The sequence below is a fragment of the Grampus griseus genome (genome assembly GCF_964374135.1).
Source record: "Grampus griseus genome assembly, chromosome: 19".
Taxonomy (NCBI): Eukaryota; Metazoa; Chordata; class Mammalia; order Artiodactyla; family Delphinidae; genus Grampus; species Grampus griseus.
In genome coordinates, this window is record NC_139013.1 from 13181334 (window position 1) to 13319824 (window position 138491).

The window sequence follows — 138491 nt, forward strand, 5'->3', positions numbered from 1 at the left end:
GTCTGGGAAGATCCCACATGCCGCAGAGTGGCTGGGCCCGTGAGCCATGGCCGCTGAGCCTGCGCGTCCGGAGCCTGTGCTCCGCAACGGGAGAGGCCACAACAGTGAGAGGCCCGCGTACTGCAAAAAAAAAAAAAAAAAGAAAGAAAGGAAAAAAAAAGGATGAATTATTGTTAAACATGTATGAATCTCAAAATAATTATATTGAATGAAAAAAGCCAGACATGAGAGTACATACTATATAATTCCATTCTAGAAAATGCAAACTAACCAACAGTGATAGAAAGTAGATTAGTGGTTGTCTGGGGATGTGTGTGTGGAGGGGTGAGGGATGAAGCGTTTATCAAGAGGCAGGGGGAAATTTGGAGATGATGGATATATTCATTACCTTTTTAGTCATTATCTTCTTTTTTTTTTGATGTTCCTGAGAATTTATATTTTATTTATTTATTTTTAAATTTTTATTTTTTTCACGGTTAAGCCATTCATTCTTCTTTTTTAAATGTATTTATTTATTTTAATTAAAAAGAATTTTTTGGGGGGCCGCACTGTGTGGCTTGCAGGATCTTAGTTCCCTGACCAGGGATCAAACCTGCGCACCCTTGCAATGGAAGCACGAAGTCTTAACCACTGGACTGCCAGGGAAGTCCCCTCTTTTTATTTTTTTAATTTTTAAATTTTTTAAAAATTAATTTATTTTATTTGTAATTTATTTTTGGCTGCGTTGGGTCTTCATTGCGGGCTTCTTCTAGTTGCAGCGAGCGGGGGCTACTCTTTATTGCAGTGCACGGGCTTCTCATGGCAGTGGCTTCTCTTGTTGTGGAGCATGGGCTCTAGGCGCGGGCTTCAGTAGCTGTGGCACACGGGCTCACTAGTTGTGGCTCGCGGGCTCTAGAACGCAGGCTCAGTAGTTGTGGCGCACGAGCTTGGTTGCTCCGCGGCATGTGGGATCTTCCCGGACCAGGGATTGAACCCGTGTCCCTAGGGATCTTAGTTCCCTGACCACGGATCAAACCTGCGCACGCTTGCAATGGAAGCACAGAGTCTTAACCACTGGACTGCCAGGGAAGTCCCCTCTTTTTATTTTTTAAATTGAAGTATAGTTGATTTACAACATCATGTTAGTTTCAGGTGTACAGCACAGTGATTCTGTTATATATTCTTTTTCAGATTCTCTTTTTAAATTTTTTTAAATTGATTAATTTTTTATTGAAGTATAGTTGATTTACAATGTTGTGTTAGTTTCAGGTGTACAGCAAAGCGATTCATATATATCTATATCTATCTATCTATATTTTTTTTCAGATTCTTTTCTCATATAGGTTATTATGAAATATTGAGTATAGTTCCTTGTGCTATACAGTAGGTGTCCTTGTTTCTTTTGGTCATTACTTGATTGTGGTGGCGGTTTCACAGGTTTATACATAAGTCAAAACTCATCAACCGTATTCTTTAAATATGTATGGTTTCTTGAATGTCAGGCATATCTCAATAAAGCTTGGGGAAAAATAAGTCACAACTGTGTGATGCAACTGAGAACTTTTCCTCTACCACAATGGCTTCACCCATTGACCCCTAAAGGCATCTGAGTTTTCAATCTGAGGCCCAATAGACCATGAAGATATTTCTGCTTGGAGCCCTGAAGAGGCTTTAAAAAAAGAAAAGAAAAGAAAGCTGGCCTATTTCTGCTTTGGGGCCTGTCACATTTCTCTCCTGAAACCCTGAGCCCACAGGGGACCAATTTCTTGACTAGGGAAGAAAAAAATGAGAATAGGCATAGGAAAAAAAAGAAGCCCAGCAGATGGGAACATGGCTAGCTACCCCACTCACAAGTAGGCAGGAGGAGAGTGGATATGGGGGGAGGGTGGCTGTAGTTCTCCCAGGAAGCAGGGAGAAAGTCACTGCTGAGAGTGACGAGGAAGTCGCTGTTAGAGAGGTTTGAGGAGAAGATCTGATACATCATCTGGGAGAGTCAAGGGACCAGGGGCAGAGGCAAGATTCGTTAGGCAGCATTCCAAGTCGGTGGGTATGAATTTAAGGCGAGAGCAGTTAGCATGATTGTGTATTTTTTTCCATCCACATTCATCTGCACAGATGCAGGCATGCGATAGATGGAGTCTTAGATTTAACAAGGATTGTGGTTTTGCCAGATGAGTAGGGTGGAGAGGGGGAAGTGTGTAGAGAATGTGCGTAAGGGGGCGATTATAGTGGTTTGTCAAGGAATTTAATCTGTGTGAAGGTATGAGGGGGTGGAGGGGTCATGGAAACATGGTAGGGCTAATGGATTATCGGAGTTGAGCTTCCGAAGGGAGTGAACTAGAAAGACAGGTGACCGGGAAAGCGCAAGATGCATGAAACTGAGGTTCTAAAGAGGCTGTGGTAATTGAGACAAGGTCTAGGTGTGATCATGGGAGGGACACATAATACTGTACATCAACTATAATTTTTTTAAAAAATTATTGTTTTTTTAAAAAGTGTTTTTTCGAAAGGCTACAAGCCAGGGGAATCCCCACCTCCACCTGGATGGGCTTGCTGTAGGTGTTTGAGAGCAGTTATGCACACTCGCGACACTGATGTGGATGGCGGGTCCTGGGATGCCATGGAACAGGCCTGTGTCAAAGAGAGAGGGAGAAGAGATGCTCCTTAAAAAAGAAGCATCTCATAGTGGATAGAGGACCAAAAGGAGCTGGGGAGGTTGGCCACCACTATGAGCCCTGCAGTTGGGGTGGTTTTGAATCATGAGGAGTTTTGACCCCTCAGCCCATCCTCTGGGCTCTACTTTCAAAACAGATCCATAACCTGCTCACTTCAATCCCTCCACGGCCCCCATCCTGACCCCGTCCACCTTCTCCAGCTCATTCCCATTGAATTAGCCTCCTGTCTTCCTGCTCCCACCCCACCTCCCACAGTCTGTTTCCCACACCCACAGCATGCAGCCACAGGGCTCCTGTGAACACCTGAGCCAGATCAGGGCCCTTACCTGCTCGGAACCCTCCTGTGGCCTCACCTCAGAGTAAAAGTCAAAGTCCTCCCCTCCCCATGGCCCAGGAGGACCCTCACAGACTGCCCTCTCCCCCTTTTCTGATGTCATCACTTACCATTTACTCCTCCCTTCCTCTACTCCAGCCACAAAGGTCTCTAGCAATTCCTGGAACACACTAGGCACATTTCACCACAGGGCCTTTGCACTGGATGTTCCTTCTGCTTGGAATGCTCTTCCCCCAGTATCCACATGACTTCCTCTCTCTCCTATTCAGACCTTTGCTAAAATGTCACCTTCTCAGTGAGGCTTCACCTGAATACCCTTTTGAGCAAACTGCCCTCATGTACTCCTCAGCCTCCTTCCCTGTTTTATTATCTTCATAGCAGTTATCACCTCTGATACATATTTTACTGATGTATTGTGCATCTTTCACTAGAATGGAACCCCTGGAAGGAGGGAATTTTTTCCTATCTGGTTCACCATTTTTATCCCAGATGCCCCAAAGAGTGTTAGTTCAATAAACATCTGATGAATGAGTGAATGACCCCAGGGTAGGTCCTTAGAGGGGTGAAAACATACCCACTTTTGGCCCCCAAAGAGCCCAGATTCTAGTGAGGAGACAAAAATTAAATAACTGGTTGTTTTCACATGGCAATAAGAGCAAAGAGGGAGATAAATGGGAAGCCATGATTATAACTGTGTATGGCGACTAACTAGGCTGGGGTGCTCAGGAGGTGACATTTGAGCCAAGGCCTCTCAAATGAGGAGCAAAGATCTGGGAGAAGGGTGTTTTAGACAGAGGGAACAGCCAGTGCAGAGTCAGGAATGAGCTCTGGGTATCTGATGAACAGAAGGAGAACCAGTGTTTGTGCCATGTAGAGGACAAGTGGAAAGGGTTAGGCATGGATTTGGATGGGCCCACAAGGGTTGGATTACGCAGTTCGGGACCTAAGGAGGGGAGGACTTGTTCTTTCACATGCTGCCCAGCTGTGGTGAATTTCAGTTGGTCTTTCCCCTCTCTGAGCCTCAATTTCTGAAATGGAGGTGGACCTGAGGTTCCCTCTGCTTCCAGACATTCTCAGCACTTCTCAAGACCACCCAGCGTTGCAGGTGCTATTACCAACCTCCTACCGGATGAGGAAACAGAGGCCCCAGAATGCTAAATCACTTTTCCAAAGCCACAGAGTAAGTAGGTGCACCGTCCATGTTTGAACGCTGGCAGTCTGACCCCAGGACTCATGCTCTTAACCTCCAAGGGATATTGCAGACCCCATCACCGTAACAGGCACTGCAGTGCACTGGTTATGTGTCTTTGGTGGCAGACAAATCCTGCTATATGCCACTTACAAGCGGTGGGATCCCGGGTAGGTCGCTAGCGTCCCCTGAGCCCATTTCCCCGTCTGTACAATGTGCACCGCAACATTTACCTCAACCAACAGAACACTTGGCTGACCAGGAGGAATGAGGCGTGATTCCCAAACAACTGTGCGACTTTCTGTGAGGGATGGGGGGCGGGTATTGAGGGGCTGGGGATGTTTGGGGAAAAGGGACGCGGAGTCTTCCCGTTCCTTTTTTGCGTTGTTTCCTCCATTCAACCGCAGAGCAACTCTCGATCTCCCCCCTCTACCCCCCCATTTTTTTTCCCCCCGGGCTGGAAAGAGGTCGTGGTCCCTTTAAGTCCCGCCCCTCCCTCCCCCAAAACTTCCCAGTGTCTGCTCTCTTTTCGATCTCGGACGGCCGGCCAGGCTCGCCGCCGAACTGGTAGGGGCTGGGGGCGAGGGGTCAGGGAGGAGTGAGGGGGGATCCCAGGGAGGCGCCGCCCGGGGCCCGCGACCACGGCCCGTGTGCAAGGGGTGGGGGAGGGGCGGAGGCCGGGAGCGCGGGTGTGCAGATAACGCGGCAGCCCGGTCGCCAGCCGTGGGCGCGCTCGGGCGGCCAAGCTCCCTGGAACTTGCCGCGCGTGGGACGGTTCCGTCGCGTCCCGTCGGCGCGCGCCGGCGCGAGGGGCGTCCGGGCCCGGCGCGGGGGCGGGGAGGGGAGGGGCCCCTCTCTCCCCCTCCCCCCACCGCATTCCTCTGACGTCTGGACCTCGCGACCCCGCCCTTCAGTCGGAGCCGCACCGCCTTAATTCCGTCGCACTGATCACGTGTTGGAGGCGCTGCGCCGTCCCCCATCTCCGTTCGGCCGGCTCTTTCGGATCTTTTCGGGGTGATTGGGAGCTGATTTACATCTCCACCAGCCCACTCCAACTTTCGTATCTCCTCAAACCCGCGGACCTACCAGGACGGTCCCACTCCCTTAGTGCCACTGACCCCATTTCAAACTTAGTTTCCACTAGGACCCCTATTTCGGGAACCCCCTTTCACCCGAGTGGAAAGGTTCCAGAGCATCTTTGGTGGGCGTCCCCGCATTTACCACGTCTGTCTCCTCGCTTTCTAAGAGCAGCGTCCCCTCCTCCTCTCCCCCCTCCTCCGCCAGCAGGCAGCCCCATAAGGTTAAAGCCCTTAGGGCGGGATCCTAGGTCACCCCCCAGCCCCGCCCCCAGGTTCCGGCTGTTGGGCGTCGTTGCACCTTAGACTTAGAAAGGTGTACTCTGCGGGGTGGCCCTACCCGCCTCGGAGGAAACAAGGCCCGCCAGACGCTTAGAATACCCTAACTACTCCCCTTTGCAGAGTGCTGGCACTGTGCCGGGTGCTGTACCTGGCGCTTGGTAGGGTGGCCAGCTTCACTAAGGCCGAGGCAGAGACCACCGCTCCCTTGCTCACACAAGCACTTCAATGCTACGGAAAAAGCCACCAAATTGTGACGACCCAGAGTAGTAAGGGCTGTCGCGTAAGAACCATTGGCCTGAGCGATCAGGGGTTATTATGGGGGAAGCCGAGGGTCTGGGCTGGTAGGGACAAGGAACGCTTCTCAGAGTGAGCAGAGCACGAACAAGAGAAATTTATTCTTTAGCTCTGGCAGGAGGAATAGCGGAGAAAGTGTTCTAGTTGGAAGGGCCTGCTCGGGCCAAAGATCCAGAGGTGCGCGAAAGATCCTTCCCTTTCTGCAAACTGAAAGGAGTTATTTGTGGTTGAATTTAGTGGTAGAGTGGTGAAAGGACGCCGGAGAACTGGACTGGGTCATAAGATAGTCGGCAATAGCAAATGGTTTTATACTGAAGGAAAGGGTCAGATTGGGTTCAAAAAATTTTTCACTGGCGTTGTGAAGGTTAGAGATGGAGAGGAATAGAATATAGTGATGGAGACAGAGCTGCACTGGCAGTTGCCCTTCTAACTTAGTTTGCCCTTGCGGGGCTGCTTACAGCAGTAAATAAAGACTCAGGATACTTCAGGCCTTCCCTCCTTTAGAGGGTCGCCCCGCCTCCAGAGGCGCCTGAAAGCGATTCGCGCATGCGTCCTCTCCTCCGATCCTTTCCTAGACTGCGCCAAAGAGCGCCTACGGGTCAGGGATGGGCTCTCCTTTTTCACCCAATCAGGGGCCACCAGTGGTCCTACCGTCTGGTGAGAGGACTCTTTCCACTCTCAACTGACTAATCGGGCGTCTTGCAGAAGATGGACACCTGCAGTAGCCAGTGGAGAGAGGCAAAGGGGAGGGGCCTCCTTGGTTCCTTGCGGAGAGGCGCGGGAAGGTAGTCGCTGTGACGGAAGACTAAGGGCTTTCGGTTTGATGGATTAGCGAGAAGACCAATGAAAGTGGGAAGGAGGCGGGGCTTTGGGGAGAGTGGGGGAGCGCCGCTCCTATCAGGTGCTCCTAACGAGGCCAGGCGGTATCAGAAATCTGACCAATCAAGTTGGAGTTTATTTTAAGGCGGCGGGGTCGGAGAAATGACTGGCAGAAAGCGCTCGCCTATAAGGAGTGTCCCAGACAAACAAGGGCGGGCACTCCTGCAGAACGGCGTGAGCTTTACCCAATCGTTGAGCAAGGCGTATGGAGGCTTCCCCTCCCCCAGCGGCGGGACCACTGGCTCCCCCTATCGGGTGGGGGCGGCCGGTGACGGGCGTGTCCCTCCCCCAATGAGAGGCGGGGGGAGGCGGGTTCTGGACCGCCATGTCGCGGAGGCTGCTGCCCCGGGCGGAGAAGCGGCGTCGGAGGCTGGAGCAGAGGCAGCAGCCGGACGAGCAGCGGAGGCGGTCCGGAGCGATGGTGAAGATGGCGGCGGCGGGCGGCGGAGGCGGCGGTGGCCGCTACTACGGCGGCGGCAGTGAGGGCGGCCGGGCCCCTAAACGGCTCAAGACTGACAACGCTGGCGACCAGCATGGAGGCGGCGGCGGCGGTGGAGGAGCCGGGGCGGCGGGCGGTGGCGGCGGGGTGAGGCCAGGGCCCTAAGCCGGAGACGGCCGGGAAGGGAGGGGAAAATTCTCACGTTGAGAGCATTTATTTTGGGGAGAGAGGGGCTATGCGCACGCGCCCAGGCCCTCGCGCCGTGGACGGGGTGGGGGAGGGGAAGGCGTTGGGGAAACGGCGGGGTTTGCGCGAGGACAGGCGCTTGCGCGTGCGCGCTCTACAGAGCGGGGTGTGGGGGGGCGGAGGAAACTGCTCGCGCTGCAGGTGGCGCAGTGCGCAGGCGCCGCGGGCTGGCTTGTGGGGCCCGGGCACGCGGTCGGGCCGATTTTTTCTTTATCATTTTCTTTTCTGGCCCCATGCGCAGGCGTATTTCTCTTGCCCGGGCCTTGTGGGTGGTTGGGGGCGGGGGCACCGCGTGAGCGGGGAACGAGTGGGCGGTAGCCTTTTTCCGTGCCTGAGTGGGGTATTCTGCCTGATCGCTATTTGATCTTTGTAGCGTCATGGTTTGTCTCAGTACAGAGATTGATATTTTTGAGGATATTCTTCCAGTCCAGAATATCTGCCTCATTTTTGTGGGCATTATAAACCGGAAGAAAGCGTTGTGAGAGGTCTTTTTAGCCGTTTGGAAGTTGAACCAAGCTTTCGAGTTATCACAAGTTTGCTTACATTTTCTGAGGGTTAACTGGGTGCCGTAGGTTTGATGAACCCAAATGTTCCTTGAGGGGTGGGCACTTTGTAAGGGATTCAGCCTCTTCAGTCTCCTGCTCGGAAAAGACAACCAGTTGTTACTCCTGGCTTGGAGCCCATTCCCTCCTCCTTGGAAGTTCCTGAAGCCTTGTCTCGTTCAGCCATTTGCAGAGTTTTCCACGGTTTAGCGGCGCTCTGTAGCCGTGATTTACTAGCATTTAAACCATGCCAGGCCTTGTTGCACGCATTTGAAAGGTATCTTAATTGAATTCTTAACACTCCTCTATGAGGTAAGGAATGGGCTTACTATTCCCCATTTACAGAGGCGAGGTAAATTCCTTTAGGTCTTGTAGCTAGTCTGAGGAGGGGCAGGGATTAGAACTCAGGACTGTGGAGCTCCAGGTCGCTGATCTGGTAACCCTCAGGCGAGTGTGGCTCCTGTGGTTTGTGTGGTTCATTCCTGAAATAGAATCCAATTCTGCCCATGTTACATGGGCTTCTGCTTGGTGGTTCTCACATGGGAGGCTGGGCCCAGAGCCCAGGAGAGGTGGAGAAAGTTACTTTGCTCTTTCTTGATTCCCAGACACTTTTGTCTGTGGGTGGAAAGATACTTCCCCTGGGAAGGGAACTGTCTTGATTTTTAGTGGTACAGGTTGGATCTTCTCTTCTTTTGAAAGACTTTACTGTCTTTTTCGTTAGTCTGACCTAGGTAGTATTTTCCAATACAGATTTTGGTGAGAGAGTAAAGACTAGACGCAGACAAGACTGGCCTGGATGCCACGGTGTCTGAGGCACCTGCTGGACCTGGGGATGAGTGGTGGGGAGCAGCAGTGCTTGGCTGTGTGGTGATCGTAGGTTCCTCCACTAGGGGAGGGGCAGAAAAACTTGGGTGAATGCAGCAGAAAATTGAGTCCCCTTTCCAAGCCACTCTTTTCCCACATTTCTTTGACCAGTGGGAAGAGACTGGTGCTGGGAAGACTGTAAGATGGGACTTGGGACTTGTCTGGTCCTCCATTTTGCCTTCATCAGAAACTACAGTAAGAGCCATTAGGCATGTGGCCATACACTCAGGCCTTCTGCTCTGCTGGCCCAGAATCCTTTTGGGGTGATTGGTTGAATTGCTGCCTCTAGTTGCCCTGTGTGTCTTTTCTGGGTGACACACTCGAATGTTTTATCTGTCTGAGTCCCCAGTGGCACAGAAGCCAATTATCCACCATCTTGTACAGCAGAAAGTGAAGTCTTATTTTTGCTTCCTTTCTCAGGAGAACTACGATGACCCGCACAAAACCCCCGCCTCCCCAGTTGTCCACATCAGGGGCCTGATTGACGGCGTGGTGGAAGCTGACCTTGTGGAGGCCTTGCAGGAGTTTGGACCCATCAGGTACTCAGCTCAGAGGCCAGGGGTTGGGTATTCAGCTGAGTTAACTCCTTGGTGTCCTGTGTGTCACCGGGTTTCTGGTTAGAAGTAACTTGGCCATTTCGGTCCAGGTTCCTTTAGCTAGGTCCTGGGGCTCCATTACTCCTGGGGTTAGCCATTGTACTTGGATAAGTTACAGCAAGTTCCGTGTCTTTTCCTCCTTCCTTTTTTTTTTTTTTCTCATTCCTTTTTTTTCTCTCTCTCTGCTTTGTAATTTTGGCACATGGTGAGTAATGGGAATAGAGTGGTGAACACCACTGTCTTTATTCCTCCCAGACAGTTGCCTACCCAGAGTGGTCAACACTGTGATAGGGGAAACCCAGGCGTCTGTGGGAGGCATCTGACTCGATCAGGTGAGGGAGGGGTTGGGAAGGAAGGCTGCCCAGAGAAGCTGATGCCAAAGCCGCACACAGCTCTTCTGCTTGTCATGCCACTTACAGCAAGGGGTGTTCAGGTCAAGAAACCATGACGGGCACAGCGGAGTCCAGAGGCCAGGGAGGAGTCAGATCACAGATAACTGAGGCCGTCCTCTGACTCTTGTCTCCATCCCCCTGAGAGGATTGCAACCTGTGTTCTCTTTGCCAGTTATGTGGTGGTAATGCCTAAAAAGAGACAAGCGTTGGTGGAATTTGAAGATGTGTTGGGGGCTTGCAATGCTGTGAACTACGCAGCCGACAACCAGATCTACATCGCGGGCCACCCAGCTTTTGTCAATTACTCTACCAGCCAGAAAATCTCCCGCCCCGGGGACTCGGATGACTCCAGGAGCGTCAACAGTGTGCTTCTCTTTACCATCCTGAACCCCATCTATTCGATTACCACGGTGCGTGCCAGTGGTTATTCGTTAAGCTGCTTCTGTGGAATCTCCCTCCTGCCTTTTCTCCCTGTCTTCTCCCGTGAGCCAGACTGACCTGCCAGTGTCCCTTCATCTTGCTTGTGTTTGGTTTTTACAGGATGTTCTTTATACTATCTGTAACCCTTGTGGTCCTGTCCAGAGAATTGTCATTTTCCGGAAGAATGGAGTCCAGGCTATGGTGGAATATCCTTTGTTGGGAAATGGGTGTTCCTTGAGATGGGAGCTCACAGGGCTTGGTAGGAATCCATCTTTTCAATCAGCACGTGTCTCCTGAATGCCTGCCATGTGTCAGATGCCTTCATAGAGCCCATAGGCTCATGGAAGGGATGGTTAATAAACGATCACAGCTAAATAGGCCCTTGAACAGCACAGATTTGGACTCTGTGGGTCCACTTAAGGTGTGTCTCACTCACTAAGTGTATACGACAGTGTTAAGCCATCTGTGGTTGGTTAGATACATGGATTTTCAACCGCACAGAGAGTCGGCGCCCCTAAAACACACACACACACATGTTCAAGTAGTGTGTAGTGTGAAAGTGCAGGGTTCAAAGTGTGACGGGAAGGAAGAATGTGCCATGAGACACAAGAGGGAAGAACTGATACTCAGGCTGAGGACACCACATCTGCAGAGGTCCTCAGGTGGGCAGGAGCTTAGCGTTGCAGGAAGTGAACAACCTGACAACTGAAGAGTAGCTGACGAGGGGGAGAGGGTTCCTTAGGACATTGGAAGAAGTTACGGCATCCCGGGCAGTGGGGTGAACTTGGGTCAGGGTGCAGTGGTGGGAAGTCACTGATGGGTTTTCAGGGCAGGAGTATAATCTAGTTAACGTTTCAGAGATTGTTCAGGCTTAGTCAAGGCGTGTAGAAGTGGGGGGGGGGGGCGGGAGATGAGGCTGAGGAAGAAGGTGACTTGGCCCGTGAGGCTGGCAGAGAAGGTGGTTGCCGTGGGGCGGGGTGGGGGAGTACAGGTCTCGGAGGAGCTCAGGCCGCGTCTGCGCATTTGGGGCAGCACTCCAGCTGTGTCTGCACAAGTGGCTGGTGGCTATGGGCAGTGAACTAACCCCGAAGCCCGCTTGGAGCAGTCTTTGGGGTGCTACTTGTCCTCATCCCTCTCTGGTGCAACTTGAAGCTCTTTTCAGAGAGCTCTTGGGATGGGACTTTCCCTTAACTTTACTCACATTTGACTCTGTGCAGAGTGCCCAGCGGGCCAAGGCCTCACTCAATGGGGCTGACATCTACTCAGGCTGTTGCACTCTGAAGATTGAGTATGCGAAGGTAGGTCTGGGAAACGGCTGCCCCTTGTCAGCTTCCTAGGTGAGCCTGGAGCCTGGCTGACCTCAAGCTTTTTTTTGTCCCTGCAGCCTACACGCTTAAACGTGTTCAAGAATGATCAGGATACTTGGGACTACACAAACCCCAATCTCAGTGGACAAGGTAATCCTGACGGCAGCTTTGTTTTAAACATACCCGCCTTGCCTTCACTTGACTAGCGCACTTCATAGACCTGGACTCAGGGTTATGTAATGCCATTGGGCTCCTGTGGACATGGGAGGGCCTTGGGGATCAGCTCTTGGAAGATACACTCCAGTGGGAGGGGGTGAATGAGGGGCCTCTGTAGGTCCTAGCTGCTGCTTGTGGCCCTTTGACGCAGCAGAGGATGCAGGGTCAAGGCAGAGGCCTGGGTGGGGTGGGGAGCAGGGCCTCACTGAGCACAGGCCACGGCAGTGGCTTACAAACCAGTAGCAGCTCCCAAACGGATTCTGCTGCTTTTCTTCGAGGAGCCTGCTTAGGGTCACTGACCCCGTTCTCACTGGGCCAGGAATGGTCCTCTTGCTCTCCACTCTTGACAGGGTCTGCTTCTGGGGGGACAGATTGGGGATGTGACGAGGGCTCCCAGGCCCTTGCAGCAGAGCCTTTGAGCAAGTTGACCTTGTGGAGGTGAGACACCCTGGATTGGAGCAGGGCGGACACGCCTCACCTCACTTGTAGAGGGAATGCAACATCTCTGCAGGGGGCCCAAATGGACAACCCCCTTCCTAGAATCTGTCAAGAATGGTTTGCCTTGGATAGGAGGGAGAGGTGGAGCCTTGCCTTTGAAAAACAGCGGCGCCCCCTCAGCAAGACCATCCATCTCTGTTTCTGTCTTGGTCTGATACGTCGGACTAGGCCATGGGCTGAGGGAGGTGGCTGGTTGCTGACATCTCACAGGCCCCCGTTCCTAGGCAGGCCTGTCTTGTTCGCCCTTGCAGCTGGGAAGCCGTGGGCCGGGTGGGCTAGACTCTTCCCCAGGACCCTCACAATGGGCGCTGTGGGGCTCGCTGCCCCCTCCAGAGGTCAGAGACAAATTGGTGAGCGAGTGAATGTACCAGAGCGGGCAATGGCATTACATGACTGCTAACAGAAACACGGCAACCAACCATTTCTTCTCCAAGGAACATAAATAGAAGATGTGCAGACCGGCAAGGGCTAGTGGCAGGGGCTGGCTGTGCATTGGTTTTGAGGCCTCTCAGCTTTGGCCGCCCCCAGGCTGGGGGTAAAAAACGAGAGCTGTTGAGGTGACCTGGAGTGAGGGAGGTGCTTCGCCACCCCCTCGGGAACCAGACTTCAGCGGCTCTGCCTCTGCACATTGCTCACCAACACACAGGGTAGAAACCACTAGCTCTTCCTGGAGAGAACAGAACACGCAGCCTCCACCACGTCCCCAGAAACAGCCGCAGACTTGAGCTCACTACATCAAGAACACCACACCGCGCTCCAAGGAACAGCTACAAGCACAGAGGCAGACAGAGACAAAGAAAGAGACGCAACATGGCAGCAGACACTGCTTTTTTACTAAACATTAAAAAAATGTCAAAATCCAAGCAAACTTGAACCCGAAAATGTACACAGAAGTAGGAAACACAGAGAACAGAGCTCTCCCAGCCAGCCAGCGGCGCTCTTTTCGGAGAACGTTTCATAGACTGAAGTAGATTCCATGGGCCTCCAAGACAATAGGATCCTCTCCATTCCTCGCCATGTGGGTTTGGTTTTTTTTGTTTTTCGTTTTTTAAGTCCTTTGGTTTGGGGAGGGCCTTCTTTTTTTTTTTTTTCTGTTTTGATATTTTTATTTTTTCTGCAGTCATCGGCTGCCAACATAATCTGCACCAACTGGAGATCAGAAACCAAAAAAAACCAAAAACTTAAACCACAACAGCAGCAAAAAATCAAAAAAACCAAAACAGACCTAAAACCAAACAGCCAAACAGCTCAGAGGTACACAGTTACCTGCTGGCGGGTAACTGGGAGTGCTCCCAAGGCCAAAAGCGCGGGCATAGTGGGGCCACTGGCACACCTCATAACCAGGAGACACGCACACGGAACGCTACACAGCCAGAAGCACCGCACTGCAGCACACAATGTGAGGAGGTGACAACATGGAGGGACACTACCCACTTCATACACCTTTATTTTCCACTTTTCTGATATCTTCTGAGGACAGAACATCTGTGAGCCATTTTTGATTTAATCAGAACATTGACTTTTAAAACAATTCTTTAAAAAAAAGTTGTATCGGATGTGTACCGTAACTTGTATTTATGACTGTAAAACCATGTGATGCAGGGTCGCAGTGTATGTTTGATGGGACGCCATCTTTCAGAACTGTGCTAACTCACTGTTGAAGCGTCCAATGGTAAGAGAAAATACAGATTTGTTTTTTGTGACAAATGGACATTGTACTCTGTACTTCTGCTGTAAGTAGCCCTTTTCCATCTTTGTAATGACTGTTGGAAAACAAAACCCAGGCCGGGTGGCAGGAAGGGGCAGTGTTCCCGAGCCCTGGGTTTTTGGAGTCAACCAGGCCTGGGTTGAAGTCCCGGCTTGGCCACTAACTTGCTTTGTGACCTTGGGCCAAAGTGTATTATAACTGCTCAGTTAAAAGTTAAGTGCTCATTTTCCTTATCTGTAAAACGGGACTAAAATAGTACCTACCTCATAGGGTTGTTGTGAGGAATTTAAGAAACGGTGATGTCTGTTTGTAAAGTACTTAGCACAGTGTTTGCCACTCAAGTGCTAAGTTAATGGTAGCGATTTTGAACTGCAGTTGGGGTTGGGGCGGGGTGGAACTGCGCCATTGTCTGAGACTGTTGATGCCTTGTACATGACTGCTCATTTGAACTGATGTTGATGTCGCCCTGTTTGTCCTTTCCTACAGTCCCTCTTCTTGGGGTGGATGTGACTAGAGGGGAGGGTGACTGGTACCAAGATCGAGAAAGTCTTCTCTCTAGAGAGTGGGCCCTAGCGCACTCAGACCCTTGGGGCTTTGTGGGCCCAATTTTATTTTTCTACCCTTCTCTGTGTTATTTTCTGGCTCTTAACTCCTCTCCCTTCATTGGGAGTTATTTTAGAAATCTGTTCCCGGCCCCCATATCAGCTTCCATAGTGGCTGCAGCTTCCCCAGAGGGGGAGCTCGGGAAGGTGAGAGGCCCGGAACCTGGCTTCATCCTTAACGGATGAAGGAAAGCAGCCTGCTTGGAGTGGGCGGCGGGAGGGACAGTGGGCTCCACCCTTGAGGCCTGGGCTTCATGCCCACCCTGGGTCCGGCCACAGGAAGGAAGCCCCAGTAACCCTTGTGAGGAAGGAAAGGCCACTGCCCAGGCCCTCAGGAGCTGAGGGACGCTGAGATCAGCCTCTAGTCAGGAGGGAGAGAGAGAGCTCTTTTTCCAAGTTAGGTTCTAACTGTTCTCTCTGTCTGCAGGTGACCCTGGCAGCAACCCTAACAAACGCCAGAGGCAGCCCCCTCTCCTCGGAGATCACCCCGCAGAATATGGTGAGGGCAGGGGGTTCCCCTCCGTGGACTCCCGTGGCTCATGTGCCCCTGCCCGCCGCCCGACGCGCAAATTCTCACCCGTCCTCCCTCTCTTTCCTTCCCACCCCCCAGGAGGGCCCCACGGTGGGTACCACAGCCATTACCATGATGAGGGCTACGGGCCCCCCCCACCTCACTACGAAGGGAGAAGGATGGGTCCACCAGTGGGGGGTCACCGCCGGGGCCCAAGTCGCTACGGCCCCCAGTATGGGCACCCCCCACCCCCTCCCCCACCACCCGAGTATGGCCCCCACGCCGACAGCCCTGTGCTCATGGTCTATGGCTTGGATCAGTCTAAGATGAACTGTGACCGGGTCTTCAATGTCTTCTGCTTATATGGCAACGTGGAGAAGGTGAGCTTCCGCTAGGCCCACTGCTTTCCTTACAGGCCTGGCAGCGCCAGGGGAGGCCCGGCCTTGGCCCAGTGAGCAAAGACGGGGAGGAGCGTGTTTAGGAGCAAGCAGGTCCAGAGGGTAACTAGTTTTAATCAGGTGACATTGCAGATGGATTTTAGTTGGTCCTCATGCTATGTGGGTGATTTATGTTTTTATTTTTTTTAATTTTCAGTGTTTTTTTTTTTTAAAAAAACAAGACTTTATCACATGAAAGTGTTAGTACTTAATATTACGTACATATTACGGTGTATAAAATTTACCCATCACAGTTAAAGATCATTATGTTAGGATTTTCTCTGGAACACTTCAGATGATATGGCAACACTGAGCCTTCCTGCCTTGCCTGGGATAATAGTTGGCTGGGGCTGTCTGGTGACTGCCCACTTCAGACTAGGTCGTTTCTTCTGTCAAAGCCATCTGGGTCCTAGAAGCCTTTGAGTTTACAGCCCCTGGCCTGGCCCATTAATATTAGCAGCTAATAACGTGTGAAGCGGGTTTTTTTGTACCACTGTTAAAAGTGCTTTAAATGTTGTAAGTTGTTTCATTCTCACAAGAATCCTTAGTGAGACAAGCAGGGGAAGTAAAAGCATGGGGGGCAGATAACTTGCCCAGGTTCACATGCCTTTTTGTGGAAGCAGGACTCAGAGCTGACACTGTTTTTAGTGTTTTTATACCATAACCCACATAGTCATGACTCAGTATCTGTATATATGTCTGTTGATGGAAATAGCTGCTTTTTTCCTCCCACCATTCCTGCTTTTCTGTTGTGCTTTGTTAAATGGCCCGCTCATGGGTTAGGTCCTGAGGTTAGGGAAAGACTGCCTAGTCTTTGCTGCCCAACTTGGGCTGAGCACTTGCTGTGGGCCAGACATGCTTCTCTGTTCTCCTGGCTCCTCACAAGTGAGGAAATGGAAGCCTCGATCCAGAGCAGGAGTTGACTTCCTTCTGACTGACTTGGAAGGGACAGGAGAAGGGTCTCTGACAGCTGGGCGGTGGTGCTGATCACAGCTACTCTCCTCAAGGTGAAATTCATGAAAAGCAAGCCAGGGGCCGCCATGGTGGAGATGGCTGATGGATATGCTGTGGACCGGGCCATCACTCACCTCAATAACAACTTCATGTTTGGGCAGAAGCTGAATGTCTGGTAGGTACCCAGGCTCCTCGTGGAGGGTTGGAGAGGGACTGAGGAGAGGAGGGAGGGGGAATGGGGCCCACTCTGGACAGAGGTCAGAGGAGCACAGAGAAGCCAAGTGCTTATCCAGGCTGGAGTTGGGCGTGCAGGTGTGTTCCCAGATGCTCTTCTGAAACAGCGGGCGAAAGTGTGTCGGCCTCTCCTCAGCTGTGGCATACAGTGCTGTCAGACAGGAAGGAGGCCACAGTAGGAGGTGGGGGACAACTTGAGGTCTGACACAGGGCTCCCCTTCCCTCCTGCAGTGTCTCCAAGCAACCAGCCATCATGCCCGGTCAGTCATACGGGCTAGAAGATGGGTCCTGCAGTTACAAAGACTTCAGTGAGTCAAGGAACAATCGGTTCTCCACTCCAGAGCAGGCAGCCAAGAACCGCATCCAGCACCCCAGCAATGTGCTGCACTTTTTCAATGCCCCTCTGGAGGTGACTGAGGAGAATTTCTTTGAGGTGGGTGCCGTGGACTTGGTCCTTCAGCGTAGCCATCTGAGGAGGCCATTCATTTTTGAATTTTAACGAATATCTATTGAGCTGCTCTGCTGGGCTCTGGGTTGGGTGCTAGGGATGTAGCAGGGACCAAGAAAGGCTCAGAATGGCACCAGACTTCCAGCAGCAGTGGAGTTCGCCATGCTGCTTGTATTTTTGGCAAGTCAGAGTGGCTGCTCATTTGCCTTGAAACATTCCTCCCGGTCTGGGTGACGGACTGGTGATTGGAGTCCAATCTCGAAACATCCACACTGTCAGGCCATCTGGGGCCTAGATGACATTAGGAGGGAGGGTCCCATTATGGTGCTGTCAGGGAACTGGGGCAGCTTTGGGGAAGGGTGGAAGTCTGACTGTGGAGTTGGACTTTGGGCCTTACTGTGGCCTGAGGTGTTGCTATTCGGTTTAGCAAACATTTACCTAGTGCCAGAACACACCCAAATAACAGCTGAAGATGGGAAACTTAAAAAGCAGTTTCCCGGTTTTAGGCAACAAAATAGCTAAGAGCAGTGTTTCTCAACCTTTGGGGGGATTACAGGGACACCTTAGAGCGTGTGATAAAAGCTTAGAAACTCTTTTCTCCCGAAAAGTCCAAGTGTTCAGCTGTGGTGTGCTTCAGTTCCGCCACGTGGCACTCCTTGTGTTTCTAAGTCTGTCTGTTCTTTGTTTTTGTTCTGGCCACGCAGCATGCGGGATCTTAGTTCCCTGACCAGGGATCAGACCCATGCCCCCTGCAGTGGAAGCGTGGAGTCTTAACCACTGAAACACCAGGGAAGACCTTTGAGTCTGTTTTCTGTTTCTGTTGCAGATCTGCGATGAGCTGGGAGTGAAGCGGCCATCTTCTGTGAAAGTATTCTCAGGCAAAAGTGAGTAAACAGCCCCACCTTCCTCGCCCATTCCTTGACTGTAGATGGGCAGCTCCCTGGCTTTTGCTCAGGTCAGCCTTAAACCTTTGTTTTTCCCATCAGGTGAACGCAGCTCCTCTGGGCTGCTGGAGTGGGAGTCCAAGAGCGATGCCCTGGAGACTCTGGGCTTCCTGAACCATTATCAGATGAAAAACCCAAGTGAGTATCTGTGGGTCCTGCGGTCATCCATCCCCCTTGTTGCTTCATGGGTTGGCTCGCTTCGGGCCAGAGCCATCCTTCCTGCCATCAAGATAGGGCCCCAGGGATTTCCTTATTGTCACTGACACAGGCAGGTGGGACCTGGTCCCCAGGAGAAGCAGCCTGATGTTTCATGTGGGAGGGCCAGCCCAGCTGCTTGCTGCCACCGGCTCTGCCAGCTTGGGCGTTGGCTCAGGCTTGTCCTCCAGGGAGCTGCCATTCTCTGTGCATCAGAGGCTGGCTCAGTACCCAGGAAAGGGGGCTGTAATAGCCAGCAGGTGAAATTTGCCCACCCAGTTCCTGGGCAGGCCTATTGTGCGCCAGCTGAAAAGCTGGGAATGGGATCCTCCATGGAATTGAAGGAAGAGGAGAAATGCCTTGTGTGTTAGTCTTGTTTTTGAGTCTCAAAAGTGGCAGTGAAGAGTTTGACCCTTGCAGTTGAATTGCAGAAAATGAGAGGTGTGTGCAAAACCAGGGGACTCTGGGTGGGGGGAGCATCCAGAGAGGGGTCCGGTTACACCTCTGTGCTCTCTTTTGCAGATGGGCCATACCCTTACACCCTGAAGTTGTGTTTCTCCACCGCTCAGCACGCCTCCTAATTAGGTGCCTATGGAGAGTCCCACCTGAGCAGGAAAACATTGCTTTCCTTTATGCTGGTTTTTTCTTTTGTTTGTTTTGTTTTGCAGATGTTCCTGTATTCCTTTTTTTTTAATGCTAGGTTAGTAGAGGCTTAACCATAATGGAAACGCTGGAAGTCTAAAGGGGGAGGGGAAGGGGAACTGATATCTCCCAAGATTAACCTTCACTTTTTAAAAATTATTGTACATGTGATTTTTTTTTTTTTCCTGTTCATACATTTGTGCTGTCCGTGTACTCTTGGCACATTTCAATAAAATTGTTTGGAAAATAAACGTAGCACTTTCTGGGATTCTGGGGGTGTCTACTTCCCTCACAGTCTTCTGAAGAGGGGCAGGCCGGCCAGGACACAGCTGCAGCCCTTCCAGAGGGGCCGACCCAGCCCTGAGGAGCAGTGTGGGCCAGAGCTGCAGATTGGGAAGTGATGAAAGGGTCTTGAGGATCTGGGAGACCTGGTGGCATCCTTCATGGGCTCTACCCAAACAAGCTGGATCTAGTTGAAGAGTCTTTTTTTTTTTTAAGTAAATAGTTGAAAAAATTAAATTGAAGAGATTTTAAAAAGAAGAAAGCCTTAATCTTAAAAAGTAAACACCCGCCTTTCTTTAAGGTTGGAAAATGAAACCTCAAAAGTGAAAGTCATCTCCCCACTCCCCTTGAAAACAAGTTTTTCTTTTTCCATAAGGAAAGTTCTATTTGCATATGTGTCTTAACAGAAAATGCTTTGTACTGTAAGATGTTCTCATATCACATGCAGGGCAACCTCATTATCTTCAGTCTTACACAGTATCTTGTGTGGATATGTCATAATTTACTTCGTTCTGAAGGTAATTTCCAATTTGCTACTGCAAACAGTACTACTATGCATCTTCATACAGATGTTATCCAACTTCCTTGATACTGATCTGGAGGTAAATTCCTAGCAGTGGAATTGCTGGGTTAAAGGATACATTCAGTTGCAACTTGATAGATATTCCCCAGTCTTGGTGTGTGGGAACTTGTGCTTATGGTTGGGGCTGGGCCATATGGGTGGAGGGCAGACGATAACCTGAAAGGGAGCTGCCTTTAAGAACCTTGACTCATACTGGAGGGAAGAGATCCTGCAGAGAGGAGCAGGTCAAAAAGTCCAGTTCCTTGTGTGCGCTTGAAAAAACCCACTTTGCTAATTTCCTGTAGAGTTTTTAAACATTAACATCTACTGAAGTCAGATGGCATTTATCAAAGTTTCATCAGGAAAAGCTTCAAACCTCTAGACAGAAACTACAGTCACCTTGCAGCTGTAAAAATCTAGGATTATTTTAAGCTAATCAAGGGGGGTAAAAAGTAAATTTCCCCATTTTGTCTGCCAGCCCCCAGTCTTCATCCCATGTTAGTAGTTATGAGTCTCCTAGATATTCTATGCATATATTGTTTTTTATGAAGGTACAGCCATCTATAACTTTTTATAGCAATCTAATTAAATGTTCTACATCTTTAAATTTTTTTCTCTCACATCTTGGTATCTGCATAGTGGTTCCAGAGTTCTCCATTGTGTAGCTGACCAAACAGTTCTCTGTTTTCCAAAAGATCCTTACTATCTGACACATTGAGAAGGCAAAGTAGGACTTACTTGGTGATCCTGTGGTTAAGACTCAACCCTTCCCCTGCAGGGGGCTCAGGTTTGATCCCTGGTCTAGGAAGTTCTGCCTGCATGCAGTGTGCAGTGCGACCAGAAAGAAAAAAAAAAGTTTCATTGGTGGTACAGTGGTTAAGAATCCACCTGCCAATGCAGGGGACACGGGTTCCAGCCCTGGTCCGGGAAGATCCCACATGCCCCAGAGCCGCTAAGCCCGTGGGCCACAACTACTGAGCCTGCGCTCTAGAGCCTGCAAACCACAACTGCTGAAGCCCACGCGCCTAGAGCCTGTGCTCTGCAACAGGAGAAGCCACCGCAGTGAGAAGCCCACACACCGCAACGAAGACCCAGCACAGACAAAAAATTAAATAAATTAATTAAAAAAAAAAAAGCAAAGTATTCATTACAACCCTATTTGCCAGAGACAGAGACCTTGAACTAGTGACTTCTCCCCGGCCGGTTTCCTCTGCATACAACATAAAATAGTACAACCGCGTGGTGGTGTGGCAATTCAGGTTATACAGTCAGCGCTTAATGGTGGTGGGCCTATATTCCCATTCCCGTACATGGATAAATTCAGTAGTAACTTTTTTCTTTTATTTTTTAATATGTATTATTTTTAAATTTATTTTGGGCTGCATTGGGTCTTCGTTGCCGCTCGTGGGCTTTCTCTAGTTGCGGCCAGTAGGCTTCTCATTGCAGTGGCTTCTCTTGTTGCAGAGCACTGGATCTAGGCGCGCAGGCTTCAGTAGCTGTGGCTCGGTGGCTCTAGAGCGCAGGCTCAGTAGTTGTGGCCCATGGGCTTAGTTGCTCCGTGGCATGTGGGATCTTCCCGGACCAGGGCTGGAACCCTTGTCCCTCGCATTGGCAGGAGGATTCTTAACCACTGTGCCACTAGGGAAGCCCCCTGTGGTTTTTTTTTTTGTTAATAAGGCACAAATGCATGATTGCAAACTTGCAGAGCTGCAGTTATTCTGCCATTATGCCCTTAGACATTCATCTGTCTTCAATTTCTCCACCATTATGAAACAGCTGTGGTGAATTCTGTACAGAATGTCCAAGAGCAGCGTGAACCATTTTCTTAGCCCGGGTATCTACTGGTCCAAAAGTTCCATGACCGAATCACTCTAATGGCCGGCGAACCTAGAAGGCTGTTTCCGGTTGCCCTTGGTAAAGATGGCGAGAAGAGGACCGTCACCGGGGTCAGGCTGCGAACTCGATGCCCTCACCAAACATGGCGGCCTTTTGTGCCCGCCCCCTTAGCTTCCTCCTGTCGGTTTACTCCAACGAATCAGTAGCTATGGCGGCGGTGATTCCGGCTTCTCGGAGGCTCCGCAACTTGCTGACCTGTCGTGAGTCACCTCTTGACCTTTGGGGGTCCGTTGAGCTTTCGTGCTGTCACAGCGACAGTCGGACGGGGAGGCCTGTCCCGGGTCTCGCAGGGTCCGAGCCCCTTATTAAACTCAGGGGTCCGTGCCCCCATCCAAACGAACGGCCTGTGTCTTACAATCGGGTCGCTGACGGCTCAGTGTTCCCAACCTGGAGTCAGTACCACGATCACGGGTCTGAAGTGTTCCTCATACTGAGGCCACTGATAAGTGCGCCCTAATCTTAAAGTCTGTATTTCCCTAAACCAAGGCCTCTAACAGGACTGTGTTCCCCAATCTAGTGTCACTGAGATGTGTGCCCTCTGCTCTTGAAAGTGCTGTGCCCCCAATCTGGGGTCATCAATGGCTCTCCCTTCCTTCATCTCCCCAGGATTGACAGCCCGCACCAACCTGGGTCTCAGCCTTAACCTTCATCCCTTGAGTTCCTTTGCGCAAGATGAACCCTCCAAAGCAGCCCCCGAGGAAGCCCCAGGCCACAGCTATGAGTCCCTTCGGGTGACATCTGCCCAGAAACACATCCTGCATGTGCAGCTAAACCGGCCGGAGAAGAGAAACGCCATGAACAAGGCCTTCTGGAGGTCCGGCCTGCAGATTCTGGAGGCCTGCCTGCAGGAGGAGGCAGGGGCTAAGGGACTGGGCAGGGGTGGGCCTGAGGGCAGGGGACTCCCACGCCAGACATAGCCCTTCCCCCTTTCCCCCACAGCGAGATGGTGGTGTGCTTCAACAAGATTGCAGAAGATGCTGACTGTCGTGCTGTGGTGATCTCTGGCGCAGGAAAAATATTCACTTCAGGTACGAGGTGCTCTCCACACCCACCCCTGCCAGTCTCCCCTGCTCCTGAGAATAGAGTAATGCTTCATAATTAGTGTTTTAAGCAGCTTCTAACTTCCACTTTGATCATTTTCAAATACAGAAATTAGTCCATGGGACTTCCCTGGCAGTCCAGTGGTTAAGACTGCACGCTTCCACTCCAGGAGGCATGGGTTCATCCCTGGTCGGGGAACTAGGACCCTATATGCCGCACAGTGCAGCAAAAACAAAAGAAAAGAAATTAGTCCAACAGAACATGACAGGATCATCGGCTCTAAAGTCAGGGTTTTCATCCTGAATCTGTGGCCTTGATCAAGGCCTTTAATCACCCAGAATCTGTTTTTTTCTAATGTCAGTAAAGCGTGTTGTAATAATTACACGCTTTCTGGCAATTCCCTGGCAGTCCAGTGGTTAGGACTCAGCACTTTCACTGCAGGGGCCCTGGTTCAATCCCTGGTCGGGGAACTAAGATCCTGCAAGCTGCGAGTGGCGTGGCCAAAAATAAAAAATTGCATGCTTTCGTGCAATTAATTACTCAGTCCACATGAACTGATTTCCAGTTACACGTCTGTTAGATCTTTTGATTGTCCCACAGGTCTTTTCTTCAGGTTGGATAGTTTCCATTGACCAGATTCATTGACTCCTTTGTCACCTCTGTTCTGCTGTTAAGCCCATCCAATGATTTTTAAAAATTTCAGATACAGGCATACCTCAGAGATATTGTGGGTTCAGTTCTAGACTACCACAATAAAGCGAATATAGCAATAAAGCAAGTCACATGAACTTTTTGGTTTCCCAGTGCATGTAAAAGTTACATTTACACTATACTGTAGTCTGTTAAGTGTGCAGTAGCATTATGTCTAAAAAAACAAAGTACAGGGGCTTCCCTGGTGGCGCAGTGGTTGAGGGTCCGCCTGCTGATGCAGGGGACACGGGTTCGTGCCCCGGTCCAGGAGGATCCCACGTGCCGTGGAGCGGCTGGGCCCGTGAGCCATGGCCGCTGAGCTTGCGTGTCCGGAGCCTGTGCTCCGCAACGGGAGAGGCCACAACAGTGAGAGGCCTGTGTATCGCAAAAAAAAAAAAAGTACTTACCTTAATTAAAAGGTAATTTATTGCTAAAAAATGCTAACCATTTGACAATGCAGGGTTGCTAGAAACCTTCAATGTGTAAAAAACACAGTATCTGTGGGACTTCCCTAATGGTTCAGTGGTTAAGATTCACTGTTTCCAATGCAGGGTTGCATGGGGCATGGGTTCGATACCTGGTCAGGGAACTAAGATCCCACATGCTGTGTGGTGCAGCCAACAAATCAAAAGGAAAAACAGTATCTGTGAAGCGCAGTAAAATGAGGTATGCCTGTATTGTACTTTGCAGTTCTCAAATTTCCATTTGGTTCTTTTTTATATTTTCCATTTCTCTGCTAAAGTTTCATATCTTTTTGTTTGTCACAATCATATTTTTAAAAAAATATTTATTTGTTTATCTTTGGCTGCATCGGTTCTTAGTTGCTCACTCGGGATCTTCATTGCCGCGTGCGGACTTCTCTCTGCTTGTGGCCCGCGTGCTCAGTAGTTGTGGCTTTCGGGTTTAGTTGCCCCTTGGCATGTGGGATCTTCGTTCCCCAACCAGGGATCAAACGTGAGTCCCCTGCATTGAAAGGCAGATGCTTAACCGCTGGACCACCAGGGATGTCCCACAACCATATTTTTCTTTGCATCATTGACCGTAGTTACAATGGCTGTTTTCAAATCCTTGTCTCCTAATTCCAACATCTGGGTCCCCTTGGCGTCAATCTCTGTTTCTTATCTTTTCTCTTGAAAAAAAAAATGGGTCTCATTTTCCTGTTTCTTTGTTTTCAGAGTAAGCTTAGATTGTATCCTGGATATTGGACTATGGGAGAAAATGATGTGGAAATTCAGGATCCTATTACATAATTCCAGAGTGTTGAGTTTCCTGTTTTAGCAGCTGAGTTGGAGTCAGTGTTTTAAATCTCTTTGCTGGGCTGCCTGCCTGCTTCATGGGTCAACAAGAGATTTGGGCAGAGCTTATACACAGAACCTGGGGCTCCCCTCTCTGGCTCTCTGCTTTCTGGAATGTCCCCCCCTCACTTTCTATCAGCTGAGGTCACCCTGGGCTCTGTTTGTCCTTTGGTTCTTCAAGCACAACTTCAGCCTGCCCTCAGGTTAACTTTAAAAACAGGTAACTCGGCCAGTCACTTCTTCCAGAGTCTGCCAGGTGCCTTCAGGTAATTGGATCTTGTCCAACAAGGGCACCTAGTTGGCACCTGTAGGAGGGTCCATACCAGAAGTGGAAGGTCACATACACTGATTTCTGCACAGGGCCCAGCCTAATGTTGGGGTCCCAGTGGTGACTGAGGCAGCCCCAGGCCCTGCCCTCATGGAGTTTCCAATTCAGTGGGGAAGACAGACAGTAAACAATGTATTTCTTTCTTTTTTTTTTTAATTTGCTTTAAAATATTTTATTGGAATTCTTTTGATAAGACCAAGTAAAGGCCACCTAAATGATTTTGGCCCCCAAATTTCTAGGCAGTCCCCTCTCCCCACCCCAGGAGGTTGACAGCTGCTCACACAGGTTAAGGCAGGGAAGATGTGGAGTTCCGAGGGTCTGTCCAACACCAGGTAGAGGACACCCTTTGTGTCAGCAGAATTCACAGTACCCAGGTAGAAGGTGCGCTGCTCTCCACTTCTTATCACAGCCTGTTAATGAAGTGGCAGGAACCATTACCGGGGCATCCCAGCTATCCCAACAACACTTCTCCAAGAGGAGAATTCCAAACCTTAGGCCTTCAGTCACCAGGCTAGCCCTGAATCTCTGTGAAGGGACACTGCCCTGGCTGGGCTTCCAAAAGCTCTCCTGCTTTATTCAAGAATAACACAACAGTGGACGTCTTAAACACCCTCGAGGCGCTCAGGAGCCTCCTTCAAGAATCAGGGGCCTGGGGCTTCCCTGGTGGCGCAGTGGTTGAGAGTCCGCCTGCCGATGCGGGGGACACAGGTTCGTGCCCCGGTCCGGGAGGATCCCACATGCCGCGGAGCGGCTGGGCCCGTGGGCCATGGCCGCTGAGCCTGCGCGTCCGGAGCCTGTGCTCCGCAATGGGAGAGGCCACAACAGTGAGAGGCCCGCGTACCGCAAAAAACAAAACAAAACAAAAAGAATCAGGGGCCTGGGAAGAAACCAGTGAGTCAGCAGAAGCCAGGGCGACTCCAGACGAGCGCCCCCTGCCCTGAGCAGGGTCAGTTCCGAGCAGTGGCATCACAGAGACATCAGGCGCTCTAGTCTGTAATGACAGTTCATCCTGCTCAGACAATGCATTTCTTTCTGTTTCGTCTGTTAACATCTCCGCACGTCGTGCCCGTTGTTTTCCTTCTACCACTCTCTCTGTTCTCCTTCATTCCTTTGTTCATCCATTCAACATTCCAGTGCCAGCCCCCTTCCTGGGTGCCTCGGACCTAGAAACAGAAAGCAGCCCCTGTTTCTGAGCCCTTTCCCTCGTGGAGTGCAGGATGAGGGTTCATGTGTAGCCGTGCCAGGCCTGGGGTCCTCATCTTTCAGCTCACAGCTGATTGTGGCCGTCTCGTCCCATTTTCAATCTGAAGGCCAGAAAGAAGAAACTCAACTTAATTAGCAGTTTCAATGATAGAATGAAACTACTAATTTAAAAAAAAAAGAAAAAAAGAACTAGCCCACACTTACTTACATTTGCGGAGTGTCTCTGAGCACCTTACACATATTAATTCTCACCACGACCCTATGAGACAGGCTCAGTCCCCATCCCAATTTGACAGGTGAGGAAACTGAGACCCAGAGAGAGGAAGAAACTTGCCCAGTTCTCACTGCTGCGATTTTTGAACATGGGCTGCCTTGCTGCAGAATCCTTGCTCTTCACGGCTAAGTGACCCAGGTGTCTGACAGGCTGGTTCAAAGTATGCCTAGCCGGAGGAGCCCGCCACCTCCCACCCCTGCCAGCCGCACACACCTTCACCTCTCTGTGGTCTCATCTGAAGAAAAGGGAGATGCTGTGAGCCCCCACCTCATCAGGTTGCCGTGAGGATGAAATGAGTTAATAGGCACAAAACATTAATTCATGTGGAACTTTTATTAATGTAGCTGCTATTATTATTTTTAAAAATAAATTTATTTATTTTTGGCTGCATTGGGTCTTCGTTGCTGCGCGCGGGCTTTCTCTAGTCGCAGCGAGCGGGGGCTACTCTTCGTTGCGGTGCGCGGGCTTCTCGTTGCGGTGGCTTCTCTTGTTGCAGAGAATGGGCTCTAGGCGCGTGGGCTTCAGTAATTGTGGCACGCAGGCTCGGTAGTTGCGGCTCGCGGGCTCTAGAGCGCAGGCTCAGTAGTTATGGCTCACGGGCTTAGTTGCTCCGCGGCATGTGGGATCTTCCCAGACCAGAGCTCGAACCCATGTCCCCTGCATTGGCAGGCAGGTTCTTAACCACTGCGCCACCAGGGAAGTCCCCGTAGCTGTTATTATTGATGATTATAAATAAGTTAATTGTTATGATGAAGGAGATCTGAAACACTGAGGTTCCCAGGGAACGATATAGGGGACCTCTCCGGAATGACTTCTGACTCCGGAGGGGGACACCTTGTACCGTGGTCTGGGGCCGTTTATTCCAAGGGGTTGCAGACACCCGTGTCTGCAGATCCAGGTAGGGCAGATAAACCAGCAAAAACAGCGGGAGGAGGTGTGGCCAGGTGCCAAGCTGGGCTTGTTCTGGGGGTAAGCTTGGTCCCACTGAGTCATACAAGCTGTGCAGGCCTAGTGGGAAGCTGGCAGATGTCTGCAGGCTGATGCAGGCGCTTCTGGCCTCGGCTGAGACGGAGTATATAATAATAGTAACTGTGGTGATGCCATTACGTGCCAGCCATTGCTCAAAGCGCCTCTGGGCTCTGTCACTTGAATCCTTGCAGCCCCATCAGCTCTCGGGAGGATTTTAGGCTCATTTTACAGAGCAGAAACCCGAAACCCAAAGGATGGAGTGACCTGGCCAGGGTCACACAGAGGAGTTCTGTCTTACCCATATTTAACTTGCACAAATTCAGCTCTACCCTGAGTCAACACTCCTGTGTTCTCGTTCATTTAAATAAGCCTGTGCAGGCACCAGAGCCTCAGAGAGTCAGGGGTGTGGCTGAAGGTAGGAGTGACTTTTCAGGTTTGTCAAATAGCATTGTTCAGAGGACAGGCAAAAGGATGAGAGTGATTCACCTCGGGAAGAAGAAAATTCTGCTCAGAACGACCCCGTAGCTCCACCTCACTCAGAGTCAAAGTCAAAGTCCTCCTCTTGGCCCACAAGGCCCCACAGAGTCTGCCTCTGTCACCTCTCTGACGTTGGCTTTTCCTGCTTTCCCCCTTGCTCACTCCACTACGCTGGCCTCAGTGGTCCTCCATACAGACACTGGGGTCATTCCTACCGCAGGGCCTTTGCACTGGCTGTTCCTGACATGTAGAACTCTCTTATCCCAGATATCCCTACAGCTCCCTCCCTTATGGTCCTTCAGATCTTTATTCATATGTCACTTTTTCAGTTAAGAGGGTCCCTGACCACCCTACTTAATACTGCAAGAGCCCTCACTGTGCATGTGCACGCACGCGCGCGCGCACACACACACGCACACACACACTCCATTCCGCTTCCCTCCTTTAATTTTCTTTTAGTACTTATTGCCACCTGACAAAATGTATCTTCTTACCTGTTTGTTTCCCATAGAAGGGCAGCTCCATGGGGGCAGAGATTGTTGTCTGTCTTGTTCACTTATTGAGCACCTGCTGTGTGCTAGGCCCTGGTAGGCACTGGGGATACAGTGGTGGGCAAAAAGCCAAACTCCTTGAGGGTGGGGAGATGGGGAAGACAAACTCCTCCGCTCATGGAGCTCACATCCTAGAAAGGGAGACAGGCACTAAACGAGATAAGCATACAGTTATGTGGTAACAAGAAGGCAGTGCGGGAGATATGGCCAAGAAAGGAGGTGAAAGGTGACAGGCTGCAATTTAGCCAGGGTGCCCAGAGGAGGCCTCTCTGAGGAGGTGACCTTTGAACTGTGGCCTGATCGCTGGGGAAGGGCTGTTCTAGGCAGAGGGAGGAGCAGGCACAGAGGCCCTAGGAAGCGAATGTGTTGTCGGAATGGCTGATGGAGGCCTGCGTGCCCAGTGGCATAGGCTGGAGATGATGCTTGTGCAGGGCTGGTAAGGTCTTGGCAGAAGACCTGGCATTTCATTCTAAGTAAGAGGGATGGGGGGCGTCGGGGAGAAGAGAGGGCCCTGAGGTGATCACAAGTGCCCTCTGGCCGCATGTGGGGAACAGACTGTGGCGGCAGGTCAGTGGAGGAAAGGTCAGGCTTGGGATTGTCTTAAAGTTGGAGCCACAAAAATTTCTCCATTTCCGAGCTTCCTGTCTCAGGAAACATCACCACCTTTGACGCAGTTGCTCGTGCCCAAAACCTTGACCTCCAGGCCATCTGGCATCACAGTGAAAAGCACGGCCCCTGGAGCCAGCTGCATAGTTCTGGGCTTGAAGTCGCAGTTCCACTGCTCGCAAGCCAGTGTGACCTTGGGCGTGTGATTTAAGCTCCCCGTGCCTCAGTTTCTCCCCCAGGAAAATGGAGGTAGTAATAGGACCTACCTCAGAGGGTCATTGTGAGGCTAAGGTGAGCAAAGACTCGATATACGTTAGCTTGCCTTGTCTTCACACCCCAAAGGCAGTCCCTCCTGTGTGAGTTGCTGCCTCCACCGTGGCGGTTTGCGTGGCCTCTGAACCCTAGCCAGGGCAACGGGTTGGGCCTGGGCGGCTAGGTGAGCCTCCCCAGATCTCCCCACCAGGTATCGACTTCGTGGACATGGCTTCAGGCCTCCTTCAGCCCGCAGGAGACGACGTGGCCCGTATCAGCTGGCACCTCCATAGCCTCCTCAGCAGATACCAAGAGACCTTCAGCGTCATCGAGAAGGTGACCCTGGGAGGCTAGCAGGGCAGCCCCCTTCCTGCCGCTCCTGGACCAGCCTTGACCCCGCCCCTCCTGTCCCCTTCCAGTGCCCTAAGCCGGTGATTGGCGCCATCCATGGGGGCTGCATTGGTGCAGGTGAGTCTGCAGCCACCCACCCAGATCTGCTGCCAGTTAGACTGGCCCTAGGTGCAACCCCACAGTCTGGGGGTGGGGGGGGGAGCAGTCCTGTGGTTGTTTAGTGTCCCTGGCCTCTGCTTCCCAGGAGTGGATCTTATCACTGCCTGTGACATCCGGTACTGTACCCAGGATGCTTCCTTCCAGGTGAAGGTGAGCCATCCTCCCGAGCTTCTGATTCCTTGGGCCCTGCTTAGAGCTGGGAAATGAGTGGCAGAGACAGGTCAGAGCAGGGGTAGAGCAGGGACAGAGCAAGCTAAGGGGGTGGGCGTGAGTCTAGACGGCTTCATGGAAGAGTTAGTTAGAACTGAACCTTAAAAAGTAACCCTTGGGACTTCCCTGGTGGTCCAATGGTTAAGACTCCGCGCTTCCAAGGCAGGGGGCGCCTGTTTGATCCCTGGTCAGGGAACTAAGATCCCACGTGCCACAGGAGCAAAAAAATAAAGAAAAGAAAAGTAACACTTGGCCAGGGAGGAAGTCAAGGGTAGGCCATGCAGTCAGTGTGAGGTCAGGAGTGAGTCAAGTTGTCAGGCTGGGGGCGCTGCTTGGCGTCAGTGCTGGAGGGGGCGGGAGGCACGATGGAGCTCATGGTTGGAGGGGGGCAGGGCAGGGATAAGCAAGGCTTCTGTCTGGAGATAGATGCAGCTGACCGCAAAGAATTGGGAGGGCAGAAGAATTGGAAGGTGAGCTGTATTCTAGACCGAAGGAACCTATATGGGCAAAAGTATGTGGATGGGAATGAAACGGGGTGTTTGGAATGGGAGCCTCTGAGGTGGGGGTGGGGTGGGACCTCTGCAGTAAATGCGGAATTTCGTTGGCATTGAGGTTGTATGGGGGACAGTAGTGGGCAGAAACTAAGCACGGGCAGGATTGCTCCCCCCAGGAGGTGGACCTAGGTTTGGCAGCGGATGTGGGAACCCTGCAGCGACTGCCCAGAGTCATCGGGAACCAGAGGTGGGTGAGAGGAGCCTGGGGGAGGGGACGGCAGGACACCTCCTAGACCTGGGATGACTGCCACCCCCGACACGCTCTGCCCTCTTGCAGCCTGGTCAACGAGCTGGCCTTCACCGCCCGCAAGATGATGGCTGACGAGGCCCTGGACTGTGGGCTGGTCAGGTAGGGGCTGAGGCCTGTCCTGGATAAGAGCTCAGGGGCAGCCAGACCTGGGTGGGGCTCTCTGGATCCCCCAGTACCTTAACTCATGGATTCCAAGTGGCCTCCTCTCTCTGGGTGGTCTGGAGTCTACTGCCCTGCTCTGATTGGTCCATTTCACTGCGGTATCTGCCATTTTCTACTGTGATTGGCCATTTGTTCATCCATGAGAGGGAGAGGAGAGCTCTTCTCAGACCGCCGACTGCAAATGCCTTTCATCCTCAGCCGGGTCTTCCCAGACAAGGAGGTCATGCTTGATGCGGCCTTCGCCCTGGCAGCCGAGATTTCCAGCAAGAGCCCCGTGGCGGTGCAGAGCACCAAGATCAACCTGCTCTACTCCCGCGACCATTCGGTGACCGACAGCCTCAACTTCATGGTGAGACTCTCCGTCCGACCAATCACATCCCGTCTCTGATCCCAGAGCAACCAATCAGGGCACAGCGGCCCCTTGCAGGCCTTGTCCTCTGACTGGTGCGCTGCTATCTCCTATTTTTCATTGGTCCAATTAAAATCTTCCCGTATCCTTTCCATTCCCCGCCGCCGTCTTTATCCAGAAATCCTGGAACATGAGCATGCTGCAGACAGAGGATGTCGTTAAGTCTCTCCAGGCCTTAATGGAGAAGAAGGAACTGAAGACCATCACCTTCTCCAAGCTCTGAGAGGCCCTTCATCCCAGGTCCTGGCCCAGGGTCTAGCTTTGTCCCGTCTCATGACTGCGCTTCCTCATTCGCAGAGAGGGAGGATTAGTGAAGATGGTCCCCCTCGCTGTCTTCTTTGCCAGTCTCCCTGTTTTCATGCCTTGTCTTCGCCCCACGAACAATAAAGCAATATAAAGAACCCGGTGTCCTTATTGGAGAGAGAGGCGAGGCAGAAAGGGGGTTAACGTGATGATCCTGGGGGCTCCAAAGACCACGGTTGTGCTGAAAGTTGGGGACAGAGATATGACCAATGGGCATGGAAGCCATGCAGGTGATGACCATTCAGAGTGGCAGTGGGCAGGCCAGGGCTGGTAGCAAGTCACGTGGAAGGCCACAGACGGTCTTCCTGACTGCCCCAGGCTTGTGGGCGGCATTTCCCCTGCCTGGCCCCCACTCACTACACAGCGTAGTAGGTTCCGGTGCTGGAGTCTGGCTAGGGTTCTGCTGCTACCCAGTCTTGGGCCAACTGCCTCACTTCTTGAAGCTCTGAGTTCTCTTTTCCATATATAATCCCAACCTCCTGGAGAATTCCCTGGCGGTCCAGTGGTTAGGGCTTTCACTGCAGCGGCCCGGGTTCAATCCCCTGTGGGGGAACGAAGATCCCGCAAGCTGCGTGGCGTGGCCAGAAAAATAAATAAATAAACCAACGTCCTGGATTTACGTTTGGAATGAGGGCAAGAGACCAAGCATTAATTTACAAGGTATTATTTTCCTTTTTTTCTTCTTTTTCGGCCGCGCTGTGTGGCTTGTGGGAGATTTGTGGGATCTTAGTTCCCCTGACCAGGGATGGAACCCAGCGCCACGGCAGTGAAAGCACGGAGTCCTAACCACTGGACCACCAGGGAAGTCCCCAAGCATTAATTTAGTGTCTCCTATATGCCACGTCCTGTTATGAATATTTATTAACTTAGTAATTCCTTTCAAGGACCCTATGAGGTTAATACTATTAATATTCCCTATTTAACAGATGGGCAAATGGGCAAATTGAGGTTAAACCACTGACGCAAGATCAAACAGCGAAGAAGCGGCAGAGGAAGGAGTTTAACCCAGAACCTCAGGCCCCAGAAGTCAGTGATCTAAACCACGACATATACAACATGACGTACATGCTAGAGGCACGCAGCAATAAACTGAGGTCCTCGAACAGTTCCTGGGAGTATCAGGAGTGCCCAGTTCCTCCGTGCTTTTTCACTTGTTTCCGTTGCCCATCTGTCCTGGGCCACTCCTTTTAGCCTTACCCTGCCCAACCCTCCTGGCCTCACCCTCCCTCTGACAACAAAGGGTCAGCCAGGTTTTTATGGGCTCCGATAAGGCCCTTGAAGGGCCAAAGTTCGCCAGCACTTCCTCTTTGCAGGAGGGCCTAGAGGAGGCGGTCCTGAGCTGAGTACCCCAGGCCTGGCCCAGAAGATCTGGGTTCCGGCTGGTTACCAGTGAGGCTGGTAAGAGAAGGGAGACTGGGGGTGCCCTAGAAGATGTGTGTCTAGGATCCCTAGAAGAGGGACCCCGTGGACCCTGCCCTGCCAGCCACTCCCTTATCCTCAGGTATAAGGGCCACCCACCAGCCTCTCTCTGCCGCCATTCCCTGCTCCTGCAGCTCTTCTCACTGTAGCAGCCACCAGCCCAGCCTCTCAAGATGGCCTTCGTTCCTGCACCAGGCTACCAGCCCACCTACAACCCGGTGAGATACCCTAGTCCCTGGCTTGGCTCCACCCTGACCGCCACGCACCAATTTACCCTCACCCTGATCCTCAGAGGCAGCCACCGGGCGTTGTGGGTCTGATTTACCCAGTACTGACCCTGGGGCTTGACTTACTCCCACCCTGATAGACTATTTACATCCAGCTCCAGCTCTCAGCCTTCTTCGTCTTCACGCTGATCCCTCACCCCTTGGTTTCCTCTCCCTTGCTTAAGGGAGGGGGACTGGAGGGGCTGCTGACTGAGTAGTAAGGGCTGCAATAGGCAGATGACCTTTGAGGCCCCTCACCTGGCCCTTTCTGCAGACGCTGCCCTACCACAGGCCCATCCCAGGCAGTCTCAGAGTTGGAATGTCCATTTACATCCAAGGAGTGGCTAGCGAGCATATGAAGAGGTAAGACCCTCCCCCATGCCAGGCTAGGCTGGGAGGGGGCTAAAAACAGGGGGCTTCCAGCCCAGGTGCAGGAGGCCTATTTCCCTCCCTCCCCGCCACTGAGAAGAGGGCTCTATGCCACCGCACCTGATGGCCAAGGAACAGCTCTGGTCTGGGGAGCCCAGGGCTTGGTGATCAGATCAGGAGGGGGGCTGGGAGGTGTTAGGGAGACTCACCATGACAGGTGGCCCCAGAGTTGGGACACTGGATTGGAATTGTTGGGTATGACAGCATGAATTAAGATCACAGGCTCAGAGCCGGTCCACCTGAGTTCATGTCCCAGCTCTGTCACTTACCAACCGTGTGACTGGGAAAGCTCTGTGTGCTTTAGTTTGTCATCTATAAAATGGGTTTTGAGGATTCAGTATGTAAAACATATAGAGTCGTATATTCAGCACTACAGCAACTCTTAGCTTTTTGTTTCTTTAATTTTTTTGGCAGCGTTGGGTCTTCATTCCATGCGGGCTTTCTTTAGTTGAGGCGAGTGGTGGCGGGAGGGCTACTCTTTGTTGCGGTGCGCGGGCTTCTCACTGCGGTGGCTTCTCTTGTTGTGGAGCACGGGCTCTAGGTTTGTGGGCTTCAGTAGTTATGGTACGTGGGCTCAGTAGTTGTGGTGCACGGGCTTAGTTGCTCCGCGGCATGTGGGATCTTCCCGGACCAGGGTTCAAACCTGTGTCCTCTGCATTGGCAGGCGGATTCTTAACCACTGCGCCACCAGGGAAGTCCACTTAGCTTTTTTTATGGTTTTAAAATTGTGATGATAAAAAAAAAATGGTGATGATAATTGAACGATGTCATAGGACTGTTGTTTCTTTGGTCATTGTTTCTGTGTCCACCGAGTACCCACTCTGTGCCTAGGCGCTGGGGACAGAGCATCCAACAGGACAAAGATCCCTGTCCTCGTGGAGCTGACATCCTAGTAGAGGAGACAGATAAAAAATAAATAAGTCAGATATATAATAAGTCAGATGGCAATAAATGCTATGGAGACAAATGAGGAGGGAAGGGAGATGGGGAGCAGATGTGGGGTAGGGGTTGTGTGGCATTGTCCCTTTAAATAAGGTGGCCAGGGAAAGGTTCCTGGGAAGGGAATTTTTCAGCAAAGACCTGAAGGAGGTGAGAGGGAGGGAGCCTGGCGTGTATCTGAGGGAAGAGCATTCCAAGCAGAAAGAACAGCCAGTGCAAAGGTCCTGAGGCAGGTGTGTACCTGCCCCCTTGGAATAATTTGGGGGCTGCTGGTGTGAAGGGAGCTGTGGAAGGTGCTCCGATTTGGGTTTTCACAGGGTCCCTCTGGCTGCCTGTGGGGAATGGCCTTCAGAAGCCAGGGAGGGGGCAGAGAGACCTGAGCTGATAGAGACTGGGCTGGGGTAAATGCAGGAGTCCCAGTAGCAGTCTTATTTGAAGCTGGGTCAGGGAAGGGAGTGAGCAAAGGGGTAGCGGTGGGAATCTGCCCCTTGGAGTGCAGGGGCACGATCTCCCCCTCCAGTCTTGGGTCAATAGTGCGCTGGCATGGGCGGCCAGGGGAAGAGCCCTTCGTGTCCCACCAGGTTCTTCGTGAACTTCGAGGTGGGGCAAGGCCCAGAGGCAGACGTCGCCTTCCACTTCAATCCCCGCTTTGACGGCTGGGATAAGGTGGTCTTAAACACGAGGCAGAATGGCAACTGGGGCAAGGAGGAGAAGAAAAGGAGCATGCCATTCAGCAAGGGTGCCGCCTTCGAGCTGGTGTTCATGGTCCTGGCCGAGCACTACAAGGTCGGAGTCTCGAGGGCGAGGCCTCCCCTCCCCACCCCTCCCTCCCCCCTTCCCTTCCTTCCTCCCTCCCTGCCTTTCTGCCTTCCCCTGATCCCTCCCTCTCTCCCTTTCTTTCTTCGTTTTTCCTCTCTCCCTTCCCCCTCCCTCCTCCCTTCCTACCTCACTTTTCTTTTCTTTTCTTTTCCTCCTCTCCTGCCTCTTTTTCTCATTCCCATTCCTCCACCTCGGAGAGCCTTCTAATGTGTTTCATGCATAACATCTTGCTCCCGTGTTCTTGCGAGGTATGTATTTTGGCCGTTTCTTATCAGGAAGTCTAAACACACACAGAAGCACAGAGGCCTGGGAAGCCCTCCTCTCCTTGGCCAGCACCGATAGCTGTCCACTCCAGGTTCCTCTGCTCCTATCTCTACCTCCCACTTCCCCTCCGGTTATTTAGAAGCAAATCCCAGCTATCATACAATTTCATTCATAAATATGAATGGAGTTCTCTCCACCCCCTGCCTCCCCATAAATGACACACATCAGACACCCTGTGCACATCTGTCCCAGCCTGACCCATGGGAGAAGTCTTCTGGGAGGATGACCTACCTGGACGTTATCTGCCCTCATATAGACACCAGATATCTAACCTCATCACCAAGGTTAACATTAGGGCTTGAGCTCGGACAGACACGGGTTCAAGTCTGGGCTTTGCCTCTCCCCAGCATGTGACCTTGAGCTGGTCACTCTACTACCTGGAACCTCTGCTTTCTTGAACAACAGGGACAGTGTTTTGTCCTCCCTCACGGAGCTGTTGAGCCCATCACCATGTTGATGCCAGCAGGTAAAGTGCTTAGCACGTAGGAAGCTCTCAGTCCTGGGGAGCTGGGTCTCGGCTGTGCCCGTTGCTTAGCACTATAAACAGAACCGTGAGGGCTTACAGTACTCTTGAGATGTGATGACAAGGCAAGGCTCTGGGATTTCCACAGTGCCTCTGACATGCCTTCCCAACAGTCCCAGAGCGAGATCCCATTTTACAGATGCAGAGACGAAGACTCAGGGAAGTGAGTGACTTACCTAAGGTCCCACAGCCAAGACATGTCAGAGCTGGACCTGACACCCAATCATTTGGTACCAAAACCAGGACTCCCATTCAGTGATCTCCCAATCTCCATCCTCAGGCTAAATTCTCTATTCTCGTCTGCCCACCAATCTGTGAGCTGACTTTTGACCTCTGACCGGTGGACTCAAGATTCCTGACTCTGAGGCTGTCCCAGCTCACCCTCAAAACTTGTGACCCCCAAGTTAAAAATCTCCCTGTTTCCTGCTTCCTGTTTTCTACCCTCCAGGGTCAGAGGTGCCACCTCTGACCTGACCCCTGCCCTCCAGGTGGTGGTAAATGGGGATCCCTTCTATGAGTTTGGGCACCGGATCCCGCTACAGATGGTCACCCACCTGCATGTGGATGGCGACCTGCAGCTTCAATCAATCAACTTCATCGGAGGCGAGCCCACCCCAAACCAGGTGTGTGGTGTGTCCCCCTCTTGTTTGCTTGCTTTCTTCCTTAATTCACCCCTACATTCACTTATTTCCAGAGCACCTGCTCTGGGCCAGACCCTTTGCCAGGTGACGCCACAGACCCAGCGGCAACCAGGACAGTCTACTGGGAAGACAGATGTGTCACCAGATAGTAGTGGCCACAAGTTGTCAGTGCGGGGGTGGGGCGCATTCAGGAGGTCTGGAGAGTCTTTTTTCTTTTAAGGTATTGGCACCATTTTCTACACTGTCATTTTATTTTATTTACTTATTTAATTATTTTGGCTGTGCCACGTGGCTTGCAGGATCCTAGTTCCCTGACCAGGGATTGAACCCTGGCCCTTGGCAGTGAAAGCGCAGAGTCCCAACCACTGGACAGCCAGGGAAGTCCCTGGAAAGTCTTAGGAAGGGCTTTCTGGAGGAGAAGTAGGTGTGTAAGCTGAGTCAGAAAGTGATGACAGGGAGGGACAAAAACCACAGGAGTAGCAAACGTGTTTCTGAGAAGTTGCCTGACGTCATGAGTCAGCTGGGAAATTCACCGCCAATCCCAGGGAGCTACCACTACGCACCCACCAGAAGGGCTGTCACGGGAAGGGCACATCATACCCACGGCTGGTGAGGCCGTGGACTGGCCGACACTCCCATACCTCGGGAAATAACTGGGCAGCATCTACGGAAGCTGAACAGACACACGCCGGTGACCGTGAAACCCCACTACCAGGTCCACGGTGAACAACTGGCCAGGACACAGGCACTAGAACCCCACAGCAGCACTACTTGGAGAAGCCCAAACCTCAGAACCCTGGCATGTCCTTCAGCTGAGGGCTCTACCCTTCCCAACCTGTAAGTCCCCCAGCCCCTCCAAGGGGAAAGGGCACTGGTGACCCTGAGCCCCATTCTACAGATGTGGGAACTGAGGCACGGAGTGCTTCAGTAACTGGCCCAAGATCGTGGAGCTCGTAAGCGGCAGAGGCACGGGTCCAACCACTCCTCTGCCTCCCTGATGAGGAGATGCTGGGATTGTCTTCATCCCTAAGGTGGCCTTGGGCCTATGGGTGTTCATTTTACTGTTGTGCGTCATCAGTGTATTTTATTTTATTATTTATTTACTTACTGACTTATGGCCACACTGCATGGCTTGCGGAATGTTAGTTCCCTGACCAGGGATCGAACCCTGGGCCCCCACAATGAGAGTGCCAAGTCCTAACCGCTGGACCGCCAGGGAATTCCCTCATCAATGTATTTTAAAAAGAAAAACAACATGGGAATTCCCTGGCGGTCCAGCGGTTAGGACTCCTCACTTTCACTGCCGAGGGCCCGGGCTCAATCCCTGATCAGGGAACTAAGATCCTGCAAAACGCTCAATGCGGCTAGAATAAAAAGAAAAACAAGAATGAAGCAATTTTTAAAGGACCTTCAGGATAGCTGGCTTAAAGTGGAAGTCGAGGCAGAAATGAGTGCATCAGAAACAGAGAGAAAGAGTGAATAAAAATTGTTTGGCGGGGAAAGGAACCACTGGTGAGAAGGTGAGGACGAGAGAGAGGAACAGAGACAGCGAGTAAGAGAGGCTGAGAAACAGAAACAGAGTCACACACAGACTGAAGGAGCTGAGACAGACAAGGGAGAGACAGGAGCTTGGCTGGCTAAAGCACCCCTCGTTGCCCCAGGGGTGCGCATGTAGAGTGAGGGGCAAATCATGGTTGGAGACGAGGTGAGCAGGATGTTGTGTGGGCCTGCGGGTGTGTAATGGGGGTGCACGCTTTATCGTGTGGCTCCTGGAGGGAGGAGAGGAGTGGATGAGGGTCCTGGGTCAGCAGGAAGCCAGGACAGAGGTGGGGACAGAAACAGAATTTACCAGCCTTGTCCTAAAGGAGTGGGCTGAGGTTCGCTGTGCACTGGAGATCCCTAAACACGGCGAGTTCCTCTCCCTGAATGAGCCATCTGGGTGGTACCCTTTGACCCCGAGTTCCCTTGGATGGTGGTGGTGGGCTGCCCTGGGGCGGGCATCCTTGACACCCTCCAGGCCCTAGTTTAGGGTCCCCCTCATTGCCTCCTTCTCCTTCTGTGCCCACAGATACCCATGCCTAATCCGGCGTACCCAGTAAGTACCTGCTGGTGGGTGATGGACTTCCCCTTGAGGTGGGGTTCAGTGGCTGAGGAGGTCCTAGGGCAGCCAAAGGACCCCCAGCCTCTCTCCATTCATGCCTTCCGTCCATCTGTGTAGGGTCCCGGGCAGTGCTACCAAGAGCCAAGTAACCTCCCTGTAAGTGGGAGGGTTGTGTGGCCATTTGGGGGTGGGTGGCAAGAACTGGAGGGTGGTCAGAGAGACTGGATCCCCAGTTGTACTAATCCAGCACCTAGAGCTACGCCTGCATGGAGTAGGTGGGCCTAATATTTGCCGAATATTATAGAATAACTCTTCCTCACTTCACAGACCATGGAGGGACCCCCAGCCTTCAACCCGGTAAGGTCTCTGGTGGGAGTTTAGGGTTCTGTGGTGGGCAGTTTGTGGGGAAGCAGGAACTGGTGGTGGGTCGGGGGTCCTGAGAAGGTAGGAAATAGAGTGGGCAGAGGGTGTTTGGGGCGGGAGGGGGGTGGGGAGAGGGTGGAGTTGGTGGTCAGAGGGTGTGGAGGTTGGGGGTTTGGGACATTTCCCAGGACAAGTGAGAGCCCCTCTCTGAAAATTTGTCCCTGCCTCTGGCTTCTGGGGACCTGAGAGACGATGGGACACCATGTGCTCTTCCCACAGCCTGTGCCATTTAATGGGAGACTGCAAGGGGGGCTTACAGCCCGAAGAACCATTATTGTCAAGGGCTACGTACCCGCCACAGCCAAGAGGTACAGAATCTAGATTGAGGTGTGAATCCTTGGTCCTCCTCATCCCTCAGTCCTAGGAGACTGAGCCCTCAGCCTCCTCCACTGGAGACCTGGGAATCCAGTCCCCAGTCCCCTCCTTCCTTGGGGAGCAAAGCGCTCCCCCACCTCCTTCCCACCCATCTTACTCCTACCCTTCTCTCTGCCCCCAGCTTTGTCATCAACTTCAAGGTGGGGTCCTCAGGGGACCTGGCTCTGCACATTAACCCCCGGCTGAATGAGGGCAGCGTGGTTCGGAACAGTTTTCTGAATGGCTCGTGGGGAGCTGAGGAAAGGAATGTCTCCTACAACCCGTTTGGTCCTGGACAGTTCTTTGATGTGAGTCTGGGGTCTCTTTCCCTGCTTCCCTCCAAAGCCTCTGTCCTGGCTCTGGCCTCATGCCCTCCCCTCTCTCTGCAGCTGTCCATTCGCTGTGGCATGGATCGCTTCAAGGTGTATGCCAACGGCCAGCACCTCTTCGACTTCTCCCATCGCCTTTCGGCCTTCCAGAGGGTGGACATGGTGGAGATCCAGGGTGATGTCACCTTGTCCTATGTCCAGATCTGATTTATATCTGGGGCCATAACCCCTGGGAACACAGAGGAAGATCCTGTAGGACTCCTTTCTAAGCCCCTAATAAAATGTCTGAGGGTGTTTTGTGAGTGTACACGACCCTGTTCGCCTCCCTCACTGTTCCTTCCTTCTTGGTTCAATCGTGCACTATCCATTCAGCCATCCAATCATCTACCCATCCATCCTCTCATCATAATAAATCTAGGGCTTTATGTGTATGAACCCATTCACTCCTCACAATGCCAGGAGGTAGGAACTATTATTATTTTCCATCTGTAAATGATGAAGAGACAGGCAAAGAAAAATAAAGCTGTTGCCCAAGGTCACAGAGTCTGTAAATGGCAGAACTAGTATCCAAATCGAGGTGGTCTGGCTCCCAAGGCTACGTACTCAACCACTATACAGCCTGTTGTCCCATCCACCCTGCATCCATCCAACCAAAAGTCCATATACCCATTCGACATCCAGCCATCTAGCCACTCACCAATCCATCTATCCGTCTGTTTGTCCAGCCATCTTTTCATCCATCCCTTCATCCACCCACCCATCCATTCATCCCTCCATCCATCTATCTCATCATCCATCAATCTTTCCAAACATTCATCCGAGCATATGTTCATCCATCCATCTAAACATTCAATGATCCATCCACTCTACCTCTCCATTTTAGCTGTTTGTTCATCCATTCATCATCCAGCCGTTCACCCATCCATCTGACCATCCATCCATTCAAACATCTAACTACTTATTTATTAGTCCATATGTCTATTCACTCAGCCATGCTTACATCCAGATTTCATTCATCCTTTCATCTCTTCACTCCCTCCATTTGTCCATGCAGTTCTCTGCCTTCCAGCACATCCATCCATCCGTCCATTTGTCCATTTTTTATCTATCCAGTCATCCATTCTTCTCTTCATGATCTATTCCTCCATCCATTTCCAATTATTTATCCATACATTTATCTCTTCATCTGCCCACTAACCATGAGTCATTCATTCAAACATCCTTTTATCATCATCTTTGTGTTGATTTAATAATTTGTTCATTTCCTTACACTTTCATGCATCCATTTATTCACTCTTATTCATTCACTCACTCGCTTGTTCACATATCCAGTCATTTGTCACTGTCTATTCAATTACTCATTCAGTTTATTGTCTCATTCATTCACCTAGTGTAGTTCTTAAACAGTCCTACATTGCAATCCCCTGGGGAGCTTTTAAAAAATATTGATACCTGACCCCAACCCAGACCATCATTAGGCTAAACCACAAAAATGTCATTTTTGTAGGTTAAACGTGGTTAAATATCAATAATTTCGTATGTTCTAGTCTAGTAAGTCTGTAGTGGGTCCTGGGCATCAATATTATCGTTGAGTTCTCCAGAAGATTTTATGGATTTGTCAAACATTGATCAAAGATGTTCTGGGGGCCCTCAGACCCTGGATGGATGCTGAGGACGTCAGGAAGGGCGGAGGGCTGACCTGGGCAGCCTCCAGTCTGAGGCCGTCTTCTCCTTCTTCTGGGCTCCCTCCTCCCTTACTGAACAGTCACTGCCCAGGGATGGCTGTCAGGAGATACAACAGCCACGAGCCTAGAGGGGCACAGGAAGAGGGTCCCCCAAAGAGCTGGTGAGGTCATGTTTAGTTTTCTATCACTGCTGCAATATGTTTGAAGAAATAATGCCTGAAAACTTACCCAATTTTATGAAAGACATTCGTTTCTAGATCTGAGAAGCTCAATGAACTGCAAGTAAGATAAATACAAAGAGATCCATACCGAGACCCATCATAGTTAAACTGCTGGAAGAAAAAAAAAAGACAGAAAAATTTGAAAGCTATAAGTGAAAAAACAACTCATCATGTACAGGGGAAAGCAGTATGATTCACAGCTAAATTTTCATAGAAACAATGAAGGCCAGAAGGCAGTTGAATGATTTATTCCAAGTGCTAAACAAAAGAAAACTGTCAGTAATTCTATACTCAACAAAACTATATTTAACAACTGAAGGCAAATGTTAAGGAGAAAAAAAAAAACAACAAAAAACTGAAGGCAAGGGCTTCCCTGGTGGCACAGTGTTTGGGGGTCTGCCTGCCGATGTGGGGGACGCGGGTTCGTGCCCCCGTCCGGGAGGATCCCACATGCCGCGGAGTGGCTGGGCCTGTGTGCCATGGCCGCTGGGCCTGCGCGTCCGGAGTCTGTGCTCCGCAACGGGAGAGGCCGCAGCGGTGAGAGGCCCGCATAACGCAAAAACAAAAAACAAAACAAAAAACTGAAGGCAAAAGAAAGATATTCTGAGATAGAAGAAAACTGAGAATTCATTGCTAGCAGACCTCCCTGTAGGGAATACTAAAGAAAGTCTTTCACATTGAAAGAAAATGACATCAAATACACAGGAAGAAATAAAGAATCCTAGAAATTATGAATATGTGGATAAATATTTTTCAAAATTATATAAATAAAATTTATTATTTTTCTATTTTCTTTAAAAATGTGATGGTAGTGAAAATTATAACACTATATTGTAGAGTGTATAACATATATGAATGTGATATATATAACAACAATAGCACAAAATAAGGTGGGAAATGGAGATATATTGGAGCAATGCTGCTATATTTTACTGGAATTAAATCTGTATTAACATAAAGTTGACTGTGATCATTTACAATGCCTATTGTCATCCCTAGAGTGACCATTTAAAAACCAGCTTTCAAAATATACAGTTTAGGGCTTCCCTGGTGGCGCAGTGGTTGAGAGTCCGCCAGCCGATGCAGGGGACGCGGGTTCGTGCCCTGGTCCGGGAAGCCCGTGAGCCATGGCCGCTGAGCCTGCGCGTCCGGAGCCTGTGCTCTGTGGCGGGAGAGGCCACAACGATGAGAGGCCTGCGTACTGCAAAAAAAAAAAAAAAAAAAACAATCAAAATATACAGTTAAAAAAAAACAGCAGAGGAATTTAAATGGTATACTAAAAATTGTTTAACACAAAGGCAGGTAGTGAAGGACTAACAGAGTAAAAACAAATAGCAAAATGGCAGCCAACTATATCAATCACGACATCAAGTGTGAATGAAATAAACATTCCAACCAAAAGTCAGAGATCGGGGCTTCCCTGGTGGCGAAGTAGTTAAGAATCTGCCTGCCAATGCAGGGGACACGGGTTCGAGCCCTGGTCCGGGAAGATCCCACATGCCGCGGAGCAACTAGCCCGTACGCCACAACTACTGAGCCTGTGCTCTAGAGCCCGCGAGCCACAACTACTGAAGCCCACACGCCTAGAGTCTAGTCTGTGCCCCGCAACAAGAGAAGCCACTGCAGTGAGAAGCCGGCGCACCGCAACTAAAGAAAGCCCACAGGCAACCACAAAGACCCAACGCAGCCAAAAAAAAAAGAAAAAAAAGTCAGAGATCGTCCGTGGTGGTCAGCTTCCAAACTGGCCTCCAATGATATGCAAACCCTTGTGTGAACCCCTCCCAAATGGTACCAGGGTTAGTATGTGTGACTACATTTCATCAAGAGAATATGGCAGAACTGATAGCGTGTCACTTCTCAAACGGGGGTATAAGAGACACTACAGCTTCTGTCGTGGCTTGCTCTCTTGCTCTCTCATTTCTCAATGACTCCCCCGGGAGGAGTCAGTAACTTCTTGAACAGTCCTATGTAAGTGCTCATGTGACAAGAAACTGAAAACTCCTGCCAACATCCATGTGTGTGAGCCCTCTTAGAAGAAGTTCCTCCAATCCCAGTCAAGCCTTTAGAGCAGGGGTTGCAAACTTTTTCTATAATGGTCACATAGTAAATATGTTAGGCATTGTGGGTGACCCAGTCTCTGTTGCAGCTCCCGAGCTCCACGGGTGGAGCACAAAAGCAGCCAGTAGGCTCTAATAAATGAAAGAGCATGGCTGTGTCCCAATAAAACTTTATTTATGGACACTGAAATTTGAATTTCGCATCATTTGAAGTGTTAAGAAATGTTATTCTTCTTTTCATTTTTTTTTCAGCTATTTTAAAATGTGAAAACCACTCTTAGATTGTGAGCCTTACTAAAACAGGTAATGGGTGGGTTTAACCCAACAGCCATAGTTTGCCAAAACTTCTTTCGGGTGCTAGCAACTTCACTTATAGTTTGACTGTAACTGCATGAAAACTCAGCACCACAACCTAGTTAAGCCACTCCTAGGTTCCTAACTTCAGCAACTGGAAGACAATAAGTATGTGTTATTTTATGATGTTACTGGGATAATTTGTCATGAAGCTACAAAGAATAATACATTTTCAGCCTGGATAAGAAAACAAGACCCAAGTATATGCTATCTACAAAAGACACACTTTAGATCTAAGACGTAGATAAGTTGAAGGTAAAAGGATGAGAAAAGAAGTACCGTGCAATCAGTAACCGTGAGAGTAGAAGGACAAAATTAGTATCAGACACAGTAGATGTTAAAAGAAATTTTACTAGAGACAAAGGACATTTCATCATGATAAAAGGGTCAATACATCAAATATACACATCAAACTATGCACATATATTGCTAAGGGACAAAAAAGAGGTGAGTGGGTGAAAGATGCTCGATTTTATGCAAGGAGGGAAAAAAATTGCATATACATGTGTTTAGAAGGGCAGAGAGTTTTGGAAAGATACACAAGAGATACAGACACGGGTAACAGAAGTTTGCTCTTAAAAGGAGGACTTTCATATACATATTTTATATATTTATAGTTTTTTTATTTTGAAATGACTAACACAGAAAGTTGTAAGTACAGTACAAACATTTTTTTCCCTACACTCATTTGAGAATAAGTTGCCAACATGCTTCCTGATCACCTTCAATTACTTTATTGTGTATTTCCACAAACAAGAACATTCTCTTGCATGTCCACTGTAAGGCAACAGTGAAAATCAGGAAATTAACAGATGGATAACAGATTAACAGATGGATAACTACCATCTATTCCGAGACCCCAACCACCTTTACCAGTTGTGCCAACAACTGTATTTTCCACTGCATACTTTGAAATTTGTACTGTAGGTATATCTTTAAATTAATATAAATTTTAAAATTATATATATTAAAAATTATATATATATAAAGTGATATTATATATATGTAATTCCTTTAACAGGCAAATAAAAATAAACATAATAGCCCTGGGACCAGGGGAATTCAGACTTTCCCGGGTCCTCCAGTGGGAGAGGGTGTCCTTCATTCCACGACCCACCCAGAGATACACTCTTGAGGGCCGGGCATGGGGGTGAAGTGGCTTCAGCCGAAGGGTCTCAAGGGGCAGAAGAACGGCTCCAGGAAAAGCTCAAGTGCCGCAGCAGGGTTGGTCTTCCCACCACCCTAGCTGTTTCAGGTTCAGTCGGCAAGCAGCCCCACCTTGCCGAGCCTCCGTTTTTAAACCGCAACTTCTGCAGCGGCCCAAGGGAAGGAGGGAAATTTGTCTGTCACACTTTGGCCGGGAGTCCGGACCGGAAGCCTGTGGTACATCCGCCAGGGGTGCGGATCCAGACTTTCCGAGACCCGGGTCCGAACCCACTGTGAGCTGCTGGCACGCTGCCCCACCCCACCCCCCGCCTCCATCCGCAGCTGCGAACCACGTCCGCTGCGAGCGCCTCGCTGAGGGTGCGAGGCTGGGGGCGCTCGCTTGGTCCCGGCTCCCCCGCCAACCACAGCTATTCAAGGGCGACCCAGCGACCCCCAGAAACCAGAAAATCCCCACCTGCCGGTCGAGGGTGACTGGGCGTCTGTATATACCCAACTCCCCCTACCCCCTAGAATCTCGGGGAGGGCCGGGGTCTCGGGGCCGTCGGGCGAGCCCAGATGGACGAAGTGTGTGAACACGCTCGAAGGCAGCAGGGACACAGGAGCCCGGCCGTTCGCGTTTCCCGTCTTCTCCTCGGGGAGGCTGCAGCTCCAGTGCGCGTCTGACCCGGGGCGCGACCATCGGAGGCCTGTCCTGACTCCCGAACAGATGGGAGGCAGGCGAGGCCCGGATCTGCCTCCAAGCCCCGCCCCGCGCCACCCGTCTGCAGGCGCCAGTAGGTAGGCGAAACCGGCGAGAGGCAAGAAGAGGGACTTCGGCGCAGGGAGGCTGAGATTCACGCACCCGGGGTCTCCAAGGGACCTGTTGGCAGACGGACCGTTTGGGGGGTCCGTTACACCCACGGAGCGGGCGCCGAGGGATGGCTGGGGCCCCTGCAAATTCCCTAAAGTCGCCCCCCACCGCATTACCACCTGGCTGCTTCGCAAAGTGCTGCAGGGGGGCAAGCCAAAGCCCCACCCCCGCCAGATCGTGACCCTCCTCAGGCCTCCAGGGACAAAAAGTGCCCTCGGAGATCCAGGCCCGGACCCGCCCCGGCCACGCAATCGCTGTGTGACCCTTAATCAGTGTCTTCACCTCCCTGAGCCTGCTATCCTCCTCTATATGAAGGAGACACAAACACACACAGGAGGCGCACAGACGAGAGGCTAAGACTTTATTTGTCACTCAAGAGCCCTGTGCCCCGTCCCCACCTGCCCTCCTGGGAAGGCTCAGAAGATCTTCACAAACTCCAGCTGCACGTCCCCGCCCACTTCCATCCAGAGCGCGCGCTGTGGTGGGAGCCGGTAGCTGAACTGGTGGTATTCCTCGTCCCCGATCACAACCTGCAGGGGCAAGGAGACACGGTTTATGGTTCCCGAGGCGACTGCGGGGTCATTCCCGACTTGTACCCACGCTGCGTGACCTCGTCACCCACGCAGCCCCGCATTAGGGAAAAGGGCTGCTGTTGATTCTAAGCCCTTGCCGTGAGGAGTCAATGAGCTCATTGCTGGCACGGAGTGCTTTGTAAGCTTTGGCGGTGGATGTGGTCTCCACGGTGCCCGCGTCCACCGCCTCACTGTGACGCACAGATTGAAAGTGGAGAACGGCCTGGGTGGTGGAGGGTCTACAGCGACCACTCCCTGCCGGGACTTATTCTGGGTTCTGTCTCCCAACCCATCCATTCCCCTGCCCCAGAGCCGCTACGTCAGGCGCCAGTGGACAGGGAATAGGGTCCGGGGTGTCCACGCCTCCCCGCTGGACACCCACCCTTTGGGCTCGTTCTCTCGTGTCCTTGTCACCGCCATACGCCTGCCCTCTAGTGCGCTTGCGCCAGGGGAGGTGAGGGACTGGGGACGCCGTGGCCAGCCTTGGCCGCGCCTTTGCACCCCACCTCTGACAAGGGCCTTCCTGGCCTTGCCAAGGAAAGAGACCTGGGTGTTGGCGGCCACCCCTGTGGCAGAGACGCACCTGGAAGCCGTCTTTCTTGGCAATGAGGTGCAGTTCGAAGGGCTCCCCACGCTGGAAGGCAGGGCTACCGCTGCGCTCCTCTGAGCCCCAGGCGCTGCACTCCATGGTGTTGAAGACCACCGAGGATTCATCCAGACGGGGGTTGAAATGCAGGACGATCTCACTGTCTGGATCGTCACTGCACAGCAGGTTTATGTAGAACCTGTTAGGTGGCGGATGGGAGGGGGCGTCAGAGAAAGGACTTACCGATTGCCGAAGCACATCCAAGTCCACAGGGACCTGAGAGCCACACGCCAGTGAAGGAGGGGTGGTGGACTGGAGGCCAAGGAGCCCAGGTTCCAGGACATCCAGAAACCAACTGGGGACCTGGACACACATCCACCCAGGCAAGGGTCACTGCACTACGGCCTGGGTCCCCCGCATTTCCAGAGTCTGGGAGTTGCCGAGGAGTCATGGTCCTGAGACAGGGGTGCCTCCGATCCCCCAATTCCCAGAGGGCCGGGAGCAATACCAGGGACCCCAGTATTCCCAGGCATCGTAGATTCCCAGAAATCCTGAAGCTCCCGACCCAGGAAGTCATAGGTTTGATTGCTGAGGCCTCCCAGGTGCCCAGGGCACCTCTGACTCACAGGCTGTGTTTCCACAGTTGCTTCAGACTCAGACTGGAAGTCTTACTATAAGTAAGAGCCTTGGATTGCCCTGGAACTCCCAGATTCTTAGAAGGTTGTAGGGACCCCAGGTATACTGTCCTGGGACAAATGAGTAAAGACATCAGATTCCAGAAGGTAGGAAATAGCTTGGAGATTCCAAGATCCTGGTGGGCAAAGCTGGCCTGGGGCTTGTTCTCTGGGCTGTGAGAAGTGGGGTCAGCTGAGCCTGGAGACCTCCCACCCCTTACCGCAGAGGCTTGGAGGTCTCACCTGGCAGCATCTTTGGGGACAACACCACGAATTCTCAACACAGTGCCAACTTCGAAGCTCTTGGCCAGCGAGGTCCTGTAGGGCACGTTCTGCAGCAGCAGGGGTGCGGGGGCCAAAGTGGATCAGGGAGGCAGATGAGAGAGACACATGGGTCAGTGCCGGGGAGAACATGACCAGGAGCCAGGCCAACAGAATCAGAGAGCAGAAAGGGCACAGAGGCAAAGGAAAGAGAGCCAGGCGTAGGGAAAGGATTGGAGAGAGGAACACAAAGAATCAACAGGAAGATATTCAGAGAGGTAGAAAGTAAGGGGGGAACACCAAGGGGGAGATGGGAGCATGGGATGGATTGGGTCAACCCAGAAACAACAGCCCAGAACGTCATAGCACCCCCGAACACCCGTTTTCTCCTTGACACAGGAGACCTCAGCCAAGCCCCAGCCCCTACCCCATTCCAGTGCAGCCTTGGGTCCAAAACCTCGCCACCTCCACACCCCTGGAGCACTCACATATACCGGTGGCATGGCTGGAACAGCGGACAGGCAGTGGTTGTGGTGGGTATGGCTGCTGGGACCTTAAGTAGAAGCAGGGCGTGGCTGGCCCTGGTGACTCACCGTCACCCCTTTCCACACCCACCACCCACACCTGGCACAGACCCTGGCCCTGGGGCCATGCTGGCCAGCACCCTCCTTCTAGGGCCTCTGACACCCCTGCAGTCCCTGAGGATTCCCAGGTCCCTCTCCTCTGGGCTAATAATGATAGGAACAGTTAACAATAATAATAATAATAACACTATAGGGATTCCCTGGCGGCACAGTGGTTAAGAATCCACCTGCCAGGGGAGAGGACACAGGTTCGATCCCTGGTCCAGGAAGATCCCACATGCCTCAGAGCAACTAAGCTCATGCACCACAACTACTGAGCCTGCGCTCTAGAGCCTGCAAGCCACAACTAGTGAGCCCGCGTGCCACAGCTACTGAGCCCGTGTGCCACAACTATTGAAGTCCGCAGGCCTACAGCCCGTGCTCTGCAACAAGAGAAGCCACCGCAGTGAGAAACCCGTGCACGGCAACGAAGGGTAGCCCCCTCTCGACACAGCTAGAGAAAGCCTGTGTGCAGCAACGAAGACCCAACGCAGCCAAAAATAAATAAATACATTTATTAAAAAAAAACAACATCAGAGAAGGCTCATTGAGCCACCATCCCTCCAGCCCTAGCTTCCTGGTGCCTGGCGGAGAGAAAACACGCTCGTGCCCATTTCATCATGGAAAACTTGAGTTCTGAGAGGCTAAGCTGTGGGCTGCAACTCTGGACCCTCTCTCCCAGGTTAGGACCTGCTGACTAGGGCTAAGGACGTGTCTGCCCTGACATTCCAGTTTATGCTTCTGGAATATAATAATAACCATGGCAACAGCAATAATAATAGAAAAGGGAGCTCAGAGGGGCAGGGTATTTTGCCTGATGGTCACGGCTGTCTCCTTGGCGCCTAGTGCAGTGCCTGGCACACATAAGTGCTCCGTAAATATGGGTGAAAGAAGGAATGAAAGATAACACAGCTGCCATCAACGCAGCCTCCGGCCTTTCTAGCATGTGCCAGAGACCACTGATTTCAGACAGGCCACTGAGGCAGGGCCATTGATCCCCCTTATTTGACAGATAAGGAAACTGAGGCTCAGAAATGAGAAGCCGTTTGCCCAAAAAACACAGCTGTGCAGAACCATGGACACTGTGTCTCTGGCTTTCTTGATCTCTGGAAGTTTCTCTCTGGTTTATTCTGTCTCCAGGATGCCCTAGTCTCTCTGACTCTCTGTCTCTCTGGCTGTCCTGTGTCTCTGTCCCCCCACCCCCCGACGTGTTCCTGGTTCTCTCCTTCGAGTCTCTCTCCCTCCTCCTCCCAGAACCCTTCCTCTCTCCCATCCGATGTTCAGGACAAGGGGCAGGGAAGGAGGGGTGTCCTATGACCCGCCTCCCAGCCAGACCAAGGAAGAGAAAAAAGTGGGACCCTCCACCCAGGCCCATTTCCACTCCCCACAGCCCAAAACTCCAGAAGAGGAATCCAGGTATGAAGGGTGGGGTCAGAGGGAGAATGCTGAAAGAGGGTTCTGGGAGACAGGGAACGGGGAGGTGGGGAGCTGGGCAGAAGCCCCTCCTAGCAGCCCCTTCTCCGTTTCCGCCGCCCTACTCCCCGCACCCCACCCGCATTGGCGCCCCACCCAGCAGAGGGAGAAGACGCCTGGGGCAGAACCAGGAATGGAAACTCTGGGTGGAGACAAGCCGACTCAGAACCTGATCCACAGCCTCGCAGGCGTCCCAGCCTCCCTCCAGGCCCCTGACCACACAGCTAGGGCAGCTGGAGGAGCCAGGGCCTCGGAGACGGAGGCTGGGCAGCTGCATTTAGGCGTTTGGTTGGGGACTGCAGGCACCCCCATTTGGCAGAGGACAAAGCAAGCTTAGAGAGGGCCAGCCTCTCCCCAAGGCCTCACAGCAAGGACGGGCCAGGGCCCGGGCTGGAGCCGCTCTGTGTGCCAAGGGCACCTCATCGGGACTTTCAATAGAGAGGACAGTGGGGTCTGAGGTGGTGACACCAACATCTGCTCGGGTGGAGAGTTTCCCAGGACGAGGGACTCCATTACTCTGATCACTAAGGGTGTCCCCTTTCTGTACCTCATTCTGTATATTGCTGTGTATCCCACTAGCTCATCTGTTCCCCGATTTCTTCATGGTGGTTGGATATTTCCCCACATGCTGCCGACCTGCAAGTCCTGACCTTCGTGTTTGGCCGTATGTTTGCACTGAGTGTGTTACCAGCTTGATTGCTAGGTCATCTCTCAGCGTCAGGCACGGGCATCCCGGCTGGATTCGCATTCATTTGTGCTGGTTATCTTCCATCAGTTCTGGAATAACATGCTTAGGAGCGTTTTTGTCTCACCTCTAAATAAGTGGCGGATGTCCTCATTTCCCAATACTCTTTTTGTTTTGTCGAGCTGTAGGTCACGCTCGTAGATAATCCAGGTTTTACCGGAACACTTCCATGAGCCTTGACAATACACAGACCTGGGCAACCGCCACCCCAATCAAGTTTTAGCCCCTGAAACAGCCAGTCCCCCTCCACCTGCCCCAGGAAACACTGTCGCTCCTCAGCATTTGAGAGCCACCAAGCTCATCTGCGATGAAAACAAAGAAAGGGACGCCCAGCGGGCCGAGTCTGCTGGCCCTCCCCTCCTTCCGAAATAACTGGGGCGAAAAGTACTGAGTGCACCACGGTGTTTGTAGGAATTGAAAATCCGAGGCTCTGTCCATGTCAGCTTCTTGGAGACTTTGGGTTGGTTTTCATATACAGCGAAGAAAGTTCAGGGGCTGGATTGGTTTTGTAAGTTAGTTTACCAATGAGGAAAATGACATGTTTTAAAAATCTGACCTTTTTTTTTTGGCCCTGCTGTGCTTGACTTGTGGGAACTTTTTCCCCTGATGAGGAATTGAACCCGGACCCTCGGCAATGAAAGCACCGAGTCCTAACCACTGGACCACCAGGGAATTCCCCCAATGTGACTTTTTCTTAAGCTAGGAAGTCCGCTGGAAACCTTACAGTCCTATTTATAAATATAGTAAATTGTATCGATGCAATCACTTGCTAAGGAGAAGCAGGTGCTGTCATATTTGGTTCCATTGATAAACTGAGTTCATTAAACCCCTTTAAACATTTTAATCAGAATGCAGGATTTTGACATGTTGAGTTTGAAGTATTTCCACTGTCTCTCCAAGGCCAAAGTAATCTTGTACATTTCCGTCTCGCTCTGTGAAAACACTGATTTGCTGTTTCTCCTCCTCTTCTCCTTCCTTTCCTTCTGCTGAGCAGTTGGGTGCTCCAGCTGTCATGCTGGTGAGTAAGTGCTGCCTCTGGGGGGTGGGGGGCCCACAGGGCGGGGTGAGGGGGCTGAGGGGGCGCCCCTCCCCCAGGGCTGGGTCAGCTGGGGTGTCAGAGGGAGCCGGTGAGGAGGGTGCTCAGCTGGCCCTCAGGAGGTGGGTAAGGAGGGTGGCGGGACAGCAGGGAGCGCAGCCCGGACGTGGGAGGAGGTGTCTGTGCAGGGCTGAGGGTCACTGAGAGGTGCTGGAGCCCAGCGGGGGAGGGGGGCTTCCCCAGGGGGAGGAAATGCCGTGTGGGTGTCAGCGATGGAAGCAAGTCCAGAGCTGCTCTCTCCCTGTCAGAGGAGGGACGTATAGATGTGGACCAAAGAAATGGGCCGTGAACCCTGTGACATCGGGCTGGAAACGGAGGTGACCGTGTGAGCTAATAATTACAAAATTAAATTTATGTTAACATTTTAGGTGTGATTTGTACTGTGATTATATAGGAGAATTATGCTTCAGAAATGCACACTGTGGGGACTTCCTGGTGGTCCAGTTTAAGAGCCCGCGCTCCCAATGCAGGGGGCCCGGGTTGGACACCTGGTCGTGGAACTAGATTCCCCCCTGCTGCAACGAAGACCTGGTGTAGCCAAATACATTTTGTACAAAATGCACACGGAAGTATTTAGGGGTGAAGTGTCATGATGCCTGCAACCTGCCTTGCAGTGGTTCACAGAGAGAAATGGCAGATGTGGAAAATATGAACGCGCCTGGGAGCCTGGCTGACATCTCTGCAGGCGTTCACCGTCCTCTTCTTTTAAGTTTGCTGTAAGTGTGAAAATTTTCAAAATGCTGGGGGGATAAACCAAACTTGGGGTTCTGATTTTACAGAATCCGGACTACCGCGGTTCCCAGAAAGAGCATCCTCTCCAACATCCCTACCCCCCCAGATGAGGCCTTGGAAAGCAGTGGAGACAAGAAGAACCTCCCTGGAGGCAGAACCAGAACGAGTCTTTGATCTTCATGTCCAGTGGGCTTATCTTTGCTATGGACCAGTGTCTGCTGCACGTTGCCCTGTTTCCCGTTTCCTGCATAAAAATGCCTTCACCGGGCTTCCCTGGTGCGCAGTGGTAGGGAGTCCGCCTGCCGATGCGGGGTACGCGGGTTCGTGCCCCGGTCCGGGAGGATCCCACGTGCCGCGGAGCGGCTGGGCCCGTGAACCATACGCCACTGAGCCTGCGCGTCCGGAGCCTGTGCTCCGCAGCGGGAGGGGCCGCAGCGGTGAGAGGCCCGTGTACCACACACACACAAAAAAAACCCCAAAAATGCCTTCACCTTAGTTTACTGGGTGTCTAGGGCCAGCCTTGGCTGGGCGTAACAAAGAGGACTGTGAGTGTCTTCCACCAAAATCCTGGCCTCTGGGCTGGGCACAGTAACCAGATGGGAGCTTAAGGTTGTCTCCACTGGAAGGGGAGGTGAGTGGGGAGGAAGAGTACAGGTGAATATTATTGTAGACAAAGGGCTGCACTGTAACAGGGAGCACCAGTTGACCATCCAATATCCATTATCACTTTCTCTCTTAATCAGAGTCCTGACTCCGTCCAGGATGGCCATGTGGCTGTTGCATTTCCCCGGGTTCCAGTTACTTTTGTTGTGAAGCCAATTACCCCAACGCTTTGCGGCTTCAAACAGCCATCGTGTGTGTGTGGGCTCATGGCTTCTGTAGGTCGAGGGTTTGCACAGGGCACAGAGGGAATGGCTTGTCTCTTAAGGTTCCATGATATCTGGGCAGCCTCTGTTACTAGGGGGCTGGGGTCATCTGGGTGACCTGCACACAGCCTTCCTAGGAAGCCTGTGCATCTTCAGAGCAGCCGGACTTCCTTCATGGCAGCTCAGGGCTCCAAAAGCCAGCGCCCTTTCAGCTCACCAGACGAAAGCTGCCTCCTCTGTTCTCGCCTGGTCTGGGAGGTCATGCCAAACCTCTCCATGCTGCACTCTACTTGTTAGGAGTGAGCAGCTGAGGTTGGCCTGCGTTTAAGCCTCCACCTCATGGAGCAGAAGTGCCAAAGAACCGGTGGAGGTATTTTTGGTGGTAATTTCATACTTTTGTTATTTTTTTTTAAGATTTAATTTAATTTGTATATTTTTGGCTGTGTTGGGTCTTCGTTGCAGTGCGAGGGCTTCTCATTGCACTGCGGTGGCTTCTCTTGTTGCGGAGCACGGGCTGTAGGTGTGCGGGCTTCAGTAGTTGCAGCACGCGGGCTCAGTAGTTGTAGCTCGCGGGTTTAGTTGCCCCACGGCATGTGGGGTCTTCCCGGACGAGGGATCGAACCTGCGTCTCCCACACTGGCAGGCGGATTCTTAACCACTGCGCCACCAGGGAAGCCCAGGTTCTTTTCTTTTTTTTTTTGCTGTACGCGGGCCTCTCACTGTTGTGGCCTCTCCCGTTGTGGAGCACAGGCTCCGGACGCGCAGGCTCAGCGGCCATGGCTCACGGGCCCAGCCGTTCCGCGGCACGTGGGATCTTCCTGGACCGGCGCGCGAGCCCGTGTCCCCTGCATCGGCAGGCGGACTCTCAGCCACTGCGCCACCAGGGAAGCCCCGCAGGTTCATTTTTATCAGAGGACAGTCCCAAGACCGTGACTTCCCCCCGCTCCCCACTGCCCTTGCCGGCAGACTGGAGGGGCGTGGCCGTGGTGCCCAGTGGGCACACACCCCCGGCTCCACTCCGGCGCACTCTCCTGGAGGACTGAGGGCGGTGCCCTGGGCTCATCAGCAGGATCTGTCCCGAAGCCAGTCCGAGAGTGACAAGAGCCACACCTGCAGGTCTGTTCCACTGACCAGCCGCCCTGGTTAAGGGCCAGACGCCTGGGATCGTTTTTTGGCCCTGCATTCCCTGACTGCGTGATCTGAAGACAGTTGCTTTTCTCGTTATGTCAGTAAAACAGGGATGACAGCAGTCCCTACCTCCTAGATTCGATTAGATTACAGTGACAAACTGAAGGGTGAATGTTGATCAAGTGCCTAGAGCTGTGTGACACACACCAGGATATGCCATTTGCATGGGAGTAACTGCTGCTAGTGGGTTTTAGGAAGGGAGCCACATTCAAATGACACATTCTCCAAGTTTGATGTGTCAGCCACATGCATTCAGGTGACATTTTTGCCTGACCAAACTCGATCTAGTGTTTTGAGTTGAGGAGCTGAGCTCCTTTCCTATTTTTCTTGCCTGGTAGGGCCACAATGTTTGTAGATATTCAAATGACACAAAGGGTCCACACATCTTTTGCCTTGCCTGACTTTGTTTTTTGTTTTTTAATTAATTAATTAATTGTTTTATTTATTTTTGGCTGTGTTGGGTCTTTATTGCTATGTGCGGGCTTTCTCTAGTAGCGGCGAGCGGGGGCTACTCTTCGTTGCGGTGCGCGGACTTCTCATTGCAGTGGCTTCTCTTGCTGTGGAGCACGGGCTCTAGGCACGTGGGCTTCAGTAGTTGTGGCTCGGGGGCTCTAGAGCGCAGGCTCAGTAGTTGTGGCGCACGGGCTTAGTTGCTCCGCGGCATGTGGGATCTTCCCGGACCAGGGCTCGAACCCGTGTCCCCTGCATTGGTAGGCGGATTCTCAACCACTGCACCGCCAGCGAAGTCCCTGTATACACATTTAAATGTTTCACATGATCCTGGAGCCCTCATAAGGAAATAAATGCAAAGAAACAGCTAAACCTTCAAGCTAAGAACCATAAAAGCAATTGCGGAAAAGTAACTAATGTGTGGGGAGGCTAAAGGAAGATAAGAATTATTTTAACAAGGCCTGTTTTTATTGAACTCTCTAGGTCTCAGCTTGCTGATAAAAATGTTACTTTCCTTGGGTCCAAGTAGGGTGTCTTTCACTTAGTAGTTTTTATCTCCTGTTTTCAGGAGAAAAGGGGAGATTAGAATGCCCTTCCTGTATTTGCTGCTTTTCAAGTGCTTTTAGCTCAAAATAATCCTCATGCCAAAGGGGCATATTCTGTTGGTGGTGGTGGTGTTTAATATTTATTTATTTAGGCTGTGCCAGGTCTTCATTGTGGCATGCGGGATCTTCGTTGCAGCATGCAAACTCTTAGTTGTGGCATACGGGATCTAGTTCCCTGAGCAGGGATCGAACCCAGGCCCCCTGCATTGGGAGAGTGGGGTCTTACCCACTGGACCGCCAAGGAAGTCCCAAAGGGTAATATTTTGGGTGGCATATTTGTCACCCTTCAACACACACACACATGTTTACATCCATCTTTCTTTCTCTTTTATGTGTATGTAGTACTCATCAGTCACAGAGGGCAAGTATGACTCCACTCAGACAAGGTACCCGGAACAGTCAAATTCACAGAGACAGGAAGTAGCATGGTGGTGGCCAGGGGGTGCGGACAGGGGAACAGGGAGCCAGTGTGTAGTGGGTACAGGTTTCCGTTGGGGAGGTGAAAAAGCTCTGAGGATGGATGGTGGTGAGAGTTGCACAACAATGTCAATGTACTTGAGGCCACTGAACTGTACGTTTAAAACAGGGTTATAATGGTAAATTCCATGGTTTTCTATTTTAACACAATTTTAAAAAACATTTTAAAATAATCCTCTCCAAATAAATCTCCAACTCATGCAATCATTACTTCAAACAGACTTCCGTTTCCAGACCGATGTCACAGGGTTCACGGCCCATTTCTTTGGTCCACATCTATACGTCCCTCCTCTGACAGGGAGAGAGCAGCTCTGGACTTGCTTCCATCGCTGACACCCACACGGCATTTCCTCCCCCTGGGGAAGCCCCCCTCCCCCGCTGGGCTCCAGCACCTCTCAGTGACCCTCAGCCCTGCACAGACACCTCCTCCCACGTCCGGGCTGCGCTCCCTGCTGTCCCGCCACCCTCCTTACCCGCCTCCTGAGGGCCAGCCTCTGCTGAGCACCCTCCTCACCGGCTCCCTCTGACACCCCAGCTGACCCAGCTCTGGGGGAGGGGTGCCCCCTCAGACTCCTCACCCCGCCCTGTGGGCCCCCCACCCCCCAGAGGCAGCACTTACTCACCAGCATGACAGCTGGAGCACCCAACTGCTCAGCAGAAGGAAAGGAAGGAGAAGAGGAGGAGAAACAGAAAATCAGTGTTTTCACAGAGCGAGACGGAAATGTACAAGATTACTTTGGCCTTGGAGAGACAGTGGAAATACTTCAAACTCAACATGTCAAAATCCCGCATTCTGATTAAAATGTTTAAAGGGGTTTAATGAACTCAGTTTATCAATGGAACCAAATATGACAGCAACTGCTTCTCCTTAGCAAGTGATTGCATCGATACAATTTACTATATTTATAAATAGGACTGTAAGGTTTCCAGCGGACTTCCTAGCTTAAGAAAAAGTCACATTTGGGGGAATTCCCTGGTGGTCCAGTGGTTAGGACTCGGTGCTTTCATTGCCGAGGGTCCGGGTTCAATTCCTCATCAGGGGAAAAAGTTCCCACAAGTCAAGCACAGCAGGGCCAAAAAAAAAAGGTCAGATTTTTAAAACATGTCATTTTCCTCATTGGTAAACTAACTTACAAAACCAATCCAGCCCCTGAACTTTCTTCGCTGTATATGAAAACCAACCCAAAGTCTCCAAGAAGCTGACATGGACAGAGCCTCGGATTTTCAATTCCTACAAACACCGTGGTGCACTCAGTACTTTTCGCCCCAGTTATTTCGGAAGGAGGGGAGGGCCAGCAGACTCGGCCCGCTGGGCGTCCCTTTCTTTGTTTTCATCGCAGATGAGCTTGGTGGCTCTCAAATGCTGAGGAGCGACAGTGTTTCCTGGGGCAGGTGGAGGGGGACTGGCTGTTTCAGGGGCTAAAACTTGATTGGGGTGGCGGTTGCCCAGGTCTGTGTATTGTCAAGGCTCATGGAAGTGTTCCGGTAAAACCTGGATTATCTACGAGCGTGACCTACAGCTCGACAAAACAAAAAGAGTATTGGGAAATGAGGACATCCGCCACTTATTTAGAGGTGAGACAAAAACGCTCCTAAGCATGTTATTCCAGAACTGATGGAAGATAACCAGCACAAATGAATGCGAATCCAGCCGGGATGCCCGTGCCTGACGCTGAGAGATGACCTAGCAATCAAGCTGGTAACACACTCAGTGCAAACATACGGCCAAACACAAACACGAAGGTCAGGTCAGGACTTGCAGGCCGGCAGCATGTGGGGAAATATCCAACCACCATGAAGAAATCGGGGAACAGATGAGCTAGTGGGATACACAGCAATATACAGAATGAGGTACAGAAAGGGGACACGCTTAGTGATCAGAGTAATGGAGTCCCTCGTCCTGGGAAACTCTCCACTCGAGCAGATGTTGGTGTCACCACCTCAGTCCCCACTGTCCTCTCTATTGAAAGCCCCGATGAGGTGTCCTTGGCACACAGAGCGGCTCCAGCCCGGGCCCTGGCCCGTCCTTGCTGTGAGGCCTTGGGGAGAGGCTGGCCCTCTCTAAGCTTGCTTTGTCCTCTGCCAAATGGGGGTGCCTGCAGCCCCCAACCAAACGCCTAAATGCAGCTGCCCAGCCTCCGTCTCCGAGGTCCTGGCTCCACCAGCTGCCCTAGCTGTGTGGTCAGGGGCCTGGAGGGAGGCTGGGACGCCTGCGAGGCTGTGGATCAGGTTCTGAGTCGGCTTGTCTCCACCCAGAGTTTCCATTCCTGGCTCTGCCCCAGGTGTCTTCTCCCTCTGCTGGGTGGGGAGCCAATGCGGGTGGGGTGCGGGGAGTAGGGCGGCGGAAAGGAGAAGGGGCTGCTAGGAGGGGCTTCTGCCCAGCTCCCCACCTCCCCGTTCCCTGTCTCCCAGAACCCTCTTTCAGCATTCTCCCTCTGACCCCACCCTTCATACCTGGATTCCTCTTCTGGAGTTTTGGGCTGTGGGGAGTGGAAATGGGCCTGGGTGGAGGGTCCCACTTTTTTCTCTTCCTTGGTCTGGCTGGGGGGCGGGTCGTAGGACACCCCTCCTTCCCCGCCCCTTGTCCTGAACATCGGATGGGAGAGAGGAAGGGTTCTGGGAGGAGGAGGGAGAGAGACTCGAAGGAGAGAACCAGGAACACGTCGGGGGGTGGGGGGACAGAGACACAGGACAGCCAGAGAGACAGAGAGTCAGAGAGACTAGGGTATCCTGGAGACAGAATAAACCAGAGAGAAACTTCCAGAGATCAAGAAAGCCAGAGACACAGTGTCCGTGGTTCTGCACAGCTGTGTTTTTTGGGCAAACGGCTTCTCATTTCTGAGCCTCAGTTTCCTTATCTGTCAAATAAGGGGGATCAATGGCCCTGCCTCAGTGGCCTGTCTGAAATCAGTGGTCTCTGGCACGTGCTAGAAAGGCGGGAGGCTGCGTTAATGGCAGCTGTGTTATCTTTCATTCCTTCTTTCACCCATATTTACGGAGCACTTATGTGTGCCAGGCACTGCACTAGGCGCCAAGGAGACAGCCTTGACCATCAGGCAAAATACCCTGCCCCTCTGAGCTCCCTTTTCTATTATTATTGCTGTTGCCATGGTTATTATTATATTCCAGAAGCATAAACTGGAATGTCAGGGCAGACACGTCCTTAGCCCTAGTCAGCAGGTCCTAACCTGGGAGAGAGGGTCCAGAGTTGCAGCCCACAGCTTAGCCTCTCAGGACTCAAGTTTTCCATGATGAAATGGGCACGAGCGTGTTTTCTCTCCGCCAGGCACCAGGAAGCTAGGGCTGGAGGGATGGTGGCTCAATGAGCCTTCTCTGATGTTGTTTTTTCTTAATAAATGTATTTATTTATTTTTGGCTGCGTTGGGTCTTCGTTGCTGCACACAGGCTTTCTCTAGCTGTGTCGAGAGGGGGCTACTCTTCGTTGCCGTGCACGGGTTTCTCACTGCGGTGGCTTCTCTTGTTGCAGAGCACGGGCTGTAGGCCTGCGGGCTTCAATGGTTGTGGCACACGGGCTCAGTAGCTGTGGCACGCGGGCTCACTAGTTGTGGCATACCGGCCCTAGAGAGCAGGCACAGTAGTTGTGGTGCACCAGCTTAGTTGCTCTGAGGCATGTGGGATCTTCCTGGACCAGGGATCGAACCTGTGTCCTCTCCCCTGGCAGGTGGATTCTTAACCACTGTGCCGCCAGGGAATCCCTATAGTGTTATTATTATTATTATTGTTAACTGTTCCTATCATTATTAGCCCAGAGGAGAGGGACCTGGGAATCCTCAGGGACTGCAGGGGTGTCAGAGGCCCTAGAAGGAGGGTGCTGGCCAGCATGGCCCCAGGGCCAGGGTCTGTGCCAGGTGTGGGTGGTGGGTGTGGAAAGGGGTGACGGTGAGTCACCAGGGCCAGCCACACCCTACTTCTACTTAAGGTCCCAGCAGCCATACCCACCACAACCACTGCCTGTCCGCTGTTCCAGCCATGCCACCGGTATATGTGAGTGCTCCAGGGGTGTGGAGGTGGCGAGGTTTTGGACCCAAGGCTGCACTGGAATGGGGTAGGGGCTGGGGCTTGGCTGAGGTCTCCTGTGTCAAGGAGAAAACGGGTGTTCGGGGGTGCTATGACGTTCTGGGCTGTTGTTTCTGGGTTGACCCAATCCATCCCACGCTCCCATCTCCCCCTTGGTGTTTCCCCCTTACTTTCTACCTCTCTGAATATCTTCCTGTTGATTCTTTGTGTTCCTCTCTCCAATCCTTTCCCTACGCCTGGCTCTCTTTCCTTTGCCTCTGTGCCCTTTCTGCTCTCTGATTCTGTTGGCCTGGCTCCTGGTCATGTTCTCCCCGGCACTGACCCATGTGTCTCTCTCCTCTGCCTCCCTGATCCACTTTGGCCCCCGCACCCCTGCTGCTGCAGACGTTGCCCCACAAGATCTCGCTAGTCAACGGCTTCGAAGTTGGCACTGTGTTGAGAATTCGTGGTGTTGTCCCCAAAGATGCTGCCAGGTGAGACCTCCAAGCCTCTGCGGTAAGGGGTGGGAGGTCTCCAGGCTCAGCTGACCCCACTTCTCACAGCCCAGAGAACAAGCCCCAGGCCAGCTTTGCCCACCAGGATCTTGGAATCTCCAAGCTATTTCCCACCTTCTGGAATCTGATGTCTTTACTCATTTGTCCCAGGACAGTATACCTGGGGTCCCTACAACCTTCTAAGAATCTGGGAGTTCCAGGGCAATCCAAGGCTCTTACTTATAGTAAGACTTCCAGTCTGAGTCTGAAGCAACTGTGGAAACACAGCCTGTGAGTCAGAGGTGCCCTGGGCACCTGGGAGGCCTCAGCAATCAAACCTATGACTTCCTGGGTCGGGAGCTTCAGGATTTCTGGGAATCTACGATGCTTGGGAATACTGGGGTCCCTGGTATTGCTCCCGGCCCTCTGGGAATTGGGGGATCGGAGGCACCCCTGTCTCAGGACCATGACTCCTCGGCAACTCCCAGACTCTGGAAATGCGGGGGACCCAGGCCGTAGTGCAGTGACCCTTGCCTGGGTGGATGTGTGTCCAGGTCCCCAGTTGGTTTCTGGATGTCCTGGAACCTGGGCTCCTTGGCCTCCAGTCCACCACCCCTCCTTCACTGGCGTGTGGCTCTCAGGTCCCTGTGGACTTGGATGTGCTTCGGCAATCGGTAAGTCCTTTCTCTGACGCCCCCTCCCATCCGCCACCTAACAGGTTCTACATAAACCTGCTGTGCAGTGATGATCCAGACAGTGAGATCGTCCTGCATTTCAACCCCCGTCTGGATGAATCCTCGGTGGTCATGAACACCTGGAAGTGTGGCGAGTGGGGCTTAGAGGAGCTCGGCTTTGGCCCTGCCTTCCAGCGTGGGGAGCGCTTCGATATGCTCATCATTGCCCAAAAAGACGGCTTCCAGGTGCGTCTCTGCCACAGGGGTGGCCGCCAACACCCAGGTCTCTTCCCTTGGCAAGGCCAGGAAGGCCCTTGTCGGAGGTGGGGAGCAAAGGCGCGGCCAAGGCTGGCCACGGCGTCCCCAGTCCCTCACCTCCCCTGGCGCAAGCGCACTAGAGGGCAGGCGTATGGCGGTGACAAGGACGCGAGAGCACGAGCCCAAAGGGTGGGTGTGCAGCTGGGAGGCGTGGACACCCCGGACCCTATTCCCTGTCCACTGGCGCCTGACGTAGCGGCTCTGGGGCAGGGGAATGGATGGGCTGGGAGACAGAACCCAGAATAAGTCCCGGCAGGGAGTGGTCGCTGTAGACCCTCCACCACCCAGGCCGTTCTCCACTTTCAATCTGTGCGTCACAGTGAGGCGGTGGACGCGGGCACCGTGGAGACCACATCCACCGCCAAAGCTTACAAAGCACCCCGTGCCAGCGATGAACTCATTGACTCCTCACGGCAAGGGCTTAGAATCAACAGCAGTCCTTTTCCCTAATGCGGGGTTGCGTGGGTGACGAGGTCACGCAGCGTGGGTACGAGTCGGGAATGACCCCGCAGTCGCCTCGGGAACCATAAACCGTGTCTCCTTGCCCCTGCAGGTTGTGATCGGGGACGAGGAATACCACCACTACCGCTACCGGATCTCACCAGAGCGCGCGTTCTGGTGCGAAGTGGGCAGGGACGTGCAGCTGGAGTTTGTGAAGATCTTCTGAGCCTTCCCAGGAGGGCAGGTGGGGACGGGGCACAGGGCTCTTGAGTGACAAATAAAGTCTTAGCCTCTCGTCTGTGCGCCTCTTGTGTGTCTGTGTCTCCTTCATATAGACGAGGATAGCAGGCTCAGGGAGGTGAAGACACTGATTAAGGGTCACACAGCGATTGTGTGGCCGGGGCGGGTCCGGACCTGGATCTCCGAGGGCACTTTTTGTCCCTGGAGGCCTGAGGAGGGTCACGATCTGGCGGGGGTGGGGCTTTGGCTTGCCCCCCTGCAGCACTTTGCGAAGCAGCCAGGTGGTAATGCGGTGGGGGGCGACTTTAGGGAATTTGCAGGGGCCCCAGCCATCCCTTGGCGCCCGCTCCGTGGGTGTAACGGAACCCCCAATCGGTACGTCTGCAAATAGGTCTCTTGGAGACCGCAGCCTCGCGGAGAAGATGCGTGAATCTCCGGCTCCCCGCGCCGATGCCCGAGGCTTTATTCCTCTCCGTCGCTTCCCCGGCCTCCTGGCGCCTGCAGACAGGTGGCGCAGGAAGGGGCTTGGAAGCCAATGAGGGCGTCGCCGGCCTCTCATCTGTCCCCGAGTTGGGACAGGTCCCGCCAGTTCGCGCTCCGAGGCAGACACATACTGCAGCGACACGGGACGCGTAGGGCCGTGCTTCCGTGACCCCCTGCTGTCTAAAGCGCCGTTCTCACACTTCTTCCTCCTCGGCTCATTCAACGGCCCTGCGACCCCGGCCCTACCCGAGGGATTCTGGAGGGGGAACGGGCAGCGGGGTACATACAGAAGCCCAGTCAGCCCTGAGTGCCATGTGGGAATTTTCTGGTTTCAGGGGGGTGGTTTGGTTGTCCCTAAAAGGCCACTCGTGGGAGAGGAGCCCAGACCACGGGAGAGCCTCCGAATCCCGCACCCACAAGGCACTCGCATCGTATGTGGTTCTCAGCAGCGGACGGAGAAGGGGGTGGAAGGTGCGTGCCGGCAGCGCACCACGTGTTGGAAAGTCCGGAGCCGCGCCCCTGCCGGATGTTTCTCGGCCTGGAACCTTGCGAAACCAGTGACATGTTTCCCCCTCCTGGCCGCTGCCAACATTGCAATCTTGGCAATCGGTGCAGGAGCAGGGCCCTGTTTTCCTTGGTTTCACCTTAAAGAGAGGTGGAAAATCCTGTGGGACCACCAAGCCTGGGCGCCAGTTCGAGCCCTTTCAGGACCTGAGCTTTTTCTGTACTTTGCAAACCGCCTATAACTACCTTTCCCCATGCTGGTCCTTCTGAATATGTTTCTGGGGGGCAGTGGAATGAGGGGTCCCCTGCGGAGACCTGAGAAAATCTGGCATCCCTTGGGACTCCAGGGCTCATTGTTAAATGAATTAATTTTTATTTTATGTGTGTTTTCATGTAGTTACTGAACATTAAAAAATGTTTGTAAAGATAATATACTATACAGTTCGAATTTCAACAAATACAGTGGAAAGTAAGGCACTATTGGCACAATCACAAAGGGGTTGGATTCTGCCGTTTAGATGGTAATGATTCATCAGTGTTAATTTCCTGACTTTCACCTCTGTCTTACCGTGTATATAGTGGAGAATGTTCTTATTTATACAAAATACAAACTATTTGGAGATAAAGAGGCAGCATGTTGGCAACTTATTCATAAATCGTTCAAGAAAAAACTGAAGTTTATATTGTACTTAAAACTTTTTGTCATTTCAAGAAATATATATATATATTATATCATAAATGTATGATATGATCTTATATGTAGAATTCCCTAAAGATTCTCCCCCCCATTGCTAAAACTTGAATGAATGAATTCAGAAAAGTGGCAGGACGCATAGTCAACACACAAAAATCAGCTGCATTTTCCTACACTGAGACTTTGTTTTTGTAACAGAGAGATATATACACAGCTTCACTCATTTTGCTGGCTTCCCAGGACTCCACTGCAAGGAGTAACACAACTAAAGTCACTTGAACCCGCTGGATGTCTACTGGTGTCACATCATCTCCTACCTACAAACTACACTTCAGTGAGTTTCCTTGGACCTACCTACAACAGCCCGAAGCTTTTACCTTTTTAATAATCTCCACTGTTATTAGAAAATATATGCATAAAAAAATAAGGAAAATATATGCACACTTATTGTACGGTTTTGAATGAGAATTTTTAAATTACCCACAATTTTACCACTCTGAAATAATCACACAGTATATTAGTGTGTTTCTTTCTAGTCATTTTTCTATAATAATTTATCTACCTTGTACATTTTGGGGGAAACTGGAATATATATATTTATATACCTATTTAGCTAACATTTCCTGAGTCCCTACTATGTGTTAGTCACTGTGCTAACCATTCGTTCAATCCTTAAAACGACTCTCTGAGATACTTTTTTTTTTTCATTTATAGAAAGACAATATTTTTTATTTTAAAAAATTTAAAAATTTTTTTATTGAAGTATAGTTGATTTACAGTGTTGTGTTAATCACTGCTGTACAGCAAAGTGATTCAGATATATATATATAGATATATATATACATTCCCTATTTATTTATTTATTTATTCATTTATTTTGGGCTGCACTGGGTCTTTGTCGCTGAGCGCGGGCTTTCTTTAGTTGCGGCGAGCGGGGGCTACTCTTTGTTGTGGTGCGCAGACTTCTCATTGCGGTGGCTTCTCTTGTTGCGAAGCATGGGCTCTAGGTGCGTGGGCTTCAGTAGTTGTGGCACGAGGGCTCAGTAGTTGTGGCACGCGGGCTTAGTTGCTCTGCGGCATGTGGGATCTTCCTGGACCAGGGATCGAACCCGTGTCCCCTGCATTGGCAGGCGGATTCTTAACGACTGCGTCACCCGGGAAGCCTCCCGTTTTAATTAGATTGTTTGTTTTCTTATTATTGAGTTATGAGTTCTTTATATTTTCTGGATATAGTCCTTTGCCAAATATATGTATTGTGAATCTGTAATATGTATTCTCCTCTATGTAAACACAGACTAAAAACAAAAGACTAATTTTTTTTCATTTTTTAAACTGTGCCTTTCTCAGAGCAGAAGTGTTTAATTGATGAATTCCACCATATCAGGGTTTTGTTTTTTTTTTTCTGTTATGCTGTGTGCCTTTGTGTCCTATTTAAGAAACCTTTGGAAATTCCCTAGCGGTCCAGTCGTTAGGACTCGGCACTTTCACTGCCAAGGTCCAGGTCCAATCCCTGGAGCGAGAACTAAGATGCTGCAAGCCTCTCAGCATGGCCAAAAAGAAAAAGAAAAAAGAAAAAAAAGAAATTTTTGTCTACCTAGGGTCACAATTTTAAAAATGTTTCCTTCTAGCTGTTTTATAGTTGTAGCACATATGCTTGGGTCTATGATCTATTTTTAGTTAATTTTTTGTATGGTGTGATGTAAGGGTTGCGGTTCACTTCTTACCATATGGACTTCTAGCTATTTCAGCACCACTTGTTGAAAAGATTGTCTTTTCTCCCATTGAATTACCTTGGCTATTTTGTCAAAAGTTAATTGACCATATATGTGTGTGTTTATTTCTGGCCTCACTAGTCTTCTAACTCCTTGATCTTTTTGTTTACCTTTATGCCAATATGACACTCCTGATTTCTGTAGTTTTATAGTAAGTCAAAAATCACATAGTGGGCTTCCCGGGTGGCGCAGTGGCTAAGAATCTGCCTGCCAATGCAGGGGACATGGGTTTGAGCCCTGGTTCAGAAAGATCCCACATGCCATGGAGCAACTAAGCCTGTGCGCCACAACTACTGAGCCTGCGCTAGAGCCCCCGAGCCACACTACTGAGCCCACGTGCCACAACTACTGAAGCCTGCGCGCCTAGAGCCCGTGCTCCGCAACAAGAGAAGCCACCGCAATGAGAAGCCCGCACACCACAACGAAGAGTAGCCCCTGCTAGCCACAACTAGAGAAAGCCCGCGTGCAGCAACAAAGACCCAACACAGCCAAAAATAAATAAATAAAATAAAATCTATTTTTAAAAAAGTCTATAAAAAAAATCACATAGTATAAGTCTTGCAACATTGTTCTTTTCAAAATTACTTTGTTGTAGGTCTTTTTTGTATTCATACACATTTTAAAATTTTTATCAGCATTTTTAAAATTCATTAATTTATTTATTTTTAAAAATTATTTATTTATTTATTTTTGTCTGTGTTGGGTCTTCGTCGCTGCACTCAGGCTTTCTCTAGTTGCGGTGAGCGGAGGCTACTCTTCGCTGCGGTGCGCGGTCTTCTCATTGTGGTGGCTTCTCTTGCAAAGCACGGGCTCTAGGCGCGCGGCCTTCAGTAGTTGTGGCATACGGGCTCAGTAGTTGTGGCTTGTGGGCTCTACAGCGCAGGCTCCGTAGTTGTGGCACACGGGCTTAGCTGCCCTGCAGCATGTGGGATCATAGCTCCCTGACCAGGGATTGAACCTGTGTCCCCCACATTGGAAGGCAGATTCTTTACCACTAGACCACCAGGGAAGTCCTTTGGAGTCTGTTTTTAAGGAACTCACTCTAAGACACAGGGCGATTTAAATATATGTTTCATTTAAGTTAAACTCCAGGGGCCATCAGTTGGCCTAAGGTGGAATACACACTTCCAGAAGAGTCAGCCAGCATCTGATCAAAAGCCAAATAGGCAATTACCTCAAGGGCTTCAACTATCTTTGAGAAACACCAGAGACTTCACTAATTAGCATGATGAAAGTTAGAAATGGCTTTTCATTTGCGTATTGAGTGGCTTATTAATAATTAACATAGTGGGTGTTAAAAATGGCCTGTTATTGATGAAATTGGTAGCTTGCAGTGTTGACTAAAGTATTTTAGACACTTTCCACCCTTGTTTGAATAGTGTATAAGAACCTAGTAAACTTTCATCATTTTCCGTAAGGTGAAAAAAGAAACCTACAGATTAAAAGCGATTTAAGAGGCATGTCAATCAACTTCAGTGAAGCTACCTTATTTGGGTCCTGATCCAAATGAACTACTAATAATTTTATTACATTTATGAGACAATTGGAAATGTGGATATTTGATGATATTAAGGAATTATTGTTAATTTTCTTGGTGTGACAATGGTATTCAGGTTATGGTTCTCTTTAAGAGTTTCTATCTTAGAGAAATACGTTGAAATATTTACTAAGGAAATGAAATGATGTCTGGGATTTGCTTCAAAATTATACAAGAGGGGTGGGGTAGAAGTGAAGCTGGATTTGAGTTAAAAATTGTTGAGCCTGGCTGATCAAGATACGAGGCTTCATTATATCCTTCAGTCTGCTTCTGTTTGTGTTTTAAATTTTCTGTAACAAAAGGTACTGTTTTTAGAGAACAGTGTCATACTGTGGGTATTCTTCTGAGGCTTGCTTTTTCACTGAACATTATGTTTCTAAGGGTCACCCATGCTGTAGCTGCAGTTCATCCAATATTCACTTCTGTGAAGTCTTCCCTAATTTCCTCATTGTGCTGACAAAAGATATTTGAGACGTTTTCAGGTTTTTGCTATTACAAACCATACTGCTATGAACGTTTTTGAACACGTCTCCTGGGATACATGTCACATGCGTTTCTTTAGGATACGTATACCTGGGAGTGGAATTGCTGGGTTATAGCATAGGCATTTGCTGAGTAATGCCAAATTGTCTTCTAAAGCGTTTGTACCAAGTTACACCTCTCCATCAGCACTTCTGTTGCTCCACATCCCTGCCAACACTTGGTATTTTCAGACTTCTTAACTTTCTTCCTCATCTAGTGGGATAATGGTATTTCATATGGTTCTAATTAGCATTTCCTTAGCATATGCATATTAGCATATGCTTATTGGCCATGCTGCTTATTCGGCAACTGCTTATTCATGTTTTTGCCCGTTTTCTATTGAGTCAACTTGTTTATTTACGGGGGCTCTTTGTATATTCTGAATACTGACCTTTTGAGAAGCAGTATAGTATAATCAGTAAGCCAGACCACCAGATTAAAATCCTGAGTGTGCAACTGTGAGAGCATGGCCACAACACCACACTTCCCTGTATCTCAGTTTCCTCATCTGTAAAATGGGGTCACTATAAACCTTACCTTTTGCTATGGGCTGAGTGTTTGTACCCCTCCCCACCAATTCATATGTTGAAGCCCTAACTCCCAATGTGGTGGTAGTTAGAGGTGGGGGCCTTTGGGAGGTAATTAGGTTCAGATGAGATCATAAGGGTGGGGAATCCCCATGATGGAATTAGTGCCCTGATAAGAAGAGGAAGAGAGGGAATTCTCTGGTGGACCAGTGGTTAGGACTCAGCACTTTCACTGCCGGGGTCTGGGTTCAATCCCTGGTCGGGGAATTAAGATCCCACAAAAACAAACAAACAAAAAAACAGATGGGACATAGAATTAAATATAGTGAAAAACTATAGATCTTCCAAATGAAAAAAAATAAATAAAAAAGAAGAGGAAGAGACACCAGAGCTCTCTCTCTGCCATGGAAAGATACACCAAGAAGATGGCCGTTTGCAAGCCTGGAAGAGAGCTCTCAGCAGGACCTGACCATGCTGACACCCTGATCTGGGACTCCCAGGCTCCAGAACTGAGAAATAGTCATCTGTTGTTTGAGCTCCCAGTCTGTGGTCTTTGCTATAGCTGCTATAGATCTCTTGTGCACAGTCACAGCAAGTGCTCGGTAAATAGTAAGCATTTGTTATTATATGTGTAACAAATACCTGCTCTCTATGGTGGGTCTTTTCATTTTCATGATAGCATTTCAGGCAAAAAAAAAAAAAAAATGTTTTTTTAATTTGGCTCAAGTGCAGCCTTAACTTGATGAAACAGGAACATTCTACTTTGCTGGTTAGGTAAGGAAGCAGGAGTAGAAGCCGAGTAACTGGCACCAGACCCCTTACTCCATGACAGTGAAGGATTCCTTACTCCACAGGGAATTGATGTCCTCGACATTCCGGCTAGCGCACCGCTGCAGAAATCATGCCAACTGAATTAGGAAGGTTTCTTTTGGTTGCTAGTGACATAAATAAATAAATAAATAAATAATAAATGGGAAAAAGAGAGGAGAATTATTGACTCCGTTAATGTAAAAGTCTGGTTTTGAGCACACCCGATTGAGGGGTTGTCTGCTCGCGGGAATCTTGCCACTGGCTCTGCTTCCCTCAGCGTTGTCCTCACTCTCAGGCAGGGTCTCCGGACTACACGGCCAAGGTAGAGCTGAGCCACTCGGGGCTTACATGCCGTCCGCTTAGTGGCCTCAGGGAAATAGAAGCCCTGTCCTGACTCCCAGGTACTGAACAAGGGGTGTGACCGAGGGGCGTGACCAGGGGCTGACGTGCTCTGATTGGCTGTTCTGAGTCACATGCACTTCCCTGGAGCTGGAGGGAGGGGCCAGCCCTACCAGAGCCACAGGGCTTGAGAATAAGGGGCCCGTGGGTCCCCAAAACATAATGGGGGTGCTGATTCCGGAAAGAGGTCGGGGGTGCTGGGCTCACAAAGCATCTACTACAGTAACATCAATGCGTTCTTCTTACCTTGGCTGGGGAAAGCATATTTGGGACTCCGGATTCAAGGAGCGATGTGGGGAGTGATGATCGAGAGAACACTTGCTTGTGGGTTGTGAGCAGAGCCCTGAAGCATGGCAGCCGGCAGGCAGCTAGGAAGAGCAGCAGCCTGGAGGGGCCTTGCAGGAGGGGCCGGGGAAGGGGCAGGTAGGAGGCCAGAGCATCTGACAGGATCCATCATTGCGAGATGTCAGGTTTTACTAAAAGCTTCCTCCTACTGTTAGTGGTACTTTGGGGCAAATAAAGGGGAGAGGGCTGTGACCTCGCGGGGTGAGAACATGGAGAACAGATAATGGGATGGTGGAAATGACTGTAGAAATGGCAGAGACAGCAGCCAGAGCCGGTGATGATAGGTGACCATAGATGGGATCACAGGACGTAGTCATGACATAGAACGTTCATTGAGCAACTACTGTGTGTCGGGCACTGTTCTGAACATGTCTCACATACCGACTCATATGTTTCTCACAACAACACCCAGAGATAGGTCTTATTATTACCCCCATTGTAAAGATGAGGAAACTGAGGCACAGAGAGGATAAGTGACTTGCCCACGACACACAGTTCTGAGTGGCAGCTCTGAGATTTGAACCCAGGCCCTCTGACTCCTAACCCTGTCACCTGCCTCACATGGGGGGTTGGTCTTTGCAATTCTATAGGAAGAAAACCTGTTTATAAGCTCCTTTTTGTGGCCACACAGCCGGGAGGCACAGAAAATATCTGTTTGTCCATCTGGAGGGAAAGATGCCAGAGGGCTGAGGGACATCTAGTATCACAGAGGAGACAAGGCTCTGCTGGGGCAGGAGACCCCCCTGCTGAGTGTGGAAGAGCTGTGGGGATGAAAACTGGTGAGTTTCGGCCACTTGAAACCTATTTCTCCCATTTCTTCCAATGGCTCTGAGGTAGGAGATAGATAGGCCCCAGACTCAGCAGCTGCAGCTGGTCTCCTGCTGATGCTTTGAGATGGGATACCAGCGGGAGCATCGGGCCCTGATTGGGTGCATTCTTGTGGATTTCCCAGCCCAACACATGCGCAGAGAAGGCCTCAGTCTAGGTTCAACCATCAGTCTCGAGGTAAAACCAACAAGAGGGAATGCTTCAAATATAAGTCAACTGGCCACTGGACCTGTAAATGCCAGGAGCGCCCCCAGGCCATGCCCAGTCTGCAAAGAGACCGGTCTCTGGAGATGGGCGTACCCTCAGTCCTGAAGGGGAAAGGCGTCTCTGCTCCAGATAGCCATGCTGGACAACTGAGGCGGTGCCAGGGATTCTGGCGGCTCCCCCATGCCCCCTCACGAGCTGTCTGTCTCTGTCGAGGAGCCCCAGGTGGTCCTTGATGTGGCAGGTAAGAAGATGGAGTTTTTAAATTGATACGGCAGCCACTTATTCTGTCTTGATTTCTCATGCTGGGCCTCTTTCCTCTAAAAGTTGCACAGTTAACTGGTGTTGACAGAAAGCCTGAGCGCGTTACTTCCCTGGGCCCCTCGCTTGCCGGTTTGAACAGTGTTTGATCTCACATGCCTTTCTAGTTGTTCCTGAGTGTCCTACCCTACTACTGGGGTGAGACCTTCTGGGCCCCCTTGGGGCTCTATTAGGGTTAAGGGTGGGCCTAGGGCAGCCCTTTGTCTTGACCCTGGCTAAGGCAGATCGATGGGAAAAGCAAGGGCCTGCTCGAAGGCTGATCTTCAGCGCTTGCTTTTTTAACCTGCTTGTTACGTTTGCTTTTTCCAGGTTACAGCAATTCAAGATGATGGCGATGCAGGGATTGCATCCACTGCCTGAAACCAGTCCTGCCGGAATAACAGCGGAAGTTGCCCTGGGGCCCCGAACAAGGCAAGGTAAGAGCTCCATGGCCCCGATGAGGTCGGGTCTATGAACCCAATGTCAGCCTGAAGAAGCTACAGAAGATGAACCATTGCCCTTCAGCCTCCCAATAAGATGTTTTTGAGTCCACATCTCTCGGGAGGGATTTGAGGTAGGAGATAGGCCCCCGGGTGAGCAGTTGCAGCTGGTCTCCTGCTGCTTCGAGATGGGATACCAGCAGAGGTATTGGGCCCTGACTGGGTGCGTTCTTGTGGATTTCCCAGCCCAAAACATGCTCAGAAAAGGCCCTCAGTCTAGGGAAAGGGCAAGAGGGAGAAGATGCCAGCTGGAATCCATCTTGGCTGAGAGATTGGTGCCCACACCAGGACCAAATATGGAGATGATTGGTCAGAAAAAAAACCCCGAAAGTTGCCCCTATAAAAGCAACCTAAGCTGCCCCTATTGTGTGCAACCTCTGTGGCTCTGCCACGTGTACTTTGCTTCTAATAAACGCTTTTATCTTTTTCGTAATCTTTGTCTCTTTGCTGAATTCTTTCTTCAAAGAAGACAAGAACCAAGGTCCTTCTTCCAGCCGCTCCACCACCAGAATCAGCTACAGCATCCTTTTGGGGAAATACTATTCTACCGAACCCTGAGCCACAGGTGGGCAGGATGGGGTGTCATAGTCACCGGTGGGCCTTGCCCCAGCCCAGGACAGGTAGGTGCAGAGCGGCCCCTCCATGGTCAGCTCTGCCTGGGGCGACCAGGCTGAGGTCTGCCTTGTCGGGGAGGGGAGAGATGGGGGTCCCACTTTGGGTGACTGAGGAGTTACAGGGACAGGGAGAAAAATGGAGAGGGACAGAGAGTGAGGCACATACAAGAAAGACACAGAGAGAAAAAGAGACACAAGAAGAGATATAAAGAGAGAGATGGAGGGACTTCCCAGGCGGTCCAGTGATTAAGACTCCATGCTTCCAATGCAGGGAGCGTGGGTTCGATCCCTGGTTGGGAACTAAGATCCCACATGCTACGCAGCCCGGCCAAAAAAAAAAGAGAGAGAGAGAGAGAGATGGAGACAGCGGGAGATACAGAGAGAGATACAGATACAGATAAACAAAAAATGGAGAAAGACAAAAGGAGACCAGAGAGATGGACAGAGACAGTGAGGTCAAGATAGAGAAGAGAGATAACAATGGCAGGCAGAGAGAGAAACTGTCAGATGGAGAGACAGAGAGAGAGAGATACAGCAGTAAAGATAACTCCCTCCAGGATAAAGCAGGCTATAAAAAAGGCAGATCAAAGGCACTAAAAAAAAAAAAAAAAAAGATGCCTCTCTCCCCATCCCTGCCCTTCTCAACCCCACAGAGGGAGGCCTGCAGGGACAAGCTGGCGGAGATGTACCGCCCACACTGACCTCCTTCTAGGCACTCCCACAGCAGCAGCCGGTCCTCCTTCAGCTCTGCCCACCTTCCCTCCTGCTGCTGGCCAAGCCCATTAAGCTGCTACCCTGGCCACAGCTGAAGGCCCCACGCCCTGAGGAGGAAAACACTGAAGAGGCATCCTTGCTCCCTGCACACCAAACCATCAATTAGTATTAACGAGGGAAGGTTCCTCTCTGCCTAAAGACCCCCATCTGGGCTCAGATGGAGGGGAGGCCCCACCCCCATGACTCAGGAGGTTAAAGGGCCTAGATCCGGCCTGTGAGCCCACAGTGTCCGGATGGCGTGTGACAGAAAGAGAGTCACCATCCAGCTGGTGAACCAGGAGGCAGGGCCTGGAACCAAGGGCCCAAAGCCCTCTCGGGGCCAGAACTACAAAGCAATCCAAGCAGCCTTCCTGGATGAGGGGATCCTGTTCCGAGATCCCTATTTCCCTGCTGGCCCTGATGCCCTACTTCCCTGCTGGCCCTGATGCCCTTGGCTATGACCAGCTGGGGTCCGACTCGGAGAAGGCCAAAGGGGTGGAATGGAAGAGGCCCCATGTAATGTGGGGATGGGGGTTGGGCTCCCGGGTCTGAGGAAGGAGGCTGGGGGCTGGGCTCCTGGTCTGAGGGAGGAGGTGTCACTGTGGGACCAGCTCAGAGCAGGTTCAGCAATCGTGGGTCAGGGGAGGCCCAGGGAAGCCAAACGGCTGCCCACAGGTTTTACAAGCTTCTCATGGGGTTGGAGGCGCTCATTACTCCAGAGCCGCGAGGGCAGGAGGGGGCCCGGGCATCTGACCCCCCAGCTGCTTCTTCCCTCCCCTTCCTGGCTGAGGTCTGGATTCCCCCATCTCCTCCAGGAGTTTTGCGCTAAGCCCCAGTTCATCTGTGAGGACATGAGTGGAACAGACATGTGTCAGAGGAGTCTGGGGGAGACCACTGAACCCCTGCTGAGCCCCCAGATCTGGCAGGCTGCAGTGGGGACCCCGACAGCTCCACCCTCAGCGTCCCCCTGCCCTGTCCCTGCCCCTCCCTCTCCCTCTCAGGCTCTCCTCTCCTGGTGCCTTGGTCTCCCTCTTTCCACCCTCCCCCAATCCCAGCCTCTCCTGCCAGGTAACAGCTGGTTTCTTGCAGCCGCTGCCTCCATCACTCTGTACCCATGACTCCTGTCCCAGGTGGTCTCCCCGGGACAGGGCTTCCAAGAGGGCTACGCAGGCGTCTTCCACTTCCAGGTAAAGCTCGGTTCCTCTGTTCATGCCTCAGTTTCCCCCAGGGTGACATGGATTTCATAGTTGACACTGTCCCCACGGGGCTGTAATTTCCGGACTGGTACAGCAGGGTCAGGCGCCAGAGGTTGGGGCCCAGCAGGGTTGGAGGTGGGAAGCCGAGCCCAGGCCCCTCCCCTTCTCCCACCAGCTCTGGTAGTTTGGCTGCTGGGTGGACGTCGTGGTGGACGACAGGCTGCCTGTGCGTGAGGGGAAGCTGATGTTCGTGCGCTCGGATCAGAGGAACGAGTTCTGGGACCCACTCCTGGAAAAGGCCTACGCCAAGTAAGGACCCCGACGCCACCAGGGGCAGCCCCAAGTCCCAGCCAGCAGGCCCCAAGCCACAGGGGACGCCCGGAGTACCCCCGACTTCTGGGATCCTCTAGACACCCCACCAAAGATCTCAAACCAAGGTAAGCCCACAGGACCCTCATGTCATACCCTCGCCTGAGGACCTCCAAATCATAAACACCTCCCTGATTTTTTTTTTTGGGGGGGGCGTGCCTTGTGGCATGCGGGATCTTAGTTTCCTGACCAGGGATTGAACCCGTGCCCCCTGCATTGGGAGCACAGAGGCTTAACCACTGGACCACCAGGGAAGTCCCCCTCCATTGATATTTCACACAAAATATTCCCAGATACCAACCGAACACTCTTAATTCTGAAGGAGACTGAAATCTCGTGTCAGGCCCCGGAGTCACCAAGTCTAAGCAGTCCCCTTGGGGGACCTGCAACCTCAGACAATCTCTCCTGATCCCTTGAGAAACCCAAGACACCTCTAAAATATTGGGTGTAATCCTGGGACCCTTAAATCTTCACTTTTCCCTATTCTGCAGCTCTGAAATCCCTGACAAACCCCTTAGGGATCACCCCCCAAAGCAGACATCTCCCACAGACTCAGTGTCAGACACAGACCCCAGGATGCCCAGAATTCTGACAGAGCTCTTCTGTGACCCCCAGATCACGCAGTCCTGGTGGCCCCAAGAGCCACCAGCCAAATTTCTCAGGGCTTACCAAGTGCACCCTCCTTAAGAGTCTGCCAATTTGGGGGATAGCCCTTGGGACCTCACAGCATGAGACAGAGGCCCCCCACATTCCCATGGTTGCCCAAGATACTCGCCCATGACTCAGACACCCCACCCGAGACCTGCTTCCACAGGCTCCATGGCTCCTACGGGGTGATGCGAGGCGGCCACATGAATGAGGCTTTCGTGGACTTCACAGGCGGTGTGGGCGAGGTGCTCTACCTGAGGCAGGACACTCCAGGCCTCTTCTCTACCCTGCGCCATGCCCTGGCCGAGGGGTCCCTCGTGGGAGCCGCTGCCCTGGTGAGAGAGTCAGACTCCCATGAAGACCCCCGCCAGGACCAGAGTGCAGTCACAGCTAGAGAGGGGCGGTGTCCTGGGTCTTTCTCCCCTCTGCTTTCACTGCTGGCTTATTGTCTCTCACAAACCTAATGCCAGCAAGTCAAAAGGACATTTATTTGCTCTCATGACTAATGAAGCTTCAGGCACAGCTGGATCCAGGTGCTTAGTGGCTGTTGTGAATGTGTTTTTCTATTCTTGCTTCTGGGTTAGATTCACTCACAGGCAGGCTTTTCTCTCATGGGCACAAAAGTGGGCCCCACAGCTGCAGGTTCCTCCTACTGCCCCCCGGGGGATGTGTGTGTGTGAAAAAAAAAGTGCCTCTTTCTGAGAATTTCAACAAAAGTCTCAGGACTGATTTTTCATGGGCTCAGTTTGGGTCATATGTCCATCTGTGACCCAATCACATATTCATTCACTGAGTCAGTCTAACTCATTCGTTCATTCATTTATTTAATCCTCTACTCAGTTACTGAGTGTCTTTTGCATTTCTCCACCTCTTTTCCTCTCTGTTCTGTATCTTTCTTTGTCCCCGTGTCTCTCCTCTTTATTTATTTATATTTTTAGTAAATTTTTTAAAAATAAATTTATTTATTTATTTTTATTTTTGGCTGTGTTGGGTCTTCGTTGCTGCACGCGGGCTTTCTCTAGTTGCGGTGAGCAGAGGCTGCTCTTCATTGTGGTGCGCGGGCTTCTCATTGCGGTGGTTTCTCTTGTTGAGGAGCACGGGCTTCAGTAGTTGTGGCAAAGGGCTTAGTTGCTCCGCAGCATGTGGGATCTTTCCAGACCAGGGCTTGAACCCGTGTCCCCTGCGTTGGCAGACGGATTCTTAACCACTGCGCCACCAGGGAAGTCATATGTCTCTCCTCTTTAAATCTGTTTTGGTCTCTTGTCTCCATCTGCCTCTCTCTCCTTCTCTTGCCTTCACTTGCCAACTCCCAGCCCCTCTCAGAGCCTGGTGCCATTCAGTTAGGTGCTCTGGGTGACTCCTGCTTTGGTGAAAGGAGGTGGGGATGCAGAGGGGAGCTCTGTCCCCTGCTATGGCTCACTGTCCTGTCCTCTTCCTAGAGTGATCGGGGCGAGTACCGTACAGAAGACGGGCTGGTGAAGGGACATGCATATTCAGTCACAGGCACACACAAGGTGAGGAACCCCCAGGGTGGGCTGGCAGGGGGTGTCCAAGCACCAAACCCCCACTGACCACGTCTCCCTTAGGTGTCACGGGGCTTCACCAACGTGCAACTGCTGCGGCTGCGGAGCCCACAGGGCCGAGTGGAGTGGCCTGGGGCCTGGAGTGATAGGTGGGATGGATCTGGGTGGGTGGGTGGCTCGGTCCCACCTGCCCACCCCTTACACCTCCGTCTCCCCAGATGCCCATGCTGGGACGTGCTCCCCGCTGAGTGGCGAGACGCCTTGCTGGTGAAAAAGGAGGATGGTGAGTTCTGGTGAGTGGGGCAGGGTCCCCGGTCTGCTTCGGGGAGGGGCGCCAGGCCAGCAGGGTCAGGGAGGGGGCAAGTCCCGCTTGAAGGGACATGGGAGAAGTTCATGGGGGTGGGTCCTAAGGGGGAGAAACTGTCCATGTCTGTGGTAATTCGGGAGTTGGGTTCTATTTCGCGGAGTCGAATTAGAATTAGCAGTAACATTAGGGAACTTGGAAGCATAGTAATCTTTGGAGGGTTGAAGGGGGATGGGTAATATTTAGGGCAGTTGAGGGAGGCTTGGTGACATTGGGGCATTTCTTGAGATTTGGCAATATTGAGGGGCTGAAGGGTACTTACTGGTAATAGAGAATCTGAGGGTCTTGGTATTTGGGGGTTGAAGGCAATTGGACCATATCTGGGGGGAGTTTGTGGACCTTGGCTATTTGCAGGGCATTTCTGAGGACTTGGAGAAATCTGAGGGAGCTGGAGGGCTCTAATTTGAGCTCTAATTAGGGCTCTAATTTCTGGAGACATGTATTATTTGGGGGACTGAAGTGTACTTGGCGACATTTAAGGAATTTAGGGGCTTTGTGACTTGGGGGGTCATGAGCTATTTGGGGTGGGGGCCGGGCCAGGGTCTGACTGCCGGCCACCGTCCAGGATGGAGCTGCAGGACTTCCTCTGCCACTTCGCCACCATCCACGTCTGCTCGCTGAGCCCTGAGGTGCTGGTCCGCAGCCCGGCTGGAGGCGGCAGGCACATCCACACCTTCCAAGGCCGCTGGGTACGCGGCTTCAACTCTGGCCGGGGCCAGCCTCGTGCCAGTGAGGCCTGGAGAGTCCCCTAAAGGCAAGCAAGGGGGGCCGTGGCAGGCTGGGTAACCCTGTTTCTTTGTCCTTTACTAGAAACCTTCTGGACTCACCCCCAGTTCTGGCTGACGCTGCTGGAGCCTGAGGAGGAGGACGAGGGGCCCTGGGAGGGCTGGGGGGCAGCAGGGGCGCAGGACCCCCACTGGAGGGCGCACCCCCAAATGCACTGTGCTTCTGTCACCCATCCAGCGCAACCGGCGGCCCCTGAGGGCCCAGGGCCTCACATACCTGACTGTGGGCTTCCACGTGCTCCAGGTGGGACCCCAGGCTGGAAGAGGCAATGGGGGGAACACAGAGGCATGGAGGTGCAGGAGGCCAAAGGGGGGATCTGAGAGGGTAGAGGATGGGGGCCGAGGGTCAGAGTCAGGAGACAGCTGAGGAAATCGGAGGTGGGGGTCAAGGAGACACTGAAGGGCTAGGGAGGGCGCAGAGGGAGAGGCTGGGGGTCAGAAGGGTAGAGGGGTGAGGGGTGAGGGGTCAGAAAGGAGACAGAAAGGGCTGGAGGAAAGGTTGAGGATCAGGGAGGGGACCGAGGAGCAGAGGGCACAGATGGGAGGGAGGGGTCCGGAGGGGCTGGGGCAGGGGCTTTAGAAGGGGTGGGATGGGAAGAAAAGAGAGGGAGGGGTGTGGAGGGAGCCGGAGAGGGGGGACTCTGAGGGGTGGCTGCCTCTGCCTGGCCCTGACTCCCCTTGCTCTTCCTTCTTACAGATCCCAGAGGAGGTGGGTATCAGGTAGGACCCCAGATTCCATCCATCTCTGAGCCAGCCCCAGCAGCTGGGACAACCTGGGGGCCTGGGACGCGCTTGGGGTGATGGGTGACCAGTGGGTTTGGACAGGGCGGTGTGGAGGATGCAGTGGGTCGGAGGCTGGGTGGGGTGAACTTGGACGGCGGTGGTCACGCCGCCCTGCCCCCCAGCTGCTGGGACTGTGGGACTCCCTGCGCAGTCGCGCGCTCTTGCGGGGCCTGCTGCGCGCCGACCGCTCGCCCTTCTGTGCCCGCCACGACGTGAGCCACCGCTGCCGCCTGCGCCCCGGCCACTATCTGGTGGTACCCAGCGCCGCGCCGCCCGCGCCGCCGACGAGGTCGACTTCACGCTGCGCGTGTTCTCCGAGCGTCGCCACACCGCAGTGTGAGCCGGGATCCCCTGCTCCGCCCCGGGATCCCCTGCCCCGCGCCTGGGTCAGCCCAGCGCCCCCAGGATCCCACCTAGACCCCACCCGAGCCTCAGCTGAGACCCCGCGCGGCCCATATCCCCAGCCGCGGGGTGAGCAGTCCCCTGCCCCCATCTCCCGTCTGTAATTTGCAGGGAGGTAGATGATGTGATCAGCGCCGACCTGCGTGCCCTCATGGTGAGGCGCTGCTCTGGGAAGGGGTGCGAGGGTGTGTGTGTGCTGGGGGGCCAGAACTAAACACCCCCTACCCCACAGGTCCCCTACATTCCCCTGGAGCTAGAGATGCAGCAGCTGTTTCAGGAGCTGGCAGGAGAGGTGAGGAGATGGGGCAGGGCTAAGGGGGTCCCTTCCCTCCCCTCCCCTCCCCTCCCCTCGCCATGTACCCCTCCCTCCCTTTCTCCCTCATCCTAGACATCTCATTTTGCTTTGATTTCTCAGTCTGTCTGTGCTTAAATCTCATGAGCTTCTTTTCTCAAAATGCTCACAGCTCTTCCCTGCCTCAGAGCCTTTGCTCAGTCCGTACCCTCCCCCTGGACTGCTTTCTCTCCCTTCACAACCCCTGCCAGGCTAAGGCCTTATCTTTCCAACGTGCCCTGACCCTCCCCCAGGCTGGTCAGCTGCTTGTCCTCTGTGGGCTCCCGCAGCCCAATGCTTCCCCATTGCAGCCCTGACCACTCTGGGGACAGGTCTCACTCCCTTCCAGGACCAGGAGCTCTGAGAGGGCAGGCCTGGGCTTCTCTCAGTCCCTGCTGTGTCCCAGCACCACCCAGCATACTGTCTGGGCGGCCCAGGGCTCTTTGCTGAATGACTGCCCGAGTGCAGGCTCACAACCGGCTCTCTCCTTACCAGGAGGAAGAACTCAGTACCCCTCAGCTCCAGACCTTATTAAGCATTGCCCTGGAACCTGGTGAGTTAGGGACCAAGAGTGGACTCCGGAGCCCCCATGTGTGTTAATCCACGATGCTTCTGGGAGTCAGGCCATGGGAACCCTGGGCTCAGCCTGCTGGCATCTCCCCTGTAGCCAGACCTGTGGGTTCTGTGATAGGACCCGTGGCCAAGGCCATGGCCACGTATAAGCCCATCTTCCTTTATGGAAGTGTAACTGTCCTGAGCACAGACCCAGAGCCCCGTGCCTGGGTTCAAATCCCAGCTCTACTAGTTTCCAGCAGTCCCATGGCTTTCTGCACCTCAGTTTCAGAAAGGATTATTGAGGATAACAATAATTCCTAGCACTTATACTAATGGCCAGTACGCAGAAAGTACCTTTTTTTTCCCCTGTAGCCAGGGCCCATGCACGGACTCCCAGAGAAATCGGGCTCAGGACCTGGGAGCAGCTGCTGCAGCGTTTTGGGGTATATGATGGGGGCATTGCCTGGGTACGGAGGATGGCCTCCTCTTCCCTTCTGGGGACATTGACCTTAACCAGATGCCGCATCCCCAGCATGGGCGAAGCCTCGACCTGTACCACTTCCAGCAGCTCTGGGGCCACCTCCTGGAGTGGCAGGTAAGATGGGGGCTGGGCAGGGCACCTCCTTCTGGAGGGAGAGGCACCTTTACTAACATGGGCATAGGTGCTCTGTGGGCTAGCAGGGCCCCAGGGGAGAAGGGGAACTTGACCACACCACGCCAACCTGGAGGCATCTGGCTGGGATATCCCTGCCCCATACACCCCTTTGTTGTCCCTCTACTTGTCTGTCACTGGGAGGCGATAATGCCCCGCCCCGCCCCTGCTCTGGCTCCCCGTGAGGAGATGGTCCCAGGTCTCCCCACACTGCAAGTGGTAAGCCACTGTTCACTGAGCCCCCCCTAAGCCCTTTGTGGTGAGAATATCACCTTGTCCTCACAACACCCTTGTTACTGCTGGTACTGTTATTCCCAATTTACCGAATGGGAAACAGACACCCAAAGTGGTTAAGCTGCTTGCACAGGGCAGCCAGGAAGAAAGGGAGGTGGGTGGGAACTCAGGCTCTCTGGCTCCAAGACCCACTTTCAGCCTCCTTCAGGGTGCCTAGGGGCCTGGGGGTGGGACTGACCAATACCTCCCTGCCCAGGCCACATTTGACAAGTTCGGTGAGGACGCCTCCGGAACCATGAACTCCTATGAACTGAGGCTGGCCCTGAACGCAGTGGGTATGGACAGAGGTCCTGTGGGATCCTGGGGACAGATCTGCTCCCCCTCTTCCCCTGTACTCCTCCCCCGCCATCCACAAAGCCCACACCTCAGTTGCCCACTCTTGGCAGGAAATGGGTGACCCTGAGAGAGGCCCAAAGGGGAGAATCCTCTGTGTGTGGGGAGGAGGGCACTGAGGGAGGGAGTGCGGCCCTCCTGGGAGGGGAAGGGGGGCGTGGGCGCTGGTGTCTGAGAGGCCCCAGCTCCCAGGACCTCATGGTAGAATGTCCTGGACTCCTGGACTCCTTGGGTGGCCCTGGGTGCCTGGAGCCTCCATTTCCCTCTCTGTAAAATGGCTAATACACAGGGTGGCCAGGAGGAGCCTGTGGAATGGAGCCCACAGGGTTTAGTGCTGGGGAATGCAGCTTCCATGACAACATGCCAGAGTACCCAGAGGAAGGCTCCCACTGAAAGGCTGAGTTCTTCCAGGAGACGTAGAACAGCCCCATTCCATTTGTGTGGGAGCCCAAAAATCCTAGCCAATGAACAGAGGCAGAGAGCAACTTTTTCCCTGGGCTATACAGTTGGAAAAGTGCATGTGATCTGTCCCCCACTCCACCTTGCATGGACGGGGTGTGGTCTGGGATCAGACACAGAACTCCCAGACCCCCACCCCACCGCAGGGCTCATCTGCCACAGCAAAGGGAAGGGTGAGACATGGGGAGATGGGGGGCTGGGGGTGATGTGACCCAGAGTCTGAGAGGCAGGGGGAGACCCTGAGGGGGGAAGTCAAAGGTGCAGGGAGGTGCAGGAAAAGGGAACTCAAGACAGGGGGGAGATGGAGTCAGAGAGAAGATTGGGAGATGTGAGCTTGAGAAACAAGAGTCCCAGGTAGGCAGAAGCAGAGGCGAGAGAGGGTGGCGGAAGGCGGAAGGCTGTACTGTTCACGCGGTATGCCCGAGTGCCTGGTACAAGCCTGGTGTTAGCCTAGGCAGAGGAGCGCTCTAAGGGGCTGACGTGCTGATGGTGCAGACACAGAACAAGCAGAACGTCTAGCGCAGATGGTGAGAAGTCCTACAGTGGCAAAAGGAAACAGGCCATGGTGCTGGGACCCGCAGAGCGTGAGGTGTGGGTTGAGACATGGCGGTCAGGGAAGGCCTCACTTGGGTGATGTGTGAGCAGAGACCGGAAGGAGTGAGCCTTGGGGACTCTGGGGAAGAGCGGTCCAGATGGGGAAAGTCAGTGTAAAGGCCCTGAGGAGGCTGGTGTGGAGGCAGCGGAGTGAACGAGGGGCCCAGTGATGGAGATGACAGGGGGCCAGTGTGGCTGGAGCCAAGTGGGGAGGGGGAGGTGGTCAGAGAGGAGATCGGTGGAGGAAGACAGGAGAGCCCCACGAGGCCTTGGGAGGACAGCTCTTTAAAAATTCTTAAATATGTATGAGAGGGAGGAGGGAGAGGCAAGTCCAGGGTCAGGGACTTGTGTGTGAGCCTGGAGCTGACAGGCAAGGGAAAGGTGGTGTGTATGGTGGAGGGAATACCAGGGAGCGGGCCAGCTGGGAGCAAGGTCCGGAGACCTAGGCAATCCTGGGCTGGGGGGACGGACAGGAGAAAGAACCTGCTCCGATCCAATCCTATCCTCTGCTCCACAAGCACCCCCTGAGCCCCGCTCTGCTCCAGGCCCTGTGCTGGCTGGTGCTGGGGATTCAGTGGTGACCAGAAGCCCTTCCTGGACCTCACCCACCACTCACTCCCCTGCCCTGTGCAGGCGCAGCCAGACCCACCAAAGACAGTGACAGCCCAGAGGGCTCAGGGCAGGGACGTGGAGGCCCAGAGGGCTCAGAGGGCTCAGGGCAGGGACGTGGAGGCCCAGAGGGCTCAGGGCAGGGACATGAGCTGTGGGACCCCAGAGGAGGGGCTTCATGCTGCTTGCTGGGGGCTGAGTATCTGAGAGGACTTCCTGGAGGAGGCGTGTATCAGAGTAGGAACACTCCGGGCTGAGAGAGGACGTGGTGTTCTGGGCAGAGGGAACATCAAGTGCAAAGAAGGCAAGGCAAAGCCCAAGGTCAAGTAGAGGAGAGGGAGGTGGGGAACAGGAGATGAGGTGCAGCCTGTGCAGGCCACCAGGCAGCTGGGGACAACAGGGGCCCTGGGGAGGGGTAACCAGGAGGTCATGGTCACTAGGGCCCAGTAACCGAGGTAAGGGCTTTCACAAGGACTGGCTTTTAAAAGCCTCTGTGGGACGATTCCTCATCGGAGGTGATTTCTGAACTCCAGAAATCGCCCCTGGTCTGGAACATCAAGAAATTGACATCATACGGGGCTGATAAAAATGCTTTGCTGCACAGAAATATCCTCTAGTGTCTATTGGCAGAAATCCTGCAGAGTTTAAAGGAATAATAATACAGTAGTTATGATGGGCCAGACACTGCCCTAAGCTCTCTACATATAACATCTTCACACGACCTTACAGGGTCAGGGCTATCATAGTCCCCATTTGACAGATAAGGAAACTGAAGCCCAGAGAAGTGAAGGGAGCTGCCCATGGCCTCACGGCTGGGATGAGGCAGAGCTGGGACTAGAGAGGTGGGACCAGGCCCCCCTGGTGTCTGCCTTCCCTGGGGAGTCGGAGGGGGGGGTATGACCCTGAGGTGGGGCTCCCGGGGCAGCCCAGGCTCAGAGGCGGCCTCCCCGGGGCTTCCACCTGAACAACCAGCTGACCCAGGCCCTCACTAGCTGCTACCGGGACAGCCGTCTGCGCGTGGACTTCAAGCACTTGGCGTCCTGCGTGGCCCAGCTCATCTGCCTCTTCCGTGAGTGTCATCCCTGGCACTGGTGGGACAGGGGGAGGATGTCTCCATAGTAGGTGGACCAGGGAGGTGGGCGCGCACCCTGCCCCTCTCTGACAGGCCACTGCAGCCAGCACCTGGATGGGGGCGAGGGGGTCGTCTGCCTGACCCACAGACAGGTGAGCCTGGGCTGCAGGGAGGGGTGGCACGGGAGTGTCAGGAGTCCCCTGCCTCATGCCTGCTGTTTCCTCTCGCTCAGTGGATGGAGGTGGCCATCTTCTAGGACCTCAGCCTGGGAGCCCTGCCTTACCCTTCTCCCAGCCCGGACCAGGGTTTCCTCTACAGGAAGGGGGCTGATGCCCTGATGTTAAGCAGTGATTCAGAGTGTGGCCTTGGGAGCCAGCCTGCCTGGAGCTGACTTCCGGCCCCCCCACTCACCAGCTGGGTGACACTGGGCAAGTCACTGCACCTCTCTGGTAAACGGGCATGGTAACAGCACCTTTCTCATGCAGGCTGCACGAGTTAGCCCACGTTACACGCTTACAACAGTGCGTGACCTGGAGTGGGTCCCCAACAGCACTCCTACTTTCACACACTCATGGGAACAGGGATCGGGGCACTCCCACGCCCCACCTCACTCTGGCAAGAGGTGCTCTATCATCGCTCTCCTAAGAGGTGGAGAACAGATAGAAAAACAGAGGACACTGTAGGAATCCTTCTTAAAAATATTACATGTTTTATTATCCTGTCCCCAGAAGGGTGGTTTATCCAGAAACCGAGAAAAAAAATAATCAATCGGAATAAACTCAAAAAAAAGGGGGGGGGGAGGTGGTGGAGTGAAACCATCCACTAACAGGCAGCTAGGCCAGCAGCCCACCCTCCGCCTCGGGGGGGGGTCCCCAGAGACCCACACCGACCGCAGACATCAGAGAAATCAGTAAGGGGCTGGGGGAGGGGAGCAAATCAGCTATGTCTTCATTATGAGAGCAAGAGGCGGCGAAGATATGCTGCTAGGTGAATATATATTTATATAATAAATCCGTAAGTTAATAAAGTAAATAGTAATTCTCTGAAAGTTTTTTTTCATAGTTTTTTTTTTTTGTGGATTTTTGTGTGTTTTTTTTGTGTGTGTTTTGTGTGTGTGTTTTTTCTCTTTTTTTCTTTTTTCTTTTTTTGCCGGTGGAGGGGGTCCTTAGAAAATCTGAGAGATACGCAGGTCCAGACAAAGCAAGGTGGGGGCTGGCTGGGGGTGAGGGTGGGAGGCTGGTCTGCCCAACCCCACTCCTGGTGCAGAAGAGGGGGGACTGAGCTGAACCCCCTCATCTCCTGGCGATGCCAAGTGAGGGGAGGGGACAAGGGAGCAGGGAGCAGGCTGGTCCTCTTTCCTGCCGGGCAGCTGTGGCACCCTCTACGGGGCCCATCGCAGGCCCGGGCGGTTCCTGGACAAGGCACGTCGGGCTTTGGCCTGGATGTGGGAGGCCTTGAAGGGACCTCAGGGGAGAAGAAATGGACCAGGGGGGTGGTGAGGGGTGGGCGTTTCTAGGGCTTGGAGGGGGCCTGTTTTACTGTGAGGATCCACTGTCCCCTCCACAGAGTTAAAAAAACAAAACAAAACAACACATCATATATATTTACCAGACCAGAAGCGCTGACCCCGGAAGCCTCCCTCACACCCGTCCAGGGGGAGGGGGAGATCCTCCTGGCCCACTGACAAAGAGAGAGGAGAGAGCCTGCCCCAGCCCCTCCCTGCCCACCCCACTCCCGCCCAGAAAGGACTGACAGAGAGTGCTTTGCATAGATACAGAGTCAGAGGAGCGGGGCCAGGGGGTGCCCTTGCAGTGGGGGGGTGGGGTGGGGCAGAAAAGCTCCCCCAGCCCCTCCTGGAGGCTGTGAGGAGGGGTGTTTGGTCAGGGTTTCTCTGGTGGGGGCCTCACAGGTCGCTCTCGCCGTACAGGGCTGTGGAGAAGGACTTGTAGTCGAGGGCCCCGGGCACGGCATCAGGGCCCTGGTATGGGGCCATGCGGGCGATGCAGTACTCGGCCTGGTCGGGGGGCAGCTCTCTCCGCAGCTCCTCGGCTGTGATGAAGTTCTGGGGGCGGCAGGGCGGGAATCTGGGTCACGCCCAGCCCTGGCCGCAAGGGCCCCTCCCCGCCGGCCGCTGGGTGCCTCCCAGGTGTCTTGCTCACCTTGTCCCCGGCCAGGACCTTGAAGGAGGCGATGACCTGGTCGGCCGTGTCTGTGTCGGTGGTCTCCCTCGACATGAAGTCGATGAAGGCTTGGAAGGTCACGAGGCCGCTGTGGTTGGGGTCAACCACGCTCATGATGCGGTTGAACTCGGCATCGCCCTGCGAGGGGGGTGGGCGGGGGACAGGCGGCCTTTAGCGGGGCAGGGCGGCCGGGCTGGCCCGGTGGCTAGAACCGGGTCAGGAGAGCAGGGCCCGACCCCAGTGCACACGACAGGCGTCGTCAGCCCGCCTCCAAGGGTCTTGGCTCCCCGGCCGACTGCCCCACCTGCCCCAGACCTGGGACGTGCACCCTCTGCTCCTCCCGTCCCGCGTTTCTGGGAAGTGGGGAGTTGGGGAGTGGATCTAGCAGGCCTACTGCTCCTCAGCCCTGGCTGGAAAGTTAGCTCCGGAGGGCGAGGAAGAAAGAAAGAAAGAAAGAGAGAAGGGGAGAGAGCTGGAGGCCTGACCTCCTCTCTCCGGAGACTTCCAGGAAAGGAGGCGGGAGGCTCAGGGAGTCATCGGAGGGACCCCAACCAGCAGATGCAGCAGAGGAGGAGGAGGGAGGCCAGGCCATGCTGCTCTGGTGGAGGAGTGTCCCCGAGGACGCGGACATTCTGGAGGCGGTGAGGAGGGACGGAGGAGGGGGAGGGACGGAGGAGGGGGAGGGACGGAGGAGGGGGAGGAGAAGAGGCACAGCAGCAAGGGCAGGCAGAGGCGGCATACCAGGCTGTATCCCGTGGAGATAAGCAGAGCCCTGAAGTCATCGGAGTCCATGCTGCCCGTCTGCTTCTGCTCGAGGACGCAGGGACAGCAGAGGAGACCGGGCCCAGAGTAGGCAAGAGGGGCCGCCCCGTGTGCACAGCGGGGAAACAGTACAGTGGCAGGGAGCGGGGGAGACAGAGGCGGCCCCGAGAGACCAGGTAAGGGGGAAGGTGTCCGGAGAGACACAGGGCAGGGAGGCGGCAAGAGAGCCCGTGAAATGGCACACATGATGGCAAGGGGTGGGATGGCCAGAGGGAGGGGAGACAGAGAGAAGGAGAGAGAGAAAGAGAAGAGCAGTTAATGCCACAGTCCGCTGGGGCCCAGGGGGCGCGTACCTGCCGGTCATTCTCCACGTCGTAGCCCAGGCTGATGAGGCAGGCCTTGAACTCCTCTGGCCCCAGCGCCCCGCCGTGGTCCTGCCGGCGTCCGAAGGCAGGTGTGCACAAGGGGCGGTGTGGAGACCAGGCCGGCACCAAGGCAGGGAGAGGGGCCCGGGTCACATGCAGAGGGTGGGGGAAGGGGACACACGGGGGAGGGAAACACAGTTAGAGGTGACGTGGACAAGGTGATGGCCAGGGCGGGGCAGGTGGAGGGGCGTGGGTGGCCTGGAGGGCAGTCAGAGGCCGCCTCCCAGCTCCTCTGGGCCAGAGCAGGGGTGGGAGCTGAGAGGTGCAGGATTGAGGCTTGAGTCCCAGGACTCCTGGGAGGGAAGGGGGGAGCTCTCCTCACCTCCAGGATTTGGGGTGGGAGAAAGGGGATTGCACCCCCTCCTGCTGGGCCCCTGCCTAACGCCCAGAGCACATGCTACCCACAGAGAGCAGGCAGATGACACATCAGGCCCGGCAGGGCCCGGGGCAAACTGGTGCTCAGGGCCCCTCTAAAGGGGCTGCCAAACCAAACCTGACTTTTAAGGACACTGTGTGTATGTGTGGATCAGATTCCTGCGTCAGGTCTCAAATCCCTGGTGTGCTGGGACCTCTCTGTTCAGGGTTGCATCGGCAGGTGGGCGAGGATGCAAAGCCCCGGGGGCGGGGCTTGGGACTCCCCTTTCTCTTCCTGAGGGAAGCTGCCCACGCTGTGGGTCGAGGTGATGCACCTCTGCACCCCCTTCAGTGGCTGGGGCCCTGCCGGCCCCTGTGAGTGGCCTCTGATACTCAGCAACTGTGATGTGAACAAACGGACAGATGCAAAGACGCAGGGGGCAGGGTGGGAGGTGACGGTGGGGAGGGACGACAGCAGGGGGCAGAGGGAGCGGCTCACCTTGTCGAAGTGATTGAAGGACGCCCGGAACTCCTGCATCTGCTCTTGGCTGATGCCTTTGGCATCGCGGGTGAGGATCTGGTTCTCGACCTCGTTGATGGTGCGGGCGATGGTGGTGAGCAGCTGCTCCCAGCCCACGCGGATGTGCTGCGGGAGGAATGAGGGCGTGAGTGTGGGCTGGCCGGCAGGTGGGGATGCTGGGACCACCGCCGCTGTAGCTGAGGGGGGCTCGGGACTGGCTGCTCCTTGTGCGGGGGTATGTGTGGCCTGGAGTCAGACTCACCCCAACTTTCTCCCAAATGCCAACCCAGCCCCACACTCTGCCATGCGGCTCATGTACACAGGGCCACAGGCACGGTGCCCGCCTACTGCCTCTGCCAACCAGCGGGGTTCACGTCACACCGGTGTATGTCCCAGTGACGGATGCAGCAGACAAGCAGGTCCTGATACCTGTGCCAGGATCCACAGGGAAGCTTTGTAGAGACATGCTGGGCAATGTGTAACTAGCTTTCTGGGGAAACAGCCCTTCCCCCCTTTTATTTGGTGGCATCTTCCGATCTGCATGGTCTAAGTGCTGTCACCACGGACCATTTCAAGCTACCAATATGATGGCAACCAGCCCTGATGCTGTAACCTGGCGGCAGCGAGCCGGTGCACGGGATTCCCGCACATGCTGGCTGGATCTGCGTCCTCGAGTGAGGATGAAACGGCTGAGGTCACACTGGGGGCAGGTGCTGCCCGCCCTCCCAGCTCTCCAGGGAGCTTGTCTTGAGATGTGTGTTGTCATGGTGATGGGAGAGTAGTGGTAGAGAAACCGTGATTTTTAGAGACATGTAAACGTTGGATCTAGTCTTTTTGGTCAGAGAAAGGGGAGACAGAGCAAGCAGGAGACACTTTTCTACAGGGCAAAAGCCGTTTGGAATAAGACAGCCGGGCCCTGCCTGGGCTGCCACAGGAATCCCGCAAGCGCGTGCAAGGGCAAGCGGGTGGGGGCGGGGCAGGCTTGCCTCCATGGTGTAGTTGGTGTGCTTGTTGTCGAAGATGAGGGCCTCCTGGATGAGCTGGTGCTGCTGCTCCAGCAGGTCCAGGTTCGGCTTGTAGTCCACAATGCTGCGCTCATACTGCTTCAGGTGGCTCAGCTGGTCCTCCAGAGTCCCATTCATCTCGATGGAGATGCGCCCGATCTCCTGCACAGAGGGTGGTGCTACTGGGTGGGGGACTGGCGGACCCTCGGCCACGACCAGCCACCAGGAGGCGGTCTGTCGCGGGCCGCCCCAATGCCAGGGCGCCTCCAGCCCGGGACCTCTGCCCAGGGGTCCCCTCCGGCCCTCCCTCCAGTGTAACAGCAGCCACGATGCGGTTTCTGCACCAACGCTCCACAGGGCTAACCTCGCTGCTCCCCGCCTGACTCCCTGTGAGGCCCAAGACTGGGACAGGCCTATTCCACAGAGGTGGAAACTGAGGCCCAAAGAGGGCAACTTATGACATTAAGAGGCAGAGCCAGGATCGGAACCCAGGCCTGGTGACTTCAGAACCCGTGCTCCTGAGCACGAGCACCCCACGCCTCGCTTCCCAGGGTGACCAAGCCGTGCAGGGGGCACTGAGCCCCGCGGCCGACCTGCCCGATCCTCTCTCGGGCTGTCGTGAGTTTCAGTGAGGCCACTTTGGTCAGTGGGGTGCCTAGCGCACAGTGAGCACTCGTAAGTGGCGGCCTGAGTCGCAGTCGGCATGGTTACAAGCCTTCCCGTGGCTGGGTCACGAGGGCAGAGTGGGGGCGTGGGGAGGGTCTGAGCTCGGACCACCTTGGTCACAGCTACACCACAGTGCTTGTGATGCGGCTGGCATAGGGCGGTGCCCAAAAGTGTCTGTTGAGGGAATGAAGTAATGGTCTTCCTCATCCTTTTAGGGGTGAGAAAACTGAGCCACAGAGGTTAAATTGTGCCTGACTCCCGACCGGAAGTCGAGGGGAGAGTCGAGACTCGAACCCGTCTCTACCTGACCCCTCAGCACAGCTTCTCTCTGGATGGTGCTGCCATTTCCATGAATACGTTATTGACGCTCCTAATCCCATGAGGCCACGAGAGCTGGGTCCCAGATCCACCGGCCCCGTGGAGCACTGGGGCCCTCCCACCAGGGGCAAGCAGCCTCCCGTTCAGTGGGGGCTCTTCCTCAACTCTGCCCTGAGACTCTCCTGGGCCCAGCAGGGCTGGGGCGACTCGCCCTCACCTCCATCTTAGTCTGGATCCAGGGCCCCACGATGTTGGCCTGGCTGGCAAATTGGCGGCGGAGGTGCTCGTTGGACTGCTGCTTGCTCTGCTCCTCCAGGAGGGCGTGGTCCCGCTTGGGCACCAGCTGCTGCACCTGGGGAAGGGGACGCGGGCAGGAGCAGTCAGGGGGGCGGCCGCCTCACCTGGTTGGTCCTGCCCCGGCCCTGCCGGTGGGTGTGTGCTGCCCACCTTCTCCCACTTGGAGTTGATGATCTGGGGGGTGACGGTGGTGTAGGGGTTGCTGCCTGACAGCTTGATGTGGTTGCTCTCGGCGATCCTCTGGGCCTCCTTGTGGATGGCCAGGATGGCCTCCCGTTCCCTGTCGGCGTCCGGCAGTGTCGACTTGAACTGGTCGTGGGCTGAGATCAGGCCCTGGGGGCAGGAAGAGAAGGGATGAGGGCGCGGCCTGGACCCGTGGAGGCCCCACGAGCCACGAGAAGGGCGGGAGGGGAAGGGGCGGACCTCGATTTCCTCGATGGTGTGGACGATGAACATGTCCTGGAGGTCCTCCATGGCGCTCTCCATCCAGTTGTTGAAGGGGGCTGCCCGCTTGGCGTACTCCAGGTGCAGCTGGTCAATGGTCTCCAGCTGCTTCTCCGTTTTCTGGTGCGTGTTGGGAGGGACGGGGACAGAGGAGGGAGGTCAGTAGGCTAGCAGGAGGTGTGTACGGTGGAGAGGGGTCCGGGGGCACCAAGGGGTCAGGGGAAGACCCCTGCTCTGAGGGCAACAAGGCACAGACCTCAGTGGGGGGCATCGCTCCCTCCTCACCTCCAGGGCTTCCCTGCGACTGTGGGTCAGAGAGCCAAGGGCATCCCACTGGTCGCAGATCTTCTGGCAGCGGGTGTTGACGTTGTGGGAGTCGTAGTAATCCAGCTCGCTGTGGGCCGGGCAGAGGGTGATGAGATCCAGCAGGGGCAGTCAGGGTGTGCTGGACCCACCCGCCCCCAGGTGTCCCAGGCCCTGGTACCAGGGGATATCGACACTTAAGCACATCAGTCATCAATCACCCCTCTGGCCCGGGGCAGGAGGAATTGCGGGGAGAGGATAACAGAGCTTGCTGTCACTGTAAGCTACGCAGGGCTCCCAGAGCGTGGCCCTCGACCATCCCTGTAGGCTGGTGAAATCTCAGTTGCCCAACCAGGGGTCGAACCCAGACCCCCAGCAGTGGAAGCACAGAGTCCTGACTACTAGACCACCAGGGAAGTGCCCTGGATAATTTTCCATTTAAAGGAAGTCTAGCAGAACACACTGGTTAGAGAATAAGGCTCTGGAGCCAAGTTCCCTAGGTGTGAATTCCAGCTCTCCGATTTTGAACTTGTGTGACCCTGGGCGAATGAACTCCCTCTGGATCCCTCGGTTTTCTCCTCTCTGAAATGGGGGTGGGGTTATCACGGAGACCAAGTTACTTAGCTCGTGTGAACTGCCGAGAGCAGTCCTTTGCACCCAGTAGGTAAAAGTAGCAACAGTTCCTCATTAAAGGTTGTGTATTTACTTTAATGGGTATTAAGGAAGAAATGTACAATTAGCCTACAATCTCACTGTACGCAACTAACGATATATTCAAGAAAAAAAAAGTGAGCTGATTAGGGAATGAGTATTATTACTGCAATGACTGAGGTTGGAAACACTAAGCTGATACCATAGTTCCCAGCCCCCTGCCCCTTATTCCCTCTCTTCAGCCCCAGCATTCCTGCCTCCTGGGGTCCACACTTGGATACTCTTAGCAGCAAGGCTCCTAGGGAGTCAGTGTACAGGTCTGGGGGAACAACTATGGGGAGGAACATGACATGGGAACCAGGACACAGGGATTGTGTCGCCTGCCTGGTGAGCCAGACGGGCAGGCAGGATACAGGGGCCGGGGGAGCAGGCAAGGGCTGGAGGAGGAGCAAGGCTGTGCTTCACACGGGGACCAGGCGGCCCAGGTTCCAGTCCTATCTCACTCCCTAGCTGTGTGACCTTGGGCAGGCCCCTTGGCCTCTCTGTGCCTCAGTTCCCACTCTGTGACACAGGATTGCTGGGGGATTAAATGAGCTAGTACACATAGAGCACTAAGTGCCCTGAGTTTTCGTCATTACCATTAATCTACGCTCAGCCGGGCTGTCTATCCAGGCTCATCCTGGCCGGCCCTGGGCCCTCAGACTCATCTTCGGGGCAACAGACAGCACCCCAAACAGCCCTCCCTTTCTCCTCCAGGGCTACTGTCCAGAAAGCTGCCTCGGGACCGCCTGTTCCCCGGCTCAGGGTAATGGGTTTCACATGGCTGTTCCCAGTGCCTGAGAAGTGGGCTGGCCTAGGAGCTCCTCCAAGTCTGTTTCTCACTGGCTTCCAGGAGCTCGCCTGTCAATGGGGGTGGGGGTGGGGGTGGGGGTGGGGGTGGGGGACCTGCCTATGTCCCACCCCACAACCCCTGAGGGTGGTGGACGTCTGCGTCTGTGACCTCACTCTCCTCGGCCTGGGCATGCCAGGTACAGGGGCTCGATCCTAGGGGAGCTGCAGGACTTCAAGGGGTGCCCCCAACAGCGCTCAATGGGGACACCGTGTCCCCGGTTCTGTGAAGACCCAGTGGTACTTCTGCCTCTGGGTGAGCAAATGGGGAGCCCCCAGAGCAGCTGGGCAGTGTGGCGGGCGTGAGTCAGGAAGGAAGCCAGCCCTGCCCGGTGTGGGGCTCCACTGGGCATCAGTGCTAGGCCCCAGCCTTGCAGGAACAAGGAGAACTTTGGGGATGACTGTGACAGGGTAGGGGGTGTCTGTGGAGAGGGCAGTTCCAGCCAAGGATCCTATTTTGGAGCAGACGGCTATTCTGGGAGCCCGGCCGCCCTCCAGGGCCTGTGGATTTTCCATGAAGTCATGGCCTGGGCCTCCCACTCCCTGGGCCCTGCTTGCTGATGGCCGCTGCGCTGGTGGAATAAGGCCCCTTTCACTGGCTCTGGAGGTTCAGTGTACTAATTGTGTGCACAAGTTTATCTGACTGGGGTGGGGAAGGGAGGGCAGAGACCCGACTGCCTGGAAGCTCTTACAATAAGTGTATTCTGAGCAGGAGAGGGAAGGGGCCGGGCAAAACAATGGGCTCTCTGTGCAGCCAGATTCCCTCAGGGAGCAGGGGGTGGGAGCAGTGTGGGCTAGGCCGCCCACCACATCAGGGGGCCAGGGGGTCTCCTTGGTGTGGCAGGCAGAGGAGGGGGAGCCCCAGGGACCCCAACAGCCTGAGGAATCAGGACAAGGGGTCAGAGACCCCCCCTTCTGCTGGAGAATCTAGATCCCACTGTTTCTCATCTGGGGTAAAGACAAGGTGGGCAAAAGGCATCATCCTGTAAGGCTCTTCCCTGGCATCTGAAAGGAGGGTGTGAGGGTGGAAAGGGCTGGGGGACCCCATTCCACCACTGCCCCGCCACTGCTCTGGACTGGGTGCTGGAGGGGAAGCAGGTGACGGGGAACCACGAGCCCACACGTACTTGAGCTCCTGGGCGATAGCGGCGATCTGCTCCACGCGGTCCTGGTGCGCGGCCAGGTCGCTCTCGAAGGCCTCGTGCTTGCGGATGAGGGCTTTGATGTCCGACAGGGTGGCCGTCTCATAGTCCCGGTGCTTCAGCATCACCTCCTTCCCTGGGGGGGCGCGGAGGGCAGGGGGTGCTTCGTCAACAGCGCCAGAGGGAGGGAGACGGGGTGTGGACCCCACGCCCTGCCTTGTCGAGGATGGTGCCATGAGAGCTAGAAACCTCCAGAGCCTTTTTCCTCGCCCTTTGCAGGAATCTCTATGCCCAACTAGATCCTGGATGGAGCTGGGAGACGCTGTGGGGCTGGTGGGCCTGAGACATATCCCAATTCAAGCTGTGGGCTCTAAACTTAGTATCCTTTATTGGTAGACGGTAAGAATTTGGGTTGTGCTACCAGGGCTGGAAATGTGGACACCTACCTGCGGACCGCTGTGATCTGGAGAAGCAGCTGGCATTGCAGCCATGCCTCAGCAGTGGGGGGAAGGGGAAGTCTGAGTCAGGGCTCTTCCAGGAGCCTGACCCCTGGCACTTGGGCGCCAGGCCCCCTCGGTGTGGGAGTCCTATCACACACCTATTGCTCCACACTATCCTAAGGGCTTTCCATGTGCAGCGAGGCAGGGCCCATTGTCGGGCCCTTTGAAGGAAGGGAGGAACACTGCTATCAGTCCTGGAGCCTGGCTAATGATACACCCCAGGACAGAAGCTCAAGTGAGCCCTGCAAGCACAGTAAGGTACTGCTAAGAACCAAGGGGGAAACGCTGGCCGGGAAAGGTGGCTGGGACCCCCAACCCCTAAAGCTACCTCCGGCTACCCCGGAGCGGCAGCTCAGAGACCCCCTCAGCTGGCACCAGGAAATCCAACCAACAGCTGCCTGCCTAGAGCAGGGGATGGCAGACAGCTTCTCCCCACCTGTTCTTCCCCTGTAAATGCGGCCAGTGCCAGGCCAAGGTTAACACCTCAATGAGGGGATGTTGAGAAGGCCGGGCACCAGCCAGTTCCAACTGCATCTCAGCCACCCTGTGGACAGGGCCTGGCACTGGTGGACAGGAGGTGTCAGCCTGGGAGACCGAGTGCACCAGCCCTGCCACTCCAGCCCCGGGGCAGCAGGCTCAACCACAAAGGCAAGCTTGCAATTCCCTTCTCCAAATTGCTTTCTCCCAAGGGTGGGAACCAGAAATAGTAGGTTACCACTTTTCTGCCTCAGCAGAGTTTCAGCAAGGGAGCTGCCAGGGGTGTGCTGGGAAGAATCGGGAGGAGGGGGCCACAGCCACGGCTGCCTGGGACCCAGGCCAAGGGGCAGCTAGGCTGGGGGGGGGATGGGGGCTCATTTTTGCTTTTCCCCCAGACAATCTGAGACCCTGTGAGAAGCACCCACATGGGTGCTCACTCCTGCAGGCTGTAGGGATGGTGAGGGGGCACAGAGTGATGGTGGCTCAGCCCGCCCTCTGCCCCCCAACCCCCCACAGGTGAGGAGGCTGCTACACCTGGCTTCCAGGGCTGTAGAGGGGTCGGGAGGCTGGTCTGTCCTCCTGTTCTGCATAATTGGGTGGTTCAGAGGACAGAGGCTTCAGGCCTTGGGAATGAGAGTGGACAGGCCTGCCTGGGGACTCCGGGCTAATGCAAGGGGCAGGGCCAGATGCCAAAGTGCCTGTGGGGAGGTAGGGGTGGGGCAGGGGCGTGTGGAGTTGGGCCCTGGCTAAAGACTGGGCCACTTCTCCTAAATGCCTTCGGGTGAAGGCCGGCCAAAGTGGTTCCCAGGGAAGGAGCTCTGGTGGGCCGTCACACCCACACCCCTCGGCCTCAGGAGACCATCTTCTCAGGGCCTCCTGGAGCCCCAGGAGAGAGGCTGGAGGGCTGGTAAGAGGCCCCCAGAAGGGAAATCCACAGGGAGGACACAGGAGCCTAAGAAAGGATGATGGGGCTACAACACGTGGATAATGACAGGAGGCAGCTCAGTCCAAGCGTGGGACCGGGTGCTGTAAAATCCACTTACGTGTCCAAGGGCCCCTTGACAAGAAAGATGTCAAAGTCTGCAGCTCCCTGGGCAGGGCCTCACCTACCTGGAAACTGCCGAGCACAGCGAAGGGGCTCAAGAGGTGTTTGTTGAATGAATGAATGAATGAAGAACAAACGAATAAACTACATGCCAACACCCCCCCCTCAGGTTTGCGGGGGCAGAGCCCACAGGCGCCATTTCTGTGGGGCAGAGGGAGGTGCCTGCGTCCCTGGCCCAGGCTACCTTGTCCTCGGCTTGCCTTCTGGCTTCCCCTCCTCTGCATTCCTTCCCTGGCAGAGGAGGGGTCAGGGTATTGCTCTGCATCTGGAAGCTGCCGCTGGAGAGCAGCTGGCCTGAGCTAATGTGAGGAGGGCATTAGCCGGGCTGCGGCTGGGGACACAGGTGACACAGGCCCAGGTCTGCGGACCCTGCAGAGCTGCGTGTCCGCGTGCCGGCAAGGGTGGGGCAGGCTCCGTGTGGGTGCCTCTGGGTGGGTCTCAGCGACTGACCAGGGTTGCGGCAGCCTGCCTAATAGCTGGGTGGGTGGGGCCAGAGGAGCCCCCAGGGGCTCAGTGAGGATCTCCTGGGGACCTGGGAGGCTGGGAGGGATGAAAAACTGCACTGACCAATGCAAGGAAGTGTGAGACCAGCTAGGCAGAGTGGTGGCAGGAGGGCCAGGGCAGGGAGTGCAGGAGGCAGCCGGAAGTGGGAGGGTGGGAGCCCAGTGGAAGGCACTGGCCGTTTCCCGAAAGCTTTTGGGCCCCTGGGATGCAGAATCTCAGCCGTGGTGTGGGTCCCGACCGAGGGCCAGGGACGTGATGGAATTCCACATCCCGAGCCAAGGGAACAGGCACTGCAAAGCTGCGGAGAAGCCGGAATCACCGCTGCCCTTGTGGGAGGGGCCCCGGGGGAGGCACCGGGACAGGGCAGGGGTGAGAAGGAGCTCCCACGGCGGGCCACACCGAAGGGCGCGTGGCTGGTGGTCAGTGAGCAGCAGGTGCAAGTCGGGCAGCAGGGCCGGGAGGCGGCTCCCTGGCCCGTTCTAAGGACCATGCTCAGGACCACAGACCATCCAGCACTGGCTCTTCAGTGTGAAGTCCACAGTCTCAAAGGGTGTTGGGCACGGAAGGCAGGGTGTGAACCCAGGCTGCCAGGGAGGGGAGATCATACCCCCACGCCCACCCTGGCCCGGAGGGCCGCCATACTCAGGGGAGACGTGGCAGAGTGACCGGGACAGGGGCCACGTCCCTGTGCAGCTGGCACAGGGTCCATGACCCAGGAAGCAGTCCACCTGTAAGTAATCTCTGAGGCCAGGGCAGGTTGGGCGGACCTGGCCCCAAACTGTTCCTTGCTGCCTGGGGCTGGATGGACCCACAGCGGCATTTGTGACATGCATGTTCCCAGGCAGCAGGAAAGGGGGTCTGACAAACAGACGCTATGCAGGCAGGAGGGGCTCTGTGTGTGTGTGTGTCTGTGTGTGCGTACACGTGTTGTCTCTGAGAGACAAGAAAGGAGGGAGGGAGCTGGGAGGGTCGTACCGTCGGTCCAGGCCTCGTGGATGGAGGCCTTCTGCCGGAACTTCTCTGCCAGGTGGTCGAGCCGCTCCAGCCTGCGGATCTCGTTCAGCAGCCACTCCTCGTAGCCCTTCTCGGCCTGCTCCAGGTGCTGCCAGCCGTTGTTGATGTCCTGTGGGGGCGGGAGAGGGCAGGGCTACCACAGGGAGCTGGGGCACGCAGCAGGGCAATGCCTCCCTGAAGGTTACCACCCTGATGATGACGGGAAGGCAGCAGAAATGGGCCGGGGTCACATCTCTCCCCGGCTTTGCTGTATCTGCGTGTCTGGACAGGGCCCAGCACATGGCAGGTGCGGTCAATACTTTTGGGGTAAATGATTGAATGAAAATGAACGAATGCCAAACGGGGCACTGGGAGTCAGAAGGTGACTGTCCAGGGAATATTGTCCCTCCCCTGAGAAGGGGTCTCAAGCACTGGAGGTCCTGGAGTCACAGCCAAAAGAGGGCCCAAATTCAAACAATTCCACACAAACTATGGTGTGGTTTGGGGATGGGTGTAAAAGTCTGGGGAGTGATGGGGGAGAAGGAACCCAGTAAAGTGTCGAGTGCATGCCCCACCGCACTCTGCACTCCGAAAGCTGTGCACTTCAGTTAAGAAAGACCATGCTGGGGAAATAAGCCTGTGGGCGGTGAGCAGCCGCCCCTCAGCTGTTCCCTCACAGGGAACCTGCAGCCCCACACACCTCCTGGGCCCCGGCCCACCCTCAGCCCCCGGCACTCACCGAGACCATCCTGCCCTCGGAGGGCATGAAGGCGGGCCGGTTGCTGAGGCGCAGCTTGGTCTGCAGCGTGTTGAAGTTGATCTCCAGCTGGCACTTCTCCTGCACCTTGGGCGGCTTATGGACGCGCCGGTAGTCGCGGAAGTCCTCCAGCTTCTGCTGCATCTCCTGGATGGTCTTCTGGGGCACGCGGTCCTCCAGCCAGGGGATGGTGCGCCGGATCCACTCCAGGAGCTGTGGGCCCACAAGAAGCTGCGGTGGCCTCTGCAGGGGACCCTCTGAGCACAGATAGGGCCGCCCCCGGCTCATGGGCACAGGGGACCTGGATCTCCGAGGGCCCCATCTTGGGGAATCACCCCTGCTCCCCAGCTCGACTTTTCCATAATTCCCGACGGGAATCCCATGACCAGGAATTCTGGGAACACGTGCCCCCTCTGAACCACGGGGCTGTTCTCTGGCTACTTCCTGCTCCTGCCTTTGCTTTTGGCCTTCCTTCCCTCACCTAAGCAGGGCAGCCTCAATTCAGACGCCCCTCCTGGATGGCCGCCCCCATTGCACCCCCATGAGAGCCCGCTGTCGCCATCTGCACCGAGCTTCACACTGAGAGCCTCACTGTGTCCTGGTCACTGACTGTGCCGCCTCAAGGGCAGGGCTGACTGCACGCCTAGCTCACTCTCGGGTGGTCAGTGCCATGCGCGGGGCCTGGGACACAGAAAATTATAAAGTACAACTGAAAAAGAAAGTGACCCGTATGAGCCACTCATGTCTTTGATGGAGTGAGACCAGGGTACAAACAAGCAAACAAACTGGACATTCTAGAACAATCCTAGGAGAGGAAAATCGAGTACTGTCCAGCATAGATAGGCCCGGGGAAGTGATTCCCAAATGCCAACCTCTGGCAGGATGAGAAAACCAAGGACAAAGGTCTCCGTGTGTGTTGACATCTTGGTGCGTGATGCTAACTGCCCTCTCTTGGGAAGGGCCGGGATCCTAAGATATAACCTTTTAACCTTCTTAGGTGTTAGACATGATGGTGGTAACAAACGGTAGCTTTTTCTTTTAAAAATATCCTTAACTTGGCAAAATAAGAAGTTCACCACTCTAGGTTGGCTGGCAAATACTTTCCCAAATTTTCCTGGTCTGTGAAATCTCGAAGTCGGGGAACCACTGGTCTAGAAGAGCAGTCAAACTACTCCTCTTGGGGAGCGTAGATGTTTTTACTTTTTTTTAATGTGGAAATTTTAAAAATGGGAGAATCTAGGAGAGATGTACTAAACACCCACATTCCCAACTGATGGTCCGGGTTCAGGTTCCGGAGCAGGGCTGCCTGGGTTTGAACCTCCGTCCCACCAAGCCGCATGGTGGTGGGTTTGTGCCTGACCCTCTCTGGGCCTGTTTCCTCACTTGGAAAAGGGGGTAATAGGAGTTCCCTCCTAACAGGGCTGTTGTGGAGATGGTAAATCCTGTTCGTGAAGTGCTTGCACGGGGGCCTGACATGACAAACTGCTGTCCTGTCACCATATCAGCTCTCGGGTCTCTCTCCATCCTACGGAATCAGTCTCTCCACGGGTGGGGCACGGGAACAAAAATTTTTTAAATTTTTAAAAAGCTCCCCAGCTGATTCTAATGCAGTCGGGTGTTCAGAAAACTCTGTCCTTGAGTTATCTTCTGTAGAAACCCAAGCTCGAGACCCCAGAAGCCAGCCAGCATAGTGACACAGCAGTCTGACCCCTTAGTCTTGTAAAATCAACCCGAAAGGTCACATGCTGGCTTGGTCAAACTCCACAGCCTATATAACCTTACGACCTTTTCTAGAAAGTCTCGCTGCCATCCCTGCTCTCCCCTCTGCAGATGTCCCATGACCTTTGGCAGAGAGTAACAAGAGGTGACCTAATCTTTCAGCGCTGGCGGGGCCACCAGGGCAGGGGGGAGTGACACACTCACGTCGCTGGCCAGCCTCTCATAATCTTCCATCAGGTGTTCATTCTCCTGGTTGACAGCCAGCACCTTGCAAATCCGGTTGGCGGCAGTCTCAGCCTGGGGCAGGGGAGGGGAAAGCACACAGTCAGGGCTGCCTGGGGGCTGCTGACCCTCCCTCCTGACAGGCACGTCCCCTGAAAGCTGGCTCATCCGTGGCCCACACAGAAGTCCCCAAGGAGGGAAGGAGAGGAAGCACAGCATCAGCAAGATGGGGCCGAGTGGCTGTGTCCTGACAGGCCTTTCCGGGGCCCCCAAAGCTTACTGCTGAGGCCCCCGCCAGGGGAGCTGGGCCTGTGGGCTCTCTCGACTTGGACCATGGAGGTGCTGAAGGGGACTAGGGAGCCGTACGCTCACCCACTGTGGGGGAAACGGACTCACAGGCCCTCCAAGAGGAGGGTTGGGTGAGGCTGGGTAGGGTCCTCCGCTAGGCTAAGGACCCTCCCCTTGGCTGGGAAGGGAGACCGCGGGGAAGGCCGAGCGCCAGAGAGCTGTGGCGGCGGGCAGGGAGGGGGGTGCTGGCGCCCCCCAGAGAAGTCTGGTGGTCAGTGCGCAGGCAGAGCATGCCCAGCCCCTTCCTAATTCTCCCCTCGAGGAGGCTGCTGAAGGCTCAGAGGGCGGAAGTCATGATGCACAGGGCGGAGGGGAGCCAGGGCTTCGGAGAGTAGGGAGCGGTGCAGACAGTGACTAGTCTCTGCCCAGAACTACAGGACAATGTCCTGCTTTGTCCTGCTGGGGGGAAAATGCAAGGACAGGAGAAGGAGGGTGAGGGATGCCACACAGAGACCAGGTACCTTTCAGGAAGCACAGAAAGGGTCCAAGAAGAAGAGTTGAAACGGCAACAGAACAGGAACAGAAATAGTGAGGAGGGTCTACAGAGTGGCGGGGAAGGAAAACAGAGAGGCTTGGGGGTGGCTCCAGACCTGGCTAGCTGCAGGCACTGACGCCCAGCCTCCCACTTCCACACGCTGCTCTGGGACAGGTGAGGAGGTGAGTGGGGGACAGCTGAGAGTGGTGCACACACACACACACACACACACACACCCTGCTTCATGCTGCAGGACACAGGCCGACGGCCACAGGCAGTGCTCCTCAGAGGTGAGGTTCCCGAGGGCCTCGGCCAATGAACACCCAGCCCCTAGTGAGTGCAGGAAGCAGAGCCAAGATCGCAGCTTGTGGGGGAGTCGCGGACGTGAGTCCCTGACCCCAAATCTGGAGAGACAACCGGCACCCCAAGCTCAGCTCCACTGCGCTGTGCAGGCCCGCGAAGGTGCGGGCTGCTGGTCACAAGTGTTTTGGTTCACCACTGAGTTCCTGGCACCCAGCTCAGGGCTTGGCGTGTTTGAGGTACTCAAGAGTTGATGAATGAATGAGTGAGCAAAGGAACAAGGAGCAAATGCTTTAGTGACTAGAAATAAACTATCAGGAGAGAACGGGCAAACTTGGTGCTAGGGCTAGGGTTGCCCTTGCATTCATGAAACAAAACAAAACCCAGAGAGCACTTTTTTAAGAGACTGGATTGAACCTCTGGGGGAAAGACAGCCACAATAATAAAAGCATTACAAGGATGTCCTGGGAAGTAAACACGGGCCGGGGGAAGCTGGGCTCATAGCCGGAGAGGCCTGGATCCTGCACGTCCCTTGGTGACGGGCAGCTCCCAATAGGCCGGCCTTTATTTCCTCCCTCACGAGAGGGGCCCAGCTGCCTCAAAGACTTCCAAATGCTCTGACCTGGGCTTTCCTGCCAGTATCCCCTCCCACAGATGCCTCAAGGCCTCCGGTCCCCCACACCAGAGCTCAGCTCTAAGCATGAGGGGGCAGTTTGGGCAGAGAGAAGACACTCCCTCGAGGGCAGTGTGGTGGGCAGCGAGGCTGGCTTGGGGCCCGTGGAGGGGTGAGGCCAACACAAACGTGCTGTTAGTTGGGGTTTGTGGCGAGGAATCTATCACCGCCCACCCCCCCCCCGCCTTCCTGCTAGGGTGAGGGGTCCCCTCCACTCTCCCTGCCTGTGCCCCCCCACAGAACACTCCGAACACGAGCTCCGACCACCTGCCGGGGAGGTGGCACGGGAAGTGGCACGGCGGGCAGAGGCGGGCAGAGGCAGGCCACTCTGACTGCCGGGCCGCGGGCGGGGCGCTTAAGGGGCCAGGCACCGTCCTGAGCTCTTCACCCGCATGAGCTCACTTCATCCTCAGGACAGCCCTGAGACGGGTACTAGCCTGCTCCACGTTTTCCACGTGGGAGAACGGAGGTGAAGAGACTTATCCGAGGTCACACTGCTGAGAGGCGGCCCAAGCAGATGGCCCGTAGGAAGGCCCCCACTGGCCTTGAGGCTCTGAAGGAGGCAGCAAAGTCCCCGCCCCGTGACTTCAGTGTCCTCCTCTTGTAAATGGGGATAACGGCACCCACCCCTCCCGGGGTTGTGCAGGGGACTCTTAGAGCCTGTGCACATGGAGTCCTCGGATCAGTCCCTTGCATGCAGTAAGTGCTCAATAAATGAGAGCTCATTTCTTCTTGTTCTCCTCCCTGCCCAACTGCCAACGGTGACACAAAATCAAGCTGCTGGGAATACACCGCTGGCCAAGACCAGACACCCAGGAGGCAGGTGGAGGGGACAGAGCCGGCCAGGCCTCCACGTGGGGGCAGCTGGGCACCATCCTGTGGAAGCAGAGGGCTCCTGACAGGCGCAGCGGGGGACACGTGAGGTCAGCCAGGCTCGGGGAGGGCCGCTCCTGGGAGCAGACACTTCTGACGGCCCTACCTGTGTCCACGGGGCTGCTGGGGACAGCGGCCTGACGATCTGGGTCAGCAGGAGCAGGCCTAGAGCCTTTCCTGGGGACTTTGGGAGGGGACAGAGCTGCAGAGAGGGGCAGCAAAGCCAATGCTCCGGGCAGAGGCACAGCCAGCGCAGCAGGCAGGTGGCCGGCACGGATCACGGAAAGGGCGGGGCGGCCAAGCAGAGCAGCACAGGCCCAAGCTGCGCTCTGCCATCTAAGGTGACACTGGGATTCAGCTGCCTTGTCTGAGAAACCAGGGTGCCACCACCCATCTCACAGAGTGGGCGGTATTCACAGAGAGACTACCTGTGGTGTCTCGACATTGGGCCAGCACCGGCTCGGTGGTGGCAATGGAGGCCCATAGTCACAGGAACCTGCCAGACTGGGTCGGTCCTCAGGCCGCAGCCCGGGCAGGGGGACGTGGGGGTGGAGGGGTGGCAAAGGCGAGTCTCCAGCCACAGCAGTGAGGGTGCTCCCGCCCCAGCTCACCTTTTGAGCCCCCGAGAAAGCGTGGTAGAAGCAGGACACGTAAGTCATGATGGCTTTCTCATCTGGCCTCAGAGTGCCTACAATATCTGCGCAGAGAGAGAGAGAGAGAGAGAGGCAGGAGAGAGTGAAAGACGCAGGAAGGCCGGCCGAGGCCCGAGGTTCATGCGGAGGAACAGCGCTTGCTCTGGACTGGAAGCCAGACCCTGGCTCCGGCCTGGGTGGGCATGTCTTGCCGGGGTTTTGTAGAGGGGAAGGGGGAGGGTCTGAATAAGATGGATTCCTTTTCGAACCAGGCCTGAGTTTGTGAAACACTAGCAAGGAAGCCTTGTTTAGGGCTGGAAGGATCAGGTGTTATTTGATCTTCCTGGAAACATAAGCAAGATCCTGTCCGGTGTGACCACCTACCACCTTAGCATAAACCCCTGGTGGTCTCCTGATGTCCCCAGAATAAAACCCAAACTCCGGATCCCAGACTACGATGGTCCTGCACGGCCTGGGCCCGTCACGTTTTCCGACCTCATTTTCCTCCCCTCTCCTACTCTTCTCCAGCCATTCCTTGAAAAAGCCATGCTTATTTACACCTCAGGGCCTTCGTACTTGCTCCCCCCTCTACCTGGAACACTTTTCCTACAGATCTTCACCAGGCAGCTCCTGCTCGTCTTGCCTCCCCTGACAGCCCCAGCGAAGCAGCCCCCACGCTTCCCCATCCCACCATCCTGTCCCATGCTCTCGACTGCACTTATCACATGAAATTACTCTATCTGTGGACACGCCTGTTGTCTGCCTTGCCCACTAGAATGTAAGCTCCATGAGAGCAGGGACCGTGCCTGACTCAGTCACTGACTATATCCTAAGTGCCTGGAACAGAGCCTGGCACAGGTCAGGCCCTTGATAGACAGTGTGGGCAAGGACTGAATGGGCGGAGGTGCCAAGGAGTCAGGGGGTGGCTTCCAGTCGGAGAGAGACCGCTGCCGTCTGCAAGAGAAATGAGGTGAGCACGGGAGGCGAGAGGCAGCAGCGGCATTGGGCAGTGGCAGCGAGGTGGGCCTGCCTGGCCCTGCCCGGTACCTTCTGCGCTCCTGAAAAGGCATGGTAGAAGCTGGACACATAGGTCATTATGGCCTTCTCGTCGGGCCGGGCCGTGTTCACGATGTCTGCAAGTGAACAACAAGGGTTAAACCGCCCAAGCAGGGGCGGGTGGGGCGGGGGCGGTCACCCACTGGATCCAGAGGCTCCCAAGGCCACAGCCATCCTGGGAGAAGGACCCTCAGAGCTGATTCCACGGCCCTTGGCGACTCCAGTGGGCTTGGCTTGGCCACACCCTTGGCCCCTCCATCCCCCATGGTCACTGGAAAGGCCAAGCCTGTGGGAAATGGATTAAAACGAGGCCACTTCCTCTCTCTGAGAGTGGCCTCAAGGGGCTGCTAGACGGTCAACCCCAAAGGCCACCAGAGGCCAGAGGCATGGGTCCTGGCTGGGGGTGGTACATGGCTGGGAAAAGGAGCAAAGCCGGAAAAGGAAAAAACACTCCACTTTGGTGGGCTCCAGACTCCGAGGCTGTGGCAGGCAGGGAAGGCAGAGGCCTTGGTTGTTTGCAGGAGTCAACCCTCCTGGCGACCTCCCTCGCCCCTCCGGAGGGAGGGGTGGGATCAGTCAGGAAGGCAGGGCACCTGGGCCCAGCCCAAGAGGCAGCCCCTGAGAGCTGACCCTTCAAGGACCTCTTCCCCACCACCTGCACCCCTGGCTGCTCAGGCTGCTCCTGCTCTGGCTCCCTGGGTGACACCACTGTCCCCAGTTCACGCTCATTCATTCAGGCGTTCTGGCTGGCTCCGCCAGCTCCCTGAGGCTACTGCAAGACATGCCCACAAAACAGGGTGCTGACTGAACAAAAGGGATGTACTTACCCTCTGCATCCAACATCTTGGGGATGTCTAGGTATTTCTCAGCCACTTCAAAGGCATTGTTCAGGTTGGTGACGGGGTCGTCCTGGGGGAGGGAGGTGAGGGAAGGAGGAGAAACTTGGTCAGGGGCAGGATGCACAAGCAGAAGGAACAAGGGCTGGCCCGGAAGGGAGGGATCTTGGGAAGGGCTAGGACTGGAAAGGGTCCTTCAGGCAGTTCTCAGCCACCTGTGCTGCTGCAGGGATCAGTGAGGGGAGGGGGGACACCCGGGTAAAGTCAATTCCTACCCAAAGGAATGCCTCTGGAAATCTTTGTGGGGCAAACTGTGGACCCTTTCTCCAGAGACAATGCAGGCGTGCTCTTTTCTTAGAATTTCCATCCATCCCCAGACCCCAGATTAAGACCCCTGCCCTGAAATCCACACTGGTCCAGACCTGAGAGAGCCCTGGGCGTGGGGGGTGGGGTAGAGAGGGAACGGAGTGCATCCCCGTCCTAACCTCCCTACTCTAACTGCCCCCGTCCTAACCTCCCTACTCTAACTGCCCCCGTCCTAACCTCCCTACTCTAACTGCCCCCGTCCTAACCTCCCTACTCTAACTGCCCCCGTCCTAACCTCCCTACTCTAACTGCCCCCGTCCTAACCTCCCTACTCTAACTGCCCCCGTCCTAACCTCCCTACTCTAACTGCCCCCGTCCTAACCTCCCTACTCTAACTGCCCCCGTTCTAACCTCCCTACTCTAACTGCCCCGCTGCTTACAGGATGAAAGGCACTTCACCCTGACCCTCCCTCAGGTGCCTTCACCTAGGCTTTCCAGCTAGAGCCCAATACGATTACTCACTGCGGACTGAACGGGCTAAGTGCAGGCCTGTGCCTCCCCAACCTGGGATGCCCGCTCTCTGGCCCTCAACTGCCTCCTCCCCAGAGGCCCTGCCCCCACCGGGTCAGCTCAGGTGTGCCTTCCTTCCTCTGGAGCATTTGTCCGGCCCCATCCCCTCTCCACTCCCACGCAGCCTGAGCACATGCACAGGGCCCTGTACGGCTGGTTTGCTCTGGACGCAACTGTCCTGTCTTCCCCGCGAGGCTGGCAGCTCCTAGAGGGCAGAGCCTGGGTCTTACACGCTCTGTACAGGCAAAATACAACAGGACCCCGCACGGGACAGGGCTGTCGGCGGTGATGGTTTAGAATTCTTTACCCCTCCCCAAATGCTTCCAGAATCTAGAGGCTTAAGGAAGGGCGGCTATTAAGCATGGCCGGCCAGGCCCTACAATAACCCCAGGTAGCTGCGATGACCAAGGAGGGAGAAGGGCAGTCCCCAAGGGGAGCAAAGGAGGCGAGATCAGCCACCGAGCCTGGGGTCTGCTGACAGCTGGCACAAGGCCCTCCCAGTCTGCCCATCTGAGCACAGAGTCCAGCTCTGGACGCCAGCAACAGATGGGCTTGGGGGCGGTGGCCCGGAGCCAGGGTCAGACTCAGGGTGTCTGTGGGCCACTGAGGGGAGCAGGAGACACGTACCTTTCTCAGCTTGTCGTACTCAATCAGCTCTGGTCTGTGCCGGTGGATCAGGGCATTGAAAGCAAGACCGTCCTTCCAGCTGGGGATGGAAAGGCCAAGGTTATGAGTGGAGCCCCCCCACCGTCATGGGAGGGCTGCAGGCTGTGGGCACCCACAGGAATGATTAACTCCCACTCAGTGAGGTGGTTTAGAGTGTGTGCCTGGCACTGTAGGCAGACGGTGTGGCCGGCTGGCCGTGAACCTGGCTGCTGGAGCCAGACCATCTGGGGGAAATCCCAGCCCTTCCACTCGCTGTCAGTGTGACCTTGGGCAAGTCCCATAATCTCCTGCTACCTCAGTTGCCACATCCGTAAAATGGGGATAATACAGTACCTACACTTCATTGGGCTGTTGTGAGGATGAAATGAGTAAATATGTGAGGCTTTGGCCGATACCTGACAAATGACAAGTGCTTTGAGTGCTCGTTACCAGGGTAGCTGTGACCTGCTGAGCACTGTCCCTGCAAGGCCCCACTGAGCCGGGCAGGCCACTGCAGGCCCTCTGCACCTTAGCTGACCTGACCCGTGGGCTGGCTAAATGCCGGGATGTGGCTTGACACGAAGGGTTCTGTTCAGAGGAAAGTGACAGCTGGTCACAGTCCATACTAGTCACACTGGCTCTTTCATGGGTCAAGGTTAATGACGCCTCCTTAGAAAGACCCCCCCGGCCCCCGACTGTGGTACTCTTCCAGTTACTTTCTATCACCTTATCCTACTTTGTCGTCTTTCTATGACTCCTCTCACTACCTGAAATTACGCTGTTGGTTTCTTCACGCCTTTGTGAACTACTGGTCCCCCTGCTGTGGTGTTACCTTCCAAGCGTGGGGACTTTATTTTGGTGCTGCTGTATTCCCACTCTTGGCATGGAGTAGGCATTCCATAGACATTTAGTGATTGAATAAATAAACGAGTAGAAATGCACAGGGACTTCCCTGGTGGCACAGTGGTTAAGAATCCGCCTTCCAATGCAGGGGACGCGGGTTTGATCCCTGGTCGGGGAACTAAGATCCCACATGCCTCAGAGCAACTGAGCCCGCAGGCCACAGCTACTGAGCCCACGCTCCACAAGGAAAGATCCCACGTGTGGCAACTAAGACCCAATGCAGCCAAAAAAAGAAAAAGAAATGCACAGAGGACCAGCCAGCTGGTGGCAGGAAAAGGAAGGAAACACACAGAGGAGCTCAAGGGAGGGACCAAACGCTCTCAATGCAGAGCACAATGGTCCCCAACGTCCAGTGCCAGGGCTCCAGGAAGCCTGAAGACACAGCAGGACCTCTGTGGATCCCATGAAGCCCCGTTCTTCATTCCTACGTGTGCCCTCTCCCTGGTCCATCCACCCCAGGAGAACACCAGAGGCTCAGAGAGGTGAGGTCACAGAGTCACACCAGATCTGACCTCGGGGCCGCCCCCAAAGCCTGCACTCCTAACCCCCGGGCCATGCCACGCTCCCAGATCTTGTGTGGCACTGACCACACTCACCTCATGGACACACTCATTTCCCGCCCTCAACCGAGGAAGAACAGGCTCGTGCAGGCCGAGTCTTGTTCCTCTAGTGGACACAGTACATTTTTCCCAACACTACATTCACTAGCAACCGTAAGGATGGCAGGTCCCTCTTGAGAGGTCAAAACAAAGGAAGAGCTTTGTTGTTGCTTCTGAGTTACCTTGCTTGGGGAAAAAGAAGATTCTAGAGGGCCTGCCAGAGTGCCGGGCCTTAATGCCTTTAGCCTGGGACGGCGAGGTGACTGCTGCCTCCCCCAGGGGACGCAGGGACCTTGCCAGGGGCTCACGGGGGCCAGTGGCAGGGGGAGGGGCCGCTGAGAGCTGGCACCTCACAGACCATGACAACACCACAGGAAAAGAGAGAGGGTGGGAGGACCGCATCTCAGGTCCCAGGAAGCAGAGTGGGAATGATGTGGGCCGGGTGCTTTGGCCGGCGCTCACCTGATGTGGAAGTTCTGCACGTTGACGTTCTTGTACGGGGCCGTCTTTCTCTGGCACCAGAGAAGGAGCCCTTCCTTGGCAGAGGTCTCTGCAAAACACATGAGGATGGTGAGCACTGGCCCAAAACTAAGCGCTCAGAACCCAGCCCCGGTGGATTGCACTTTCGGCTCGGGCATAAGGGTCGCACAGAACCTGGGGGAGAGGCCCTTGGACGGAGCAGCAGCAGTGCCCCTTCCAGACGCGGGTGGGCGCCTGCTGATCCTAACAGCACGCCAGGCCCCGAGGAGCAGTCCCTTGCCTGGGGTCACCCCAGAAGTGGCAGTGGCAGGCCAGTGTGAGGGCCTGAACCGGCGCCATGTTTCTGACCCCAAAGCCTGTGCCTTTAGCTGGCAGGACACACGGCCAAACAAGCCCTGATGCGGGCCTGCCCACTCAGGGTCTCTAGACCGGGCCGCAGCTTCGAGGAAGCAGGGAGGGAGGGCCCCAGGAGGTCCGTCCGTTCCCCGTGGACAGCTCTGACTGTCCTCAACACACTGGGAGTGCTACAAGTGACCAGATAGATGCGCTCCCTGCTGTGGTCTGTCACCAGGAGCCCCCTCTGCACACTGGCCCTGTGGCTTTTCTCATCCTGTGGTGGCCTGGACCAACCCCAGGTCCATGGAGGCCAAGGTCCGAGGGTGGGAGGCTGAGTGGAAACATAGGTGCTGACGCCCAGGAGAACGAGGCCAGGCCTGACTCTATCACTAGTTTGCTACTTGACTGTAAAATGGGGCCACACTTGACAAGGGTGGTGTGAGGGTCCACTGAGATGGGCGGCTGCGGGGGGGACCCTTCACCTGCAGCCTGGGCCAGCACCTCTACTAACCACCCCCAGGCAGGGCATCTGAGTGATGTCTGGACACAAGAAAGAGCCTCAAAGCATGAAGACAAAAAGCCCGAAATCCTAACTAAGTCCCCCCAGCTCGGGTGGAACCAGGGTGGGGAGGAGAGGCTGTTCTTTGCCCGTGAGCAGGTCCTTGGCTCTCACCTTCCACAGAGATGTCCTGGATGGCGAACCTGAGGATGATGGTCCAGATCATTCCCAGGGTCATCTTTGCGTTGCCGTCCACAATCTCTGCACACAGGGAAAGGGGGCAGAGGGCAAGAGGGTTGTTAAAACCAGAGTGGGACTCCCCAGGCGGCCCCCGGTCCTGTCTAGAGATTAACTCCAATCATCTGAAAGAGCTGCCTAGGCCTGTCCTCCACCACCTTCACTGGGAGAAGATGTCCCCTGAACACTCCGGGAAGTGCTGTCCCTAAAGCCTTCTGCTGCCTGGCACCTTCGGGCTTCCATCCCCGTGTATTCTCGGCCATGCAGGCCTCTTCCTCTCTGGGCAGCTCATTCTCTTGACCCAGCTCAACGGACTGCTCCCCGCTGAGCCTCGTCCCAGGTGTTGGGCCTCCGTTTCCAGGACCCACCACACCTTATGGGCATGTCTCTTGAGAGTCTGCCCACTTCCTTCCAATCCCACTGCCGCCACCTTCGTCCGAGCCACCGTCGTCTCCCTCAGATCCTCCCGTGCTGCCTCCTCCATCCCCACTGCGATCCACCCCACGCGGCAGGCACGGTGTTCACTGGAACAGGTGCACCGGATTTGTGTCGGTCGCCTGCTTTGTGTTCTGGAGTCTGGCTTACAAGGCCTGCCCTGCGTGACTCCCACCTCCCTCCCCAGCATTCTCCAGCTCCGTCCTCTCAACAAGCCAGCTCTCTCTTGTTTTAAGGATCTCACACCTTCTGGCCCGCCACAAAGCGCACGCCTCGACCCTTTCCTCACATGGCTGGTCCTTCCCAGCCTGTAAGGCTCTGCTTATATGTCACCTCCCCAGAATGGCTTCCCTGACCGTCCCGGTGCCTCTCTCCCCAGCACCCTGCTCTTCCCCTCACACACTGATATGTGCTGGTTTGTCTAGTTGTTCACTGTCTGCCTTCGTGATCACCTCTGCACCCCCAGCACCTGGACCCGGCCCTTGAGAAAGACATGGTGCTGCAGGAAGGGGAGAGTGGGTAGCACAAGGTCCAGCTGATAAGTGCGTGCTTTTTTAACTAACCGAAAACCAGCCTCTCTCCCAAACTTCTGGGAGTGAAAGAGAAGGGTTTGGACCACACGTTCTTCAGCTTCAGCAGCTTAAGAGAAAAACCACTTCTGCAACGCTCAGGCACCGTGTGTCTGCAGCCAGGTGAGGGAGGTGCATGCAAGCGGCCTCTTCCTGGGGCCCATGGGCCCAACGCGCCTTTGGCGGTCCTCTCAGGCCTGCCACCCCCACGCCTCTCACACACCGGATGCAGGAGAGAGGATGCGGAGAATGGAGGGGACACTTCAAGAGAGCTTGCTCACCAGCCTCGAGAACAGAAAACTCTAGGCGGGCTTGATCTGGGAAGGAGGCACGATGGTCCCCCAGAGGATGGGGCCCAGCCTTCCCCGAGGACATGCTCGCTAGGAAAGGGTGGGTGCTCTTTTAGCCACTGGAGAGGCTCCCCACAGCGAAGCCATGGGCTGACGGCCGAGGGCACCTCTCGGCTTGAGGGTTTCAGGAGAGGAGATATGCGTAGCTGGCCGCCTGGAAGCAGGGGAAGGACACGTTGTCTGTCCAGCTCTCTCCCAGTGTTAAGAACCCCCACGGCCGGAAACGAGGCCGAGCCTTCCCAGCGTGGGGTGAGGGCGGTGATTCATTCAGGAAATCTAGGCTGCGTTCCCCCCGAGGGCCAGGCACCCCAAAGCCGGGGACGGACACAAGCTGGAGAGGAGGCCGCAGTGCCCATACCCAGCCGCTTCCACGAGCAAGCTGGTCACGGAGGACTCAGAGAGTCCCTGTGAGGGGAGGAAGACGGCCGCTCTCATGACACATCCACCAGCTGCTTCTTGGACCTGCAGCTGTGCCTCCGACTCCCAACCCCTCTCACAACCCCCACGAGGAAGCCACGTTCCTGCAACTGCCTAGATGGTGTAGAGGGACAGGGAGCTGGGGGTGGGCGGGGACTGGGGCGCTCAGGTATCCCAAAGCCCTCGGAGCGGCTCCAGTCAGCTGTCCTCCAGAGGCCCTACGGCCACGGGGATTGGGAGTGAAGCAGCTTGGGCATGAACGGAAAACATTTTTAGACTGAGTTTTTCTCCAGATGAAAACTGATGACTGCCACGGGTCTCTCCTCTAACCCCTTCTGTATTTACAGGCTAGCATCTGAGCAAAATCAATGCAGCTGTGAGAAGCGGAAGGCTGGAGGGGAGCCAGGAGGAAAGAGCCATGCAAGAACAGAAAATCTCAGGGTCTGACTGAGTTCAGGGTTTTGATTTTTTTTTTTTTTAAGCAAACACCAACCACCTCAGCCGTGGCATGCGAGGCTTGGCAGCGCTCCCTGGAGAGGTCCTGGGTTGGGGCAGAGCCCTGGAACGCGGGATGCGCATTCTGGCCCAGAGTCCTGGCCAAATTCTCGGAGCCCTGCCATTAGCGGCAATTAGTTTTCTTTGTTTTTCTAAAAGCTGGGACAACAGGGATATGGGGGTGTAGGAAACCCTGCTCTGATTAATGACCAGAGCTGGGAGCCCAGGCTGATGGGGAGCTTCTGGGCTCTGTCAGGCCTCGCCTGGTCTCCAAAGGCGTCTGTGAGACAAGAGCCTGCACTGGAGGGAGGGCACTCCGCTGCTCTAGGGAGGGCTCGGAGACAAGGGTCACAGTTCCAGGTGCCCGCACGGGGCGCAGAGGATCCCGGGTATTCTGTCAAGAGGCCACACTCTCCCAAGCTGTGCAGCCAGCAAAGTCTGCTCACTGACCTTTGGGCTTACACTCCCTGACACCGGGCCTCAAGCGCCCTCCCCTACTCTGAGCGCTCCTGCCTGCAGACACCAGACAGGGCCTAAGGGCGAAGGTGCTGCTGGCTCAGAGAGATGCCGTGTCACGTGTCGGTCTGTGTCCCTCAGGCCCGGCACCAGGAGGGCGAGTGAGGGTGTCCGGGGTCCAAGTCAAAGCCATTCCTCCCCCTGTGCCCCTCATGACCGGGTGAGCTGGATTTCCTGGTCTTGGGCTGGATTATCCTTTGGGGGAAGGGAGGGAGGTCTGTGGGCCCAGCATCACATCAAGGGCAGTCACTGTGGTCGCTGCTTGGTGTATCTGGGCTTCAGGCACCCCCAAGTGCTCTCTCTGCCACCAACACAACTTCTGTTCCCAAGGCAGAGGTCGGGCCCCATCTGAGCTCACCTTCCGCCCCAATGGAGACCAGCTTGACTCCTTTGCTGGCGATGAAGTCCAGTGCCTTGTTCACATTGTTGATTTTGTGCACTCTCATCTTGCCCCGCTCCGGCTTAGGTAACCGCTCCCCTGAGGGCCAAACACCGAGAAAGAGAGGGAGAGGAGCTTCAGGGTCCCCGCTGCTCCCCAGAACAGGCCCATGCCAGCGCAGTGCTGCTGCAGCTGGTAAAGGCCCCGCTCTTCCCTGAGCAGCAACGGGACGGCGGGGTGGGTAGCACCCCGTGGGCACCCGCAGGAGGAGGCCTCACCTGAAATGACCTCCAGGAGGAGCATGAGCTTGAGCCCGTCTCGGAAGTCCTCGTCGATGTTCTCGATCTGCGTGCCGGCCTTCCTCAGGTGGGAGTTGCACCAGGCTGTGAAGGTCTGGGGAAGCAGAGGAGAGCATGGCTTGGAGGGTCGGCGTGTTCGTCAGGGCTCTCCAGCAAAAGGGCCAGGTCACAGCCCTGACCCTGCGACAGCACGGCTGCCACGGGGCCCTTGCTCAGGGCCAGGTCCTGGGCCCCACCTTTTATCAACAATGACACTGTTTCTGGTCTTTACAGCGACCCAGGCAGGTGGATCTGAGGACACTGAGGCTCAGGGCAGTTACCAGACTACCACTTGGTCAGCCAGGTGACGAGTGGCAGAGCGTGGACTGGAAGCCACGTCGGCCAGCCTCAGAGCAAGTGCTGGCCCCACCACACCCTGAGTGAGCCCACTGCACGCATCGGGCAAAGGTGCTGACGGAACGGGGTCCTGAGCATGGAAACAAGAAGCAGGGGTCCAGCTCCCGCAGACACGTTCTTCTGGACAGACCCACCAGCCCTCCATCCCCCTGAGCGGGCAGAGCAGACCACAGGTCCCCACGGCCCTGGCTCCCTTCCACCTGCCCCTCCCCTCAGGCAGGGGCAGCGATTTCCCCATCACTGGCACAGAGATGACTTGGGACAGGAAAGCAGTTGGAAAACAAGCCTCCCGTAAATTCAAGGTTTGCTCAAGTCAGTCTCTCTTCGAACTGCCAGTAGCCCAGTGGCAACACCTCCCCCAAAGGCCGGGCGCACAGATCCTCCGAGCCTTGTGGCACCCCTACATATGCTGTTTCCCTAGAGGCCAGACACCCTCTATTCCCTGGAGAACATCCCACGCCCCACCCTTCCACATCTTAAGATCCAGTGTATCTCAGAGGGGGCTGGAAGGCAAGTGGGAGGCAGGCACCCACCCCCACCAGGGTTAGGCAACCACATCTGAGGAGGAACTGCCGGAGGATCACAGGGCACGCGGGTGCTGGAAGGCGAAGGGGCCTTTTCAGGTGGAGAGGCCCGTCGATAAGAAGCCCAAACCCCAAACCAGAGCACAGAATGCCCGAGTAGTAACCACCACTCAGCCCCCTGCAGGCTGGGGCGTGTTATCAGACTTCAGCGCCAGGGGTGCACGTCGCATCAGTTAAGGTGCATGTGCCCAGATGCCTTCTGTGGAGACAGGCCCCTGCAGCAAGATCTGGGAAAAACCCCACGCCTGTTTCTCACGGGAGTCCCTCGCTCTGCCCTCGTCAATCTGCAGGGCCCAGCGTGGAGGTGGGCCGACAGCCAGGAACGCGCAAGAGCCCATGTGCACCCGGGTACCGGCAGAGGCCATGTGGGGCTGAGGGGCTTCCAAGGAGCCTCTGGCCAAGGACCATGTGTTTTGACAACTGTCACCAGCCCTGCTCATTCAGAGACTCAACACGAGGCCCCTCCCAGACAAAGAAGCCGCCTGATTAATACGCTGCACCACAGGTACAAGGTTTCCTTCCAAACCCGAAGCGGGGGGAGGGCTGCGAACGGGCAGGGCACCCCGCCCGCCTCCCGCCAACACGAAGAAGAGTTCTTCCACCTCGGAGACGGACACCCACGTGAGGCTGTCTCCTCAGCGACGGGCACCTTTACCCCGCTTCCGCCTCGCCTCAGCCCGCACCCACCCATCCCACAAAAGCAGTCCCAAGTGCGGCTCCTCCGGACGCCCCCACTGACTTGCTTGCCCCACCCCGACTCTGACTCGGATGCCCCCTCCTCGTGCAGCTCTATCACAGCACCATTGTCTCTGCTTCTGCCTCCCCACAAGCATGAGCTACTTTGGGCTCTGGCCAGGAGCAGGTTCTCAGCAAGGCATCCGCCTTCCCTACCTCGCTTCCCACGCTCCTTCCCCTCTGCAGCTCTCAATTCAGACAGACCAGGGCTACACCACTCATGTGGGCAGGTTACCCAACCTTCCTAACGTCAGCTTCTTCATCTGCAACCTGGCGATGAAGACACCACCTGGGTCACGGTCAGTGTGAGGGTTCGAAGCGGCAATGCCTGTAGAGCACACGGCAGGTGCTCATAAGCGGCAGCTCTCCGCACAGCCCGTGCTTCCCAGGATCTCCTCCTCTACCAACACCTGGCCCGCCTCTTCCACTGAGTGCCTTCTCCGTCCCCTGCCTGCCCCCGCCACCGCGCTCGACCCTTGGCATCTCTCTGACAGCATTCTCCAGTCATTTTGGGTCTTATTGCATGTGTGCGTGCTCCCAGGGAGTAGGAATTAAGTCTCACATCGCACATGCATTTAGAATGCCCAGGGCTTCCCTGGTGGCGCAGTGGTTGAGAGTCCGCCTGCTGGTGCAGGGGACACGGGTTCGTGCCCCGGTCCGGGAAGATCCCACATGCCGCGGAGCGGCTGGGCCCGTGAGCCATGGCCGCTGAGCCTGTGCGTCCGGAGCCTGTGCTCCGCAACGGGAGAGGCCGCAGCAGTGAGAGGCCCGCGTACCGCCAAAAAATAAAATAAATAAATAGAATGCCCAAAGCACAGCAGCCTCGGTGGTGGGCAGCGGGCGGGCGGGGAACTCAGCCACCCTGTAAAGCAGAGGGCAGCAGCAGGCCAGGCTGGGGCAGGAAGTGGCAGGGGATGCTGGGCCTCTGCTAAGGCATGTACCTGAAAGATGCTGCGGGGCAGCAAAGTGGCCCATTACATCCCGTGGCCGAGGATGCAAGAGGGCAGTTCCCAGAGGGCAGGCGTCCCTGGTGCTGCGCTGCTGCTGGGCCGAGATCTAGGTGCCTGGGCTGCAGGGAGAGCTGGGCACGTGTCTGAAAGGCAACCCTCTCCGCCTCGGCCTGCCTGGGTTACACCTGGGGTAACCCTTCGGGGTTTGAATGCCAGCCCCTCGGCTTACTTCTGTGTTTCCAACCAAGTGACTTGGCCTACTTCCACCTCAGCTTCCTTCTCTGTAGGATGGACTTATCAGAATCTACCTCCTGTATTTGCTGTAGGGCTAAATGGGGGGGAATGCTTTAAAACATCTGGCACAGAGCTTGGCATCAAGAGCCAGATGGACTGAGCATGCGCACACATGCAAACTCAGCCACCCCGGCCGCTTCCCATTCCATTCCCAGGAAGGATGGATGAGAGCCCGTCTCTCTGCAAAGGCCCTTACCCCACGGCCATGGGTGGAGTGGTAGCAAGATACAGCAGACCCTCACTCCAACCTGTGGAGGCTCTGAACGAACCTCGCCTCATTGGGTTCAGGCAGTCTGTCCTCAGAAGGTCACGGCACCGTCCACCCTGCAAACATGCGTCCCATCTCTGCACCTTTGCTCAGCTTCTCTGGGCAGGAAACAAGAGCTCTGACTTGGGGCTCACGCAGACCTGGATTCCAATCTTGCCTCGGCCACTGAGGCCACCTGCCGGCGGGGTAACCTCGGGCAAGCAATGAGCCTCAGGTTCCTTGTTGGTGAAATGGAGGCAATAACCTCCCCTCTTAAATGAGGATTAAATAGAACAATGCAAGTAAATCACTTATGACTGTGCCTGGCACAGATTAAGTACTCAGTGTTATACAAACCTCAGGGAAAGGACTATTTTTAAATAAATGGTAACTCTGCCCTGTACTTCTGTCTCCCTGGCTGGAAGCAGGCAGAGGCCCAAGCAGAATACAGAGCGGGTGCTTAGGGGAGAATATCCACTGGCCTGGTCTCGCCTCGGTAGTGAGGAAAAGCCTGTGGATATTCTCCTGAACCTGACACACGATGGGAACCCCGCCGACAGGCCTCCCATCCTCACTCCACGGCCTGCGCGGCCCTGTTTTCTCCTCCTGGAAGACGAGGAGCACCTACTGACACCGGAGGCTTGCTGGGTCCTGGGCTCGGGGCGAGGGGAGCGGGAGTCACGAGGCCCTCCTCGGGAACGAGCCCACCGTGCGCAGCCACTGCTCCACGCGGCATGACTGGTGAGTAGGAGCTGGAGTTCCAACGGGACATGAAAAATTCATAGCTTCTTCTACTTGGCTACAAAAATAACATTCTGCTTACTCACTCCCTCTCCCTACCCAGTTTAGACTGAGATGTGTGGGGTGGGTAGTGTGGAGGGTGGCTGCTATAGATGGACGTCTCGTGGGCCCACTGTACCCCCTCCACCATGCAGATCTGTCAGAGCACGAGCTACAGGGCCCGACTGCCCGAGCGTGGCAGGCCCCACGGGCTCCGCGATGCCCAGGTCCCTGTGGGGCGGGACATATCCACTCCCACGACAAGGGAGGATTCGCTACATGCCGAGCCGGGGCCAGGCCTGGTGCTGAATCCACAGCAGTGAGCAAAAGCAGACTCAGGCTGCACTCTGAGGAGCTCCCACTCTGAGGAGGAAGAGGACGGATCTCATTAACCAAGCAACTACTCAACTACAGAAGAGACACCCTTAGGAAAAGCGGTAACAGTAACAACCACAGCAGATACTTCTATAAGCTAACTGGGTGTCGGGCACCGTTCTAGGCACTTCGTCAGATGTTAACATCTCTCATCCACAAAGCTACTTTGTGAGGTAGTTGCTATTTCTGGCCCATTTTACAGATGAGGGAACCGAGGGTCTGACAGGTGACATGACTTGCCCGCAGGAAGTCACGCACCTGGAAAGTTGCGGAGCTAGATTTAAAGCCAGGTACTCTGGCTCCAGCAGCCACACTCTGAGGTATCAACCTGCATTTGTCCTCTTCCCTCCCACCCCCAGAGAGGGAGCTGAAGAGAGCGTTTAGCATGCCAGGGAACAGCTCCTGATCTACTGGCCGGAAGGACATGTGGAAGTTTCCCTATGGAGAACGAGTAAGATGAAAATAAGGGAGACTTTCCAGATAATGCGAACAGCATGTGCAAAGGCCCTGTGGCAGCGAGAACAGAGCCCGGCTGGAGAGAGGAAGGAAGGGAGTGAGGGAGAGCAGGCTGTGTCATGAGGCTGGCAGGGCCACCCTCATGGGGCTGCTGCTGTGTGGGGATTAACCCAAAGGGGGCAAGGGTCAATGTGTGATGACCTGGGAAAAAAAGAGGGTAAAGGGCCTCTACGAGAAACTTGGCAGGAGGAGGAAGGCAGAGGAGCCGTGTTGGAAATGCTGACAGTTGTAACCAAGCAAGGCAAACTCAAGGTTTCATTTGGGAGGGTCCGGAGCTACTGGCCCTCTGTGGGAGAAGGGAAAGGCAAAAAGCATCTCAAGCTCATCTGGGTTTTATTGTCAAGGTCATTTTCCAGGGGCAGTACTGATTCTGAGCAGTGGCCGTGTCCCCAGCACCTCACCTAAGAGGCGCCCGATGCAATCACCGGGCTGACAAATCCTGACTTGGAGGCCTGATTAGGCACTGGGCACGGGAGGAAGCAAAACAGACCCAGAATTTACATTCTGATGGCGGCGGGGGTGGGGTGGCCAGTAAATGCTAATTGCTAGTTCTTACCATTTACAAATAGCAAGTGTTTAAAACCTCCAACCCCATGGCCATGTGAGATATTATCATCTCCATTTTACAGATGAGGAAACTAAGGCAGGGAAAAGTTAAGTGACTTGCCCAAGGTCACACAGCTATTAACACAAATATGGGGCGGCCACTCATTCCTCTGAGGGGAATGCTACCTACCGGCCTGGCAAAGCAGAGCCCGCAGAACCTAGTCAAGAAGGGCCCCGCCCAGCCTCAGTCCCCAAACTGGAGCTGAGCTCACAAAGCGAGGCAGGCAGGGCTGTTTCCCTAAAAGCTGCCTGCCTCTTAAAGGGTGGCCTGAGCCCAGTGTGGGAGGCCAACGCTGGCCGTGCTGCTCCAGGCCTGGCCCTGCCATCCTGTGAAGGGAGCTTGCACCCAGCCCTTGACCTATCTAGGGAGGAAGGAAGGATGTGGAGTCGTCTGCCTTTGAGAACACACGTGAAAAAAAACCACAGAGAATAGCCCTCAAAACTTGCCTCTGCACACTGGCAGCCTGTTAAAGATTCTTTTCTGGTTGTTAAAATAGCACAGGGTGTAGGGGGGAGGCGGGGTGGAAGAAGGGAGGACGAGCTTGTTGGTTTGTTTGGGATCCAGTCACCACTCCCTGTGCCGAGGCCCGAAGCCCATGCACTGGGGAAGGCAAACCTCAGAGGACACCCCCCCCCAGCTGTTTCTGCTTTGTCACTGTGTGTTGGGGGAGGGGGAGAAGACCTAGCATCACTGGTCATAAAGTCCTTCCTGTGTCACAGGGACCCCTCCCAGTTGCCAGGATGTGGGGTGGCTGTGTGAATGAATGATGCATATTGTTCGGGAGGTGAACTAAACGGCCAGGAATGTGGCAGCAGTGGGCTTTAATGAGCTATTCATCGATGACTCCCTCCCCCAACCCAAAGAGGTAAACCCTCTTGATGCTGGGGCAGTCACCAAGGAAGAAACAAACATTCAAAAGACGTGGGGCAACCCGGTGGTATTCCAGCGGGCAGAGTGATGCCAAGGGCAAGAAGGAAGGATCCTGGTGGGATGCGGCTAACCCAGCTGAAAAAACTTTCCTTCCCTTTTCTTCTTACCGACTACGTGTCACAAAACATGTTCTTAGTACTGAAGGGGGTGGCGTGGAGGGAAATGTCAGTTGGAAGCTGGAATTCCACTAAACCCCGACTAAAGGGAGTCTTTTGCAGAGTCAGTTTGGACCTAAAAATGGGCTCACCTGCGACCTCAGGCTGGGGCAAGCGTGCTGGCTCTGATTATTAGCACTGGCGAAGGAGAGCTCCTGGACCAGGGTTGGGGGCTGCGCTATTTCTACCCGCCAGCAGATGCTCACATGTGGATTCCATTGACTCCACACTGGACAAGACTTTAGGAAAAACCGTTCGCTGTCTCGTGCTGCACCCCCCGCCTTCCGCTGTGTATACCGCCCACCCCCTTAGCAGAACATCACAGGCCAGCAGCCTGACCCAGAAGGACCAGCTGCATATCTTTGCCGGAGGACCAGGGCTGGCTGGAAGAACTGCAAACTCCCCCAGGGCACTCGGAGGCAAGACAGGGTTCCCTAGGGAGCTGGGAGTTTTCAAACCTCGTCTCTGCAATACCGTGTTGGGTTTGCCGCTCCACTGGGGCGTTGGCTGCTTTGAGGGGGAGGGCGCCACCCTGCCTCCTGAACGCCCACCTTGCCTGGTGTGGCCTCTGACGCTGCCCATGGTTCCTGCTTCCACAGGACCTCAGGAAGGGTGTCCGGGGCTTGGACACAGGGGAGGGACAGCTATTTATTCCTAGGGTAGGCACCCACCCTTCTTATCACCCATCTGCCAGCTACTGCCAGGCTTCAGGCAAGACCTGGCCCCAGTGGGGCATCTTCTCAGTTCCTGAAAGCAGAGACTGCTCCCCTGGCCCCTGGGCTTCATCACCAACTATAAAGGTGCTTTCAGGATCCGATGGCTAAGCCTTCCGGAATCTGGGTTACCAGCGAGCGGCCCAGGCAAACAGGCGATTGCCCTGGCAACATCTGCACGGATCCATCCAGGAAGTCTGTGAAGCCTCTGGAACGGTTTTGAGATTATACATGTGAGTGCTATTTTGAAGATCCACTGCCTTTACCAGATTCTGAAGATAAAAACCAGGGACCAGGCTGAGAGAAGAGAAAATGATCCGGTCATGATGACATGACCACAATTTAGACGGGTGCAGCAACATGGGACTCAGAGAGCCCTGCCAGCATGGGTCATCGAGACCAGCGGTTCAGCAGCACAAAGGACACATTAGCTGCCTGTTCAGGACCCAACTCCATATCCAGCCAGGGACAGAGCAGGCGTGCTGTGTGTGCCTGCCCCATGACAACAGAACCTAATTTGAAAGCAATTACAGGGAAATATGGAATGCTTCTTTCTTATGTCCTGGCCTGCTGTTGCCTTATTCGGAGTTTTCTCGGCCTACATGAAAAAGCTGACTTCCCAGTCGGAGGAGAGGTATAAATACCGCAGAGTGGAGTAGAGAGCATTCCAAAGGTCCTGCGTGTCCATCCAGAAACCAGCTCTTTCCCCCACGACCCCTCCCAGTAGCCAACATTCCTGCGTCAGCCAATCTCCTGCGAGGCACCAGAAAACGTGTATGTTATTGCTGCAACAGGCTGATTCTGGAGTGTAGTCCCTTCCTCCTGAGAAATGCTGGTCTAAGACTTTCTTCTAGCTCTTTACAGCCTGCTTAGTTCTCATCACTCAGGGTTTCCCTCATGCCATCATCCCAGGGTGCCTTCCCTGACCCAGCTATCTCCACCATGCTGTCACTTCCCTCTGCTTTGTTTTATTCACTGCACTTACTGCTATCAGAAATGAGGTTCTCTGTCTATAACCAGTCTCCCTCCCATGTGTAACATAAACTCTATGAGAGCAGGGTCCTATTTGCTGCAGGACCCACTGCCTGGAACGGTGCGCCTTGTACATAGTAGGTGCTCAGTAAATCCTAGAATGAATGGAACAGGGTTGGTGCTTCTCATGGCCAGCCATTTAGGACTTCTCATGGTTTCCAATCCCATTTTATACTGGTGAGGGTCCCTACTTAGGGATAAGTCTATTTTGCTTTCAGGAGTTCACAGAAATAATCCTAGAGCTGTAGACGTTCGAAAAACAAGCCAGGGAAGACAATGCCCTCGGCGTGCCCCTCCAATGGAAGAGAGGAGCCCTCAGGAGCCCTCTTCGCTCAGGCATCTGAGGCCACTGGACTTGCAGAGACCCTGGTTCATGGGGTTCGGGTCTGGGCCTAGACAGGGGCGGAGCAGTAGGTGGGCTAGAAGGAGACAGTTTGAGGAGCTGACAGACATGTCAAGACATCAGTCTGCCAGGGTCTACAAGGGTGAGGAGAGGACAACATGGCACAGTGCTCCAGAGCAAGGGCTCTCGAGTCTGAACAAACGTGGGTCCGAATCCTCACTCTGCCACGCATTGTGTGTGGCTGCAGAAAATGAACTTCCCCTCTCTAAGCTTCAAGTTCCTCCCCTGTAAAATGAGGGTAACAGACATGACGGGTGTGGGCACTCAACAGGATAACACAGAAGCAGCACGGCACACAGCCTGGCAGACAGTGAGCACTCAACAGAGGTTCTAGTCATTACTATATTATTCCTATTCCGGAAGGTGCCGTCGTTGGTAGCAGCGCTGCAGTTGTTGAAGCCACACCTCCACCCTAGGATTCGCCAAGTTGACGGGCTGCTTTCTGGTGGCTGACACAAAGCCGTCTTCCCCCAAACCTCCCCTCCCCTTTGCCTGGCCTCTTGACTACCAAATGAGTAAAGGAATATAATGATCAGATCCGGTCCTTCCTGCTTCCAGAGATCCTTCAAATCCTGGCTTTACAACAGAATTACCCAGGCACTTTTCTGGTTCGTTTGCATTTTCTCTCTCTAATATTTACTGCTTTAAGCCATTAAGCTTTGAAAAGGCAATTTGTTATGCAGCAGTAGGTAACTAATACAACATAGAAGTAGAGCAGCTGGATCACAGGCGTGCATGTACTCTTTTTAATCATGTTCATAGTTTGGAAAATCAAATTTTTAATTGAATTATAATTCACATACCATAGAATTCACCCCTTTAAAATATAAACATCAGTGAGTTTTAGCATGAGATTGAAAAACTATCACCACTATCTGATTCCAGAAAATTTTCATCACCCCAGAACTGTCAGCAGTAACTCCCCATTTCTCCTCCTCCTGCCCGCCAAACCAGCCCATGACAACCACTAATCTACTTTCTGTCTCTATGAATTCGCCTAATCTGGACACTTCATATGAATGGAATCATACAATATGTGGCCTTTTCTGTCTGGCTTCTTTCATTCAGCATGTTTTCAAGGTTCATCCACAGTGTAGTACATTCCTTTTAGACTGAAGATTCCATCGTATGGACATACCACATTTTGCTTATCCATTCATAAGTTGATGGACATTTGGGTTATTTCTACCTTTGCTATTATATATATCTGCTATTATGAGTAATGCTGCTACAAACGTTTAAGCACAAATTTTTGTGTAGATATGTATTTCTAGTTCTCTTAGGGATATACCTAGAAGTGTAATTGCTGGGTCATATGGTAAGTCTATGTTTAATCATTTGAGGAACTGCCAGACTGTTTTCCAAACAGGCTGCACCACTTTACATTCCCACCAGCAATGTATGATAATTCCAATTTCTCCACATCCTTGCTAACACTTGTTATTATCTGGCTTTTTGATTATAGTCACCCTAGTGGTTGTGAGGTGGTACCTCATTGTGGTTTTGATTTGCATTTCCCTAATGACTAATGATATTGGGCATCTTTTCATGTACCATTTTCTAATTGTATATCTTCTTTGGAGAAATGTCTGTTCTAGTCCTTTGCCCATTTTTAACTGGTTTATTTATCTTTTCATTATTGCATGGTAGGACTTCTTATATATTCTGGACAATTGACCCTTATCAGGTGTATAATTTGCAAATATTATCTCCCATTCTGAGGGATGTCTTTTCACTTTCTTAATAGTGTCCTTTGAAGCAAAAAGTTTTTTTTTAATTTTGGAGAGTACAGTTTATCTATTTTTCTTTGGTTGCTTATGGTTTTGGTGTCATATCTAATAAACTACTGCCTAACCCAAGGTCATGAAGATTTATGCCTACGTTTTCTTCTAGGTTTTATGGTTTTAGCTCCTACATTTAGGTCTTTGATCCAGTTGGAGGTACTTTTTTGTATATGGTATAAGGAAGGGGTCCAATTCCATTCTTTGCATGTGGATATCCAGTTGTTTCAGCACCATTTACTGGGAAGACTATTCTTGCCCCAATGCATATGTCTTGGACCCTTGTTGAAAAACAAAGGTCAATAAATGTATGGGACCAGAAAGCTTCTTAAAAATGCCTGAACTTGGGCTTCCCTGGTGGCGCAGTGGTTGAGAGTTCGCCTGCCGATGCAGGGGACACGGGTTCGTGCCCCGGTCCGGGAAGATCCCACATGCCGCGGAGCGGCTGGGCCCGTGAGCCATGGCCGCTGAGCCTGAGCGTCCGGAGCCTGTTGCTCCGCAACGGGAGAGGCCACAACAGTGAGAGGCCCCGCGTAACGCAAAAAAAAAAAAAAAAAGCCTGAACTTTACCCCAAGCCAAATGAATCAGATTTCCTGGGGGTGGGTCCCGGAATAACGATATTTTACAAATGCTCTAACATGAAACCAGGGTTTGAGTGTAACGTGAAGCCAGGGTTGAGAACCACCACTCAAATCTAACCCCTTGTTCTAAAAATGAGGGATCTGAAGCCCAGGCAGAACCGGTGAGCCTTGCCACTGCATTTGTTAGACTGGACTGGACTCTTGGAGCTAAAAGAAACCCCAGAGAAGCAGGGGACAGGCAGCCCAGGGTAGGGAGGTACCCCAGTCTGAGCCTGTGTCTGTTCTCAAATGGACCTTTCCAGAGCCATCTCACACGCGGAAAACCAACCAACCAACCCAGAGCTACTCAGATTACACTCCAAAGAACTGGGTCCTCCCTGAGGGGGAAGAGCCTGCCCTCCCCACACAGAATCCATAGGGAGATATGGGTCTGAACTACAGGCAGGTGGGGCCCACAAGGTAGACGCAGGAGGCAGTGCTCCGCTTTCAAAGGAGGGCTTTTCAGCAGGAAGAGGAGATGGGTGAGGCCTACCTTGAAATTAGCTACCTTTAAAAGAGAAAACTTCCACTCCCAAAAGGCAGTTTTAAAATTAGGGCAGCAGCAGAGGTTGGGGCCCTGCCCTCCACCTCTCCTCTGGCCCCATCTGGCATTTTGCTGTGGAACAATCAAGCACAGGGGGCCCTTCACCTGGAGAAGAGGGAGTCTGAGCTACAAAAACCCCATTTATTTTCAATGGTTTACAGCTGAGCTCGGGTTTCGGGCTTGGGAGGGGAGATTAAAGATCGTCTGGTTTAAACTTTGATCCTTCAAAAAGATAGCCGAGTGAGCCAATTCTGGCCTCGAGACTGTGCGGCTTGGAATCCTAACAGGTGCCTAAGAGGACGGGTCTTTAGAATCACATCTTAGCCTGGACAAATCCGCCCATGGACTGGCTCATCGAGATAACAGGTGTTTGACATTTGAGGAGAAGTCAGAGGGGGCGCTGTGCCCCTTCCACCCTGGGCCACGGTGGCCCACCCTAGGAACTACCGAACAGAATCTAGAGGTGCAAAGAGTGCCACAGGCCAGGGGCACCTGAAGGCAGTGCAAACACTCCCATTCCCCCTGCCGCCTTCTAGCAGACAGCTTGTTTTCTGCAGCAATTTACATGATCCACAAACTAGGCCTTGTTGGCGGAAGGGCAAGCAACTGTGCCAGCCCTGACACCTTTGACAACTGAAACTCCTCCTCGGTGACCCTTTTCCTTTTCCCTGTTTTTGGGACGTTCTGATTCACCGGTCTGCCGGTCAGGTCAGAAGCCTTCTCCTGCTCCAGTGAAAAGCAGGGCTGAGCGACATGGCTAGAGTGGAGTGAGTTGGGCTGGAAATCTTTGCTCTTGACATACCAGGGGGAACCAGAGCCTGGGCCAGCACTCACAGACATGCACTGTTTTCTATATACTCTGTCCCACTGGCTTCCCACTCTCAGAGCCTGGGCGTAAGACGATCCCTTTGAGAAGCAGGGAGAGTGTGGAGACTGAGTGAATGCAGGGCGTTTATCTGCATGATCAATTCCCCTCATCTCTGAGTGGGCCGGCACTGGCAGGGGGCCTGACGAGGTGCCGGGTGCTCGTCAGCAGGCCTGCTTTTTGCTGAGGCTCGTACTGGATAAGAGTGTGAATGAATCCATCGGTCAATCTGGGAGGTGCCTCAGACCAGAAATTCCAGGCTTGGAGTTTAAAGTTTGCCAAGAGGCAACTGGAGGTGTTCAGAGTTATCCACTCTTGCCATCAGCCTTGCGTAAGCCGGTGCTGGCTCTACTTCCTGGCGTGGCACTAGAATGGTGCTTGGAGTGGGTGGGGAGAAGGCATCATTTCTGTGGGTTAAGAAATCACTCTGGATTTGGAGTCTCTCTCTTTTCCCTTTACCATTGCCACTCCATCTTAGACCCCTTGGACACATGAGATGGACAATATGAACAGTGTCTTAGGATTTAAAAAAAGAAAAACCAAAATAAGGTTCTATAGCCAAACGGTAATTATAGGATTGGGAGGAACCAGTAAAGACAGACTGAAACCTCTGACTCATAACTGCTCTATTAAAAATGGTGAAACCGTTTGCCCTGGCAGAGGGACAGCACTAGACTCTCACCCTGGCTCGCCCAACCTACAGGCCTTCCTGGGGCTGGTACTAAGGCCTGGCCAAACCACACAGCAGTCATAAGGGGCGGCCGTCTCCAGAAGCAGTGTGATGTCAGAGGACAAAGGGCCTCTGCCGCGCTCTCGCAGAGCTGACTCCTGGCCCTGTAACAGCAGAGGAGTGGCTTGTTCTGCATGCGTGTGGGTGTGGGGGGCGGATGGGGGAGGAAAGGGAATGAGGTGCCACTGGGAAGTTGTGGGTTCAGTTTTCCAGGGAGGGACTCTGAGTACCAGCTCAATCTGCCCCATTAAAGCTACTAAGGGGTTGAGCCTCAAAGGAAAACAGCAGAGGTGTTTTTATGATTGGGTGGGGTGTAACCTGACATGATTGTACAAATGACTCACATTTATTGAGCACTTACTATGTACCAGGATTTGTTCTGAGTGCTCTACATTTTACAGATAAGCCATCTGCCTGTGGTCACACAGCTGGTAGGTGTCAGAGCCGGGGCCCACATCGTCTCCTCACCAACCTCAAGTCTGGCCAAGGCTACTTTCTGTTTCTGGTTCTCACTCTGTCAGGCCCCCTGTGAGGCACCTCACATAGTTTCTCTCATTTGAAGGAAGACACAGAAGCAAGCAGGTCCCGGAGACCCTCCCCCAATTTCACCAGCCACCAGCACCACCCAGGGTGGCAGGCTTAGTGCAGAGCTGCAGGGTGAGTCATGGGAGAGGGAGGGCAAGTCAGGTGACCCAACGAGAATCAGAGCTATGCTGAGGTGGCCTGGTTACCTTGACATTCCTGAGATTCTGCCAAGGTAAAAAGTAACCCGAGGAGTTTGCCTTATATGGGCACAATGACAGATTTCGACTCGACAACACGTTAACTGACCCTGTATCAAATCCGTTCCCAGATTGCATAGGAGACGCCCGATAGAGCTGCCCTGATAGTATAGGAAAAAACAGTTTATGACGGGCTAGCACCGATGACTCATAAAACAAAGGCGCAGCCCAACTGCCATTGTGTGCCTTTTAGGGAAGGGGGGGGGGAAGGTTGGTGGCTCTCAGGCCAAGTGGCTATATCACTCTCTTCCCAACACATGGTAGGGGAGACCTGGCTTCAACCCCTCCCTCTGTTCACAGGGCCTGGCTCAAGGCAGGGCCCGGAGGAAATCGATTTCAGGCTGGAGCAGAATGGCAAGTCCTGCCTGTGCTCACAGAGCCCCAGCCGCCTGCTTTCTCCCGGAGGAGCCCAAAAGAGGAGAGCTAGGGGACAAAATGGTTAGGTCCGAGTGCTCTGACACTGCATGAGAACCAAAGCCGACTGGAACTCAGGATTCCAGCGTCATCCCAGCCTGGGCTCAGAATGCTGGCATCAGATCCTTCCTCCCTGGCATCCCCAGCTCCCAGTAGGGGGAGACTCACTGCTCTGAGTCTCTCTCAAACTTCATTCACTCATTTCAATTAAAAAAATGTATTGGGCAGCCACCACATGCTGCCATATTCTGAGCACTGGAATTAAACAAACATCCCTGCCCTCATGAAGTTTACATTCCAGTGGAGGAGATGATACATAAGAGGATAATGGGACTTCCCTGGTGGTGAAGTGGTTAAGAATCCGCCTGCCAATGCAGGGGACACGGGTTCGAGCCCTGGTCCGGGAAGATCCCACATGCCGTGGAGCCCGTGCGCCACAACTACTGAGCCCGTGTGCCACAACTACTGAAGCCCGTGCTCTGCAACAAGAGAAGCCTGCGCACCGAAACGAAGAGTAGCCCCCGCTCGCTGCAACTAGAGAAAGCCAGCACGCAGCAACAAAGACCCAACGTAGCCATAAATAAATAAATAAATAATTTTAAAAAGAGAGAAGAATTAGACAGTGGTGGTGCAGTAAAAATAGGGTTATGCAAGCAAGAGTAACCGGAGGAGGGGGCCAGCCGGGGAGGGAATCAAGTTCAGCCAGCCAAGGAAGACCTCTCTGTGGAGGTGCTATTTGAGTCTGAACCAATAGAAAGGGCAAACCAGTTGCCAGTAGGAGGGAGATCATTCCAGGAGGAGAGACCCCGGGTGGGAAAGGCCTCATGGGTGTGGCCGGAGCAGAGGGAGCCTTACAGGCCCTGGGGAGGAACGGTGGGGAGTTTGGGTCTTATTCTAAGAGTGGCAGGAAGCTCTTGTGGGGGGAGTAGTAGCATGACTAGATTTACGGGGTGGGAAGACCCCCTGGTGGCCGTGGGGATGTCAGGGTTACAGCAGTGAGGATGGAGAGAACCCTGAAGGCAGAGCCACTAGGACGCGCTGTCCTTTGTCAAAGCCTCCTCCTCCACAGAACCAGGTGACCGTTATCCCACACAGCACGAAGCTGCACCCAACGTGCAGACCCAGGACCCCCCCACCGCGGCCCCAGCCATCTTTAGAAACACACAGGCCCCAGGGTGAACCACAAAGGGACAGTGGAATGCCTCTTTCAGCAGAGAAGTGGATGTGATACCAAGGAGTGATTTTCAAACAGCATTCTGAAAAGAGTTCTGCCGTGAGGGGTGCCAGCAGAGAGGGAGGCTGCCCCCTACTCACATGGAACTTCAGCAGCTATTTAATCGATTTTATAATATGGCAGATCCACGTGAGATTCAACTTGAAAGACAGCTGTGCCACGGAAAAATGTCACTGCTTTAAATCTTAAACCCCCCATGCAAAATCTATTCCAAATGGCTGTAGCCCCTTCCACAGTAGCCCCTACATCCCACCAGATCGAGGGGAGGACGGGGCTCCGCCAGGCCAAGCGATGGTTCCACTGACACGAAACCCCGTCCGTCTCCTCGCCTGCTAAAGCCTTTGATCCTCTCTGCTCCATGGGTGGCAGGCGGCTAGAGGAAGGCAGACACCACATGTGCTGCCGTTTCAGTCTGAGATGGCTGGGGCCTGCTCCCTTCTGGAAGGTGGGGCAACAAACAAAGGGAAGATAAGAAGGCCTGTATCCCAAAGTTCCCCCAGCGTCTGGCCTGCTGCCCACAGATGGAACCTGTTGGAGAGAACCAGAGAAAGGCAACAGGAATTCACAGCAGAGCGGCAAAGCAGGCAGCCGTTCCCCCGGTGGGAGCAGACCCTTGCCGTGAGTTTCTAACTTCCACAGCATCCTCTCCTCTTGGACGAGAAAACAAAGAAAAAAGGAAGAGCTAAAGGCGGAGAGAATGAGAAATCCTCTGTTTACTTAACTAAATGTCTATGAAGGTGAAACTGGCCTTCAGGTAGCTTCCCATCTCCTGGAGGAACTGAGATTCAGGATGAGTAAAGAGAATCACGACCAAGAGTCTAGGGAGATGTACAGAACCTGACATTCTGTCCTGGAGGAGTGCACGGTCTGGCTGGAGAGGGACACTGGTAAGCCAGTCACTGCAGAGCAGTGTGATCCGAGGACAGCAGAGGTCAGGTGACACCTGATCCGGGCCGTGAAAGAGGAGCACTATTCTGATAGGTGGTGACCTGGGAAGAAGGTTGTTCCACGTGGTGGGAACATCAAGAACAAAAAAACATAAATGTGCAAGAAATGTTTGGGGAACCCCTAAGGGAAAGTGGCAGGAGATGGTGTCAGCTGGGCTCAGAAGGCAGAAAGGCCGAGGAACTCAGAACCTGTTCTCTGGGTATCGGAAGGTTCCTCAGAGTGACCTGCTTAGATATGGGTCTCAGAAAGATAATGTTCATGGAGCCACTGAGATGAACTAGGAGACTGGAGTGAAGCCAGTCAGGAGGCCGCCACAGGAGACCTGGACATAGTATAACAGGGGTGATGGTGATGATGATGGAGCCAACGTCAGAACACTTCCTGTGTGCCCGGCATGGAGCAAAGGGCACACAGTGTTAACTCACCGAAGTCTCACCACAGGCCGTGGAGGCAGACATTATCCTCACGGAGTGGTTAAGGCATTTCCCCGCAGTCACGCAGCTCAAGGTAGCGAATGGCGGCACTGCAGTTTACACCCAGGCAGTCTGACTTTAGAATCTGCACTTTTAAGCACTTACTATGTGGTCCTGCATGAGGACAATGGCAGTAGCAAAGGAAAGGAGGAGAGATAATTGAGAGAAAGAAATAAGTAAAATTTGGTGCCCGTGACGGGGTGAGGAGTCAAAAGATGATTTCAATGTTTCTGGCTTGGATGTCGGACCCGGGTACAGTGAACCCAGGGAGAGGGGCTCGAGAATGAGTCTGGTTTGGGACACACCGAGAGTGAAGTACGTGCTGCACAACCAGTTGGTGTGCAGAAACTTATGTCTAAGATTCGGCAGAAAGGGCATTTGTTTGCACGTGCATTCATTCAGTTACTCATTCAAACATTTCCTGAGCCTCTCCTAGAGTCAGGCGTGGTGCTGGTGCTGGGGATACAAAGAGAAATGAGATAGGGTTCCTCCACGAAAGACCTCAAGTCTAACAGGGGACAGAGACATGTTAGCAGACAATTGCACCAGAGTGTGAGAAGGGGGTCAGGACTAGGGACGTGGAGTCATCCACACTGGTGTGGGACCTAAGGCCAGGGGAAGGCGGGAGATAAAATCCTCCTGGGAAAAGGATGTTGTGAGATGTCCCCATTTCAGAGGTGGGAAGAGGGAAAGGATTCAGAGACAGAGGATGAGATGGTGGAGAAGTAGAGAAGGTGATGTCAAGGAAGGCAAAGGGGAGAACTTTTCTTTTTCTTAAGGCATGCTCAAAAGCACCCAGTACAGTGGTGTGCTGTCCCATCAAAGACACAGACACCCATGTCCATTAGAGAAACACACGGAAGCATTTATGGGTGATGTCTGAGCGGGGAGTGTGTTGGGAGAAGCTGATGAAACAAGTTGGGCAAAATTTTGGTAATTGTTGATGCTGGGTGATGGGTACATAAGGATTCCCTCCACTTTTGTACATGTTCATCAATGTGTTAGGTCTTTTTTTTTTGAAAGGACCATGCACTGCAGAGAGGTTGAGAAGAGACGGCAGGCACCACGGCCTGCATCCCCAGCACCTAATACAGCGCCTGGCACTTAGGAGGCGCCAAGCACATCCAGATTAGGCAGTGCTGCGCCCACACCCTCAGGGATGGTAATCAGCCAGTCTCTGGAGACCTCTGAGGGCAGACTCAGGGGAGCTGCTGGGGCTGAGAAGTAACTGGGAAGTGAGGAAATGGAATCAGCCAGCAGGGGCGTACACATTTTTTAAATGCACCAAGGCCAATAGCCAAGCACATTTCTTCTCCCCGGTATAGAACCCAGCTGGTGAACCATCCAGCACCACTCTACTTTCCTACAGGAGAGAGACAGACCGGGCTGCTCCGAGGTGAACTTCTCCCCCACCCCATGCCCACCCCCAGCTTCAGATTCCCACCAAGTTCCCCGCGTTCCTCTCCTCTCATTATCTGGCAAAGGCTGCTGGGCAAACGGGCCCTTTTCAAAGGCATATCGGAGTACACCTCACTATCGTCAAACGAACAAGCCATCTCTTTCCAGCTTTTCTCCTCTCCTGCAGAACAAAGTTGCATTTAAAAGGAGAAACAGTCTCAGGTTTTGTCTCCCGAACAGAGAGAAGGTCCCAGGGGCCTGATTCGGAACACAGAGCGGCTGATTCCCCGGCATCGCTCACACCGACAGCGAAGGAGGTGTGGAGGGACGTGGCAGACCAAGCCCAAGGCCAAGCCTGACAGCAGAGACAGGGCGGCTGTGTCGTTCTGGGTCCCATGGCCCAGAGAGCGCCGAGGAGCTATCGAATTCTGCTCAACCACACCGTGCAGCCTCTATCTTTCTCTAGATTTTCCACGGTACTGACTTCTCTGCCAATGCCCCACAAATAACAACGGCCACCAGAGATAGCCCAGACTGCACTTCCTTCCCTGGTACTGCGCATCTCCCAGCTCAGCTCAGGACATGGAGACGAGTGCGCTGCCCCAGAACGCGGTACCATAGTAAGCTGGGTTTCAGGAAGGTGGGCAGGCAGTTAAACCACAGGGCTACGCTTTTATGTTTGTAGCTATCTCTAGAAACAAAACACTTTATTGTCTCTTATTATACTAAGTTAATTTGCAATAGGTAGCAATCTCTGTACAAAAGAGATAAGTTTAAAAAAAGAAAAATTTAAAAAGGTCTCTCCCTGTGTTTAGCCTCGTGTCTCATTTTTTTGAGGGCAGGGGCCTTCTCTTGTGTTGCATCCCTGATGCTTGGACCAGTGCCTGGCACACAACACATGGACACCTAGCTTGGTATTTGCACAAAAAGGGATGAATTTTGTCCTAACAATGTTTTCCCCACTCTTCAGGTGACAGTGATGTCTCCCCTCCTTTCTGCACTTGAAAAGCATCCTGTTTGTGGCTGGTAACTGGCAGGCACTGATGCAGAACTCTGTCAGAACAGCTGGCTGACCCACTGGGTCTGGAAGTGTCCTGGGGGAGGACGTCTTATAACCTTCCAGAGCACACAGCTTACCGCAGGGCCAGCTTTTAGCTGGGACTCGACTGGCCTGCAGAGTGTCAGTGCCTTGTTTCTCAGAAAACTGAGGGTGATCAATCTTTGCCCCTAACACCAAGCTGTTCCACAGAAGGCACTCAAATAAGTGGGTGAACAGATGGGTGGCAGGTCCATTCCACCTGCCTGGTCGGCTTGCTATTAATCCATTCATTCCATAAATATATATTTATCGGAGCACCTATATTTGTCAGACATTGTTCTACATGCTAGGGACATAGCAGTGGACAAAACAGACTCCGTCTCTACTCTCATGGCCCTCACAGCGTAGGGTGGGGTGGGGTGGTGGAGAGATCAAAGGATGGTTAGAGTTAAAAGGAGAAGTGGAGGTGAAAGGTGTGCCCCTAAGACAGAGACCTAGCCTAGGCTGGAGGGGTTGAGTATGACTTCCTCACCCACAGTGGGGAAGATCTAAAGAATTAGGAGGAGCTGGGTGGGGATTTGGCGAGGGAAAGAGGATTCCACGGGTAGGAAAGAGCATGGAGCAGAGAAGCAGCTGGCGTGCCTGGAGCACAGTGATACAATGGGAGGGGGAGAGAGATGAAGCTGGAGAGGAAGGAACAGATCCTGCAGGGCCCAGTGGGCTTCCAGATTTGGGATATGGATCAAGATTTCAAGCAGGCTATTATCTGGCTCCCACGTGGAGAATGGATGGGAGGGGGCCGGGGGCTGTTGCTCAAGCTTCAGCATCAGTGCCTGGGCCACACTGGTTATGCCGCTGCACAGGGACAATGAGGCTGCTTCAGGGGAGCCGGTGGGACCTCAGGGCTTCCTGAGATGAAAAGCAGAGCAGAAGGGCTGCCTGTTTACCTTTCACATCCGGCCCCAGAGGCCCTGCCAGGGTGGAAGGCTTCCCAGAGGGAAGGACACATGGGGCGCTCTGCAGGACACAGTCATCTAGCCTCCTCTGAGGGCCGGCAGGGCCCACTCTGGCCCACTTGCAGGACACTGCTGTACAAAGCATTCGGCCTCTCCTGGCTTAGCTTTCTCGCCCAGAGTCTGCCGCTCAACCAGAGGGGCTCCGTCCTCCACCCTGGGTCTGAGACAATCGGCGATGAGCAAGAGATTGCTGCCTCTTTCTAGGAACCTTACTTCCAGGCCCCCTTAAATGCTTAATGCTTCCATATCTAGCAGTTGAACTCGCTGGATCTCAGGGTCAATCTTCAAAGAGCAGCTGGCTTCAACTTAGACACCATAAGACAGCTCTATTATCTTAATTCTCTGGCCGCAGTTTCCTAATTGAAGAAAGGCTCCCTGGTCCCCAAACTCCCCCAACCAACCACTCCAACTGGGACTCCAGATCCCACAGGATGAGACCTCAGAAACATTCCATCCCAACCGCCCACCCCAGTAGACAGAGTAAGAATGAAAAGAGCCGCCAGGTACTGATCTCTGCAACTGGGCAGACATGCCCCACCCTATCTCCTTACTAAATCCTGACCCTGAGGTAAATACATTATCGGTCCCCTTTTGTAGAAGAGACCCAGCTTCGGCCTCTGCTTGGCAGGGCCGTGCACCGCAGGAGCCCCTGCGTCCAGGCCTTGCTCTCTCTCTGCTACGAAGCCTCTTGATTGAGTGATGAAGAGTTGGGCCCATCCAGCTGACCCTTCATCACAAAACCCTCTGGTAGCGGCTGCAACCTCTGCACCTCGTTAGCCAGAGTGCGCACAACAGCAAGACAGACTTGAGCCCTTGATGGCTGGAGGCCTCCACTGTCGGCTGGAGGCCTCCACTGTCAGCTAGAAGGAAAAGCAAAGTGGCTGGAGACGTTCACAAAGATCCTCCCTCTTTTTTTTTTTTTTTGCGGTACGCGGGCCTCTCACCGTTGTGGCCTCTCCTGTTGCGGAGCACAGGCTCCGGACGTACAGGCTCAGCGGCCATGGCTCACGGGCCCAGCCGCTCCGCGGCATGTGGGATCTTCCCGGACCGGGGCACGAACCCGCGTCCCCTGCATCGGCAGGCGGACTCTCAACCACTGCGCCACCAGGGAAGCCCAAGATCCTCCCTCTTAAGAGATATTTCTAGGCTTATTAAAAAGCAACAAAGCTGAGAAGGCGACACCCCAGCCAGGTTGGCTGTACCCTCACCATATGCTTTTCAGACTGGGATTAATTCTTTGGCTGGTTTCAGACCTTCAGTTTCAAAAATATCTAGTTTGTGCTTGTCTACAAAGGAATGTAGCTGGACACCTCCCACCAGGAACACAGAAAACAACTCCTACTGCCATCACCTGTTCTTTGAGGTCAGGCCATATATAGGCAGACTGCACCCAGAAGGTTTGGCCAGAGAGCTGTCACTCCCCAGCTCTACACCACCACTTAGACAGGTTTTCCCAGACATGTGGGTCAGTCAAACGCTTGTCTCCAACCTAAGACGTTGTGGTAAAGATGAAAAGCACAGCTCTAGGCTACTGAAGCAGGGGTATCACCACCTCTGTCCTCTTGCCATACCCCATCCTGCAGGACCCAAGGTGTAGGTGTTTTGATATACCTGAAGTCCAAGCATCACCAGGAGTCCTTGAATCTTACTACCAGGGGTATATAAAGTCAGAAAGAAGAGAACCAATCACTCAGCCCTGACATGGGAGAAATAACCTAAAAGGACGAAGAGCATGGTTTGATTCTTGGTTCTGTTGTTTATTGGCTGAGTGACCCTGGGCAAATCACATAACCTCTCTGAATCTCAGTCTCCTCAACCATAAGGTGGGGATAAAAACACAGTTGTGTTTTTTTTTTTTTGGAAGCACTGTGTGGCTTGCAGGATCTTAGTTCCCCGACCAGAGATCGAACCCATGCCCTCAGCAGTGAAAGCCCCGAGTCCTAAACACTGGACCACGAGGAATATATTCCCAAGGAATATATTTTATTTATTTATTTTAATTAAAAAAAACTTTTTAAAATTAATTTACTTATTTTTGGCTGCGTTGGGTCTTCCCTGTTGCACATGGGGTTTCTCTAGTTGTGGCAAGCAGGGGCTACTCTTTGTTGCGGTGAGCAGGCTTCTCATTGTGGTGGCTTCTCGTTGCGGAGCATGGGCTCTAGGCACATGGGCTTCAGTAGTTGTGGCATGCAGGCTTCAGCAGTTGTGGCTCACGGGCTCTAGAGCACAGGCTCAGGTAGCTGTGGCACATGGGGGCTTAGTTGCTCTGCGGCATGTGGAATCTTCCTGGACCAGGGCTCGAACCCATGTCCCTTGCATTGGCAGGCACCAGGGAAGTCCCTCAAGGAATATATATTAAAGTGCTATACGCTTTACGAGCTATCGCGGGATCTGTCCCAGCAGCAGAAAAGGACATACTTCCATGGAGCTCCACTTGACGGAGAGCCCCATGAGGGCAGGGATGGTTCTGTTTTTCTTGTTTTTTTTTTTTTTTCACAATTATATACCCAGTGCCTAAAACAGTGACTGGCCTGAAGTAAATATTTGTGGAATCAATGCTTTCTCGTTCATTTGGGAGAAAATCTAAGATCCTCACTGGAGGCATGTTCTGGCTGCTGTCATCTTTCTGATCTCACCTCACACCACCCTTCCCACTCGCGGCCCCAGGCACCCTGGTCTCATTCTCTCCTCCCACGCTTCTCAGGTCCCCCTGCCCGGGACACTCTTCTCCCAGGGTGGCTCCTGCCCAATCTATGGCAAGTTCCCCACTGTGCCCTCTTAAAGGGCTCTGCTCTTTTCCTTCAAAACAAGGATCACAATTTGGAACACTATATATTTGGGGGTTTTGTTGTTTTTGCTGCTGTTTAATGCCTATCTTCCCCACTGGGCCGTAAGCTCCATGAGGACAAAGAGGACTATTTTGTTCACATCTCTTTACCCAGTATCTTGTTTATGGCACGTACTGGATTAATGCTCAGTAAATGCTGAGTGCATGGACAACGCCATCTTCTTCATCAATTGTGCTGGGATCAATTATTTAAAACTGGTGAGAGGGCTTCCCTTCCTTATCAGTCTGTTGCCCAACCTCTCCTCCCCTCCATAATTAATTTCCTTCCTCCTCCACTCATTCCAAATCCACCAAAAAGGACACAGATCAAAAAAACAGAACCTCGTGTAACAAACACCCCTGGGTGGTCCACGTGGCTAGCAGCGAAGCCCATTTATGAGAACTCCTACCAATTTGGTCTCCACCCTAACGCACCTTGGGCTGCCAATCTGCGGTGAGCTGGAAACTTTCTCAGCCCAGTCACTATGGTACAGCGAGAGCCCTGCTGGAATAACGTGATGGCCAGAAGGGGTGACTGAAGTCTTCTCCACCCAGCTCTTTTCCTGGGTGGAAAGCCCTTTCCCTTGCGGAGAGAGTTTCCATCCACCGGAGAGGCAGTGAGCAATGTAAAGTATTACAACCATTTTTCCTCCAGCTATTTCTAGGCACACAAATAACATCTAAGGACTCAAGGCCAGCTTGAGAAAACAACTGAGCCAGGA

General features: G+C 53.9%; 7 protein-coding genes across 14 annotated transcripts in view; 5 read left to right on the forward strand and 2 right to left on the reverse strand.

The window, feature by feature from the left end:
* The first annotated feature begins 4684 nt into the window (after nucleotides 1–4684).
* Nucleotides 4685–19169, forward strand: HNRNPL (heterogeneous nuclear ribonucleoprotein L). Of its 3 annotated transcripts, XM_082676253.1 has the most exons (13): nucleotides 7016–7294; nucleotides 9220–9338; nucleotides 9960–10197; nucleotides 10328–10413; nucleotides 11409–11505; nucleotides 11592–11664; nucleotides 14966–15037; nucleotides 15149–15429; nucleotides 16494–16615; nucleotides 16906–17107; nucleotides 17949–18006; nucleotides 18109–18204; nucleotides 18784–19169. In XM_082676253.1, exons 1-13 carry the CDS (start codon nucleotides 7034–7036, stop codon nucleotides 18840–18842), a joined length of 1764 nt encoding a protein of 587 aa, XP_082532379.1. In that variant the 5' UTR covers nucleotides 7016–7033; the 3' UTR covers nucleotides 18843–19169. The 3 variants fall into 3 exon arrangements, with proteins under 3 accessions (XP_082532380.1, XP_082532379.1, XP_082532378.1); XM_082676254.1 differs by lacking the exon at nucleotides 7016–7294 and adding an exon at nucleotides 4685–4744 and having other exon boundaries at nucleotides 14966–15429; XM_082676252.1 differs by having other exon boundaries at nucleotides 14966–15429.
* Nucleotides 19170–21710: 2541 nt separating this feature from the next.
* Nucleotides 21711–31834, forward strand: ECH1 (enoyl-CoA hydratase 1; the record flags this gene model as incomplete). Its single annotated transcript, XM_082677623.1, has 10 exons — nucleotides 21711–21843; nucleotides 22250–22457; nucleotides 22583–22671; nucleotides 29541–29665; nucleotides 29749–29797; nucleotides 29925–29989; nucleotides 30720–30790; nucleotides 30881–30952; nucleotides 31214–31364; nucleotides 31543–31834. The coding sequence occupies 10 exons, from the start codon at nucleotides 21711–21713 to the stop codon at nucleotides 31645–31647; spliced, it is 1068 nt and encodes a 355-aa protein (XP_082533749.1). The 3' UTR covers nucleotides 31648–31834.
* A 722-nt stretch (nucleotides 31835–32556) lies between these two features.
* On the forward strand, nucleotides 32557–40590 carry LGALS4 (galectin 4). The gene is made up of 11 exons (XM_082677753.1): nucleotides 32557–33125; nucleotides 33229–33364; nucleotides 33687–33775; nucleotides 35362–35566; nucleotides 36935–37069; nucleotides 39156–39182; nucleotides 39306–39344; nucleotides 39516–39545; nucleotides 39831–39919; nucleotides 40108–40273; nucleotides 40355–40590. The coding sequence occupies exons 2-11, from the start codon at nucleotides 33320–33322 to the stop codon at nucleotides 40499–40501; spliced, it is 972 nt and encodes a 323-aa protein (XP_082533879.1). The 5' UTR covers nucleotides 32557–33125; nucleotides 33229–33319; the 3' UTR covers nucleotides 40502–40590.
* A 6454-nt stretch (nucleotides 40591–47044) lies between these two features.
* Nucleotides 47045–49224, reverse strand: LOC309837414 (galectin-7-like; the record flags this gene model as incomplete). The annotated part of the gene is made up of 4 exons (XM_082677890.1): nucleotides 47045–47158; nucleotides 47784–47985; nucleotides 48704–48792; nucleotides 49210–49224. 4 exons carry the CDS (start codon nucleotides 49222–49224, stop codon nucleotides 47045–47047), a joined length of 420 nt encoding a protein of 139 aa, XP_082534016.1.
* An 11742-nt stretch (nucleotides 49225–60966) lies between these two features.
* Nucleotides 60967–63146, forward strand: LOC309836498 (galectin-7-like; the record flags this gene model as incomplete). Its single annotated transcript, XM_082676573.1, has 4 exons — nucleotides 60967–60981; nucleotides 61399–61487; nucleotides 62206–62407; nucleotides 63033–63146. 4 exons carry the CDS (start codon nucleotides 60967–60969, stop codon nucleotides 63144–63146), a joined length of 420 nt encoding a protein of 139 aa, XP_082532699.1.
* Nucleotides 63147–74206: 11060 nt separating this feature from the next.
* On the forward strand, nucleotides 74207–85177 carry CAPN12 (calpain 12; the record flags this gene model as incomplete). Its single annotated transcript, XM_082677793.1, is given in 26 exon segments — nucleotides 74207–74350; nucleotides 74352–74468; nucleotides 74768–74831; nucleotides 75021–75067; nucleotides 75071–75139; nucleotides 75324–75329; nucleotides 75333–75457; nucleotides 76332–76500; nucleotides 77605–77679; nucleotides 77752–77837; nucleotides 77907–77981; nucleotides 78618–78781; nucleotides 78863–78965; nucleotides 78967–79081; nucleotides 79535–79546; nucleotides 79743–79883; nucleotides 79886–79956; nucleotides 80134–80176; nucleotides 80255–80314; nucleotides 80849–80906; nucleotides 81281–81351; nucleotides 81441–81503; nucleotides 82051–82125; nucleotides 84780–84918; nucleotides 85015–85073; nucleotides 85154–85177. Coding segments are annotated over 26 exon segments (2175 nt in total).
* Nucleotides 85178–85610: 433 nt separating this feature from the next.
* Nucleotides 85611–138491, reverse strand: part of ACTN4 (actinin alpha 4) — a 72736-nt gene continuing 19855 nt past the window's right edge. The window contains exons 2-22 of one of the 6 annotated variants that reach the window (XM_082676515.1): nucleotides 114360–114474; nucleotides 114061–114180; nucleotides 110858–110944; nucleotides 109831–109918; nucleotides 107849–107927; nucleotides 106337–106418; nucleotides 104433–104518; nucleotides 101135–101227; nucleotides 99194–99424; nucleotides 98437–98584; nucleotides 94861–95011; nucleotides 92177–92285; nucleotides 91871–92011; nucleotides 91598–91780; nucleotides 91368–91502; nucleotides 90149–90328; nucleotides 89142–89288; nucleotides 88217–88297; nucleotides 87843–87908; nucleotides 87081–87239; nucleotides 85611–86983 (exon numbers count right to left, since the gene is read on the reverse strand). In XM_082676515.1, coding sequence (XP_082532641.1) covers nucleotides 86825–86983; nucleotides 87081–87239; nucleotides 87843–87908; nucleotides 88217–88297; nucleotides 89142–89288; nucleotides 90149–90328; nucleotides 91368–91502; nucleotides 91598–91780; nucleotides 91871–92011; nucleotides 92177–92285; nucleotides 94861–95011; nucleotides 98437–98584; nucleotides 99194–99424; nucleotides 101135–101227; nucleotides 104433–104518; nucleotides 106337–106418; nucleotides 107849–107927; nucleotides 109831–109918; nucleotides 110858–110944; nucleotides 114061–114180; nucleotides 114360–114474 — 2640 coding nt within the window. In that variant the 3' untranslated portion in view covers nucleotides 85611–86824. Of the gene's footprint in view, nucleotides 86984–87080; nucleotides 87240–87842; nucleotides 87909–88216; nucleotides 88298–89141; nucleotides 89289–90148; nucleotides 90329–91367; nucleotides 91503–91597; nucleotides 91781–91870; nucleotides 92012–92176; nucleotides 92286–94860; nucleotides 95012–98436; nucleotides 98585–99193; nucleotides 99425–101134; nucleotides 101228–104432; nucleotides 104519–105500; nucleotides 105587–106336; nucleotides 106419–107848; nucleotides 107928–109830; nucleotides 109919–110857; nucleotides 110945–114060; nucleotides 114181–114359; nucleotides 114475–138491 lie in introns of all 6 variants that reach the window. The other 5 variants (XM_082676514.1, XM_082676513.1, XM_082676512.1 and 2 more) reach the window with 5 other exon arrangements.

Excerpts from the sequence above, each read along its gene's own strand:
- LGALS4 (XM_082677753.1), top strand. The coding sequence starts at position 33,320 with ATGGCCTTCGTTCCTGCACCAGGCTACCAGCCCACCTACAACCCG. Across the intron at positions 35,567-36,934 it reads TCCTGGCCGAGCACTACAAG|GTGGTGGTAAATGGGGATCC; the intron begins GTCGGAGTCTCG and ends CCTGCCCTCCAG. Across the intron at positions 39,183-39,305 it reads TGCCTAATCCGGCGTACCCA|GGTCCCGGGCAGTGCTACCA; the intron begins GTAAGTACCTGC and ends CCATCTGTGTAG.
- HNRNPL (XM_082676252.1), top strand. The coding sequence starts at position 7,034 with ATGTCGCGGAGGCTGCTGCCCCGGGCGGAGAAGCGGCGTCGGAGGCTG. Across the intron at positions 16,616-16,905 it reads GGGCAGAAGCTGAATGTCTG|TGTCTCCAAGCAACCAGCCA; the intron begins GTAGGTACCCAG and ends TCCCTCCTGCAG. Across the intron at positions 18,007-18,108 it reads GAAAGTATTCTCAGGCAAAA|GTGAACGCAGCTCCTCTGGG; the intron begins GTGAGTAAACAG and ends TTTTCCCATCAG.